We start from the raw sequence: 144,179 nt of genomic DNA, 5'->3' as shown, positions 1-144,179 counted from the left end.
ATTAAAGTAAGTCTTTTTTACTATGAAGGGAAAACTTTTTGCGATAACTCAAAAACAGCTTAACTGATCATGTCCGCTATAGTTTTCATTTAATTCCTTTCTTAAGCTCTACTTCCACAATTTTTTTCATATATTTTGGACCTATGGTTCAAAAGTTAGAGGGGGGGGACACATTTATTTTTTCTTTCGGAGCGATTATCTCCGAATATATTCACTTTATCAAAAAATGTTTCTTGAAAACCCCTATTAGTTTTGAAAGACCTTTCCAACGATACCCCACACTCTAGGGTTGAAGCGAAAAGAAAAATTCACCCCCACTTTACGTGTAGGGGAGGTACCCTAAAAAAAAAAATTTAGATTTTATTATACGACTTTGTCGGCTTTATTGATTTATATATCCATGCCAAATTTCAGCTTTCTAGCACTAACGACCACGGAGCAAAGCCTCGGACAAACAGACAGACAGACGGACATGGCGAAACTATAAGGGTTCCTAGTTGACTACGGAACCCTAAAAAAAATTAAATTGTAATTCTTTAGGGGACGTATCGATAGCTAATTACTCTTTAAAGGCGCAAATGATATCCAAATAGTGACCTTTATTTTATTTTCCCACCTTTCATCCGGGTCAGAAATAAGGCTAGCTGTACACAAATCAGATTAGGTACTTTCAAGTTCGTTAAACTTTCATCGGGAGGTGCGCGTTGATTGAAATTCCCTCTACAAACGTACGCTTCTAACCCACCCCTTTCCCGACATAGAATAAAAATGACGACGGATTGCAACCTCATCTCGATATTTTAGATACATTGTTTTGTTATTATAATTGCGATAACATTTACAAGCAACATGGCTCATGAAAGCTTTGAAACATGATTAAAATTAACGTACACACTTAAAATTAACATATTACTAACGTATTAACTAACTTAAAAGGAACGTCAAATATAAAGAAAGGAATTGATAGGAGTAAACTTTTTTACTTTTTAAGTTGAACCAATGCAATTATAGGTAGGTACCTTAATTGATCAAAAACGTTCGGGAAAACCGGGGTTTCTTTCTGTAGACATACCGGAAGTCAACGACTTGGATATATTCTTCTAAGATTTTCATCATACAATTTTAAAGAAGTAGAAAGTTTTAACCTACTATAATAAAAAAGTAAGAAAATTACGCTTATATTAAAATTAAGAACATCAGTGTTTTAACTTTATGATGTCCACAGAAAAGACGCAGCAGGTGTTTGACCCAAATATGCGAGTCACTTCATTGCACGCTGTTCAAAGGAGCGCTGCAAAAGAACGCTGGTCGCCCCGCGTAACGCGCCGCTGAAGCCGTACCTACAGCGGTCCGCCAGGCTGGTTCGCTGTTCGTAGGCGCTTTTCGTTATATACGGGTTTTCTCATGTTATCGGCCACGCTCGCAGCGCGTAGGCAGCGTAGCTCGCGCTGTCAGTGAAGAAACCAAAGTCAGCGAACATTTCCAGCTTTTCGTAGCGCTACGCCCCGTTGCACATAAAATCAGAGAACCGTGACGTGCCAGTAACAATTGGCCCGATTCGAACTTTAATATACGTCAAAAATTTGCTAAAGATACGATGTGGATTAGATATGTTAGTGTCAAAAGTATATAATATTTAAATAAATACAATAAAACATGTTACTTAATACTTTATATTTTGATTATAAAACTGATTTCTTAAAATCTTATCTTAAGTATATTATATTATTAAACGAGCAAATCTTGTATAACGAAAACGAAACGGCTCTAACGATTTCGATGAAATTTGCTATATGGGGGTTTTCGGGGGCGAAAAATCTACTGACGATAATGAGCGTACAACTGACAACCGGTGAAAATCTCTAGCCGTCCAGAAGCCTTACATTCCATTGTATTTTGAATCTTTTTTTTTTATCAGAACTGCATTTGCCTTTGCAATTTTTGATAAGTAGACGGCTAGATGATCAATTTGCTTAGAGTTACACTTGAATCGACCGGGATATAACTTAACCTAACTGTAAATATTTCAAAACTGTTACTTAAAGTTAATTTTAACATCGTTCTGAGATAAAGTAATAAAATAAAATAGTCCCAAATTTTCTAAAATCCCCGCCCAGCCTATCTAGCCTTGTTACATTAGCATTAGACATTCCTATTAACTTGGCCGCAACAAAAAAGCCTTTATTAATGGCTCAGCCTAATCTTGGCAAAGCTAAGCTTTCACTGGATTAACCTAACCGCATTGAGGCCGTTGTAACTACGATATTAATCTAACAGCTGTTAACAGTACGATATGGGTACGAAGCAAAATGTAACCATATAGTTAATTGCATTACTAAATTCAATTCTATTGTAAATCGAATCTAATTGTATATTAAATATTTCAAGGGTGATGATCTGTAACATAATTTCGTTCAGATTTCACTGTTAACAAACTATAGGTACATAAAATGCTTAAAATAAACTTTTATGATTCGAATAGACTACCTATCATTTTTTTAATTAGTTAGTGCTTGTGTACCTTTATTGACATAGGTTGATTAGGTAGATGCGTTCGGCAAATTACACCTAACTTATTCTAGTGGTATATTTGTCATATGTCTTATTATGTTTAAGGGACGTTCACATCCTGACATTGTTTTTCAACGTCCTGTTTAATCTCTTCCATATCTGGCAGATGGTAGTATTGATAGTGGCCACCGCTTAAGATCGAGTGCGAACCTCACTCTCGCTGTACCGTGTAACAAGACCCGGTTATACCATAAGTCCTTCACAGTGCGCGCTGGTCGGTGGAACAAGTTGCCGATATCCCTTAGACAGACCCAGTCGATAGCATCACTCAAGAGAAATTTGCATAAGTTATGGCTCTCCAATGACTTGTATTCTGGTTGAGTGGGTATTTTGATTTAATTGTGATATACTACTAATTATTTAGTATATATATTCTAATATGATTTAATTATTTACTTGCGTAATAACTGAACCGCAATATACTTTTTGTGCATAGTGTCCATTTGTCTATCATGTTTTATTTTTTACTCTCAATTGCTCAAATATTGACTGGAAGAGATCCCTTATAGGAATAAGTTCGCATCTATATTTTGTTTTTCTATGTCTCAATCTATCGTATGTATAATAAAGTATTTACGTACACAATGCAAACTATGTTTTTCTTTAATCCCAAGATTAGTCAAGTTATACTTACCTCATGATAGAGGCAAAAATTAACGCTTCTAGCTTGGATATGATTATAGTTAGTTCATAAAATTACATTCAGTATATACCTGTGATAAGTATTAAATCTGAATACATGCAGCTCAAACGTTCATAGGTATCTCAATAAAATATATCAGCGTTCTCTCTGACATGAATATTTCAGGCCAAATTCGGGAGACCTGAATGTGTTATACCCGACCTACTATTTTAATATTAAAACATGCAAATCACAGCATTACCATGTTCCACTTTCTTTCCCGAATCCTGCATACAAATGCAGCCTTGTATTAAAGTATAGTTTATTGAATATCCTTTATGGTTATTTTCCTATTTTCCCCGCTACTGAGTCAGATATCATAAAAAAACAACGACAATACTATTTTTTGTATTTTTTTACGTCTGTTATGAAAGCAAGGTCTCTAGCCTAGCGTCACACGGCCCTTCATTTATTAAATTTAAACTTACCAATTTATCTAAACCCATATCTAAATTAACAATTTTCATTTTGCTAACACCACTGATTCATATTTACCTGGATTTTTATACCACCTTAGTATAACGCAAATAGAATTTAATTTAAACATGTATACCACACCGTGCTTTTATTAAATTCTGTTAACTCCAGGGTATGGGTAAGTATGTTTAAGGAAACTAAATGGCATAGTTAATTTTCAAAAAATATTAATGTTGCATATAGCGTTGTTGTCACACGGGCATTACATTTAATTCAACCAAACAATTGAAAACTGTGACATATCAATGTCATTTCGGATATTAATCGTCCGAGATAGTACTTACGTTTAGTAGCAAATGTATAAACTCGTACTAAACACTAATCAATATGTAAATAGGCCCTAGGCTGTATACGCTCGTAAAGGTCTTATGAGATAAAAATAAATTGTCTTTGACAAAGTTGCTTAATTTAAGCTCAGGAATGAACCCTTGAAATTAACGGAAATAAAAAAAACACGGTGTATAAAAACACGTAGGTAGTTAACAAGGTAGGTAAGTAACTACTAAACACTTTATTGTACGAAACGAGATAGATAGGATTAATCGAATTATTAGCTGTGTAAATAATGAGTCAGTGAACCTTTACGTCATATTAGTAATTACTTATACCCAATGTGGAATGGCTATCCGAACACTTCACACATACACACATGGCTTAAGTCATCCATACTCGTAAAGTTTTAAGCTCTCTTAGGGGAACTGTCCCCTTTGAATCCCTTCCCTATTTTTTTTCTCGTACACTTTCCCAAAACATGCAAAGCGTTGTCTTGTGTATTAGATATTAAAATGCGAACATTTCCTGCGAAACTCTTGTTTTAAAATGTCCCAAATCACACAATTTTTGCTTCAAGCAAAATAGCAAAAAGCAAGCTTAACTAAAATTTGACAGGTATGAGGCTTTGACCGGATGGAAAAGAACATTAGTATTATTAATATATGAAATTTACTACCACAAGTAACAGGATATTATCATAAATATATTTCACGTACGACCTTCTACATTTGGATTTCAGTTTCTCGAACTTACTAATAATAGTAAATAAATTCAATGAAGTTCTTTTTATTAGCCCCATTTTAATCTCTACCTCCTCTAATTTCACAAAAGCAGACGAAATTGAATTAAAAGCATTGAAAATCCTGTTCAATTCAATTCATTCTTAAGTAACAACTGTGCCTTTAATATGTAAAGAACAGATTTTTTTGGCAGGTCTTAAGGATGAATACCGATGTAAAAAGCAAATAATACGCTTGGGGTCGGCCGCGTGCGATAAAGGTAACTTAAAGAAGGTACCCGGTGTTAATTTGGTACCTAGGTTTTCGAAACACGTCATAGTTTTTTACATACCTTATTCTAGCACAATCATAATCAATATTCCTTTGTTCCTCATAAAAAAAACATTTGCTCAAAGAATAAGTAAGAATCGCAAACGTTCTTTGAAGTGAGGTAGAACGATTATTTACGCATGAGCTCCAACCCCGGCACTCGCAGTCGAGGAACCCTGGGCTCTTAGGTGTTTGCACATCATAGGAATACCTTTAAATCTATTTATTTATCTATTTAAAGACGACGTCCGATTATGCTGTTTTTGAAGAGGAATTTATTTTGAATTAAAAACATAAGTGTGTTTAAACATACAAATCTTGTTTCGAATTATAAACTGAAATATACTTTACCTTCTAATTTTCTCAGCAGACACATCCCTTTGGTCGTTTATACAGAGTCAGCTCACAAAACAAACACAGTCAGATGAACGTTATATAATTTGTATGTAGATGCGCGTAACAACACGTCAGGGCAGTGATTCAAGAGACGGTGCGTCCTCCCCCTACAGCGTCCAGAGCGTTACTGATTCCCGTCAACACAGTCGTAGGAAAGCTCGTGAAGACCGGTGTGAAATGCGCAAGTCACCCGGCGTTTAACTTATCCTACTTTCCAAATTCAAATTGTCATATTATTCTTTCTTGTAATGTTCACATGGGACGCTAAGTGCGGCCCGATGGTGGGGTAAGTTTCCGGTGTTCGGTCTGCGTGTTTTCACGCATCGCCTTCCTTTAGCGTAAACCGATGATAAGATCCCTAGAAAATTGTGTAGGCGAACATGACTTTTGAAAAGGAATTCTGTTCTAGTTAAAGTAGTACTGTGGATTCAAATTCTATAGAAATCAACCTCATTCATAATATTCAAAGCAGTATGTAGGTAATTAATATTGCTAGCGCCGTAATTAAGGCGGTCGTTCGAAACTTTGTCTTATAATTTGTACCTAATAGCCTTCAGCCTATTTCATAAATAAGCACATGTTTTAGATTTATTTTTCATAATGTGCCTTAAGCGAATGAAACGAGAGTGGAGTTAATTTTGAAAGCCTTTGTACTACGGACTTGGTAATAAAATTACTTTGACGTCTTCTTTATGATCATTATTGGACCTCTTTGTGTACTCTGTGATTGCCGTAAAAGCACTACACATTTCAAACTTATAAAATATTTTGCCATCTTTTTTATTTTATACCCAGTTGGTGGCAAAGAAACATCCGTCTGTTAGTAAGCGGTTACCGTTGCCGACGGAGTTGTGCAACTACAGAGCTATCATATGCGCGTTGCCAGTTGTACATTTTGGAGAGTGTGCACAGTACACACAACACACACAGTGATGGTACAACTGAATTTCACCGTCCCCGGACGAGAAAACATCCTTACGTTGTCGATATTCTATTATTATTTATATTATTATTTGGAGCCTGTCGTGTCCCACTGCTGGGCAAAGGCCTCCCCAATCTCTCTACTGATCTCTGTCCAGTGCTGTGTTTGGCCACTCCTTCAAGAAGGAGTCCAGACCATCCCGCCATCGCCAGTGAGGTCTGCCAGATCCCTGATTCGAGTTTTCGGGCTTTCACTCTGTAGTGCCTTTGCCCCACAACTCATTCGGCATTCGGCAGACGTGACCAGCCCAATCCCATTTTAGCTTGGCCGCTTTTCGAGCTACATCGACAATTTGTGTCTTAGAGCGCAACGTGGTGTTCCGGACTCGATCCACCAATTTGACACCTAATATGCTACGCTCCGTGGCTCGTTGGCAAACCCCGAGTTTGGACTTCTGATCTTTAGTCAAAGACCAAGTCGGTGCACCGTAGGTTAGAACTGGGAGTATGCACATGTCCATGAGCTACCATTTGAGTGATATCGGAAGATTGCCTTTCATAAGGTGTTTCATAAACCAATAGCTGCTCCAGGTGTTTTCAATCCGTCTTTCGACCTCTTTTTCCTGACATTGACATCGACATTCGATTTGTTATATCATATTTAATGCAGACCAGCGGGCTAAGCACGGTCGCATTTTTATCACATCGCATGTCACGTTCTAACAAGTATGTAAGTGCGAAATTGACAGGCATAGTGACAGACGATTATCAGTTTTGTAACGACAGTTGAGCATGAAATCTTTATGAAAATCAACTTTTTTACATTGGAATATCGCTTATAGTTTATGAAATGAACACCAAAACCAATTTTTTATTGAAACTTAATGCTTAATCATCGTTACAAAACTGACAGTGATTAACTTTTCTTAACAACTCACGCTAATTGTGTACAGTACACTATTTTATAAAAAAATCCGTAATACAGGCCTCTAAGACTCTGACAATAAGGTCAGTGACTGACAAGAAGTGCGAAGTCCTTTTTACATATGTACGTTCACGTAAGAAAATTTAATCTAACAAACGTTTAGCTTACGAGAGCTTCCATATTTTCCAAGATTATGTAAAGGTTGATAAACAACCTCTGCTTATCATTATCAATCAGTATCATTTATGAATTGTCATTACAATACTGCGACCTAAAACGTTACTTTTTACTCGTAAAACCATCAGGAAATCGTTTAACATTAAACCGTACATACACGAAACACGTAAGTAATAAGTTTATTACGCACACACAAATGTATTAGAAATCAATCAACTAAAATTTCGTTTCATCCATTACATACCAGGTAAGCATAAACGAAGGACACTTGTTAGTTCTATATTTCCCGTCTGCGTCGTAGCTGCTCGTAGCCCATGACGTAGATTCGCTACGCGGACCACCCAAGGAGCGATTCAGTAGAATTTATAAATTAGTACTCCAAATTTAATTTTGACATCAAAATAATATCTAAATGATTCTCCCGCGTGTCTCGCTCGCGCCAAAATATGTATCGATAAGTACAAGCGAAACGCACGCGCGAGTGATAACTAAATGACATAATTTAAATGTCATAATGTAAGTTTGATTTGGCAATAAGGTTTTTTTAAAGCTTGTGTTATGTTCTTTATTAACCACACGTTGCCCTAAAATTCAACCTTTACCCTAAAAACGGCTTTATACGCCGTGTTTTTATATAATTCCATTAACTCGGGGTATGGGTAAGTACGTTTAAGGAAACTAAATGACATAGTTAATTTTCAAATAAAATGTAATTTTTTTTATAAAAAGTAATTAAATTTTGCATAAAGCGTTGTTGTTACACGGGCATTACAATTCAACCGAACAATTGTAAACTATGACATATCAATGTCATTTCGAACATCAATCGTCCCAGATAGTATTTACGTTTAGTAGCAAATGTACACACTCGTACTAAACACTAATCATTATATAAACAGGCCCTAAGGCCTACGCTTAGGTATTAGATTAGGTAGGTAAGCAAGTTGAGTCAATAAATGACTGTTACTATAGAAATATATGACAATAATTTATTATGATGTTTGGTTATATCGGAATTTCAGAACGCACCTAACAAAAATCATGACATTTGTTGTTGATCGCCTATCTGTCAACAGTGTCAAACCGAGAGTTGTGACGTCATCAGAATCTATGACGTTTCAACTTAGGTCACGTGACGTGTATCAAAAGATATTTCAAATTCAAGATTTACAAAAATATACTCGTTAGAGGTCCGCTAAAGATGTTCTTATAATCCAAAATAATTTATTGGGATCAATTCTACCCTAAGATTTGTAAATGAAAACAACCCTATTGCAAATTATCTACTATCCCATGTCGAAGTTACACAGTACCTATAAAAAAACCGACGACAGTGGTGCAACATTAGGCGGACACAGTAGGTAGAGTCAAGGTATTAAATATCGACACGGACAAAGTGCCAAAAATATGCATACACGACCTTATTGCCTATACATTAAAGTAGTGTGTGCATATTTTTGGCACTTTGTCCGTGTCGATATTTAATACCTTGACTGTACATAATTGGACCACATACAGTCTCTCCATAATTCATAAACGCAAATTACCTTTCAAAAAGGTTGTTAAAAGATAAATTAATAAGATATGACTTTAACAACAGAACGTATTCAGGGTTCAGGCATTTGAAAATGTAATATCAATATGATTCTTGATGCATTCTAATTTAATTTATTAGATAAGTTTATAATTATGTTACATTCATTACTGTTTTCGGTCAATTGGAATATTATAATAAAATTCCATGGGATATAAAAATTAACGAAAATATCACTGTTTTGCCATAAATATACACAGTGCATTAGTATATAGGAAATATGTGTATGTCCATGTATTTTTAAAAGCATTTATACTAGTATTCTTATTACATACGTATCATACATAGTTAGCATAACTTATTTATAATTATGAATCTTCAAGCCTTTTTGTTGTTTTCTTTTGTTGCGGTACATCTTATTGCCCATTTAATATGTTTATATGACCGTTTCTTTTCTAAATTAATAAAAAAAGTATCTATTTTATTAATGTCAATAATTCATGTCACACACGACTCAGTAGGCCATTTCCGTACTCTAAATTGAAACAATGTAATAAAACTAGCATCTTTTATAAAATTAATTAATTAATCAGCAATATAGGCCTTCAAGAGGATACAAATACACATGGTTTCTTAATTTGCAGACTTCATCATCGGTTGGTATATGATGAACCCTAAAGCTCATCTGTTTTTTTACCCAGCTGACGAATAACGTGGCGAATAAGAAACTATATATAAATATATATATTCCAATTCGCCCATTTTAGTGTACTTGGGTAACATGTCCTGCAATAAGTACTTAGTCATGTGTTCAATACGTTCCTCGCGCACTGGTTCCAGTATTATTAGACGCGCCGCGGTTTATTATCATGTTGGTTATCATATTTTTATAATGTTGGTTGATAATCTGAATATGTCTAAAGGGTACGTAAATAACTGAGAGGGCAACGATCGAGTCCGGAAATGATACACATGCTTGTTTGTACCTCTGAGTTGCACAATTTTGTTTTGTTTGTTTATTATTACGGGCCATATTCAAGACCCTTAAGATTTGACACTTGTATTGTTTGTTTTATGTTCGAGATGTGTTATGGGTGTTTTCTATATATTTAAGTATTTATATGTATTATATTTATCGTTGTCTAAGTACCCTCAATCAACACAAGCCTTATTGAGCTTAATGTGGGACTTAGTCAATTTGTGTAATAATGTCCTGTAATATTTATTTATTTATTTATGTTTGTTATAAACTAGACTTATTTAAATTACTGTAGGTATTTAATTATGGTAAAAAAAATTGTTTAAACAAATCAAAAATAATGATAATAATTTGATTGATATATCAACCAATCCAAATTTGATTGATATACATCCAATAGTTGTTATTGTCACTATCAATTCTGAATAATACCAGGAAATCAATTCCTGTGTTTGACAACTATATCACTAATACTAGGATTCACCGTGAACGCACTTTCCATATAATGTAAAACAGATACATATATACTCGTACGTTACATACATCGATTGATTGATTTATTTATTTATTGGTAAAATCGTTGTTTTACAAGTCAGGATTACATTAAATATTTACATAATAAGATTAAAATAACTAATAATATTTACAAATTACAAGCATTAAGATGACACTATTTTTACGCGTTAGTTATGAACTCCACGAAGTAACTCGTCAACGCTGTAGCATGCCTGTACATTTCGTAACATTTGGTACAATTTATGGCAACCCTACTGAGATACATAGATTCTAGGAGGTGAAGCTACCACCAAATCTATTTATTTGGTACTCTATGTTATTCAATTATTGAAAAAGAGCAGCATTAGCACAAAGTAAATAGCGGCGGCGCGCGCTGGAGCAGAGAGTCCGCTCAGTACAAAGTGTCATTTTCGCCGCACGCACACAGACGTGACATTTACGCACACAGACGTTACATTTACAGGCGTTCTCGGGCACTCTCGGGCAGAGCTTAGTCGGGCTGTGCGCGCGTTGCTCACTTGACGTCCCCGCCGCTACGTAGGTACCTACTGTCATGTACGTCAAAATGCAGTCTCTAAGGAATGTAAACATGATAAGATGTATGTATAAAGGAATCGATGTATGTATGTCTGTAAACTTATATTACCTACTCCTTTTTAAAATTCGTAATTAATACAGAAGCAACCCTAGTGAGTCGGGCATGTTTAGGTATGTATTTTCAAGGACGGCGAGAACGGACCTTCTGATTATTTTTTATTTTGTGGCATTAGTGATCTAGTCAGCAAGATAATTACAATACTGTCGCCTTAAGGAGAAAAACCATAAGTGACAATTTTTGCGAAATTGAGTTATTGACACCCTCGAAATCAGGAGGAAAAATTTAATTTATGGCCGTTTAAACTTCAACAAAATATTAATGTATATTCCAATACTTCAATTAAATAGGCCTATTTAAAGAAAATAAGAAAGAGTATTTGAATCGCGCTGGGGTAATTTTAAAAAGGCCTAGGATAGGATTAGGTTTAGGATTTTAACTTAACCCTGAAACTGAAATCAAATGCCAAAGCAAAATTTTTGCCTGCAAGAAATTTGCGAAAGAAAATCTAAGGTTGAAACAGAAACAAATAGGCTGTTAGTAAATGGTAGGGAGGGTTTGCTCGAGTGAACCGGCCGAAATCTGTCTTGGAGAGGAGTACCTACTAGCCTGATGCAGCATAACTGACAACAATGTTTAAGAAATAAACCACAAGTTCATATTTTGAAACCGACACTAAGCAGAAAAAGCATAAGGAAGAGTCAAGAGAAAAAGTATACGAGATAAAAAAACATAACGTGCTACTTATGTTTTTTCAGATTCCAAGATATATGACAATAATAATTTTATACAAACAAGAATGAAAATTTTTGTCAATTTATGGGTTTTTTACATAGAAATTTTACATAATACCAAATTATGTTTTTTCTTCTTCTGAAATAAATATTGGACTCAAATTAAAGGCAAAAGAAAAAACACAAGTCGTCACTTAAGTACTTTTCTGTCTATGAATATATACTTATGCTTTTTCTTTCTCAAACAGGAAGTAACTGTACCGAAATGCCGTTTAGTTATGCTTGTCTAAATCGTGACCTGTTAGAGATAAAGAAATACCTGTTAGATAGGAAAATGTATTTTTTTACTTTTCCGATAACCCTTGACAACCCATCTTCTACAACTATGAGAATCAACTATGATCCTCAAATTTTGATTCATTAAATATTACTTTTTTTTAGTAATCTAATTGGCTTTGAAATTGACTAGTCAAAAATGATCATAGTTATTTTAGAGATTTCTATGTTGATTGATGGGAATCTTTTATTTCTGTCACTTTTATTTATTGTGGTTATACGAGTATCTGAACCTGTGTCCACTTTAAAATCAAATAGAATTCCTTCAATTGTTTGCTTTAAAAACATATATGGTATTTTTTAAATTAACTTACATCCCAAATTAAATGTCTTATTCATGTTGTCTAGTTCATTAGTTTCACAAACATCTTCCCCTTTTTCTTCAGAGCAAACCACAGTTTTTAAGCTTGGTTTTATAAAGCATAGCCTAAAGATGTGTCGCTTCCTAAAACGCAAGGTGCCCTGATCCTTCCAATGTTCTATCTTGCCGCAGCACAGGCACTTTGAGTGTTTTTCTTGATGCTTTTTTTGAGGTTGTAGACTCGCCTCGCGATTCAATGAAAGCTTGAACACATCAACTGATAGTTTGAAAGCCATATCTACTGACTCCGCAACTGCAATTAACTTTGCCAGAGGCGCATCGGCCATCTTCAAAACCTCATTATCAAAACTTGATTGGCTCATTGTGGACGCCATTCAACAATATTCCCTTTAAGTGTTCATCTACATCCTTGAAATTGCAGTCTTTAGCCAGCTTGCAAACAACTAACAGGTATTATTTTATCGTTTCTCCTTATTCTCGCTTCCTGTCCATGAGTCTCGCTCTGTGCACTGCTAGATTTATTTTGGGGTGGTAAAATTCTTGCAGTTTTCACATAGTTCCTCGTACCTATGCACTTTTAGTTGCTGTATTTGGGGCATATACCTAACCCTGACAATGTGTCATAAACGACTTGTTAATTTTGTTATCAAGTAAGAATCCTTTTTTTCTATCATGTCATAACATATATTATAACAATTTAGTTGTTCCTCGTAACTGCTCCAATTTCCACCATTTCATAATTTCATAATTTGTACTTAGTGAAATCTTATTGTGGTTGATTTTAGTTTTGTGTTACATTATTACTCAAAGATCTCTAAAAGTATCTCGTTTGTTTTCTTTTAATAAATAATTTTGATTCTTCATCGTATTTTTATGAATTCCTTTAACGAGATAAATCATAATTTTATTACTTTAACTAAGCAACAAAAACACAAAGTACCCAATTGTGCTTTTTCAGCTTCTAGATAGATTAGTAACATAAACACAACTGTGTACTTGTGTTTTTATTTCTTAGACGTCGCGTCGTAATGTAAAACTGACACAAAAAACATAAGTACACACTTATGGCATTTGATGTTAGTAAATATATTTTTTATTTATTTATTTTACGAGGCAGTAACTATTTTTTCTACATAACTTATTTAAATAAAGAGATAATCGAATAATATACAATACATAACAATTCTACACTATTACTTTGTCAATTAACAATAGTTTCAATTTTGTACTTTGAATTGAACATATTTGAACAGGAGTGCAAAGTTTTGTGGCTTTTTCGCGAAACATACTTTTTGTCAGTTATGATTTTTTTCCTTTAGGCGGCAGGATAGTAAGATGATAAATTACTCAGTCTGCTTTCAAATGGGCAAACTTCAACATATATAAAGTAGTTCATGACGCCGATGACGATTTTACGATCTTTTGTCTCTCTGATATAGATAAAGCACTAGAAATATAAAAAGAGGCCAAGTGCGAGTCGGACTCGCCCATGAAGGGTTCCGTACCATTTAGGACGTATTAAAAAAAACTACTTATTAGATCTCGTTCAAACTAATTTTCGGTGGAAGTTTGCATGGTAATGTATATCATATATTTTTTTTAGATTTTTCATTCTGTTATTTTAGAAGTTACATTTTACCACTTTGGAAGTGTCTCTCGCGCAAACTATTCAGTTTAGAAAAAAATGATATTAGAAACCTTAATATTATTTTTGAAGACCTATCCATAGATACCCCACACGTATGGGTTTGATGAAAAAATATTTTTTGAGTTTCAGTTCTAAGTATGGGGAAACCCCAAAATTTTTTGGTTTTTTTTTCTATTTTTGTGTGAAAATCTTAATGGGGTTCATAGAATACATAGGATATGACGAATCTATAAGGGTTCCGTTTTTTGCCATTTGGCTACGGAACCCTAAAAACCAAGAACTTTAGAGCTTTAGTAAAGAAACAGAAAGACCCGAAAGAACACATAAAGAAGGAAATAGATTTTAACTTTTATCATAAAATTACCACTTGAATAACACAAACTACGTAATATTAGAACTCTTCAGCACCTAAAAAACTCAGAAACTTTCCCATCCTAACACGCCCAAATACTTACAAATGAAACCGTTTCAAAAGCAATGTGTAATATTTTTCCCCGAGATAAGATACAAGCAATAACACCATTTTGTTTATGTTGACGGCGGTCTAAGCCCGCGGGGAGCGCAGGGATCGACAAAGGCTCACTTGCTTACACAGAACTATCGAGCCACGGCCACCAATCCCGATTGACCCCCCACGCTCCTTACACCTGGATTCTGACGGACCTCGAAAGGGTTTAATGTGTTATTAGTCGAGGTTCCTCCTCCGTTGGTCGCGTTACTTGCCCCTTTGTGGTACCTACGCGGTATGCCCACGGGAGAAATCCCTCTCGACTACCAATAGCATGATACCACAATGATAGACTGCCTTTCCCTTATTCGTATTTCCTTTTTGTGCATGGGGTTATTGTTGAATATGTAAGTGACTTAAAATCCGGACTATGAATGGACAGCTTTGCTTGAGTAAAGATATCCTTTCGTGTATCCGTTAATATAATGTGATTTATTTTTTGTATGTTTCTTTAAGATACTTATTGGGATGACAAAATAAGGTTGGGGAAATTCGTTTTATATCAAGTTTCGTAGCTGCTCAGTCAACCTCGAATAAATATCTACCTGATTCAGTGACATATTAATACAGGGTTTTCCTCAAAGAAAATAAATATCATCACTTCCTGCTTTATTTTAAATAACATATATTTTAGGTCAGTCTTTGATGAAAACAAGTTTTATTTTTTATTCATAACACGTTTAGTAGTTTAGTTTTTGTATTGTACTAAAAATATAAAAACCTTGGAGCCCCATTCAGATTAATCAACTTGTTACAGTTTTGATATTATTTTGTTACAACCTTGAAGATCGGTTACGCTGAGCGGCGCATGTGACATGAAGTGAAATTCGTGCATGAAATGCGCGCCAATTAAGACATTTTGAGGCGCTGGTGGCCTAGCGGTAAGAGCGTGCGACTTTCAATCCGGAGGTCGCGGGTCTAACCTCGGCTTGTACCAATGAGTTTTTCGGAACTTACGTACGAAATGTCATTTGATATTTACCAGTCGCTTTTCGATGAAGGAAAACATCGTGAGGAAACCGGACTAATCCCAATAAGGCCTAGTTTATATACCCTCTGGGTTGGAAGGTCGCTTTCGTAAAAACTAGTGCCCACGCCAATTCTGGGGATTAGTTGTCAAGCGGACCCCAGGCTCCCATGAGCTGTGGCAAAATGCCGGGACAACGCGAGGAAGAAAATTAGAGTGAATAAACTTTTCACCTTACGGTAGAGAAGCGGCCACGGCCAAGCCATATATTTTAAGTAAGGTATAGAGTTTGTGAAGTTAAGGCTTGTAGAGTTAGAAGCTTGGCTAGAGCCAACACAACAACACACACAACACAACAACTACAACAACTGTATTGTTGTAGACAAGATATCTGATAACTTTTTGAGTGTGCGAGCCTTATGGTTTCGTCTTGGCAATATTTTACAAATGTTTTTTTTGGAATTATATGTTACTTTTAATATGTGTTTCTGTTCAAAAAAGAGTCTGATACCACTACTACTACTAGATAGTCAAGATCGTCAATGAAAACCAGTTCGTAACCGTGTCAAGTAGTTAAATTTGAATCGTGCTCCTAGTCATGTTAGTGTGTATTTTATAAGTTATACGATTAAAAAATACCCTTTCAGCATTCGTGACAAGGGTCCGCCCGTATTTATCATACCATGTGCATGTATTAAATCAAGTAAAGCCAACCCTAAAAGGTTTGTTTACCATAAACTTCGACCCTTATTAAAATTCTGAATCATTACTTTTATATATAGAAATGTATTACAACAATTACAACTATGAAACAAACTAAATTATTTTTATTAAATAATTTGATTTGGAGTCACACTACCATAATTATATACATTAGCTATATACTGAAATAGATGTAATATACTAAAAAAGTAAGTAACTAAGTTAGTGACGTAAGCTGAAGACGTCGGTTCGATTCCGGTCTCAGCCACTGGAGGACTTGGTCACTTTTTTTAGTATAGGTACCTAATACTTACTGACTTAATAATATAAATATGTTCCTATTTAATTATTTAACTACATATGTTGTTTGTTGCAAATTTGACGTTTTAAATGTATATTTTATGAATAAAACATTGACATTGAAAAAGGCTAAAATGTAGGCGCTGTATACTCTGGATTTATTCCCAAAGCAATATCAACAAAGTAAATCTTTACGCGTCAGTTTTCGTTCGTCACATCATGTCATGTCAATGTTTTGTGAACCTTCTTCCTGGAAGGCATCACCTAATCCCACACGTCGCAAATTAGAGTAATTTCCGGTAAAAAGAGGCCATAGAGAAACGTTGTTTTTTCATGAGGCTATGACAACAGAGATATATAGGGTTACATTGGCAATTTCCTGGCCACGACTTACCTTGCGGTGCTGGCAATATCCGCCCGACGTGGAACATTTATAATAATAATAATAATAATAAAATACTTTATTGTGCACTACAAAGAAACATACATGTTACAAACAAAAAAAAAGGACATAAGTAAGTAGGTAACAACAGGCGGACTTATCGCTAAAGAGCGATCTCTTCCAGACAACCTTCAGATAGCGATTCAGTGGCTAGAAATAAAGTTATTGGGCAGTGCAAAACCACATAAGTGTAAAGTTTATAAAATAAGTAAATAGAAACTACAAATAATGAGAAATAAACTACATAAACTACATATATTATATAGGCAACAATAATACACTACATATACCTACACAAAATACATAAATACATAATGAGTAATCAAGCAAGAGAAAAATAACGACCAGGTAACAAAAAGATATGAGTGTAAGGAGCATGACTAAGAGAGAGATAAATAGTGTTCTTTTAGACGTGTTTTAAAAATGGGTAGGGATTGAGCACGTCTTATGTCAATGGGCAAAGCATTCCACATCCTTACAGACTGGAAAGTAAAGGATTTGAGGTAGAATTTAGTAGACGAACGAGGAGGAGCAAGAAGGAGATTCTGAGAACACCTGACAGACGTAAGAAAACTAAACCGCTTTTTAAGGTATTCAGGAGTATTGGGAATAAATAGAGTGCTATAGAGTAGAGACAGAATATGAGTATTACGTCGGAAACGGATCGGTAACCACCTGAGCTGTGACCGGAATCTGGAGACATGATCAAATTTCCGTAGCCCAAAAATGAAGCGAATGCACACATTTTGAAGCCGTTCGACCTTATTCATTTATGTCATTGTAATGACCTTATCGTTTTAAGCAAGTAATTCTGGCAAGGGTCAAAGTAGGTGGTATAAAGAAATACAGAAACATGACGTAGTATTTTATTGACATTTGGCCAGAATCACATTTGTAAGCCTTACTTACTTTATTTCGGGATACAGCATTAGGCCTGTCTCATTCGAACAAATAGTTGCTTCCCTATTTATGTATGTACATGCTTCTATATATTACACGCCGCTGTATCTTAAATCCTTGATAAAATGGGTGACTTGCTGAAGTCGCTAATCGTGGCAGTACTGCAGCATTACTGCCACGATTACTTACCGGGCGGTAAATAATGTTACTTTATCAAAGAAATTGACAGATACATCGACGCCGCGCGACCAAGAGGTCGCCACGAACTACTCACAATATCTGTATCACACGGATAATTTATTCAAATAGGTATTTGCCGTATTTTGGCGTAACAAATTAAAACTAGTTTTTCAATTGACGTTAAGCTGCTATGCGTTGTATGGCAGAAATTACATCAACGATACTCAAGAAGTAACAGCTTAATTTCAAACTATAATTTTACTGTGCCTGGATTCGACAGAATGTAGTTAAAATTCAACTCTAAAACTATACGGTTGATAAATAGTATAGAAACTTTCCTTGTTAAGCCCGTGCCTACCTGAATTCACAGAATACACAATCGGAAGTTAGAGTGTTGATGGACGTTTTATAAGTAGAAGCTGTTTTTTAGCAGCATCAGGCACTTATAGCGGTTGCATCAATTAAATCAGTGAGTTTATAGAGATTAGAAGAGCCTCGCTAATTCGGACCCTTGCTAATCTAGTGATCCATGTAATCCGAACGGTTTGGACGCGCGTACTGCCTTTTATAGTCACAAAATTTTGAAATTTCTTCTTACGTAGACTAAGTGCCTTTGAAATGAAGAGCGAAAATGTGAAGCAGAAAGTATACCTAATTCAATGTTTTCTTACTGCTAGTAAAACAAAATAAATGTTAATTTATTTGCTAATTAATTAAACTAGTAGTTCGCCCCGAACTGAGAACTCGCGGTACTCCAAAAATATACATCAATCGAAAATCATACTTTCTTGGAAATAATAAGACCAGATTAGTAAGACCCCTCACAATAGCTTTTTGGTCTTCTAGCCTCTTCTAGCTCCATAACTCTTTGATCGAGCCTGCTCATAATTTAATGACTAAAATGTAATGCTCTCAACTACACGTTTTCCCAATTTCTTTTAATTTAGAATCAATTTAATTAAGTTATCGTCCATCAAACTATCCTTTGATAGTTCAACTTAAAAACATCGAAATGCCGGGACGTGCTCCTAGCCAGCCGTGGGTTCCAAGTCGAATGTAAGAACTGCGCTTCGCTCGCTCGTTCGATGATCTAAAAACCTCTGTAATCCGTCAACTCAACGGCTGTTTTTTTTGCCTGCCCGGACTAGCGAGGTCGTACTGTGCTCGAGTCATTGAATGTTATGAGTTATTAGTTTTACAAGGGGGAAATCTGTTGTTTAACTCCTCGTGTTATTATTGATAACTGAGTAAGTGAAAGATTCCAAAATAGAAGCAGTGCTTTGAAAAGCGAGCGTTGCGAGGAGTTAAAATTAAAATGAACGCTATTAAATATTTATCATTTCAAATCATCACTGTCAGTTCCACTAACCAAAATGAGAAAACAATTCAAAATTGGCATCTAATTACTTTGTCACTCTTGGGGTAAAATAAGATGCATTTTATAACAAATAATAAAAGGAATTGTTACGATCTGGTGTCGTGAAACATTTCGGTTCTATCGTTATCGAAATCTACCTTACAATATTGTGGCCGTATTCAGACACACAAAAATTAAAGCTGATCCTTTACCTGATCTGTAACTTTTTGATTTTTACATATTTTAATATTCGAATTCTGGCTGTTTTTTCCTTCGCATTAAAAAATCATCAACTAATAGTTACATGATAGGTTGTTTTCTAACCAATTCCCTTACATCTTTAGCACATTCGAGAATAGACCCTTCCCGGTGTTAAAGAATTTAAATATCTCAAAGCTATTTAATACGTGCCTTATAAATCACGTCGTCGCGCGCTAACTTCGGTAATTTGATGCAGGAAAATGTGCAAGAAGTGAATTCCCTCGTGACAACCTCGTAAGGTGCGCGAGAGTATATTTTATTAGTTACTTAGGTACTACAATAAGTAGGTACCAGAATGAGCCGTCCGAAAAATTTACGGCAGAGATAACATTCATGATTAAATAATTCAAGAGACAATTTTAGGCACAAGGGTATAAATCAGTGAATTACAAGTGCATCAAAGATAGACTGCCATAGCGAGGCATTATTCGATTCCCTGCGTCATACATACTCCAAAACACTTGAATACCTTATCATATTAGTTTCGAACAAGTAGCAATCCAAAATAAGCTCCTGTATAATCAAGGCTACAATACGCAACAATTATTGATAAACCTTCGCCGCTGACACGAAGTGCGACACAATGAATCCGGCATACATTTTATTAATCCGTTTAATCCGTAATTAAATAGTCCTTAGTATTTCAATTTATCGGTCAGCCAACTTCATGCCCGGGCAAAACGTTTAACATGTCACTCTAACGTTATTAAATAATATAAATATTTCCTAAACTATTGATACTTAGGTAATATCAGATCATTCGAGGATCAAGAATGTATTTGACCCTGAGACTTCTATATGTAACGCAAATCAATAGGTGCTTTATAAGACATACGTTTGTAGGTAGGATTAATAATATAAAGTGATATAACATCAAGTTTAGCATTTCTCATATTATATTTAAACAGTACCGAGTAGACTGTCTAAATATACAATCATTACGATCGCTGAATCGCTGCATACGCAAAATGATGTCTCTGATGCCCAGTCCGAGGTAAAATGAAATGTGCAGGAGCAGATTGAGTGGCATGACACAACTGGTTTAGGAAGAGCCAGAGCAACTTGCATTTGTTCGGAAGTTTACGAATTTTGTATGGATATGAAATTGTGTACGGACTTCAATTTTTACGTGGAAATACTTATTCTCTGTTACCTGTAGATAATCAAACAGTATTGCCACGTACGGAAAATACTTATTTACTCGATTTGTATTAGAAACTTTTAATATATTTGCAATTCCCAACCTGGCTGTTTTCACTATTCTACCCCACTAAGCAGCCAGCGAGTGACGATATTCAAAGCTACCTTAAACCATTTCATCTTTAAACCTCTAGTAACCTACCCGTTTAAGGCGTAAGCGTAAAAAGTGACGATATTTTCCCGATAATCTCTTTATGCACGTGACTTTCTCACCTAGTCACCATTTACTAGCTCCCATTTTGCATATCTAACTACTACACGAAATTGCAGCGCATTTAGCTTGAGATCCCCGTGAAGCGTGTTCAAGCCTTTGAGCGACTCGTACGTTTGAGCATTCGTAACATTTCTTAGCTCAGTTGTATCAGAGACTAATAAAGAATAAAGAATATTAAATTATAACAAGTCACTACCACGCGTCACTTAGTTATACCGCAAACTTAAATGTGTTTAGTATTTCTACTTAATAAGGTGTTTCTTCAAAATTGATGGCATTATGTGCGTGGCCTAGGCTTCAGTGTCCACTGCCGTAATTGAATCGACGAACTACTAAAACTGAAAACGAGGGTTGAATCCGGCCTTGAACACTGAAGGCTTATTCTGATTGTAATAACTGGTCATGAATTTAATCTGGATTTGTTATGGATATGATCTGCCATCAGCTGTTGACAGTGAAAATATCTTCAGACAGATCATAGAAACAAAGTGACGATCAAATTTATAATAAGTTATCGTAATCTTCGTTGAGTCTTTGGTCACTCTTCTTAGTATAATGACATCTCTTCAGCTTTATAATTTTTTAAATAGTGTTATTATTTCAAAATAGTAGGAACCAAAACATAAAAAAAAAATGTAATTGTTCCTTCCATTGTTGTTGAGCAGAGATGAACGTGCCGTAGAATTATCTTCCGTGGCGTCATTTGGGTATACCATTGATGAGGAATAAAATTTTGTATGGACTCACCTAACCATAATTTGCATGTGCATTCCCAGGGCCTGACATTTCCATTGGGAGATTTTGAACGATATCATAGTTCACATTCAGCTAAGCTAAGGCATTTTTTTTTAATTTGGTACAATTACGAATTACGACTATACTATCTGCAAATCACACTGACAACCAGCGTGTTAAACTTCTCACACTTGCAGGCAGTCGAGGCAGGAGTGAAAGAGATAGTAATATGATCTCGGTCGTCATTTTGCTTTGCGGATAGTACTTATAGTCGTTATGATTTATTGTTCTGTGGTAGCGAGTAGCGACGCGACGCAACGTCCTTAACTGAGTTGAATCGTGCCGCTACGCCACGCAACCTCGGAACACGTGCCTGCATTTCGTACTAAATAACGCTTGTTGCAATTCGTTTAATGAATTTCACGGGTACTTTGTCGGAGACGGAGCTCATTACGTTAATGCCTAAAAGTAAGAAATTAATGGTGTATGTTAAAGGAGATAGCGGTAACAACGAAGAAAAATAGGCCTATTAGCTCTGTGCATGACGGTAGCGTAGCCCTGCGGCTCTGCCGCCAAAAACGAAATTCGATATTTGTTTATATGCCCATCTATTTCTCGAATATGCAAAGGTTCTTGGTTATAATTGTAGCCAAATATATGTATTAAAGATATACGAAACAAAAACTTAAGTTAAAAAATAACGGTTTTATTACGACTTAAATAAGAAAGTGCCCAAATGTAAATATCTAACTAAACATAATTATCGGCACAATGTAGAACAAAATTGTCTAAATAACTACATTTAACCCAAGAATAGGATGCCCTCGTACGTGATAACTCTGATCACCGCTATTATTAAGGTAGTGGCGCGTAGGTACATAATTGGCTGTATTTGCGCCTCCCTGAGGTATTATGCTCACACGGAATATTTTTTTTTTTACAAACATGGTGAATTTGATAGTTAACTTATGTAATATTTGCGCTATTAAGTATTAATCCATTATATGTAGTAAAACGCGATAGTGAGGGATTAGTATTCCAAAACAAGAGTGTTTGGTGAACAGTTGATTTGCAGGAAATACTACATTCAAATCCTTTCAAGCTCCCGCGGATGGGACAAAGCCGTGTGTGTTCCTCAAACTTTGTTAGGTCTTTTCTCTGTATTCCCGTAGTAGAAATGTAGTTGTTAGCGAGTTTTGAAAACTACATTAAATGTCTAAGTACCGCCAACTGGAGGATTACTTTGATTTTAAGCTACTTACACAAGTCAAAAAATTGAAAATTGAGAAATGTACAAAGCTGAATTCAAGTAACATTATGTTGTTGTCTTAAATGCCCGATGACCCTCCGCGCTACAATGACGAGCGTTAGAGCGCGACCCTTCGACGAATTCTCTTGTGGAAAGCGTATATATTTAAGTAAGTCAGATAAAAAAGGCTATAAATCGCGAGCCCATCAATTTGCATGCTAATACAGCGCCGGGAAAGCTGCCCCGGACAAGTGAGTGACAAGGGCAGCACTCTCCTACCCTTCGAGCCTAAACGGCCCCCTGGGTATTAAGACATTTTTCTTCTTTTAGCAATTATATTAAATTTACAGCCCGGCTTCAAAGAATCATTTTGACCTTCTTATTAAAAAAAAACACCGAAGCCAAACCACGGGTCCAGGCAAAGCAATTTACCTCATCTCGTCGTCATATTTTATAGCCATTCATTACACGTACCTATCTTAAATTAATATTTTTCTTCTTTCAAAGCAATCTGTTTTGAGAATGACAAATGTTTTTGGTACAAGTACTTAATTATATTTACGCAATTTGTTATGATTTAATTTTCATACTGTTGTAAACTGAAAATGTTTATCATTTTCTAAAATAAACTTGTTATTGTTACCGATGTTTCGTCCAGTAAATACAAAAGCGTAGAATATAATTTAAAATAGGCGTAAGTTATCCAAATTTGTTTGACCTAGTTAAAATGTAGGTATAGATAGGTACGTAAAGTTTCACTTCACGAGCCTATCGGGCCAATTCGATTTTAGTTATTAGATCCGAGTCCGATACGATACTGGTCTGTCAGTGTCAAAAGTGACATTTCTTCACCCAAAAACGTCACTTTTGATACTGACTGATCAGTATGATATCGAAATCCGATCTAATAACTAAAACTCAGATTGGCCCATAAAAGGCGCCTCCCTTGGGATCCAGCCGCTTCGTGAACTTTGCAACCTTGATTGCCTTCAAAAACGAATAACCCGAACTGAAAAGCAAATAAGTATCTCATCTGCTAGATATTGGCTCTCTCTCCCTGTATTTGATACACACGAAGAACGAACTGAACAATAAAGGCAGTCTAAATGTAAAAGACAGTAACAAAGTACAGCCTCATACATCCTAATGCCTTTCTCTTTTGAACGCCAACACGACATAGGCATGCCAACACCCGGGTGCTAGTGAATGGAAATTTATTCGGTTTTCGGCTATTATTTTAACGAACCACCGACGGAAAACTGCAAGCATGTTGTGTTTGTGCATAGGATACCGGGTTGGTACATCGTAGAAAGAATTTTGAGCTCATACAATCGAATAACAAAATGAAAGCCTCGTTGCATTGGGTTTGTATAATTTTACGTTTGAACGCAACTTAATTTAAAAAAACTGAAATATTATTATTTCAAATCTTATAATAATAATTAAAATTCTTTAATAAATTTCCTTTAATAAAGTAAAAATAGTAAATGTCAATTGGATGTTTTTTGTACCTAAAAATGTTATAAAACGTCATTTTCAAAATACCTACGGCATTTTCTGTGAAAAATATTCTATATAAAATAGCAATCATAGAGGTGTAAGTAGAAGTTTCCTTTATCTAACATATGTCTAGTCAATAAAGAAGTTTTAGGATAAACCTTGCCTGTGCGCTATTGGTTTTTAGGGTTCAGTACCCAAAGGCGTACCATATTACTAAGACTCCGATGTCCGTCTGTCTGTCCGTCTGTCACCAGGGTGTATCTCATGAACCGTGATAGCTAGACAATTTCACAGATGATGTATTTCTGTTGCCGCTATAACAACAAATACTAAAAAGTACGGAGCCCTCGGTGGGTGAGTCCGACTCGTACTTGTCCGATTATTTTTTTTAGGCAAGTCGGCACAACTTTTCGTCCTTTCGCCCGCGATTTATTTTCGTCCTCCGATCGCGCAATCGACCGCCAGCCTTCAGTAATAAGAGGCAAACTCGCTACTTGATCCAACGTAGCTTTGTTTCACTGAATTTACATTTATATTACTTGGAGTTTTAAGCAATACCTCGCGTGCGGTTTCGCCGCACCTCGCCCGTCTATTCCGGACAAACTTCTAAGGTTCTACGAATTTTAATAGGATTAGCCAGTTTATTAGAAATAGGTGTATCGATATTTAAGTATCAATTTTGAAACTAAAATGTTTGATATTTAAGACTAACTTTAACTAAGACTTTTCTTCACCGTTATTGGTCTTCACCAGAGTTAACATTAATTTAGAATAAGCATATTAGTGCAGCTAGCACAAATTTAATTGCGTCCGCTTAACGGTGGTTGGTATAACTTATTCATAAAACTTAACAAGCCTTGTTGATTTTTTGCTTTGTCTGTTTCTTACACACATAACTTAAAGCGACAGATAATACAAACGATTATAAACTAATTACAATATACCTAGTACTTTTTCTAGCAAAAACGAGGGATTCGGTCTCGAGGTCGGTCCCCTTGTTAAAGTTACTCAGAATTACCTATTTTTACCTCGCAAAATTTGGCTAAAAACACCCCGTGTTACTGTTGGGTCTATTACACGGCGGAATGTTTTTTAACCATGTCGGGAGTACAAAGTAATAAAAAAAGCTAATATACCTATTATACGAGACAGGCTTGGTGGATGTTAGTATTTCTTATCGAGTGGAGTTACCTATGTATACTGATCTCGATGCCCGACGGCGCGCTCGGTAAAAGATGGGAATAATACTAGCAGGGTTCGATTTATTTGTACTAGCCTATCGTTCCTTCTGTATCGCGAGTATTGTCCGAACGAATTAAAACTCGTCAACTCGGTTGTCTCGATAATGACTTTACGCTCCGGCCGGCAAATTAATGGATATTAAATTACAACATTGCTCCCAACTGATTGGATATCGGTTACTCGTTAATACACTTTACTTTTCGTTCGTCCGCTGTTGTTTTATCTCGAATATAATTTAGAGATTCGATTTAATGGTACGTACTTCAGATTTGCTGAGTGATAAATTTAAACTGACAAATGTAATTACTTTTATATTTAGATTTATTTGAATGGTTCGAATAACCTTTTATCTGACAGGAATGGAGCTTCCTTCAATACGCCTCTACGCTATTCACGCTCAAGAGCAATGAATTTGCTTCCATTTCAGCCATTTATGATTAAGACGAAAGGGGATGGCCGCTTCTCCATACAAACGCAGTCCCCATTTTCCTCTCTGGATATTGACATTATGGAAAATAATAATAATAGTAATTTGATGTATATTGACCATAGCTATGCTCCTACGTTTGGCTTTTTTAGATTTCTGGATTATTGTAAAAATTAGGAGCGAAAAACAGTTTTCATACAATTTTTAAATGCTTCTAACTCTTAAAATAATTCAAATTTCGAAGAAAATCAAACATAGCTGCGGTTGATAAAATTATTTTCAATAATGTGAATATCTAGAGAGGAAAATGAGGACTACGTTTGTATAAAAAGACTATTTCGCACGGGTCCCCCACTTTCGTCTTAAGCTGTGCAAAAAATGTAATTTAAAAAACATGAGTGAATTTTTCATGTCTTATTGAAAACAATTATTAAGTGCCTACATTTTTCCGTTATCTTGTAAAATGTATCAAAATGTAACTAATACATTGAAATTAGGTTTCAGCAGCCGAATTGTATGAATAACAAACAACTATAAATTTATCGTCCATCAAGTATGTACACTATTGATAAAGACATTTGATTTTGGCTTTGATTTGACTCTTTATAATTGGAGACAAGCGCAGCAAGTCTGGGATTACTAAAAAGTGAAGCCATTTTTTTTCTGTACGAATACTCATCATCAGGGGTCGGACAAAAAGTGCGGATGACGTCAAACCACTCATAGGATGATTTCAAATAGTATTTTTGATTTTCATAAACAATTATCACTTATCATTTATCAACCTCTTTATTAAACGATATCGCCACTTGAAATGAGTAAGTACGTTTTTGACTGACACATTGTCGATCAGATGAACAATAAATTGACTTCGTTATTGTTTAGCTCTTGTATCTTCACGATTATATTTAGCTAAAATTTATATTTACTAATGTATAAGAAAACGCTCTAAAATGTCATCTTTACTCGAATATTGTGGCAATTTTCCGTTTTTGGAGGTACGTGACAAACACTAACTCTTAAACTCTTGCTGTAATCAAGATATACCAACGAAGGTAAGCAATATTAAAAGACATTTGGAGACAACCAAACATGTCGGAAACGTAGAAAAAAAGGGCAAAGTGAATTTAATATGAACCTTACAAATTTTATGATAGCAGCAAACATACCCTGGGTGCAACTACAAAATGAAAACTTCCGTAATTTCATAAAAAAATGCATAAATGTATTATTAATTCCATGGATTTATTTACGATTATTTTGTTACTTCATTAATACTACTTTGTTACTACATGTCACACGGAAGTTTAAATACAAACTCAAACATCATCCTGTGTGCAAGATTACGTCATTTTTACGTCATCCGCACTTTTTGTCCGACCCCTGCTCATCATTCAGTTTTTTCGAATGATACTCAATTTATTTAGAATGGATATCATTGAACTTACTAGTAAATCGAGAGTTAAATACATTTATGGTTCGATTTGGTAAAATAAACATGCTTTTCAATTGTTTAGCTCAAAACCTCACAGGATCAAAGACGTCTAGATCAAAGGGAGCTTTGGATTAGAACTCAAGGGTGGAAGTGTTTAGTGTAGTCAAGTCTATAGAAATTACTCGGTTATATTAGTCACATTAAGCTATTTCATGTTATAAGTTATTTTTATTCGTTTTAGAAATATAGTGGCTCCAGAGCATGACGGTGGTCATGCGTGAGGACTGTAAATGCGGTCCCTCGTCAATTAGATGTGACCTGTGGGCACGAGTGAAATCTTAAATATTTTTCAGTCTCTTTGTATTTCAAGGCACTTTTAAACCAAGGCAAGGAATATGATTCGATATTTTAGAAGTTGATATCGCTTCGTGTAGGCACAGATTTAACGAGCAAAACGTTGCTTTGTTGTAAAAACTTTATTCCGACTTCTACTTCTTCTTAGAAAAACTCAACCGTAAAAGTCAGCTAAAAATGTTACCCGCGTCATGATAAAGCGTGACACATAATATATAATGCTTGCGCAAGTTGTACAAGTTTTTGGGTTTCATCTGCCAATAAACTACGGCGGCGTTATACGTAGAAGCTATGCCTCGAAATTAAAAAAAATCCATATATCAACTAAAGAATAACCAATTAGTTTGTATGACATGCTTTTTATTTATTGCTTGAACACATTCTTGTTCCTTCACAATCATGGTACAAGTAAATAGCTCCTCCTCATAATATCTTAAGTTCAGAATTTCTCTGATAATAAACCATTCCCACAGACTCGTTAGACGTTCATTACAGGCGATAACTCCGACCACCAGATAGCGAGCTCTGCACTTTTATCTCAAACAATGGTCAGCTAGATATATAGTAATGGATTGGTACGTATTTGAAATAGAGAGAAACGGGATATCGCTTGAAGTATTTAATATTTATGGATTTTACGGCGGTAATGATGACTTAGAAAAGTTTCATCGGTATTCAAAACTTGAACAATGCCAAACATACGTAATTGTATATTATGATAAAATAATATATAAACTGCACAGCAGTATTTCGTACAACAGTCGTTTAATTTAAAAATTCTGCTACATTAGTAAGGTAACGAAACGAAACTTCCACCAAAAATTGGTTTGAACGAGATCTAGTAAGTAGTTTTTTTTTTGAATACGTCATAAAATTTTAAAAAAAATTTTTTTTCATCAAACCCATACGTGTGGGGGGTATCTATGGATAGGTCTTCAAAAATGATATTTAGGTTTCTAATATATTTTTTTTCTAAACTGAATAGTTTGCGCGAGAGACACTTACAAAGCGAAAAAATGTGTGTCCACCCCCCCCCCCCCCCTGTAACTTCTAAAATAACAGAATGAAAAATCTAAAAAAAATATATGATATACCCTGCAAACTTCCACCGAAAAATGGTTTCAACGAGATCTAGTAAGTAGTTTTTTATTTATTTTAATACGTCATAAAATTTTAACAATTTTTTTTCATCATAGTCCTCTATGTGTGGGGTATCTATGGATAGGTCTTCAAAAATGATATTGAGGTTTCGAATATCATTTTTTACTAAACTGAATAGTTTGCGCGAGAGATACTTCCAAAGTAGTAAAATGTGTGTCCTCTCTCCTCTGTAACTTCTAAAATAAGAGAATGATAAAACTAAAAAAAATATTACTATGAAAACTTCCACCGAAAATTGGTTTGAACGAGATCTAGTAAGTAGTTTTTTTTCATACGTCATAAATCGTAAACCGCAATTTACCTTTCGTTCAATCAAGTCAAATATAAAAATAAGTTTTTGGCAAAACTTTAATTTTTGGTACAAGCTTTTATCGCTGACTGTACTTTTTTTTCCAAAGGGAACCAATACTCATCGAGATAATTCTAAAAACCTCGAACACAATTAGGTTGCGTTGTTTTATCACAGAGTTCATATGGCTAACCTCCTGTCTCCTTCATAAGATCAGCTCGATGGTACCATAATATTGCATTGTCACCTGACTTACATATGTATGCAAATTTTCAGCTTCATCGGAAACCGGGAAGTGAATCAAAATTAACTTGCAAGATTTGTCCCATACTAACATACTAACAGGACAAGTTAAATAAAAGCTTGTAAAAAACATTAAATTTCATAAACATAAACCTAATGCATAAACCGTGAACCATTGTTTTTACCCCTTGTCCTGTGGGTAGGGTAAATCATACCAAAATTGAATAAAATGTTAAACACGTTTGTTATTTATGTATGGAGGATTTAAACCGTTTGCAGCTTACAATATTTGTGGCTGAAACCATATTGCTTGGTGAATTCTTTTAAACGTTTAACGAAACGCCATATCGCCAGCAGGTAGGTATACAAAAAGATAACCGCAGTTACAGCGTATTTCTGGCTTTTGGTTATTAACATGCCACGAGACGAAATGTCCCAACCCATTACCTACTCGTACACGGGAAATATTTTCCCAACATTGCAATTTTAATGACAATGAAATAAATAGAAACTTTACTATGTCAAAAATCTATGTTATTAGGTTGATTGTAAAGCGATGCACGTAAAAGTCGCAGTAGTTTTTAAAAGCGAAATCGTGTCCGAGAAAAATCTTTATTAGTTTTATGTATTCTTTTACCATTCGTTTATAAAAACTTTCTATAGAGTGTAGAAATATTTATCATACAAAAGCTTTGCATAACATTAAAATTATTTTTGAGATTATTAATAGCCGTGAACACCGACATCATTTTTCTTGTTTGAAAAATTTAATTGCAAAAGTATTGTTTTCAATCAAACTTTTGTACTTTTTTATTCCGTAATTTTAGTAGTTATGCGACACCAGAGCTTACAATGAAATAATTTGTGGTATACAACGCATTTTAACTGGGGACCAGGGTAAAATTTACCGCTCACAGCACATTTCTGGAATTTTAAGCATTCAGCGCAATGCAGAGCTAAACTTTTGGAAGGAATGGTATAATATAGTTGCGCTAAATTGGGGGAGGGCAGTAAATGCAGTACCCACGTGTCACTTTTATTGCCGGGGTAAGATAAGTCACTTGCATATAAACTACCAACCAACCATACCAACACAAGCATTGTTTCGCTCGAGGGCGGCTCCGTCCCCTGCATCACAAAAATGGATATTATTATGAAATATTTTTTTTTGTAATTTTTGTAAATTACTGTGCCGCGACTCGTGGATACCAGCCCGCGTAGCCAACATGCCAATCGTCAACGCTTCGTAGCGAACAGCTGTCGCACTAATATGGAAGAGTGATGGAGAGAGATGACTGGTTGATTACGCTACGCTACGCAGCGTTAACGACTGGCATGTTGGCTACGTGGGCTGGGGACACAGCGAACCTAATATAGGTACACAGGTATATATGTACATATATGTATATTATCTGAAAATACGTAAATAAAAAATTTAAAAATAAAAATATAATAATCTGTGGCGTTAACATATCAAAATTATGACAACATGTATAAGTTGATCATCCCTTTAAAAATATTTCAATATAAAATGTGTGTACTTCGTGGGTACTCTGATGATACAGTTTTACTCACCACAAATATCGATGACATGAAGCTAAATCTAAGAAGACTAGAGATAGAGAGCAACAAGCTAGGGCTGGCAGTGAACAGGCAGAAGACCAAACTAATGGTGATAGATCGCGCAGGCAAGCTAAAATATGCTCCAGGATATCCTGGACGGCCCAGCGCACAAATGCGTCAATTCTCTCACTGCTTGGCATCAAATCACGTCTGTCCACCATATGCCAACATCGGTTGCTATTTTACTTCGGCCATGTTAATACGTGGAGGCGGTGAAAGTTTGGAGAAAGTAGTCGTGCTTGGAAAAGTGGAAGGCGAAAGACCGCATGGCCCCCCATCAACTAGATGGTCCGACCAAGTTAAGAAGGCCACCTCAGGTAAACTCCATCAAACGGTGAGGGCTATGGGAGATCAAGACAAACCACAGGAGACAAATCACAGGAACTGTAAAACCAAGTTGTCACGATCACTCAGTAATGAGGGACCGACAAGAAGAAGATAAAGTGAGGCTAATATGTTTTTTTCATTACATACGGCCCGATTCGAACTTTAAAATACGTCAAGAATTAGCTACAGATACGGGATATGGGTCGGATATGTCAGTGTCAAAAGTGTCATTTTTGTTTGAAGCAACGTCACCAGCGCAATTAATAATACTCGTATATCTTACAGATTCAAAGTAAAATTTCTATATGGGGTCATACACACATTACGTCACAGCAACAGGAGTAGGAGGAGGGGGTCATGCCAAATGTGTCAGTACGCTCAGTGAGAGTGACGGAAGAACACGAACCTACGAGGCCTTAAGTTACCTATGTTCGTATTTTTTTTTTCCATTGAGCGAAGTCAAAAATTGACGATTCGAATCGCTGGAGTCCCTAGAGAAAAATAAAAAGGGGTACGATTTTTCAAAAAGTCTCCTCTCTGAACCTTAAGACAGACATACTAACGGAGATGGTAAAATATATAGGTAAGGGTAAGGGGTTCGTTTTTGTCATTACGGCTATGACCTCCAAAAATGAAATACAAGTCTACAGAAACATACGAATACGTACTACTTAGACAGTTCGTGCGAAGAAATCCAGGCCAAATAGTGTGTGTGTAATAGTGTATTACCTACATCTTAAGTGAATAGTCCGACATTCTAACCTAACACACAACTCTCAGGGGCCATAAACTTTAGTGTTTACGTCCCATATGTCCACGCGAATGAAATGCACGTTAATTCGGGCCATAATTGTAAGGTGTTGCGTTCCGAACCGGCAAATTGCGGTCCCATGCCACAATATTTGTAACGCCACTCCGTTTTACGGCTGCCCCCGGCAATATTACTACCCGAGCACTCGTGTGTACACGATGGCGATTCGGTTTATTTGTGTTAGAATTGTGTGCCGCCGGAAAATTCACAATATTGTTTGATAAAACAAAGGTGAGCTACAACGACCTCCGTTTAACAAAGTATCGTTATTTTCTAAAGTGGGCGCTACGAGAGTGTGAACATAGCGATAAAGGCCATACAACTCTGTGACCAACTAAGCTTTCGGCAGTCCATGTCACCCTGTCTTAGTCGAGGCGAACCACATTACAATTTAGTAACAAACCCCCTACTACACGGTAGGAAACTACGAGTAGAATGGTCGCATTGGTTGGAAGCCTCGTGTCCGATCGTTTAGTACCTAGGTGCTCAGGGCGAGATATTATGTCCAATAGTATTTTTGACGCCATTTTATGTCGAGTGACATTACCTATATAATATATTGTATAAACTCATTTGAGTCTGGGTTACCTACGAGACAGGCTGAACATAGTGTGGGAGCCAGAGCAACCTTATATTTTCTTAGCCAAGGTACCTACATTTTGTCAATTGTATTTAATTAGGTTAATCTCAACACCCCTGTAAACGATTTAATGTACCTACAATAATGAAGTTTATTTAAGGCAGGATGTAATTAATACTCAACAGTGGCAGACTGACCATCCTTTAACTCTTTCACTGCTACGCCCCCGTACTTTCGTAACATGTACGGCACGCTGCCATACGATTTTGCCAACGACACCGTCACGTCACGATGTACACAAATAAATATATTATTTATTTTAAAAAAAAATGTCGTGTCGTGTATGTGTGCGTGTAACTATTGTCGCTAGTTCAAGTTCCGAACTAGCCAACTAAAACTAAAAACCAAAAACACTGATATAGGTACGAATATAGATAGGTTAGGTACTATAAAGCTTGTTAAACAAAAAATACCGACCACTATTCGCCTGAGAAATCCTTGCCGGACGAAAAGTGTTAACTGCTTGAAGAACGGCAAACTTAATTACTTATGGATCTCATAGTTAAGGTTAAATGAGCCAAATGAGATGGCGTGTTTATCTTCTATAAATTCCGACTAAAAGAAAGATTTAGTCGCCCGGCTTGTACATATAGCGTAAAATCCAATATGTCTGCTATACCGATAACCGGAAAACAAATCACGACACGTTGTCGTTTTGCCTCTACAAAGATTTACGCTACATACCGGGAAATCCGTGTTATCGGCTACGACGTAGCGCTACGATCGTAGCTCAGCGGTTAACGAGATAAATAAATCACCTATACAAATCTGGTATTCCCGTGCTAACAGAGGTCAGATACACGTGTTCATTTCAATATTTCCGTCTAGACGAACAAATCAATGGCGAAGTTGAACAATCTCTGATATTACTTGAGATTGCTAGTTCGAACACTTCGAATGCGGCGAGATATTTCTGATAAGAAGAAACCAATAACAGTTTTACTTAACAACAATCACCAACTATTGTGTTGTCAAGAATTTTGTTTACTTAGAAGAGTAATATACTCCTGACAGACTTTCACTGCGTATCACAATAGTTATTTACGATACAAGTGCAGAAAATAGGAAAACCGCAACGAGTGGTGATAAATTAAAACACGACCGAAGGGAGTATTCTAAATCGACACGAGTTGTGAATTACAAATTCGCACGTTTTACAGTAAATATGGCTCTTTAAAGTTTCGACATATGCACGGAAAGTGCTCATTCCCGCACACGTGCGGGAAAGTAGCACTATATGTACTGTAAGGAGAATTTACGAGTATATGTATTCGTAATAGATAACATACACCCATAAGGCCAAAAAAAAACAATACAATCAAATTCAATCCGACCTAATCTGATCCAATCTAATCCATTCTAATATGACTAATAAATTAATGGATTCAAAATTGTTGTCACTTTTGACACTGTCATCAGTAGCATATCGGAAGCAAATCGAATAATCGAATTGGCCTCAAAACAAAATGAACGCGCGAATGACAGCTAACTGATATGATTCTAATATCATTATAATATCGTTTTGATGTCAGTGCACGTTCGAATATTCATATAGGTCCCTGTGTAAATACATAATGACGACCGGTCTCGCCTAGGTGGGTAGTGAACCTGCCTATGCAACCGATGGTCCTGGGTTCGAATCCCGGTAAGGGCATTTATTTATGTGAAGAACATAAATATTTGTTCCCGAGTCACGGGTGCTTTCTATGTATATAAGAAATGAAATGAAATGAAATGAAATATTTTATTAATAACAATTGTTACATGTCGTCTTACAAATAAAATTCATGCAGATACAATTATTCTTTTTTTTTATATTGTATGTAAATTATATCATATTAAAATATTTTATTATGTCACAATATTATTTCGCAATATTATTTACCATTTAAATAACAAGTGGTAGACTAAAAAACTCGTCATATGAATAAAATGACTCTTATGTTAACCACTTCTTGAGTCTAACCTTAAATGCCGCGGTGGAAGCTGCATCTCTTACCGAGTTCGGCAGGCGATTGTAAATAGAGGGGCCTAAATAGTACACAGATCGCTCTGACTTGGCGAGTTTGTATGTTTGTTAAGTATGTATTTATCTATATACGTATGCATATCGTCGCTTAAGTACCCATAGTCTGTGTAAGATTGTCCCCAAATATTTATTTATAATGTCCAGCGGCAATTTACGATTTAAAAATTGGATAAAAAATAACTAAAATAGACTAACTAAAAATAACAAAAATACCAAAAAAGTATTAATTTTTATGAAAAGAAAATGAAAGCGGATGGGAGTGGAAGCGGAGCAGATTTATTTAAATTACATTTTCTAAATGTCGACCTATTCCCCATATTCCAAAATTAATGCAAAACTTACGCCTTGCGGTACTAAGTGAAAATCCTTTGATACGATACGCCTCGCTGCACGCTACTTCGCTGGCCAGCCATCTATTATTACTAATCAATCCGCAACACTCACGAAACTAAAGCATTATTATTTAAAATCAGAAATCTGCCGCTGGAAACCATGTAGGTACCTATATCACGATGAAAACATGATAATTATGAGGGCGACTCATTTACACTCTTTGAATATTTATTTACATTATCTCAATGCGAGCAATGAAACACGGTCGATGAAAGTAAGCCTTTGTCAGGCTGCTACAACAGAGCACAATACGAAATACTGGTAATGTCATATTTCGCAATAACGCGCGACAATGGAGCACCGATCCGATCCGCCGATGTGATTTAGATCCCGCGATTTTGTGGGAACTGTGTTCTTAGAGCGGCTCAATATAACCTGTAGTCTATATACGGTTTATTGTTCGTTTTCCTATTACGGCTGTTTTGTAATAGGCTTACAGAAAAATTACAGTATGTTTTGCTTTTCAATGAAAATATACATGATAGTCTTTTTTAAACTCGAAGGTTAAGCTAACCCATGTCAAAAATAAATTATAGGGTTGTGACAATGGAAATCAGATTTTTTACGATTCTCGATTAAATCTGCAAAAGCCATATAATCGATTCCATTGGTGATGATTTATATTTTTAAGTAAACATACCTTCACAATTGGACGCGAATGAAACGATTTGACACGAACGAGCGGAATAGATTCGGTTGATAAGTAATGAAACTCAACGATAATAAAATTTATTACTTTATTTTTATAACATACTGATATATTGGTGATTTGTGTCTATTATAATGAGATATTCTAAGCTACGAAGATAGGTATTTTTTATCCTTTAATGATTCAAGTTATTTTTGTTAAAAAAGTATTGTCGATGGCATGAAATGGAAAAAATCAAATGTCACATACCTAGACTTCTCGTTTGCAAAAGACGCGCGATAGTCGTGTAGATTGCGCCACACCAATTTCTTTAATACAGTTGCTGTAATTTGGGTACATACATACTTACCTATCACAATTAGGTAGGATAATAAGATGTATATTCATTTATCACGAAATATACAATTGGCACAATTATTGGCAGACATACCCGCTGGGATTCCTGTACACAGCGCCACTAGTATCTCTTTTCAGCAAAAATTTCACATTCGACAGTGAACTCATGCCTACTGTAAACTCTACCCTGAGATTCATAACAATTAAGTCCATTCGGAGACCAGACTTATTCTCATCCATCTACAGTGATCTACCCTGTCGAGCGTTGTGAAGAGACCTTCAGGTCGCAAATCCGTTAATCCGCATGCCCGTGCTAGACGTTTAATTGGGAGGCGAGAGTTAAGCCTCCGATTACCTCATAGACAAATGGGTTCAATTGGTTACTTGCACCCCATACTATTGTTCAAATAACACGGCTTTCTAATCCCTACTAGAACACATATAATATTATAAAAGCAAATGTAACGCTGAAGTTCAGCGGCTGAATTGATTTAAATGAAATTAGGTATGGAGATAGTTCAAGGCCCGGGGATGGACATACTTAGATATATTTTTATCAAAACTTACAGCTACAGTTACAAAATAGGTTGCGAAATAGAAACAGTAAGCCAATTACAAGTTTCCACAGGTAGAAGTATCAAGATTTGCCTTATGCCTTACGGCATTAAGTTCGCCTATTGTACAGTGTGTTTTCTTATGTGCAATAAAGATTAAATAAATAAATAAAATAAGGTTATCTTAATTTATCAAGGATAAACCTTACGAAATAAATATTTTTGGACCGGCACGTAGAGACTAAATATTGTTTTATATACATAAATCAAATTTATTCTATAATTAACCTACATAAACATAATACAACCCATTTTAAACTTGCCAGACTAAAGTAGTAACATAATGTATTCGTAGCTCAGTGAGGCACTTGCTATAATCAGGAGATGAATTACCTTTCCACCTGCCGACGTCAAAGATGCGCCTAAGGCAAGCAATCAATGGCAGCTTATGATTATCTTGTGTTCATTCCAGGATTTGCGGCCTCAACGTGTATTTGACATGACCAATTTCAGGGTTGTTATTATCGCTGCTTACTAGGCATGTGAGCATTCGACTCAGGCGGACATCCCGCTGAGGCAGAAATGTTCTTGAGTGGCTACTGCCTGCACACACACATTACATTACGAAAAACGCAATATTACATAAATAAGTCGCCTATCAAGGAGTCAAGGAGATCTGGTCAATTCCCAGGAAATCGTTTGATGAAAACCGCACACAACCGAACTTTGTGAAAGCATTTATTTTTATTTTGTGAAGGCTTTTGCCCAGCAATGGATTCAGCTGATTATGATAATAATCATAAGGAACTTGAAGTCGCACATCTTGGTCATGTTTCTGGTCTCATGTTACGGGCTGGAATAATATGCCTATGCCCGACATGAGAATGTGTATCCGAGATATAGACAGAGTATACCTCCAGGTATACTCTGATTTCAAATTCGCAACTTCAAAACTATAATTTCAAAACTTCGAGGTCTTGTATCTTACTAACTTTTAATGTTTCTCAATTTCTACCTTAACATTCATGCTAAAATAACGTGCCTAATGCATAATCATTTAAATAAAATAAAACTTAAAACTATGTTAGCAGATTTATTAGATATTCAGTACTTCTATTACTTGTTCCTCTTAATAATATTCCTAACCATCATTATCATTCCTAGTCATAGCTAGTCACTAGCATAAACAGCAACTAAACGCTCCAATTTAGCCATCTTTGTAGACACATGTACGACAATGTATCTATCGAGAAACACAGTTCCGGGATCCTAGGACTCGGTAATCCTGGATCATAGCCGCCTTTGTTCGACGATGCTACGATTATTTACCGTACGCCGGGATTAAACCTTAAGAAGCTGGAGAATGACAGCGGTAAGCCGGCTCGTGTTGCAATGGGGTTGTTTCCAGGCGTATAATCAACCTTCATTATCATGTTTCGCTTTATAAACAGTACAGGGACAAATAAATATAGGGTAGCCCAAGAATAAGTCTACAACATTTTTTGAAGTTCATATTATTGGTAATTGTAGGTAACAAAGGCTTTCGTATGTGTATCAAAGCCAAAGAAGAGCGTTTTGAAAAATAAAAGTTTTGTTGCAGTGAAACTACTGTGATGCATCTTCTTGTATAGTTACTCTAAACTATTACTAATACAACAATGGAGGTAAGTCCATTGTTGTAGAATACCTGCAAGTGTATTCTGACATAATCAGTCCTTTACGATGCGTCCTCTTTGATGGCCTCAACCCAAGTGAACGAAAATAGTTGCAATTACCCCACAGTTGCAATTACCCTGGCTGACCTTAGAGCTTTTGAATTTGTTACACCTATTTAGTCGGCAACGCATCGAAAAACGCATGCAGTATATTGTAAGATCTGTGGAACCCTTAACTGATAGATTTCCATTGAGATTAAAATAAACTGTATCTATAGGTATGGTAAGCAGTTGTTTCTCGTCGAATGTCCAATACTTATATTATGTTTTTTTTATTTCCGTTTTATCTTGAAATTATTAAAAAAAATTAAATGTGTAATAAAGAGCACTTTCATTTGATACCAAACTCCACCATACTTTTTTGCAAACAAGAGAGCCAAAATAGCAAGACCCCTCACAAATAGCTTTTTGGCCTTCTGTCTCTTGTAGCTCCATAATCCCAAAGGATCAATATTGAGCCTACTTATAATTTAATGAATTGAATAATAATGCACTCAACAATAAGTTTACCAAATTTCATTTAAATGAGAACAAATTTACTAAAGTTATTGCGTAACAAACTATCCTCTGATAGCTCATATAAAAAAAAATATCGAAATGTTGGGACGTGCCCCTAGAAAGCCGTGTGTTCCAAGTCGAATGAAGGAACTTCACTTCACTCGCGCCTTCTATAAATCATGACACTACAATAACTTTTAATTTTTATTGTTTGTACATGAAAATGTTTTCAAATTCCTCATTTACTCTGGCAAATAGAAATGTCAGAAGGGTAAGGGTAGAATTTCAAAGGACTCAAGTCACTCAAGTACAAGTACAATTACTTGGATATAACCACCTTGGAATGAAATACAAATTAAAAGGCCTTCCTCCTTTCATAAGGTTCTTACGTTCAAAGTGATCAAACATTGATGTGTGCGTGTATTCTGTTCAGCGCGAACATGTGACGTCACGCCCGTAATCATATCAGATTAAAATCAGATTTAGGTCATCGTTATAAAAATTGTAGCGGTAAAACCCTCACAATGTGTCACTTTCGCCACTCACATCCGAACCTAAATATAAAATGTGTTGAACATTTAAAAATTCAGCAAGGCCCTCAATTATTGCGTCTACCATTTTTTATGCAATTAGAAAAAAATAAGCCAGGTTTTATTTACATAATATGTTAATCCCAATCCCCATTTCTATTTTTAACACGGAATTTATCAATGCGGCGTATTCTGATTGTAATAGCAAGTTAGGAATTTGATCCGGATTTGTTATTATGGGTTAAGCATTTTTGATTGAAGAAATATAACTTTGACACTGACAGGTCATATTCATAACAGATCAATATCAAATTCATAACATTCTAATTATTATAATTAGAATACGCCGCAATGAAAAAAAAGCAAGTAAAAAATGATGCTTATTGAAGGGGAAAATGATGCTCGCGTAATTGTCCATAACATTTCGAGTAGATTTTAGAGATGCCCAGAATATTCAGCCTATGCAGTCATTTTTAAACAACTTCAAAAAAAGAGGTTCTCAGTTTGACCTGTATGTATTTAAGTATTCGATTGATTATCGCATTCTGTGCGGAAAGAGAAGAGTCGTGGAATTATAGGGTCCAATACATTTCACGACTCTTCTCTTTCCGAACAGACTCTCGGCCCGATTCGAAGAATGAGATACGATAACGATAAGTTCTGGTTTAGATAAGTTCTCATTTAGATATCGTTTGTATGTCGTATAATTGACAGACGCCGCTCGATTCGGGCAACCAATGTCACTTTGACGTTGATCGAAATAATCGTCAATTTTGACATGTCGTTTAGTTATCGATCTTTTAAATATATTTCCAAGATCTTAAATGTGTCTTAATCATTCTTCAAATCGAGCCGTCTATCAGTTTGATTATCACTTTTAAGTCAAGTACATGTTTAGATTGCAACATACTTCGCAATACCTTTTAGAACTTAGTCCAAAAATCCGCTGAGTTATTTTGCAAGCCGAACTATTAAAGCCAACGGTGCGGTATAAATTGATGGCATGCAAAGGCTGCGATAGGTGAGCCGGCCATTCGCTGGGAAATATGCACTATGCAGCACGTTACAGTTAACTTTATGCTCGGGGATTAGACCCACCTCGAATATAATGGCCAAGGGTATGCCGAGGTATAACCCCTTTGGCTAGACGTATGAAACTTTTATAAACTAGCAAAGAGAACACATACTTTGTAACCTCTGTCTTTAAAAATCGGCCAAGTGCTAGGTGGACTCGCTAACCAGCGGCGTCGCTAACGAAATACTACTTAAGTTCATAATGTACCGAAAAGTAGAGCTAACTTAACACTTCTCAATAAAAAACGTGTCACGCATACGTATTTGAGCCCATCATGCAATCTAACGCCACAACGCGATTGGTTGATGAGTTCGCATCACGCGCGATTGGTCGCATCTAGTTGGGTTAGACTGCACGATTGGCTCGAATTCGTGAGTGACACCGCTGAACTAGTATAGTAAGAAGGCCCGTTAACTACATTAAGAATGCACTTGAAAAAAACACTAATTACGAGCGTACAGGCGCGACTGAGCGGTGTGGACTTCCCCTTTCTAACTACATTTTAGACACAATAGAACTTGCGAACTGGCTCAAAGCAGGAAGTTCTCTAAGAAATACTTACCACTTAATATGACTGCCAACTATCCTATAGCAAATTACGCCAGGACGCAAGTGATAAGCGTAAAACGTTCTTATTCGTATTAAGATTAAGCTTCATGGTTAAGAAGCCTAAATAAATTTAACTAATCGAATTAAGGACAAATTTATTTTATTCTCCTTCTGTAGCATAATGTGTTGTGTGCTTACCTAATATTATTCAATGTCTTCTATTCTTCGTAGTTTCTTTCTCTTTTAGTTTTATTTAACTTTATATCATTGTTATGAATCTATATTGTAATTGTAACCTGTTATTTATGATTCTACGATGCCTTTGTTTTTGCATTTCTTATTGCTGCCTGGCGATTTTCTTGTGTTGATTCTGTAAAATGTTAAAATTAATAACTTGTAAATGTAAGTAGTAAATATATGTAATATTGTCACAACATAATTAAATGCTCGGCAAATGCTCGGCTTCAGTCTATAATTGGCAATTAAAGACCTGATTACTGAATAAAATGCTGAGAAACTACGTCGAACGTAATTCGATATGTTCATTATATTTCTTAACAACTCCAACACATGAGCCTGCAACTTGCGGCAGCGTGCGATAAGCTAGCCGGAAGTCCGGGCGCGTATCTGCCGCCTAATACGTGCAGCCTCGTAAGGATTAACCACGGGTCGTGCGCATTTGGAACAACATCATCATCTTAACGCTTCGACGGTTGCATTTTTAAGACCGAACAGAAATTACTCTTAATTATTATCTGTTATTATGCAAATAACAAAATTACACAATTAAGCAATAAGTAATAACAAAGAGAACTTGAAATAGAGGTGGATTGTCAAAGAACTTTGTAGCCACAGTAAATTTACTGCCATCTTTCGACACATGATTAAAACTTTTAGAACTTGACCATCCATTGCCATCCATTGTCCATTTGACTTTGATCTTTATTAATAGCTTAATCTATAATACTTAGCTTAATCTATAACATATACAGAGACAAAATCAACCACACAGGCTTCGTATATAATCATGCAAAACCGTCTAAAAATAGGCACAATACCTACAAAATATCCATCCATAATAGGTTTCGTTAGCTGTCTACCTAAACTTAAAAACAACTACAGACCCCACTCCTCACGGAATATCAATTAATTTACCCGGATCAAATGTGCCAAAATACTGAAGTGAATAACTTTAGGACGTACTATTAAAAGTTCTTAAGCAATTTCAAGGTTTCTAAGCTATCATAAAACAGTTTAAGAAGTCTTATAATAAAACACTTGGACATTTATAAGGCTTCTGAACAAATAATCGATCATATAATCCTGCCTAAATAATCACGTTTAAACGTCAACTAAGTAGCCAAATAAATTAAAAGTTTACAGACATCAGAATATGGAGAGTAATACCAAAGCTGGATTTAATATATTTCCACGTATTTCGGTCATCGTATTTCGAAGTCCCTAACGTAAATTGTACCTACTTTTCCGGTATCAAATAAATCATGGTCAAAGTAGCTAAAATAAGGAGAAGCAGGAGTATATCTTAATATAATACTTGCGCAGTGGGATTCTGTATTTAATTTATGGTTTGCCTTATAAAAAATATCGGCCAGCGGTATCTGCACGACAAGCTAATGCTGCCTAAAGTGCCTAATACACTGCTCTGCCGGGCTACCGGCTTACACTGGCTTACACTTCAGTGCAACTTGGCCTGGCTCTAAATTTTACTTAGCTTTAATCTTTTCAGAGTTTCGAGATAGCAGATCATGCAAGTACGTGGTAATTAATTACTTAAACTTGTTTAATACACGTTGCGGTGATAAACACCGCGAAACTTCTTTACCCCGGCCTGATATAAGTGGTAGACCTAACATTTCGATGGTTAAGATGCAGTAGGTTCAGAAAAAGGAGATTTTAAAAAGTCGTAGCGCTTTAGGTAGCAATTTTGAGGGCTTTCTAGAGGGACTTCAGTGATTTGAATCCCGATTTTTTTGACTTTGGCTCGATAGAAATGTCACGAACTTAGATCTAAATTGCGCTTTAAAAATTGTAATAAATTTTACACTAAAGCTAAAAATATGAAAATTGCTTCTAAAAATCGGCAATATCATGCTTGAGGAAGCTCAGCAATCATTTTTTCTATTTTTAAAACACACAAAAAATTCAAATTCAATAACATTATATCCGCGGTCTCGAGCACGCACATCCATTTTGTTCACACTTATGCTCAGGGAGAGTGCGAAAAGAACACGAAAGGCATGCCAAATGTGCATGTCGAATGAAGCGTGATTTCGTCTAAAATAGCTACCAAATTGTTTCAATCTCCAAATCCTTTTTTTATAGCAATTCTCTCCAATCTCTAACGCAGTGCGTCTTCATCTTCACTGACCACCATTAAGGACCGGCCACGCCAGAACTTAACGCAACTTACAAGAAGTGTGGCTTACTTTTTAACCTCCTGACGTTTTAAAATTTTCAAATAGGCAATAATATTAGTAACGATAATCGCAATCCGTGACATGGTATTGGGGCGTGTAACTGGATATTTGGAACGATATCCGTCATAGGGCGAGTTGCCCACTAACCCATTACTTGCGGTCTGTTCTTAGCCTGGAGATTTAGCTTACACAAGCTCGCTTAGCTATTATACAAATGATGGTTGAAAGTTCCTTAATCCTGTTCCCTAGTTTCGTAATCGATGCTCATGCTAGCAGGTGATCGAAAATTTGTTAAGCTCTATGTCACGAAATGGGTTTAGTTTGTGCTTTGTTTACTGGGTTTAAGCATCACATACACTGTCAGCGACCCGCTAGGTGGGTTTTCTGTTCGTAGGCGCGCTTTTAGCTACATATGGTTATTATCAGCTTTGGCTACGAACGTAGCGCGTAGCTAGCGGTGGAAGTGAATGCGTTAAGGTATACCTTGCATAACATGACCTTCATACACATCAAACTTTATTTTACGCTTAGAACGTACAGTCAAGGTATTAAATATCGATACAGACAAAGTGTCAAAAATATGTACACACTACCTTAACGTATAGGCAATAAGGTCGTGTATACATATTTTTGGCACTTTGTCCGTATCGATATTTAATACCTTGACTGTACTAAGGCGAGATGGGTCAAACCAATTGTCTGTTAATAAAATCGTGTAACCAATGCAATATTGAAATTGTCAATTATTAATGGAGGTCGGACGCGCTCTTTTCTTCTTGTTTTTCCTGTTAATAGTGAAGATGTAATAAAGTAAAATGCATTAAAGTAAAAGACAAACTGCATGAACGTGCACAAAGGTCAGAAACGAGAGTCAAAGTCAAACCTAGAAGAGAAGCCTGGCATACAGTTCTCACTCAATGCTTGCAACAAGTAAAGACACGAGTTTCTAAACGCCAAAAAAATATTTCATTTACGAACGACCGGGCGCGGCGACACAACTGCGTTCTGCGGTCGGGGCATGCTACATAATACGGCCCAATTCAAAAAATGCTTATAATATGACACATCCATACGATACCGATCTGTCAGTGTCAGAAATGACGTTTTTGGCTGAATACATGTCACTTTTGACACAGAGATCAGTATCGTGGTTACGTTAAGATTTGAGAAGACGTCTCAAGATTATTTTTTTTGTTTTGATTTATTACTTAATGTTGTTTAAAGTGTAATATGATAGCTTATTATGCAGTGAACTATCGTGGAAATGTGCAAATAATAAAATAACCTTTAAACGCGTTTAGCCATGTTTTATCAACACCTAGCAATCCACCGTGGCTTTCAATTTAGTCCAGCTATCTCTTTACTAAAAGCAACTACCGAACAATGGCATGATCTACGACTACGAGCACACTTAAAAGTAACTAGCGAACAACGACTTGACATTGGCAAAATCATGATAGATTTGATGGAGGCCATATTTTAAATGAAGAAAAAGACGATCGGTATCGTATCGGTGTGACATCTTATAAGCATTGTTGGAGTTGGGCCGATAGGTGAAAGCAACATTGCAGACACAATTGAACGGTGCCTTTACTTTATTTCATAAAAATAGCAAGGTATTGAGATGTTTAACTTTTTAAATATTGGATAAATTGGATTTTAATAAATCAACGTCCCTTTTATGCATATATTTTATTTAGTTACTTTTTGTGAAGTACATAGGTGCAATAAACATGTTTAATCCACAGCGATAACGATAAAACCCCGACCGTAATAGTCCCGTCGGCTCAACTTAACCTTGGCCAAGTCTTGGCGCTGGTCTCAAGCACTACAGAATGGTGTTTGCTTTAACGCCAGTTAACTTGCAATATATTGCTTGACCAGCTTTTATTGCACGGCGAGATTATTTAAACGGCCTGGGAGAGCAATAACTCTAAGGAAACACCACTCAAGCCCGTGAAATACCCGCCCCAGTAACGAGATGTTAGGCTATAATTTTAATCTCGAAAGATTTAAATGACTGCACTGAATGTAGGCGTTGAGAATAAAGACTGTGCACATATTGAAATTAAATTTAACCTTTACGACACAGTTTCTGAAACACGCACAGTTGTATGTGAAAGATATAAAACACACTAGGTCTTGAGTAATTGATTTATTTGTGAATTAAGTACATGAATTAATATTAAGTCCGACGACCGACGCTCACGTTGGCGCGGGAAACTCTCTTGACAGCCGCGCCCATGACAGCTGGGCTGTCAGTTAGGGCACGTTTACAAACCCGGACAATATAAATATTAACAACTAGTATCAAAATAGAAATAGTTTCATGACAGACGGTGTTTTCCATATAATAATGATATAAATTATCTTACATTTCTAACAATCGGCCATCCTGAATTTTGCCTGACCCGAGGCAATAAAGATATAAACTATTTCTTTTCTAAGGATACAATAATAAAACGTGACAATAATGTGCTATCAGGTAATTTTCTAAGGATACAATAATAAAACGTGACAATAACGTGCTAGTAGGCAAGAAAACATACAAAACTTGTCTTACAAACTAAAAAAAAAACATCACTCACACAGATGATTAAGTAGGGTAGTCACCCAGAGGGTTCTAATTATGTGGCGTCGAACAATACGTAATATGTTTCAACATTGAAACGACAAGCTTATTTTATTTTACATTATTTGATATTATATCCAAGCCTTGTGAAGCAAATTAGAAATCTTACTCACTACATTTTCGGCCATCCTTAAGAGATTGGATGTCCTCATTCAATTATTATCAACATAGTTATATTAACAAATATAACTAAGGAAAAAAAATAAACATTATAAGATTCTTTTACTTTTAGTACAACACTACTGGGATAATATTGCCTCTTGATTTACGAACTAGTGACGACGCCCCCGGATAGTCGCTAACTTGATGTGGGGTAACGTAACAGATGTAGATCTAGTGACTTTTCATCTTGTCTCTAGTTATACACATTAGATTTTACAGTCTTTGAATTATTTATTACAAATTTAAATCAGACAACAAGGCCCATATTACAAATAACTTACAGACTATGCATTTTAAGAACTTGAGAACTAAACACTATTTCGGCAACAAAATAGCGTGACTACGTTGAATCGTCTGGCATTGTGTCAGATTCGACAATTTGCCCCGGAACCTCCGAAACACGACACCCTTTGGCCAGAAGTCGGCGCACTCGATGAGTTGATGTGCGCGTAGTGGCCTAGTGGCGCGATCGAAGCTGTAACGCCCTCAGCTTGTAGTACCTGGACTCAGAAACAAGAATTAACAGCGTCTCGTTCCATCATGTGTCACACACACACACAGACACAGGGTGTAAGTGTCTGGAAGGTTTTTTTTTCCACATAGTACAGATGGTAATTTACAATCCCACCGCCCGGATGTAACAGTAATCTTTAGATTGTGGCAACGTACACACACACAGGTGTAACCCATTTGTATCATTAAATAAATGAATAAATATTATAGGGTCATTCTCACACAAATAGACTAAGCCCTACAGTAAGCTCAAGAAGGCTTGTCTTGTGGGTATTCAGAAAACGATAGGTATATTTAATCTACAAATACCTCAATACGTAGAGAACATCCATGACTCAGAAACAAATATCTGTGTTCATCACACAAATAAATGCCCTTACCGGGATTCGAACCCGGAACCATCGGCTTCATAGGCATAGGTTCACTACCTACTAGGCCAGACCGGTCGTCACATACATATATCAAGATACACACACAGAGTGTAAGAGCGTTTGGTATGTTGTAGCAAAGTACACAGGTGTAAAAATATCGTACGGTTATCATTATATACCAGAATACACATACAGGGTGTAAAAACACTCGTACGGACATTATATATTATACCACAATACACACACAGGATGTAAGGGCGTTTAATAAGTTGTAGCAAAGTACACACACACAGGGTGTAAAAAACATTCGTACAGTTATTATTATATATACCACAGTACACACGCAGGATGTAAGGGCGTTAAGCGTACAGACACAGGCTGTATGGTGAGCTTGTTACGGCGTACTCGCACAGGGAGCATCCGTCTCATGCAAGCTTAAATGGTGCTGCTTGTTACCGCGTTCTCGCACAGGGAGCTCTCGGCCTCAAGCAAGCTTATTTGGTGATCCCTGTTACCGCGTTCTCACACAGGGAGCTATCGGCCTCAGGCGATCTATCACACTTGTTACCGCGTACCCGCGCAGGGGGTATCGGCCTCAAGCAAGTGTTTCACATGATCTTCGATACCGCGTACGCACACTGGACGTAGCAGCCTCAGCCTCAGCCCCACTAGGCGCAGTGAAGTGGTGGTGAGTTATCTATCGGTAGCTACCGCGTACACACACTGGATGCAGCGGACTCCAACCACGTCGTTGCGGCTCTCGGACGGACGCACTCAGGTCCAACATGTAAAGCATTAAACATTTTACACTTTATTTATTTAACATATACACAAATATGTATTTATATATCGGTTAGACTTTGGTTGGAATTGCATTAACATGAACGTCAATTAAAATGAGACACGTGTGCATTGCGTCACGAATATGAATTTCATGTATATAATGAGGTAATTATAGTATGATAATAACTGTAATTTCCGAGTAACAACTTGAATTTTCGGTACCAGGCTCAAAATTAGAGCCTAGTCCTATCCACAGTTTCATCTTATCCGCTGAGTTAACATTGATATATTTACGACCACCTCTTTAAAACCATTACGTACTATAAAAACACTATATGTAATTATAGTCTACTATGATAATACAAAAACTCCAATTTGGATTTAAGCACTAGGAGTATTGATAAAGATAAAAATAAGTTTATTGCACACAAAACAGTATATGAATTGGTGTGACATCGGTGAGTGCATAGCATGGTTACATAACAGAGTTTCCAGCGGTCCCCGCACTAAGCTAGGCCTGTACCGCGAGAGACCAAGTATGCATTTATGTCATGTGTGACAGTTGGAATATAGAGAAGGAATATAACCCAAACATACATTAGGAGTGATTGGACATTTGCCAAATCGTCGTACTGTAAAAGTTGCCTGTAATCAGATCTTTGTTGTTTGCTTATCCTTTCACAAATTCAAGTCAAAATTGCTGTAAGTAGTTAGATTATTTTAAAATCTCGCAATTGGCTTCCAAGTGACCATGCCTTTTGCATTTGGTACCCTTAACAATTTCTTTGACCATAATAATCCTAGTATAGTTCTACTGTAATGTTGTTATATAATTTGTGCTCAAATAAGCATTACAGTAGCCATGTAAACGTCTAAAATGCTACTATAGAACTAGCTTAAAATACAAATCGTTATAAAAATGCTGTCAGCCATAATACGGCGGCAGTGTTTCAGGTTTAAGTTTCCAGCGACTTATAAACATAATATTGTAATAAATTTATGAATTAAATTATATTAAAAGAGGTACTGCAAGTGGCGGGATCGATGGGGCGTTCGAATCAGCGTAAGACAGTTAGTTTGTTTTTTTAAACTTGGCGGATTTTTACTTTTACAGACCTTTTGGTGTGTAAAACTGTCGACTCATAAAGAGTGTGCAGGAGCAAACACCCTCAGCACGAACTAAACCACTCGTTTCGATACAGTTAGTAAATATTCTCCGCATATTTTCTAGATAGAAAGTACGCAGAGTAGCTGAATCTTCGGGTAACATAAACCGCGTCCTATCGAATCTATCAAATAAACAAAAATCAAACTTGGGACTTAACTATTCTATGAAAGACAAACGCTGGCGTGATCTATCTCGTTGCCACCGGCATCTAGCGAACGGTATTTGCATACTAATGTCTAATACATGCTATGAAATTGCGAAAGACTAACGCTTGCGCGATCTAACTCGACGCTAGCGCCATCTAGCTTGCAATTGGGTAAACTTTCCATATTGGAAGTGGTGTTAAGTTATAGTACATATTTATATATCTGTTCGATCGATAATTTTCGATCTATGTATAAATAACAAGCTACTATTTATTTATTTTTTAACTAGATTAGGTATAATGGTAACTAAATGAGCTCTTGACTGTATGCGGTATTCATTTTCAATGTTAGTTGTTATTTTATTTATTTTTTGTTTTTGAAAACTCACAGCTAAAGTAACAAAATAAAAACAGAGAGCCAATTTCACATGTAGAAACTGCGTAAAGTATATGACGTGCGAAATTGCAAAATTAATAATAACTATTATGCTTGCAATTATGTTGCTTTACAGTGAGACTGAGTTTTTAAACAATGAACGAGAAGAACAAAAGAGAAAGAAATAAGATGAAATTGTGTTAACAGTATCACAGAACAGATCGATGTGATCATGCTATTTGCAAAGCTGATTAAAGGACTTAGCAGCTCAGAAAAAAAATGAGTTTTTCCTATAATTAGTATGAAGGAAGGGAATATGGAACGTTCGTTTGGTGCGAGAGGATAGACGTGAGGGGACTGATTACCATAAGTTCGCTAGCAGGTCAGGACAGTCTACATGGTCCTGAGCGATTTTCATAATATAAATTACATCAGATATATTCAGCCGGATTTAAAGAGGTAGCAGGAGGAGTTTGGCACAATGCTGTAACTTTATTTTGGAATTTTGAATTTATATCTCAGTAAACAAATATACTTTTTTTTATTCTTTCTACTTTTGAAATATAGGTGTCATAACAAGTGTTGCAAACCTGAGAGGCGTATTCCAGATGGCTCCTTACAAATGCGCAATAGACAATTTTAATTGATTTTAGTCTTTTAAGGTTCTTACACGATCTTATGATAAAACAAAGTGCCTTGAAAGCTTTGTTGACTATTGAATCAACGTGCCGATCAAAGATCAACTTGTTATCCATTACGACACCCAAGTCCCTTATTTCACTACACTTAGATATAACCTCATTTATAACAAATAGAATTAAAGACATTACGCTTACGAGTAAAAGAGATGGCAAAACATTTGAACACATTTATATCTAGTTTATTATTAGCACAATATCGATCTAGTCTAAGGAGATCTTCTTGAAGGTAAGTAGAGTCGAGAGTGTTATTAACTATCCGGTAGACTTTCATATCATCAACAAATAAAAGAATATTTGAGTGTTTAAAGCAATGGGAAGTATCGTGTAAATATTTGATGAATAATAATAGTCTAAGAGATCCTTGGGGCGCTCCTGAAGGGATTTCCACCCACGATAATGAAAATCCGTTCAGAACGACCGCTTGGGACCTGTTTACGACACAGGAGGAGAACCATCGAAAGAGGTCTCCTCTTATACTTACCTACTGATAAAAGTTTATGTAATAGCAGATCATGGTCGATGTAATCTGTGTACACAGCATCGACTGGATCTTCACCATCCAAGTTATGTTACGCGTAATCGTTAAATCATTGTAATGTGAAAGATACAGATCATATAGAATAAATGCAAAAGTTCCCTATTGTTAATAACCAAAAACATAAAAATGAAACTAGTTATTCCTTACTAATTCGAATCTGAATCATTCACACTATCATTTATGTATACATATACAACTGAAACTAGTTTTCTGGAGAAATCGCGAAACGTCTGGTTGACGTAACTGGTGACCGAAGAGCTGGCGGCTTCCTCGCACAACGTATCAGTATTGCGATACAACGAGGAAATGCCGCCAGCATCCTTGGTACAATGCCTCAAGGGCCTATTTTAGATATAAGCTTGTTATAGTAATCATCTGTATATATCCATTATGTATATTGTTATTGTCAATAAAGATCCCACTTCTGAAATGAAAGATATAAAACACACTAGGTCTTGAGTAATTGATTTATTTGTGAATTAAGTACATGAATTAATATTAAGTCCGACGACCGACGCTCACGTTGGCGCGGGAAACTCTCTTGACAGCCGCGCCCATGACAGCTGGGCTGTCAGTTAGGGCACGTTTACAAACCCGGACAATATAAATATTAACAACTAGTATCAAAATAGAAATAGTTTCATGACAGACGGTGTTTTCCATATAATAATGATATAAATTATCTTACATTTCTAACATATGACAATACAAAATCTACGTATGTGCATGCAATAAGCTCACATAAAATTTGAATTTTATAAGTCTGGAACCCTACGTTATAGTTAGGTTTAAAAATTATATGGTGTTTTCTAGAATTATATGGTAATACGGTTGTCAATTTATATGAGATAGTTATAATGGCATTTTCCATTTTGATTAGATTTTTGTAACGCTTTCAAAGATCGAAACAAAAGCTTGAGATGATTTATGCACATCCGCTCCGCTAAAATGTAAAAAAACGTGTGCATCTATGCAATAGATGCAGTGATAGTCGGATTAAATTGTACCTAATTTGATTCGTATCAAGTAAACTATAATAAGAACTGCTCTTAAATCAAACACTAGATAGCTTTAAAAAAGTCAGTGATATTGTTCAAAATCCGCCATGTTGTTCTATAAGTAATTAAAAGTACAAAATGATTTTGTTTAAAAACCGTGCATCTCGGCTGAACACCCTTTTAATTCTTGCGTGAATTAGAATAACTTTTGAAAACACGAGACTTCCATTATTGGCGACAGCTTCGCGGTTCTTCCAAACCAGCACTCGGCTTAAAGAATTTTAAAGAGTTTGTCTTTGAGGATCACAATTTATAGCGTTGGTTTTAAAATTTCCAAAATTACGCTGTAATATTTTAGGGACTCCTTTCGTTTACAGAGAAATAAATATACGTAGAAACCACATAAAATGACATCGAAGGGAAGTGACAAATACGTGATAATAGAGGTAGGTCGCGGCTAAATACCCAATTTACCCATCCGGGTATTTAGCCGGTAAATACCCATCTACCCGGTATTTACCCGTATCACACATGTTGATCGTATTGCTCATGTTGATTTGTATTAAAATTGAGATTATAATTATACCGAGTTAGTATTTGTAATTATTGTGTCATTTAGAAAGAAACGGTTTAGTGATATCTGCATTTGTAATAAAGGATAGTTTGATAATTTTGATAAATAATAAAAAATGCAGTTATAACGGTTTTTCTTTAGATTTGAGTAAATAATCGTACTTTTACGTTTATAATAAACATTCGAATATCGGCGGGATTACGCTTGAGAGGAGGGGGCGAAAAGGTAACTTTTTGTACAAACTAAAATAGACAAAATGTTCTACAAAATATATACATTTTTGTCATAAAACTAACTATTTTTGACTTATGAGCTTCCCAAGTTGTGATACTAGGTAAATATCGGGTACATACCGGGTAAATACCCGCTCTCGGGTATTTACCCAGGTAGTTACCCATCTCTACGTCATACTAAGCGGATGTCGTATAAAACATAGTTGATTAACTTGTTATTTTTGTTAAGTTTTCCAAATTAATCGCAAATGCCTTTGTGAGAGATGAGTTTTATTACTCGTATTATTAACCTTGTACCCATTATCAACTTGTATCTGAGAATCAAAAATAAGTAAAACAACTGACACGCTACGCACGCACCAAACATCCTCACCTCACAGGGAAGGACATGGGGATGGCCACGAAAACCAGCGAGTGTCAGTGTAACCAGTCATAATTTCATGAAAATAGGATTTATCGGTCATACTCGTAGTCAAAGATTTGTCACTATAAGCGAATACATCTTATCCGACTTCGTTACAAAGAATTTTATATGAAAACCAACTTCGCACAGTAATTACGCCATATTAAGCTGTTGGTCAGTATATTTAAGACATAATTAACGGATTTCATTGTATGTACTTAAATCACTCTAGGGAAAACAACATCAAAGATTGCTACATGCGATTATGTGCAATCTGCAACAGAAGTAGCTGAATGCTTTGTTTTCTATGAATATTAGCAACGTTATTAATATATTCTCTAGTCAGTCCTTACGTAAAATATAAAGGATGTGTCGCACACCGCATAACGAGGCTCGGGATCCGATAGCTGCAGCGGATATTGCAGTCCGGGTATGCGTCGCCGGTTACGCCGTCAAACGGAAATTGTAAATATGCGTATAAGGAAATAGATGACAAAAAGTAGACAAATGCTCTAATAAAATTAACGAGTACAAAGTGAACTATTTAAAGAAAAACCGACCGAGTCTTTAAATATATTTCATATGTACAATGACATTTATTTATGCTTAAAGAAGTTACTGTATCTCATCTGTATCTAAAGCAAAGAGAATTGATTATAATAAACAGGTAAAGTCTTCCTCCTGCCCTTATCCCACGTTATGTGGGGTCGGCACAACATGTTCTTCTCTTCCACTCTCCTCTATCTTTCGTCACCTCAGCACTCACTCCTTTCTTTCTCATATCTTCTTTCACACAGGGATATTTCTTACTTCATCAATTCGAAACCTAATAATTAAACCACTTTCACTCGATATAAATTTTTTTTACACATACATGTATAGACTAAAACATGACTAAAACGCACCACTATTTTTATTGAACTATTTTGCACAAAAGCTATTAACATGAAAATTGCTTCTAAAAACGCGTAATATTATTTTTATAGTTATTACAATCAATGATACAACTATTCGCGTTCCCGAGCGCGCACGGCCGTCCACTCTGTGCTCAGCGAGCTACGTTCAGAGAAAGACCTGAACTCACTGCACTTTAAAGATGACTCGTTTAGTTATATCGTAACGAACACGAGCCGACCAAGCTAAGGCCCCGTAATAAGGCAAATTAAGGCCCCGTACCGGAACTAGATCGATCGTTGCCGCGGGTGATGTCACTGTCAATATCATTGATAAAATGAGTGACGGATTAAACGTCCTAAAGTAAGGACAAAGCTAAGCAGGAAAATTTCGTAAATTCGTACATAGGGAATATAACGCAAAACTCTGCGTAAGGGGCACCACCAGCACAAACAGTAAACAAACCGCCATGATACATTCTTATGTAATAAATGCATTTAATATAATTTACTGTAATCACGTAATTATTATTAATTATGCCCGTAATTATCACTTATGAGTCGCGTTCACTTAGATGTATCGTTGTCTGGCTGTTTTAGTACTGTAGTCACGTCACGGCATTTGTTAATGACCTTAAAACTCGTATGACTTCACATAACTTATCGTAATATTCCAGGTCAATTTATTTATTTATTTAATTTATTTAAAATTTGATTCAGGCAACAAGGCCCATATTTCAAACACCTTACAGACTAACATACATATACATTTTATAAAATTACATCTAAACACTATTTAGGCGACAAAACGGCGTGGCTCCGTTGAATCGGCTGCTCTTGTGTCGGATTCGGCAGTTTGCCCCGGAACCTCCGAAACACGACACCCTTCGGCCAGAAGTCGGCGCATTTGATGCACCAAGCATTATCTAGGCCAAAATGAAATCGCATTGCAGTGTAAATATAATTGTTGATATTATACACCGTGGGCTCGAGTAACCGGACAGATTTTAGAACTGTATTCTTGAGAGCGACTTGCACCAATCACTAACCCGGGTTTAACCGGTTAAACCTGGCGTTACCATGGTTGCCTGTACAACTTGCCACTGGATTAACGGTTTAACCGGTTAACCTCGGGTTAGTGGGATGGTGCAAGTGGCCCTAAGAGACTAAAATGTCATGCAAAGTTTTCAGAAATCGGTCTTGTTTTAGAGATAATGAAATTTTTTTGTGAAAATTTGTTTGTGTAATAACTTTGTGAGAAACGTCTTTTTAGTTGCGACGCTTCAACTGTGACTTTGTTTACACATGCCTACCTACTGACAGACATTAAAGTTTTAAAGGAATTTCGCTAAATTTATCGGTTAATAAAAATACTTTACTTATTCATAGTAATGTTTTTTTTTCGCCATGATGTAAACAGAAATAACGTATCGTGTGCAGAACACATAAAATAAAATAAATTTTTTTTTTGCCCAATTTGGCCAAAAATTATATCATGTTTCTTGTTCTTTATCACCTTAAGAAAGCATGGTTAAAATCTGGCGAGTTACTCAAGCCCTCGGTGTATTCAATATATGCAAAGTAGAACCGTCTATCGTTGTCATCACAGCTTTGTTGATAAGTCTAGCTTGTTACTCGGTTCACGTCGTGCTGTCTTGAAAATTAGCCTTCAGTGTATGCTCAAACGAAGAATTACTAAGTATTATTTGGAATAGTAGCGTATTTTGTATATAATAGTATATTTTGAGTCAGTCACCTAAACAGGTCGCAAATTTTGATGATACGGATATTTGTTACTACTTAATGACTCCAATCTATTTCGGTAGTGCTCTGGTTCTTCTTGAAAGGTTGAAGAATAGGTTAAAAATAACAATGTAGGACATTTTCAAAGTAATCGTACCGATTTGAGTCATTATGGTGACGCGGTTTCGTTAAGAAACGAATTAACGTTATAAACCGCGGTCTAAACTCTAAACCTATCATCAGAAAAAGACTGCACATTTGCCGCCACATAGGGGAAAATCACAGAAATATAAAATATAGGTATTTGGAGCCAAAGCCGCAAACACGAGCAGTTTTGTCCCCTTTATGGCGTGAGGATAAGCGTTTTAGTGGTAAATTATAAATAGATTTGTTCTGCAGACTCGACCTGCATTGGTGTCTGCTTACACTACTGCCGTGCCGGAGACAATTTAATTTTCTATACGAGACCCGATGCACTGGATTTCGTCTAGTTATACACAAATATTTTGTTTATTCTAATAAATTTTACACGTCGATACCCTAGTTCACAATCGTACTAGTTACGCGGAAAATGTGGGTGTAATTTAGACTTGCCTTGCTCTACAGTACTAATTACAACAAATATATCTAAGTAATTAGTACCACTGTGATTGACATGTAGATTAAACGACTTAGTAATGAAAACCATATTATTAATGTTTAATTCAGTTTATTGAATATAAAAAAAACCTAACGGGCTCTATGCAAAACTGTCAGCACATTGGCAGAGCCGTGTTGTTTTCTTTTGTAATATTCTTTTCTACATTTTATTCAAACTACCCAAAAAACGTATTTTTTCCTTCAGTAGAAAAGGTACGTATTTCTTGTATTTGGATTTAGTTATTGCAAAATATTTCCATATAAAACTAAAGTGAATTGGTATTAGTATTAAACATCAGTGATTTATTTAACTAAAACATTATTTTTGTACAAACGGCAAAACCTCTGAAATGATCTGACTAGACAATCATATATGCATCGGGGCTCGTACTTGCATTTGATACAAACAAACAGAGAAAGCATGAATTAATACAATGTCTTCGTGGTATCATATTGGCTAATGATTGAGATAGTCCACTAAAACCAATCTAACACTAACATCTTCTATTTGTATAAGAGTACTCGTAGTCCTATTTGTAAATAAGATCATCATTTACGATAATTCTCGAACACTATAGGAACCGTCCATCAATAACCGTATTTATTAAATTTCGTTTCAAATAAATACTGCACTTTATGGACATCATCAAGACTAAAAACTAGAAACTCGAAAAAACAAGAAGAGAGGGAAGCCGAGAAGGGTAAAGGGAAGGGTGAGGAGAAAGTGAACGTCGTGTCGTATCAGGCTGTTAAGGAAAAGAATAATGAAAGAAAGAAATGGAGATTGCTTCTCCGATAAGAGGCGCAGCTCTTGTTTATGATAATGATGAGGTAAGGTAAGGTTAATTTTCGGTTAGCACTACAGTGCTTACAAGCGTAGTGTAGCGTGCTATTCGTTTCGTTGTTTCATTTTTATTATTTGCCATCCTCGGAGTTTTGTACAGGAGTTTATTTAAGCCGCCACTAATTCTGATTCATAACGAACTACTTACTTAATTTAGATAAAAGTTAAGAGAATTTATTTTTTAATGCTCCAGGGATCAAGCTTTTTTGTGAATTTTGCGAGAAGTTAGTTTTTTCTTAATAGTAGTTATAAAAATATTGTACAAAGTGTAAAATTAATTCAAAGCCTTATACATATTATTGTTATTATGTTAGCCTAATAAAAACTAAGAACAGAATTTGTATAGATACGAGTAGCTCTGCTATGGGTACTTTTATAGGTACATACAATAAGGACTTCAATTTCATTTAATTAAGAAAGTAAGTAAATATTCTTTATTGTGCACCATGAAGTTAATAAAAATACACAGAAAATTAAATACAAGTTTAAGACTAGGTTGTTACCTAGTTACAGGCGGCGCCTGTTGTTACAGGCGGTCTTGTAATGTATCCAAATTGTTAGAATAAAGTTTATAATGGTTACAAGTTATAATAACAAGCAGGCTTCGCTAAACGGAAAGTTTAAAATGGATGCTTTCAATTCACGCTGTTATATGTATATTAGGAAAAGTTTCAGGCTCTAATGAAAGAGTTTGGCGGCCTGGATAGCGGCGAGTGGAAGGTGCCTATGATAGATAAAATAATTAACAAAGACATATTACTATGCTTATGCATGCCAGCATCAGTCAGTAGTGGTGGATAGAACAACACGTCAAAAATATAAGTATGGCATTTTCCAATAATTGTTCAAATAAAGATATATTATGTTTCTACAATTTGCATTCAGTTTTGCCATCAGAGATGTGACATTTAATTATTTACCAATCACTTTCGCAGGACAGTATTTTAGGACCTAGCCCTATTCCTTATTTTCATCAACTTCCTCTGACTCTGCACACTACATCGACCTAATTACTTATGCAAATGCCACTGTACTTCTCTTTGCTGCTGAAAATTGGACTGAAGTCTTTTCTAGAGCTCAAACAGGATTAACAGCGGTTAAATCCTGGCTAAACCAGAACTTACTTACAATGAACGTAGATAAAACTAAGTGCAATAAGCACATTCCATAAGAGCCTGACCAACCACCTGAAGACCTAGAACTAGTATTTGATCGTTGCTGCGATCCTAGTGGTAGTGGTCGCCCATGTCAATGCCAACTCTTAGCCAGTACTTTTGACGCGTAGTCTCATCTATTACTATTAATACCTATTGACCGTATATATCACCATAATTTTGTGTCTAAAGAAGATTTCTAAACATACCATACTGTGCCAGGCGAGTTCACAAAGCAAACGGGTAACTACGGAACTCTACATTAAGCATGGCCCGATATGCTCTTGGCCGTTGTTTACCTTTCCCAAGGTAAAATAAAAATAAGAAATTGTTAGGAAGCCATTAGGGCCACCAAATATTTTTGACTATCTTTTTGGACCAAATTCCACTATGTGCACCGGTAGCCTGGTCGTAAAGCGCGCGAATATTATTCTAATATTATTAACGTTATAAGCACATACATAGGTACCGGAGATAAATGTGCAGTTTTACACGTTATGTATTAAAGGGATATTTGGACAATCGTTTCACTTCCTCGCAATAGGCTTGAGGATCAATTTATATCTCAACTTAATCGGTCGGTCGACGTACCCTAATTGTTTTCAAATTAGAATCCGTTAGCCGATTTAGAATTCTCACAGTAGAAGAATCACAAACAGTAGTCAGGGCTTAACTGAAAATCATCACTCACATTAGACTATTGTATATAATACGTATGGCATACAAGAAACCTTTTATTTTTTATTGTATCTCTACATCGGTTAAACATGCCGGTTATTAAAAACCGGTCAAACATGAATGGGTCTTAAGGAATACCTACAACAATACATTATTGAAAAATGTGTGATGCCGCGAAACTTAGGTCAACGTACTCGTTCGGTTTCTTTAGTCTCTCTTTATTTTATAAATGATCCGTTTCTTTAATGATCTACAAAAAAATTACGGACTGTTAATATCCAATTACTACAAGCTTTATTTCTCATCATTCCTCATTTTTTTACCACTGCACTTTTTTGCACTGCAACTTTTAGGACCAAATACCAGACCACTGGTAGCGTGATCGTAAAGCGCGCGACTTTCAATCCGGTTTTTTCTTCAGTCTACTTACGGTGAAGAAAACCGTTATGAGGAAACTGGAATTAATCCCAATAAGACTTATTTTCTCCCCACATAACAGTCGCAATCGCTAAAAACTATAGCCTACGCCAAATCTTGGGATTAGTTGCAAAGCGGACCCCAGGCTCCTATAAACCACGCTAGTCAGATGATGATTTAGATTTTTAGCTAAAATGCTAAATAAACGGCAGGCAAAAACCTATATAAATAACATAAAAATAAATTCATAGATGTGTTAGTAGAATGTATCTTAATAGCTTAAGAGTTAGTGTACACAAAGAAAATCAATGCAAAAAAATCAAAAACTAGAATTAAAGACACAATACACAAAAAAACATTAAAATTATCGTAACAGCAACCCAATATTTAATTAGCGGGCTGTCAAGACGCTCGCCCAAACACCTCAGCACGCTGTTGCCACTGCTGCGCACTCGGTTCAGCAGTGAGGCTATTCTTTTCGACTAATGGCAAAAAAGTCGTCCGCCCTAGCATCGGCAAACATGCCAGATGCACTACAGTGCTTCGGTAGCCTCAACAGCATCCTGAGGATTTTGTTGTATTGTACACGTATTTAGGCCCTCTGTGTAAATTTCACCCACAAGCTGCACGTGTAAAACGTTTGACAATAAGCTTTATAATGAATCATGTATATAGTTGGAACGATTCGCGCTGTTTGTATACTTCTATTGTGGGTGTCATTATCCCGTTCAAATGGACTTTTGTTTACGTACCTTGCTTTCGTTAACGAATTGTGAAGGTTTTAAGCGGATTATTCCGGTAAAATAAATCACGTGCCGAGTATGCTCACGAAAGTGGTGGTTCGCCTAATTTTGTCTTCGAGTTTTGGCGCCTAACTCTAAACGAGCAGGCAGAGTTTTCAGCATTATGGTTTATGCGAGATTTTAATAGCGTGGAGCTCATAATGTAACTATGTCTGGTGAAAAGGATTACATTTTGTTCCATTTCTAAATGACTTCGCCAACAGAAGTTTTTTTTATAGTTAATGCTCGAAGCGATCTGCTTTTTTTGTAGTGACTAATAGGTAAGTATCAAATCTAACCATTAAATAAAACGTATTGTCCTCCCAAAAATTGATGATATGGTTTTCTCAATGTTGTATACATTTACTTTACCTTAGCATTGTTAAAGATAAACATGGAAAAACTTAATATGTAAATATTTTGTATAAAAACATAAATAACAGTTTTATATACCTAGGTAATATAAATGTTTAGCTAGGAAAATTCTACAAAAATCGCTGAATACCTACATATATAGCAGAGGATTAGATTTAGATGAACAAAAATAAAAAATAAAACATGCAGAAAAGTCTATATATATCACATTTAATGGTATAGGTGGCTTGCGCTGTCTTTGCATAATTCGAGGCCGGCCGCAAGCCACGCCGAACTGTGAAATCAGTAACGACATTGTTGTAGCGGAGCGGAACAGTCGGTGCAACTAATGCCCCCTTCCATCTATTCCAGCTGCATTCCAGTCCAGTGATTTAATGCAACACTGGAATGTTACTGGAATAATGTGAACCAGAACTGGAATACTCATTCCAGTAAACATTCGAGTCCAGTGACTGGATTCACGGTTAGCGTGACTGGAATAGTGAGACAGCCAATCCAGTGCTAGATCAAATGTTAAATAGTGAACACGTATTGTTTTTTTGGTAACAGTCTCCTTAAATCCACTGGATGATGAAAATGACTGGAATTAATGTAAACGATTCGATCCAGCACTAGATTCGGTCACTGGACTGGAATGCTACTGGAATAAATGTGAACGGAGCATAACGCGCATTTGCATTTGGTGTGCATAGGGGCAAGCATAGAATACCTCTCCCGTGTGGCCCTGCCACACCGGAATTAGACTCGAATGGATACTCAGTCCCCATCGAAATTATGTAATTATTATTTAAAAGTACTTAAGGGTAAAAATATGTGACTGTGACTGTTCCTCGTGAAATAAAACTGTGTAAACGGATTATAACGCGTACCTATAATGAATTTATAATGAAACCCTTTACAGCGTTCGTGGTCAACAGGAGACTGCGGAAAAATATATTCACCTCTGGCAAAATGACAAAATGCCATAAATTACAAAGTGTATTACAAATACCCCACAGTCTAGAGGGGATAAACTCTTTAACGAAAACAATCTCTTATCAAATGAGTTTAAATAGTATGATTCTAATATTTATAAAATGGGTGACATTGAAGCTGCCTCTAATTCTGATTCATAACAAACTATAATAGACCAAGGAAAAAGATAAGAGAGGTCTTTGTTTTACGCTATATTCATTAAACGGTTTTGCGGGCTTTGCCAGCAGCTAGCTTTAACTGGCTTTTAAAAGAAATTAAGTTGGATAACGTTGACCGTTTTCGTGCAGTTTTCGAAATAGTGTAATTGTTTTATTTAAAATCAAAGCATTTTCCACCTGCCGTTGCAAATTAATAGGCTACAGCACTAAGTACCTTAAAAATTAAATGCACTGACAATTTGTGACAGTTTGTCAGTGACAAACATGCGACATCCATTTAAAAAATGACAATATCTAAGTACCCAGTTTAATTAGATCAATATGTAAATGATGATCCAAAGACTCCTAATTGACCCAGCGAAAGCGAAGGTGTTCGTTTCAGCTTGAGCGAAAATTCTTTCGTATGTCCGAATGTTCTCTTCTACAGGTTTCATAACCAATTCACGTGAACAGGTTCGTAAAATATTTATTGTCGATTCAGTTTTTGATTTTGTTCAATATAGCGGGGCCATGGGGGTTCCTGAGGTCTACAGCTCACAGAGCCACTAGTGTTTATTATGAAATAGCCTTATTTCTTATTAATGTTGTGATGGCGCGCGCAGCCACGCATCACAAGACCACGCCTCCGCCGCGTGATCTGTCCCGAGCTACCCATCGTGCCGCATGCCGGCCGCCGAGCGACTGAGAGTCGCTGCTGCGATAGGCAGACACTCATATCGGCACGTCAGTGCATATTGAGTGATCAGCACATTTAATATAGATCTTGCGCCTCCACTCGATAAGGGATTTCCTCTTCTGTCACGTAGTATAATTATATATAATGATAGAATAGTAAGTATTAGGGGGATTCAAGTGTACAAGCTGGGACACAATACATCTGTTAACCTGTATACTGTGTTAAGTGATTCAACCCCTCCACCCCGGCGCTCTGCCTATTACATGGCGACCGTGGGCATGAATCCTGTGTGAGGATACTGCGGATATAAAATCATCATGGACGACGACAATGAAGAGGACTTTGAGGACGAGTCGGCGGCGTCGAGCTTACTCAGTGATTTATTGTTTTGTTAATTTGGGTAATCAACCTACCAAGATGGGTGGTCTGAAACGGAGAATGAGATCATAATGATAAAGGAAGGACAATGTTATGGTAACCGCTGCCAATATCAGTATTGCTTCATTGGCTTCGGCGGGTTTGGATTTGTCGGAGGTTCGGGATGTCGTCGGCTACGCGTCTGGTTACGCATTGCTGCCGGGTGCTGGAGTGTCAAGCGGTACGGCGAGCGATTCTTCGTGAAAATGTTTAGGTGATATGTTTATGATTAGTTTTTTTTTTTTTTTATATTCAAGTGTTATATATGTGTTTATTTTGTTTAATGAGTAGTCTAGATAAGTTATTAGGGGAGCCAAGTGTTAAAAGTTGGAGTCCTTAGTAGAGCAATATTGTAAGGAAAAGAAGTTGCAGCTGTGGATTTTGATGTTGAGGTGAGCGGATATTCTCGGTGATTAGCAAATCGGGGATTTTTAATTTATTAAGGTCGGATACGGTACGAGTATCGAAAATTACCGGTGTTTATTTAGAGATGCCTCTTTCTTTGCATTCTAAAAATGATTGTATCGAATTTATTTCTGCACACTCAAACTATAATCGCGGTGCGATTAGTGCGAGTCAGCAAGGTCGAGGACGGGTGTTTTCGCGAGTAGGCAGAAATCATGTAGTTTCTGTACGTTAGGCGGATAGTGTAATGTCAATGTTAGTCAGCACGTGATTTAGGTGGATGACATGTGTATGTAATGAATTGTGTTTTTCGTGTCTAACGAAGATTATGTAAATATTTCGTATTATAATACTAGTTATCACATAGATGTAACTTGTTTAGAAAGGGAATTATCAAGTTTTGTTTTTTACGGATTATAAATAGATAAGGATTACTGGTTGAGGATTCTAACGGATTATACTGAAACAAATAAACTGGACGACACTATGATACTACGTCTTTGGAGCTTACCCAGCCTAGAGTAGTAGATATCATGAAAATGACGCAGGAAGTTACAGAATTAATAATTTGGTCGAGTAAATAATGATAAGATGGATAGAATATTCGGAACGACCCGGTAAAAATGACACTGATGATGTTGTTACGTAAATTCTGCAATTTGCATAAATCAAGATTCTCTATTGACGAAGGCACGCTTAGACGTATCGTTACGAGACTTGGTTATACAGTGCAGAAGTTTAAAATATGATACTGATAATGCTGTTGTGTGAACTCTACAATTTATATGAATCAAGATTCTCCATGAACGAAGGCACGCATAGACGTATCGTTACGAGACTTGATCATGGTATGGAAAGGTCCCAAAGTAGACATTAGGATTATTTATGGCTCTTTGTGGAAAAGTTTAAATATAGTAGAGTTGTTCTATATTAAAATGAGCACAAGTAAAAAGTATGTTACAATGTTGATGAATTAATGTCTTTCGCGCGGGACATGATGAATTACCTAGGTTATGTAGGAACTATTTAGTTTTTACTTATAAACGAACTTACCGATCGGGAAATGATTTAAAGGATTATTACTGTTACTAAATAGTGGATATGCTGGTAGAACTAGAATGATTAACGGTATCCAGAAGAGGTACGAGTATTATTGGGAAAACTGAATTATGTAAAACGATGTAAAGATTGTCAGGAGCAGAAGTTTAGCAAACGGAAGGTAATAATTATAGTTATAATTTATAACTACCTATCACAGCTACAGCATCTGTTGAGGAGTAACTTTTAGATTGGTTGGACTTGGATAAAACATGATATAAGTATGTTGTAACTTTTAAATGTGAATTATTACTTGTGAAATGCAATGGTTGTGTTAAAAATAATTTAATTTTAAAAGGAAATTGTAAATCAAGCATTGTTAATTTTAAGGTGATTTAGTATTAATTAAGAATAAATGTTACAATAAATTAAATGACCTATATTTAGGACCATATAAAATAAAAGACATAATAGGTTCAAATTTAAAGGTAATTAAAAATAATACAGATTATTTAGTACATAAGAATAGAGTAAAGTTGTGTTACCAATAGTGTTCTTTTCAGGGGAGGGAACCCCTACCTTTTCAGGGGAGGTGCGATAGGCAGACACTCATATCGGCACGTCAGTGCATATTGAGTGATCAGCACATTTAATATAGATCTTGCGCCTCCACTCGATAAGGGATTTCCTCTTCTGTCACGTAGTATAATTATATATAATGATAGAATAGTAAGTATTAGGGGGATTCAAGTGTACAAGCTGGGACACAATACATCTGTTAACCTGTATACTGTGTTAAGTGATTCAACCCCTCCACCCCGGCGCTCTGCCTATTACACTGCCCCCGCCCGCGCCCCGCGAGCCGCGCACTATAAAAGCCAGCGCGGTCGCCTAGATAGCAGGCACCCCCCCGAGTGCGCCGAAGCCCCAGAAGCCACCAGCGCCTCAACCGGCCCTAGCCAGGACCAGTAAGGCGCCGTCGACCGCGACCGCAGCCGCCAGCCGCATCCAGCCCCGCGCCTCCCGCGCCGCGACCGCGCCTGCGCCCCGCGCGCCAAGGCCTTCCGCGCCCGCCGCGCCCGCGCCCGCTGCGCCCGCCGCGCCCGCGCCCGCTGCGCCCGCCGCGCCCGCCGCGCCCGCGCCCGCGCCCGCCGCGCCCGCGCCCGCTGCGCCCGTCTCTGCCCCGCAGCAGCAGCAACCCACGACCGCCCCGGCTACAGCGTTGCAGCTGCGACCCCCATCAGCCCCGTTCCCCACGACGGCCGCCCCTCTCCAGGGGAAGAAGGCGAAGCCAGGAGCGGGACCCAGCGATGGCCGAGCCGAGGCCATCACCATGCTCGTGGAGATCCTGCAGGAGCTCCTCGTTGCCATCCAGTCGGGACAGAGTCCTGTTCCGATTATCCTCAGAAGGCTGGCAGACCTCTATAGCGTTCGCTAGCCAACTGAGGATCCTACACTGGAATGCCGACGGGCTCTCTGCAGCCAAAGTCACCCTGCTGCGACATCTTCTGGCCGAGAAGAAGATCGACGTAGCCCTGATCTCGGAAACCCATCTTAAGGCGGGCGACCGCCTTAAAATACCAGGCTACGTCGCCTACAGAAAGGAGGAAACATCTTCACTCGGACGCGCCTATCGGGGACTGGCCGTCCTTGTGAAGCGTCAGGTCATCCACCAGCCGCTGCCAGTGCCGACAACTCTCCGGTCGTCATACGCCCTAGGCGTGGAAATCTGCGTCGACCGCCACCCTCTGCGTGTGTTTGCGTTCTACAAGCCACCCAGCTCTCGCCTTGCAGTGGCTGATGTCCACGACCTGCTGGACTCGCTGCTGCCCTCGATTGTAGCCGGTGACTTCAACTGCAAACACACTGCATGGAACTCCATGAAGACCTGCCCAGATGGGCAGCGACTCCTTGCCGATGCAGAAGCCCAAGGATACGAGGTGCTAGGACCAGAGGTCCCTACGCACTTCCCGTACACGGCAGCCCACACACCGGACGTCATCGACCTTATGGTAGTACGCGGCCTGACTTCCTGGCCCGCGCAGGACGTCCTGGATGACCATCTCCTTTCTGACCACCAGCCCGTCTTGGCAACACTGGACTTGACGCCGACTCGGACGGCTCCGCCCTCACCTCGCCGACGACAGGATTGGGATCGTTTTGCGACCTACATGAGCGAACACACTCCATCCTTCCCCGTGACTACAACGGAGGAAGTCGACCGACTCGCTGAGGAGTTCGCCTCATGCGCCACTGCCGCCCTGACAGACTCTTCCGCCGAGACCGGCGCCAGTCAGTCGCGCCGTAAGCAAAGCATCCCCGCCTTTATCCTGACCCTCATCGAGAGGAAGAGGAAACTGCGTCGACAATTCCAGCGCACACGATGTCCCACCATGAAGTCCCAGCTGAACTCTCTCGCCGAGAAGATCTCGCAAAGCCTCGCGGCTTACACCGAGGACTCTTGGCTCGAGTACATCGAGTCAGCTGGTGAGGACTGGAACGACATCCATCGTCTGTGCCGCAGAGTAACAGGAAGACCAGCACCCATCCGCCCTCTTTTCGCCAGTGACGGTACCCCACGTTACCGCGCAGAAGATCGAGCGGAGATTTTCGCTGACCACCTGGAGACGCAGTTCAGACCGAATCCGTCCGACGACACCGAGCACGAAGCAGCTGTAAAGCAGCACCTGGCGGACTACTTCGCCACGCCCATAGCTCCAGACGAAGATCCCATCATCCTCACACCGGGCCAAGTCCAGAGGATGATAAGACGCACCCCGCTGAAGAAGGCACCCGGCCCCGACCGCATACCGAACGAGGCGCTGCGCCACCTGCCCCCGCGAGCCATCGCGACGTTGGCGCGGCTCTTCACCGGAGTCCTGCGGACCGGCCACTTCCCGCGCCCCTGGAAGCAGGGTCGCGTCATCATGATTCCCAAGCCCGGGAAGAATATTCTTCGTCCTGAGAGCTATCGACCCATCACGCTGCTGCCTACTATCTCGAAAGTTTTCGAGAAGCTGCTTCTGCCTCACCTGACGCCCCACATTCAGCCACGCGACGAACAGTTCGGCTTCCGCCCGGAACACTCGACGACGCTCCAGCTTGCCCGCGTGCTGCACCTCGCTGCAGCAGCTTACAACAAGAGGGAGCACACGGTCGCTGTTCTTCTGGACATGGAGAAGGCGTTCGATCGCGTATGGCACCCCGGCCTCCTCTACAAGCTGTCCACGTCTACTACTCCGCGTCGAGTAGTCAAGACTGTGGCCACCTTCCTGGAAGACCGCCGCTTCCACGTGGCGGTAGAAGACGCCGTATCATCCGACCGCACCATCCTTGCCGGAGTGCCCCAAGGGAGCTGCCTCTCGCCCGTGTGTTATGGGCGCTACACCGATGACATCCCGGTCAGCGAGGGCGTTACGCTCGCGCTATATGCCGACGACGCTGCCTACATCACGTCATCCATCCGCCTATCACACGCAGCGCACAAAGCCCAGTGCGCCCTAGAGGCTCTCCCTCCATGGCTGAAGAAGTGGAGACTATCAGTCAACGTGTCGAAGACCCAGGCGATTGCTATATCCCGTAAGGTGCTGATGCCGCCGCGTCTCACACTCCTGGGGCAGGCCATCGAGTGGTCCCCGATGGTGAAATACCTGGGGGTGACCATAGACCGCCACCTCACCATGGCCCCTCACGTCAAGAACGTGATCGCCCAGACGCGTGCCGCTCGCATCTTACTTGCCCCGGTTCTGAAGTCCCGGCTATCGCTACGCGTGAAGCTAGGCGTGTACAAGACTTACGTCCGAACACGCCTAACATATGCAGCCCCCGCGTGGTACGCGCTAGTGGGAGAGTGCAACAGGAAGCGACTGGACGCTCAGCAGTCGCTCTCTCTACGCACCATCGTCGAAGCCCCTCGCTATGTGAGGAACGACGTTATAGCCCGGGACCTGAGAGCAGAACCGCTACGTGATTTCGTAGCTCGCCTGGCGGGTCGGATGTTCGAGCGCGCGGACCAGTCGCGCTGGAGCCACCTCCGTGGCATAGCGCCGTACCACGCGCGCCCGCCCGACCACAGGGGTCTGCCGCGCGAGCTCGCGCCTGCAACCCCTGCCACACCGGACTGACCACACCACAGACCGACACCACCCTGACACCGGTTGACGATCGCTGGCTGGGCCTCCCCCAACGGGGTCCCACCTGGCTGGCTTGATCTCGCCGGTGTGAGAAGACCCGGACACGACCACTGGGGCCTCACCCGAGGCCCCACCCCGACGACCCAGCCATATTCATGGCTGGCGGTTTGATACCGCTGCAGGGGGCCAACGCCCCGAACAGCATCCCCAATCCCCTGAGGGGGAATTGAGAAGACGTCCACTGCTGCAGATAGCAGGCAGTCGCTCTCACAGCCTTCCGCTGTGAGGACCGCTGCTCTCCCGGTACGAGCCGGCGTGTTTTCAGACGCGTTAAGGCTCCCGGTCCCTAGCCACCCTACCCTTCCTGATTCCCGTAGGCCAGTTGAGCCGGCGTGTTTACAGACGCGTTAAGGCACCTGGAGTACGTACCCTTCCTGACCCCGTAGCCCAGTCGAGCCGGCGCGTTTTCAGACGCGTGAAGGCACCTGGAGTACGTACCCCTTCCCGATTCCTTATCCCGGTTGTGCCGGCGTGTTTACAGACGCGTGAGGGCACCCGGGGTATCCACCCCTATACTATCTCGCTCACGTCATAACCACCCCTTCACTCTTAGGGGATACCGATCCCAAAACTCGCGAGTAGCTTAGGGTCCGCGCCGTCCCGTAATCCCGTTGCTATAAATTAGAATCATCCCCCGCGTCGTACCTAGCCTAGGACATCTAGATTTAAGGAACCTTTATTTATAATAAACCGGCATAAAAGCCCGCCGATTTGTGTTACAGCATTACCTTTGGTTTCTTTGTCTCACCCTGCACCCTCTCTCTCCTCTGAGCTAACTAGGAAACCCTTGCTCCCGTCTGGAACAAGGGAGTTGTATGAGGCCACGCCCGCCCCGGCGAACGTGACCCCATCACATCTGGCGCCCAACGAAATAACTCACGTAGGAGTCCATACGGTATCCTGGAAGGAACCGGTGCTCGAGAGAGGACAGGGGTAGTTATAAATAAATAAATAAATATATATACCGTAGGGCTGCTACACCGTAGCATTACCGCATCCATTTGGGGGGAGTGTCGCTTCCCGCCCACCCGTACATCACATCTGGCGCCCAACGAAATAACTCACGTAGGAGTCCATACGGTATCCTGGAAGGAACCGGTGCTCGAGAGAGGACAGGGGTAGTTATAAATAAATAAATAAATAAATATATATACCGTAGGGCTGCTACACCGTAGCATTACCGCATCCATTTGGGGGGAGTGTCGCTTCCCGCCCATCCGTACATCACATCTAGCGCCCAACTAAATAACTCACGTAGGACAGGGATAAAAATAAATAAATAAATACATATTTGCCATATACCGTACCGGGTATATATACCGTACAGCCGCTATACGTAGCATCACCGCACCGATTTGGGGGGACTGTCGCATCCCGCCCACCCGTAGATCACATCTAGCCCACACAGAGGTACACCAGGAGTCCCGACGCTCCATCCAGGTAAATTCAACTCCCGCACAAATAACCGTTCACCGTACAGCCACTACTTACCGGTAGGTATTACAAATGCCTACAAATTGGATATACCGACTGAAGAAACCCGAATTGATACAAGAAGCCTCGAAACGTGGCATCCCGACCGAAGACTTAACCGTAGAAGAGATACGTAAGGGCTTGGTAGAGATCCTGAAAGAAGAAAAAACCGAAGACATGGCAGAAAACAGAGCAAAGGTAATAACAAAACTCATAAAGGAGTGGAACCTATCATTCAGTACCACAGACGACGCCGTCGAGTTCATAGAAAGGCTGGAAGAACTCATCAATGCGAGCAACATTAAGAAGGAGGATATATTACCAGCACTACCACGCATCTTAAAAGGTAGGGCGCTGCTCTGGTACAGAAATTACGTTGAATCATGGACCGATTGGGAGCAATTCCTGCAAATATTTAAGTTGTACTACTTTCCGGCCAATTATGAAGAGGATCTCATAGCCAAAATCGTCACCAGAAAGCAAAGAGTCCAGGAGAGGTTTACCGATTACGTCACGGATACACAGACACTAATGCGCAGGTACGGAAACCTCAATGAGAGAGAAAAGTTATACCGCATTCACGAGAATATGTTACAAAGCTACAAGCTATACATTAAAAGAAAAGACTACAAGACCTTACCGGAGCTATTGAGACTGGGAACCGAGTATGAAAACATAAGGACACCCATATACGGTACAAAAACGTCATCAGGAGCATGGCGATACACCGGCGACGACGCCAAATCGAGTGACGACGAGCAAACAAACAGTGAACAAGCGACCCAAGGTAGGGACGACAGACGCCACAACAACCTGAAACCGAAACCCGAACAGAGAGAGAGTACGAGCCAAACAGTACATCCAAGGTACGACCCCAAGACCAGTTGCTGGTCCTGTGGGAAACCGGGACATAACGCAGACGCCTGCAGAGGCAGACGCCAAGTATTTTGTAGCCAGTGTGGAAAACTGGGAGTGTTGAGCAGAGCCTGCTGCAGGAAAATAACCTGGAAAGGCCAGGAAAAGGTAGGAGCAGCCGACAGTCTACAGACGAGCGACAACCGCCTATACATGAATTTACGCATAATGGGAAGAAGATACCGAGGCGTTATAGACACAGGCTCCACCAACTCGTATATCAATCAACAGGTATACAATGAATGTAAGGACCGCGCGTACCAGAATAAGGTAAGAACAAGAGAAATAGTACTAGCAAATGGGATCAGGACGCAAGCACACGACAACCTCTTGGTCGACATAGTAATCAAGGAGGTAACGATCAGACACTGGCTGAGAGTGTTGCCGTCAGCCACGGACATTATAGTAGGAATGGACATCCTGAAACGTCTTGGAATGTCAATAAAATGGCCAGGAGAGAGCCAAGACGAAGAAGACCCCGATGACAGGAATACCCAGAAAGAAAATCAGGAAAAAGGAGAGGAAAAGCAAGTAGTAGATACTTTAGAAGAAAACAAGATCACACCGGAACCGCAACAGCAAAACCAGAATAGCACAACCACCGAATCCAGTCAACAGCAGCCAACCACACCGCTCACACAGGTACAACATAGAATAAAATTGAAGCGAACAGAACCCGTAAAACACAGATATTATCCACGAATTCCGAAGCAGCAAGAAATAATAGATAAACACGTGAGTGAAATGTACCAACCCTGTGTAGATTTCCGTAAAATTAACCAGATATCCGAGAAAGATGCGCACGCAATACCACAGAGAAAGTTATACAACAGAAGAGAAAAGGTGCTTAGCAATCCGAGGGAGTATAAAGAAAATGAAGGCATTTCTAGAAGGCGACCAGTTCACCGTAGGAACGGACCAGCAAGCAATACACTGCTTGAACAGCATAAAGGACCCCACAGGTCGGTTAACCTATATAGTGTATCGAAGCGCAACTCAAAACGAGATAGCAGACGGCCTATCCAGAAATCCAGTAAGTACAGTGAGAGAACACGAATGGTACCAGGAAAAATGGCATCAGCTGACCAGGAACCCCGACGCAAGGAGGAAAAATGTAAGCAACAACAAGCGTCAACCATACAAAAAGGACACTATGACAGAAATAAACGTGAATGGGCCCCGCAAGTCAATCTCGTCCTGAAAAGAAATCACAATTTATCCAGAGCAAAGCGCGACTATGCGGCAAAGTTAGCACATCAATACGTTGGACTGTACGTTAAAAAAAAAAAAAAACCAGTGATATATCTATAAAAAAAAACACAGCGAGGGCATCAGCCACCTCAAGAAAAGGAACATGGGACCCTTAACCGATAATTTAGCGTAAGAAAAATACATATAGGGAGGAAAACAAAATGAACCTAACGTGCTACAGCATAAGGCGCGAATCCGACTGAACCAGAAAATCCGAGTAAAACGAGTAAGTGATAAACAAAGGGATACCCATACATTAGAAGAGCAGAATAGAATTTAAAAAAAAAAGCCACGCGCACCCGCCCTACGAACGCCACCGCAAGAAGGAAAAGGGGGAAAAGAAGAATAGATAACAAAAAAAAATATATAGATATATACAAAGTAAGTGAAATAAATAGACAGTGCAGTGAAAAAAACAATCCAATATAAAGTAAAAAAGTATAAACCGTGAATATAATATGTGAAATAAAAGGCAACAAAATAATCATATAAATACAAAATACCTTTAAAAAAAATGTATATAAGTGAGATAGTAAATAGATAAAAACAATATGAGCACATAGAAATTGTATATTACGTACCGGGTAAGTACATAACAATTAAGTGAATTGGTAGCATTACGATAAGTGAACAACAATATAGTGGGAATAGTATAATAGTGTAAAAGCAATATAGTTACAATAAATAACTTTAAAAAACAAACGACGCGGGTAAAACAGAGAACATAGGCTAACAATAAATGAAGATAAATAGACACATAATTAAGATAGCAAGTATAAACGAAACATATGTATACAAAATACCGGTGCAACATAAAATAAAAATGCCTCAAATTAAATAAACATACAGAAAAAAGGAATACAAATACTTAGGATAAATACAAAAATAATAGATAAATAGAATAGCATCCAGTAAATATCAATAAAAAGACAAAACAACAATAAACGAGGAGAGGTAACATCTTTCAACCATCATGTTCTAATTCGGTGATTTTTCCCAATAGGTAAAAATCTCCAGACGGGTGACGGGACTGTGATGGCGCGCGCAGCCACGCATCACAAGACCACGCCTCCGCCGCGTGATCTGTCCCGAGCTACCCATCGTGCCGCATGCCGGCCGCCGAGCGACTGAGAGTCGCTGCCCCCGCCCGCGCCCCGCGAGCCGCGCACTATAAAAGCCAGCGCGGTCGCCTAGATAGCAGGCAGGCTCCTCTACAAGCTGTCCACGTCTACTACTCCGCGTCGAGTAGTCAAGACTGTGGCCACCTTCCTGGAAGACCGCCGCTTCCACGTGGCGGTAGAAGACGCCGTATCATCCGACCGCACCATCCTTGCCGGAGTGCCCCAAGGGAGCTGCCTCTCGCCCGTGTGTTATGGGCGCTACACCGATGACATCCCGGTCAGCGAGGGCGTTACGCTCGCGCTATATGCCGACGACGCTGCCTACATCACGTCATCCATCCGCCTATCACACGCAGCGCACAAAGCCCAGTGCGCCCTAGAGGCTCTCCCTCCATGGCTGAAGAAGTGGAGACTATCAGTCAACGTGTCGAAGACCCAGGCGATTGCTATATCCCGTAAGGTGCTGATGCCGCCGCGTCTCACACTCCTGGGGCAGGCCATCGAGTGGTCCCCGATGGTGAAATACCTGGGGGTGACCATAGACCGCCACCTCACCATGGCCCCTCACGTCAAGAACGTGATCGCCCGGACGCGTGCCGCTCGCATCTTACTTGCCCCGGTTCTGAAGTCCCGGCTATCGCTACGCGTGAAGCTAGGCGTGTACAAGACTTACGTCCGAACACGCCTAACATATGCAGCCCCCGCGTGGTACGCGCTAGTGGGAGAGTGCAACAGGAAGCGACTGGACGCTCAGCAGTCGCTCTCTCTACGCACCATCGTCGAAGCCCCTCGCTATGTGAGGAACGACGTTATAGCCCGGGACCTGAGAGCAGAACCGCTACGTGATTTCGTAGCTCGCCTGGCGGGTCGGATGTTCGAGCGCGCGGACCAGTCGCGCTGGAGCCACCTCCGTGGCATAGCGCCGTACCACGCGCGCCCGCCCGACCACAGGGGTCTGCCGCGCGAGCTCGCGCCTGCAACCCCTGCCACACCGGACTGACCACACCACAGACTGACACCACCCTGACACCGGTTGACGATCGCTGGCTGGGCCTCCCCCAACGGGGTCCCACCTGGCTGGCTTGATCTCGCCGGTGTGAGAAGACCCGGACACGACCACTGGGGCCTCACCCGAGGCCCCACCCCGACGACCCAGCCATATTCATGGCTGGCGGTTTGACACCGCTGCAGGGGGCCAACGCCCCGAACAGCATCCCCAATCCCCTGAGGGGGAATTGAGAAGACGTCCACTGCAGATAGCAGGCAGTCGCTCTCACAGCCTTCCGCTGTGAGGACCGCTGCTCTCCCGGTACGAGCCGGCGTGTTTTCAGACGCGTTAAGGCTCCCGGTCCCTAGCCACCCTACCCTTCCTGATTCCCGTAGGCCAGTTGAGCCGGCGTTTACAGACGCGTTAAGGCACCTGGAGTACGTACCCTTCCTGACCCCGTAGCCCAGTCGAGCCGGCGCGTTTTCAGACGCGTGAAGGCACCTGGAGTACGTACCCCTTCCCGATTCCTTATCCCGGTTGTGCCGGCGTGTTTACAGACGCGTGAGGGCACCCGGGGTATCCACCCCTATACTATCTCGCTCACGTCATAACCACCCCTTCACTCTTAGGGGATACCGATCCCAAAACTCGCGAGTAGCTTAGGGTCCGCGCCGTCCCGTAATCCCGTTGCTATAAATTAGAATCATCCCCCGCGTCGTACCTAGCCTAGGACATCTAGATTTAAGGAACCTTTATTTATAATAAACCGGCATAAAAGCCCGCCGATTTGTGTTACAGCATTACCTTTGGTTTCTTTGTCTCACCCTGCACCCTCTCTCTCCTCTGAGCTAACTAGGAAACCCTTGCTCCCGTCTGGAACAAGGGAGTTGTATGAGGCCACGCCCGCCCCGGCGAACGTGACCCCATCACAATGTTTTAGTATTAGCTAGAACTTAATAATAATAATTACACCCCACTAGTTAATCCGGATACTAAAAAAAATACGCGACTACAAAATGCTGTTTTTGTCTATGTTACTTATACGGGTTAAGTTGCTCCGTGCTGCAATTCTGTTTCGTGCTCTATTCGGCTCACAAATATGTAGACGAAGTAAGATAGCAAAACATTTGATTTGAAAACCTATTTCAAAAACCTCGGCCTCGACCGACTTATCGTCTAAATGAGGAAATGAAATGTGTCCACGGTCGACACATTTAACTTTCGTGTTGTAGCTAACTGCCGATTTAATAACATTTTTTTCTTTTACGTTGAGCCGAGTTAATTCTTGCCAGCGTTAATGGTTATATGTTTTTATTCAGAAAATATGCCTATAGTAAAACAGCAAGACCAAATAACCAAAATAACACTTGACCCTACTCATAGTGTTGTGTTCCTGCTGGTGAGTAAGGTTGCCAGAGCTCAACGAGGGGGGTGGGGTTAGGGTCGGCAACGCACATGTAACTCCTCTGGAGTTGCAGGTGTACATAGGCTACGGAGACTGCTTACCATCAGGCAGGCCGTGTGCTTGTTTGCCACCGACGTAGTATAAAAAAAAAAGCAAGAACCGTCAACAGCAGAGATACACTGAAAGAAATGTTTGCATAACTGTAACAAAATTTTGGTTACTGTTTACACAAAAATTGGGACTTGCGAACTATGTGTTATATGTTACAAAACCGTGTTTGGCTATCAGTGTTCAGGTACTGGGTATACACTACAAAATAAGTTTGTAAATTTATGCAAAGTTTATTTTCTTATAACCGTAGTTTAGTTATTTAGTAAAGTTACAAAACCAGTTCGGCTATCTATTTTTTTCAGTGTAGATGACCCAATGAAAACCTACTTTTACGCAAGGGGGGCTCATCTTTGTAGCTGACTGTACATATCGAGCGTCACTAGGTCACTACCATCAGAACCACCGCTTATAGCGGATTGCACCTATGCTTGCTTGCCTGTGACGTAGTATTAAAAAAATAAATTTTTAGATTTTATTGTACGACTTTGTCGGCTTTATTGATTTATATATCCATGCCAAATTTCAGCTTTCTAGCACTAACGACCACGGAGCAAAGCCTCGGACAGACAGACAGACAGACAGACAGACAGACGGACATGGCGAAACTATAAGGGTTCCGTTTTATGCCATTTGGCTACGGAACCCTAAAAAACTGGTGTGACGAGCGCAGACATTTGTCACTAGGTATAATCATAAGATTAGTCCCGTGTCGGAGTTTCGTGACAATTTTCGTGTTTATCCTCCATAACTCAGAAACAAATATTCGTGATGAATATACAAATACATGCCCTTACCAGGATTCGAACTCGGGACCTCCTGCTTTGTAGGCGAGGTTACCACTACTCACTACCGTCTAGGCTAATAGTCCGTTTTAATACGGAAATTAGGTAGGTAATTCTGTACGAGCGACGGCGGTGCCAATGAGTTAAAATACGAGTATGGAATTATTTATCCGCAAAAGTAAATGTAACACGTACTTCTTCTGTTGGATTATGCATATCCTCTCTAAGCATACATTTATTTTTCCAAAAGGTCTTGTGAACCTCCGAAGCTGTGGCAATTCAAGGCGCCACACTTGATGTACTTTTTCACATGTACTCGTGCAGATCAGCGACATCACATCAGCCGGAATGTAATGAAACAGACATTTTTTTTTCGTGTTATCGGCATTGGTCCCATAATAAAAGTTGTTAAGTATGACCTATAAAGTTACTACCCAGTGTTGTTTAACTTTTCACTCTGTATAAAGGCAATTTTTTGGTAGGAGCATACGAAAGGTTAAAGAATTTTATTTCAGTCGGTATTTCGGGTTAAAACCCCTACAATCTGTTTTAATTTGTTTGGGATTGGATTGGACAACTCAAACTTTATTTCAACCTCTAGACGTTTTATATAATAAAATAAATTTTAGTTAATTTATGAAATCCTTTTGAATGTCTTGAGCCATTTATTTAATTAAAATCTACTTTCTGTCTTCATTAAGATTCCGGTATATTAAATTATTTGTATATATTATATTAATTTAAATTTTACTAATGTTTTTATTAAGCAATCTAAAGAATACAAACAAAGAGTACGCTTTATACCTAGCTCCTTGTACACATATTTTTATTATCAAGTGTCGATAGTGACCCATTGCTCCCGAGTTATTTTGAAGCTCGACCGATGCATGAATATAAAATTACAGAACGTAAAATAAACAAAGCACGAACGTACTTTCATCCAGTTAAATAGTACTTTCATTTCGACTATAAGGAAAATAAAATACATTTATAACCAATTAAATGAATTCACTATGACTAGTTACAAATTTCATAAAATTAAAGAATGTCTTGTAAGTATCCCCTATTGCACAACTGTGGTACAAGATGCAGTCGGAAGAAAAACGGAACCATATCGAGTTCGACTTATTAGAGAAGTGGTGGAGATGAATTGATAGATATATTTTTTTTTAATATAATAATATATATATATATATATAATAATAATATATATATATTAATAATAAATATATATATATATATGAGACGAGATAGTAGCGACAGCAGGACAAAGGTGGCTCGATATAGCCACAGACAGAGACACATCGAATACTTTGGGGGAGGCTTTTACCCAGAAGGGAGGCTTTTACACACCTATGATTTCATTTAAGTTCTTATAATTTTTCTTTAATACTTAATTTTTATTTTCTACTTATGTTAAATGTATTTTTTCATTTGATATCATTTCATATTTACCAATCGCTTTTCGGTGATGGAAAACATTGTGAGGAAACCGGACTAATCCCAACAAGGCCTAGTTTGCCCTCTGGGTTGGAAGGTCAGATGGCTGTCGCTTTCGTAAAAACTAAAACTAATGCCTACGTCAAATCTTGGGATTAATTGTCAAGCGGACCCCAGGCTTCCATGAGCCGTGGCAAAATGCCGGGACAACGCGAGGAAGAAGAGTTAAATGTATTTTTTTTACTACCTGTATATTGTTGTGTGTGGAATTAAATAAAGCTTTTTTATTATTATTTTATTATATATATATATATAATTATTATTTTGTCATTATTTTTTGGCAGTATTTAAACATGTTAAAAAGGTACATGTAATTTGTACAATTGTACATTTACTAAATACTTTTAACAGGGGTCTCAAAACAGAACTAAAAATGGGTACCTAAGTTTGTACCACGTTATTACTTTTCAAGTTTGCTACCTGTAAGGTATCGCTAGTTCGAAGTTAACATCTGGAATAAATATGAAATGTTTAAAATTCAACAAAATTGTATATATCTCCTATTTCCCCTTTTACTCACTGAGATTTTCTTGGAAATGAAAGTCTAATTCCTTGGTCTTCAAATCACAGCAAAGTTGTTATCATCTGTTCAATTCTCCTCGAAGCTCACCGTCTGATTTCAAGCATCGTTTACACGGAAGTTTGCGTACTACTTAAAGAAGTTTCAAGATTTTACCCCAATACTTACCTATAGTACGTCCGTTACAACTTCGATAATACATTTAAAAGCAAAATTTGGCCGGTAATTAGGTACTTTCATTGTTTCATAAAGTGACCATTAAGCTAACACGAGTTATCGATTAAACAACAAAAACACTTTCATGTCTTGCGTTTTGTACACAGTCATATCATCCGACATTTCAGCTACAACCCAGCTAAAAAATTAAAAAGAATAAAACTATATCGCTTTAGACCCGTACCAATAACTAAACAAAAAGCCTTTGAAATACACGGTATAATTTTATTACTCTTTATGCTGACTACCCTAAGCGAGATTGACTTCGAGCCAGTCGCTGCCTGTGTGGCACGCTCCTGCTTGAACACAGTATATTTTTTACTCATTTAGCCTCGACGGCACGTACAAACTCTGCTGCATGTTCTTTTATACAACGTGACACAAAAATGTTCTACCGTCTTAGCACAAGCTGAGAACAATTCTAAGCAACCTAACTATATTAAAGCATAAAATGTCAACTATTATACGTGTAATTAACTATGGTATTTCTAGCTATGGGAAAACATACGATATAATATGTACCATAGCTGCAAAAAGTACACAATATTCAAATAAGATTATACATAATAATATATAGTTCCTTTGAAAATAAGATTTCAATATAAAAATGACTATCATTAAGTATTTAATTATTGTAGAATATTGAGTGTAGATATATGATAAAACACAACTTACTGTACCGTTAGAATATAAAGAGTTGTTGGGGCAGTTGGGCAGGTATGAGAGACCATCCCAGCTCTGGACCGTACTTTAAAATATCTAAAGTACCAATGTATATGGGAAAAGCTCTGGTCTACACACCTACCTATTTATATGATCAGTCTACCAATAGTTAAAATACAAATAGTTGAAAGTTTAGAAAATAATTCGGATAAGTTAAAAATTACACTGAAGGAAGCACTGATTAATAAGAACTAATATTATATTAACAACACTAATTATCTAAAAAAAAGTATAATACAGGTACCGAGTAGTGGGGCCTTGTACTCCTCAAACTGGCCAACATTTACTCAGCGACTTTTAAAAATAACTCATGTTTAGATTTTTAGTTTAAACTTTAAAGTTTATCGTGACAAGCAAACTCAATTACAATGACGATGGAGTACGTTGAAGATAATATTTAATTTGAATGTCACCGTTTGAGGAGTACAATCTATATTTTAATTATTTGCTCGTGTTTACAGCCCCACTCGGTATAGGTGATAGCGTACGCTTAGAACGACCATGATTGCACTTTTATCGTCGCTTACACTTACTAACAGGCATGTTGTATGTAAAGATAAGATAATAGTACATTACTATAGAGGCCGGGAAACGTAGGGTTGCAGGCCAAGTAGATATATACGGCTGAGCGTAGCGAAGCCGGATAAAGATACGCGGCCGGCAACCCCGTTTCTCGCCGAGATATGTATAGTGCTTTTCTGAAACTTGCAATTAAAACAAAAAATTGTAATCAATTTGTTTTATGGCGACCTACTCGGCTCGCCACTCTACCAGCGGTGTACAACCTTCCGCGTCTAATTCCGCGCGCCTGCGCGTTGCGCCATCGTTGCCTAGCAACGAATATGCACAACAAATCACCGTACCAAGCTAACTGAAGCTAGTAGATGGTTGGATACCAAGACGTTGTGTCACAATTTGACGTTAAAAAACAAAAGAAGGTTGCTTTACAGTCCTAGGTGTGTAAGGCAGTATGAAATTCCTTTACATATCATCTTCCCTCATCGCACCTGATATGTAGTATTTCCGGACCTAATTTGACGTAAGTCATGTCAACATTTCATAGCAAGTTTGAGAAAAGATAGTTTATTATTCAAGTAGGCATATTACAATGCGCTTATGAACGTCAAATAAAGCTACACCGGCTCTAACCCTACACCTCTGACCCGAGAAAATTTAAATCCCCCCTCAATTGGAGGAGGGTATCCCAATATGGACTGGCAAGAAACTCGGCGGGACACATCTTTTCAAAACATTACATCTTATAATTAACATGCATTAAATTATATATATATATATATATATGTAAAATAACATTGCTTTTACCAATAAATGTCTGATTTTGTTTATATATATATGTATGTCATATCATATAAAATCATACAAATACGTAGCTCTTACAGAAAACATATCGAATTCTTACAAAAGAAAAAGAAAAATGAAATTAATACAGAAATGAGAATATACATTATATAAGTCTGACACAACCTATACAATGATTCACATATACACATAGTACAATGATTTTAATTGCTACTTGTTTTTACAGTTTCTGGTTTGGACCATGCATGTTTGTCTGTCAAGTAGTCCTCGACTCTGTAATAAGCCTTCAACATCAATGACTTCTTTAAGTAGTTCTTAAGAGCTGGCAAGGGTAATCTTAAAGCATCGTCAGGTAACTTGTTATAAAAATGAATGCATTGTCCAACGAATGACTTTTGTACTTTGCGGACACGAAACTTTCTGATAGAAAGCTTATTTTTATTTCTATTTATTGTAAATTGTAAGTGCGAGATGATTCAAAAACAAAGGTTGACACTTCTGTTCTAAACCATTCCCAACGTAGTTTTAGTGAGTATTACAGCACTGTTAGAAACAGAAAATCTTTGCATAAATAAATAAATAACATAAGAATTAAAATATAATAAGGAATCTAAGACTTCAAACCAGTAGATATATGACACAATATTTCGCGCCAAACAGCCTATTCATACAACACCTCATATACGGCCTGCCTCCCTGTCAGCCAGCTGAGTGCGTTTCTTTTAGTGAATTTACATTTATATTAGGTACCTGAGTTTGCTCGGAGCGCTGCATATGAAACTACAGCAGATGGCATTTTCCGCTCCTTGCACCTCGCTTCAAATTAGTGAGGAGAAAAAAAAGTGATGCAGTGTGGAATTTTTATTTCAAGAGATACGTTAAAAGCCGATACGGCTGCGATGATACAGAAATTGTGAAAGAAGAAAGTCTAATAAAACCGCTATGAAAAAATAGTTGAAAATTATGTAAGTAGGTAGCGTAAGGTAGACGTCCGAGTGTTCATCACATGTCGTGTTTAAACCAAATCTTTGTCAATAGAGGTGACAGCAGGGTGTAATCTATTGAGCATTATCACGTCGAATACTAGCACGTTTACCAAAGTTCTTATTTTCATAATATATTCAAAATAATCTGTAATCATCTTTAACGTATTAAAATCATAATGATAGGGCCACCCCACCGCTAACCCTCTCAAACGAAAATAGCAGTCAAGTACAAGTACAAGGTACTTACCTCTTTTCGTATTATCAACTACTTAGGTACAGCACAAGTAGGTACGCTTGTTTATTACTTGTTGACATTTCCCACATCGCTCTTATATGTTTAATAATACTTAACATAAATGTCAGGCGTAACCTCGTCTCTCAATGTAATAAATAACCTGTATCGTGTCAAGCAATTAACTTCAAATGTTCACTAATAGTCATACTTGTAGGTCGCGAAATACGGCGTTGCCTAAACAAAAGATTTATTTTGGCAGGTTTGGTCCATTAGCCCAAGAATGGATTTAAGAAGTGGATCCACCAAGATTGTTGGGGTAAATTTTTGGGCTCTTAACTTTATCTTGCTATCTATGGCATTTAAGCTTCTAGGCCAAGTTTGGTATCATTTTCGTATAAATCGGGGATGCTGAATTCATTTATGATATCATATTGAAATTATTCCGAAGTAAAAACATATAAAATGTGAAAAATATTATTTATTTATTTTACTGTATGTTTCAATACCCCCTATGTCATTAGTTCTTTCGCTAATTTCATGCAAAATAAATGTATTTGTGTAGTTTTAAGTTCTTATGTAAGTGAATTGATAAATTCTTAGTGAGAATAAAGAATCTTAAACCTAAAATTTAGTTTGATTTTTTGAGATCGGCAGGACTTTTTGACGACCCGGCGGTAGCGGCGGCGGCGCGCCTGCTGGGGCGGACCTCTACGCCACTAAACTAATATTGTTAAAATATAGAGATAGTTTGAGTACCGGGAAAGAACATAGGACTATCCTATGTTCTTCCCCGGTACTCATTTATCTCTATACAAAACATAATAAATAAATAAATAAAAAGCCTCTTTATTTTCCTATCACTTAGGTACATACTATTAATTAAACTTATTATGGTTAGTATATTTCAACTTAATTTAATGTTTTTTTTTTTTCTTTCAAACTAAAAGTTGATAGGAACCCCACTTTATTGGGTAAAGGCCTCCTCCAATTTGTTCCATTCGTCTCTGTCCTTTGCCTTATTTAGCCATCTTTGACCGGCCGTGGCTACTATGTCGTCGCTCCATCGCTTTCGTGGTCGTCCTGATTTTCTTTTTACGTCGGGGCCTTTCCATAGAGTCACTTCTTTTGTCCATCTTTTATCCGTGTATCTCGCTACGTGGCCGGCCCATCGCCATTTTATTTTAAGCGCATATTTTAGTGCATCTGTTAATTTCGTTTTTTTTCTTATGCGTTCACTTCTGACTTTATGTATTTTCCTTAGCTTTAGCATGCTCCGTTCCATCGCGCGTTGGGTAGTGGTTATTCTGGCTTTCGTTTTTACCGAGTGGCTCCAGGTTTGGCAGCCATATGTTAGCGCCGGCAAAATATTGGTATCCATCACTATTTTTTTTCATGTGTAATGGGTAGTCTCCTTTAAGTATTTCTTTTAGAGACCAGTACTTTTTCCAGCTTAAGGCTATACGTCGTTCTATTTCGTCTAGTGTATTGTCGTTGCTAAAAGAAACTTCTTTTCCGAGGTATATGTAGCGTTTCACGTATTCTAGAGTCGTATGTTCCAAATTAATTGGATGTTGGAAGCTATTTGTCATAATCTTTGTTTTGCTCTCATTCATCTTCAATCCTATTTTCTCGCTTTCTTCTCTGAGGGAGTTAATCATTTTTTCTAAGTTTCTGCTGGTAGAGGCAAGTAGTACGATGTCATCCGCGAACCTGAGATGGCTTAGGTATCTACCATTTATTTTTATTCCCTCCTGTTGCCATTTTAGCTTTGAGAATATGGTCTGTAATACGGCAATAAAAAGCTATACAAAACATACATAACATTAATGGGAAGAACATAGGACTATCCTACGTTCTTCCCCTTCCTTATAAGTGAAAGGGAGATGTAGGTTTGTATGATACCTAACTTGACTTAGAACCTACTAAACTTAAACAATTATTAACCTCAGACGAGGCCGACGTTGATCTTTTGTTCAGAGAACGCCGTATTTGACCTTTTTATGGTTTGTGCAAGTACGACTATATTGCATGTGCTACAGTTAAATTTAGTTCTGAACTCAGTTGTTAATTTGTTAACCGAATACATTGATGCCTAATAGCGATTTCAGGGGAAACTAATTCTTAATGTATGTATTGGAACTTAACTGGACAGTTCAAGGCAAAGACAATATTTGTTAGCCGACTTCAACATTTCTAATGTAGGCAGAGGTTTGTAATCCGTCGATATTAATGTTTTTTTATCTACCTTTATGCCCCGAATGAATTGAAATGGAATGAAGGATTGGATTTGATTGAAAGGTATTTTAAATTATTTTATGAAGTAGATATGTATGTAGGTTATACGGGTGCAGGTTCTACGTTGCATTGTGAATAAGTAGGTATAAATATTTATTTGCGTCCTGAACAGCTTGATTGATCGGTTGTGATGGAACCCTAAAATGTAGTTGTAAATAGAACTGTTATAATAATGTAAATCTAATATAATACAACTAACGAACTAAGCAAGTAAAAACAAGCGCGACGTTCTATAATTGCCATTTGTTTATCAACTTTATCACGACGACGTAGTATAAAACTTTATCATTAACCCTCTAAACTATAATTAGAAATTCTTTCTCTTCAATAACGTATGTATTTACGTATGAAGTATGAATTGGAGCCCTGAGATCGTATTCAGAAATCTAAATAAAGGACATAAATTATATAGTCCAATTCCATACACGGCTGAAGGCAACTTCAAAGAAAAAATCGATCAAGTGCAAGTCCGTTTAACTCGCGCACCGAGGGTTTCGTACAAACTTTCATTTATCGCATGTAAATATGAACACGAAAGGCTGACCAGAAGTATACTAAGCATAATTGTGAACAGCGCCGTCTATCGGTAAATCGGCTAACTAATTTGGGCGATCTGTGTATAATTTTTTTTTAATAATTATTTATTATACCGATTAAAAACATATTTTGAAGGAAGGTGTTTTTAATGTAATCTCGTAGATATTTCAAGTATAATAAACACCCGCAAAGGAGGTTAAATTGCAAATCAAGTAAGAAAATGTTTTTGAATAATTAAAAAGTTATCTAGTTAGAAGTGTGATTATATTTTTCCTGTAATATTTGTGATAATGATAATGTTAATGTTATGTTATGTAAAACAAGTTGTAGAGGGAAAGCCACGAATAGATCGGACTGGAGAGATTTGCTTGACCAGGCTAAGTACCTGCGGCTGTAATGCCTCAGATGATGATATGTTAAAAAAAGTATAAGTGTTCGTTGGTCAACTTCGGAGATACGGGGGAATGGTATTTTTTTACATTTTGCTTCTAATATATTTTTTCCACTGTGAAAAAAAATTGTTTTGGAACATTCAGTTCTTTCTAACGATCCCCATTTGACCTAGACTTTGAAATTTTGCCCCCTCTTTTTATTGGGCATTTTCCATAGTTAATAAAAAAATAACACTTTCAATGTTTCCTTAGTTAGCGTTGTTCATAACTTATATAGCTTAAGGAGTTCTCGAGATATTTAGGAATGTGACAGACAGACGGATGGACAGAGTCGCACCACAAGGGTTCCTTTTCGGTATGGAACCCTAAAAATCCTAATTTATGGAAAAATCGCTTAGTTTATAAGATAGCACAGTAATCGAATCATATTTGATATTAACCAGGAAATTACCAAATTAAAATGTCAAAATAATAAATACGCGTGTTAAGTAGTGAAATCGAACAAACTAATTTGTGACATAGAACGTAAAGAACGTTAAGTGTCATAATAATTTTACTTTTTAACCGACATCAAGATTTCAAAAGGAAGAGGTTATCAATTCGGTTGGTATGTTTTTTTAAATGTTTGTTACTTCGTTACTCCTTCATTTCTGAACCGATTTTGAAATTTATTTTATTTTATTAAATCTTTATACATACTGATTGGTCCCGTTTTTGTCAAAACTCAGATGATGGGATCAATGAGGATACATATAGTTATTTTTGTATTTTTATCAACAAATCCAGCATTTACATTTAAAAAGTGACATTTGATGAAGTGGAACTGCTGATGATGATCAGAATGGAACTCTTCAACGACGCATAGTTCACGTTAGGCAATTTGTTCTCTTTGCATGTTTGTGAAGCAATTAAGTTTTCAAGGCAAATTTTTGTCAAGCTTGAGTTCTGATGATGGATTCCATGAGGAATTGAGGGAACTTCTCAACTCTTTAAAGCAAACTTATAGCCATTTTTATTATTATTTCATGCATGGTGTAAAATAATTTATTTTAAATACAGTCGAATACCCTATTGCGGGTATTTTACCAGTCAACCAGCAAATCTGAAATTTGTCAAGGTGGGTTGAGTGGCAAACCTCCTTTTACCTCCTTTAATTAGGCGTAGGACGCTGTATTTTTAATTTAATTGTATAAAACCCAAAATCAACAATAATCTTTCTTTCACCGGTCTCCCTCTTTGAAGTCGGTTTTTTTTCTTAAAAATTAATAAATGTAATGCCAATGGCTTAGTGAATGTGAAAAGGTTTCACAGTGGGTCTCGAATCTATTTTCTGATTGGCACCCGCCTTGTATGAGCGTAACTAGGACAGGACACTTGTAACTCTAGTGCATGTATTGTGGCGTTTGAGGGAGGTAAACTCCGTGTCATCCACGATGACGCGCAGATTTGTCAAATCTAACCTTTAATAACATGACAATACGAGTCAAGGCACGCGTCATCGTGAATCTGAGAATATTCTGGGAGAAGAGCTTTATTTTCTCGCTTTTTACAGCTTTTATATTACAATAACCGTAAAGTCCAATTCTGCATTCTCTTACTTTTATTTAGACTAATAAAACAAAATGGGAACTGTGAACTCGAATTGACATTATGGCCCTAAACCTTTAATGACAACAATTTTTATGTACAATCTTGGTAAAATTAAAAATTTAATTCAATCGTAAGCGGAAAATCATAGCTAACTTAAATTTGCCTTAAATCCAAAATCATTTTGTGAATAATACATACAAACAATTTACTAATTTTTTTGTTTTTTTTTTTGGAAAAATATATATATATATATATATATATATATATATATTTCGGGGATCTCAAAAACGGCTCTAACGATTTCAATGTAATTTGCTATATGGGGGATTTCGGGGGTGATAAATCGATCTAGTTTTGTGTCGATCTAGTGAGTTTCCATATGTTTTCCGAGCAAAGCTCGGTCTCCCAGATATTACCTATTTAACGACTCTGCAATCTCACTTATTGATAAAAATGCAAGTCCGCCGAGAGTAAATATACTTATAATAAATGTAATCATAATCATAATCATTTATTTGCACATAAAAAGGGTTTACATAAAAGGTGTTACAAAAGTAAGACACTATTAACACTAAGAGGTAAATAAAGACACAAACAATATATAGCAATACTTAGTAGTCTTAGTAGGCATCTAGATAATATTAAATAAAACAGTGAAAATAAATGCAGTAAACCGGCTTTACAAGCAAAGCCATAAAGTGGCAACCGCGTGTAAGTAACGATTACAATTCCATTATCGAACTCGCGTCGCCTCTATTGCCCAAAGTTCGCGAATAATTTTCCCAAATGGCATCTGGATCGGTTGTATTAGGGCCGTTTTATATTGCTGGGAAGACGAACGCGGGATTTGCCTATCGTACGCAATCTTGGACTCTAAGCCAGTTTAAGTCAGACCCCAGAGATTGTGCACAATCTTTGTCCGGATCTATTCAATGAAATTCAATTTTGTTAAATGTGCACATTTCTTTTGTGAACAATTTTGCAAATGTATCGTGCATTTGTTTAGTTGGATTGTTATTGTTACTGTCACTGTTTACAGGGTTGTGTTGTGTAGTATTTTATTGTGCATTTTTTGTTAAACCTCGTGTAAGGTTAGACTCTTTTAATATTTTGTACGTATTTCGGGAATCGAGCCAGTAAATAAAATAATACTAAATTTACTGGCCCGATATAAAAAATACAACTATACTACCAAATTAAAACAAATTTCATAAATATAATTAAAATTTTAATGGATAATCTCCAATTGTAATCTTATTACTCATATTTATAACAGCTATAAAATAGTAGTATTTATTTGTTTAAACCTTATTTTTTTCAAATAATATTCCACATTGCCTAAAACTCCGGTATAATTCGGCTATTAATATTTTTAATTGACCTAGCTAAACACAGCTTTACTAAAAATAATAATTGAAAACGAAAATAAAAACCGGCCAAATGCGTGTGGGCCCACGAATAATGGAGGGTACTTATCCATGTCTTCTTATTTATTTAACCTTTATTGCACAATATAAAAAAAGTACAAATGGCGGCTTACCATTCAACCACACTAAACAGAAACTTACAATTGGTGCGGAAAAGAAAATTAGTACAAATATTCTTAATAACGTAACCATCGACTAATGAAGAAGATATAGTATTATTGTAGAGTAGTTAAATGTCAGCATTAAACGTACAAGTATTTAGTATGTTGTACTTTAATAGTATTAAGTACTCATTCTGTGACCGTAATAAGAACTGCATTATTATAAAAACGTCACAAGCTGTGCTCGTAACGAAAGAATATAAAGTTAATTTGCGTACTGTTTCTACGGTAGTACTATTAGTTATTCTGTGCTGTTTCTCTCTGAGAAGGATAGGGGAAATAGGGACAAAAGGCGTACATGGACAAAATGTTAATCCTTTAGCATGGTAAGCTCAATGCTGCGAGCACTTACAGGGAAACTACACACAGCATACTGGCTAAACCAGAGTGGATGCAGACAGGCCATAAAAGCCATGCCTGGCATCAACGGAAAACTGACAACTAGGGAAGGTACGACTGAAATTGGTAACCAGTATCATAACAGGTCAGGGACTATTTAACAAACATATTTTTTTATCAGGTATTACAGACAGTCCTCTATGCCGAGTTTATAGTAGTTGAATATGATTAGTATATTTTTTCATCGTTATCTTCCGATTTCAACACTTAACCCGTCAGTATCGGGCCATTGTGCGTGGTTCGTAGTTCGTACGCGACTTCGGGGTCTAGCCAGCTGAACTCCGTCCAGAAAGTGCATACCTGATCCAGGCCGCATTGACCTCATTATATACAGGATTTATGATTCTTATATACATTTGTAGTAATAAAATGTTTTACACTGAAAAAAAATACTATTCATAGTGATATACGCGCACGATACCTAAAATATCCTGTCATCTTATCCGTGCTTCCCCTAGTACACTGAAGCAGCTAAAATTGTGCTACAATGCTTCAGCTACAGCGGTAGCTGGCATAATAAAAAAGATACGACCTTGTTTTAATGTTATACTTACAGTGTAATTCAGTAATAACTTTGAAATATATACAGTACTTACCTACTAACCTAATTTTACTACATTGTATAACACTAGTGTGGGTAATATCAGATTAATATAGTCTCGATCAATTATTCCTTCTGCAACATTCTAGTCAATTAAAAGGATAAAAAAATAATAGGTAGGTATAGGTATTAAAGGAATATTGATCCAATATCCATACAGGTTGGCCTAAAAAACGTTGTCAAAAGTTTTTTAGGAATGTTATTAATACTCTTCAAAATATTCTCCTTCACCTTTGATACACAAACCCAAACAATATGCCGCAGTAAACAATTTTTTTCAACGTATTTTTGAGCTAATGTATATATGCTTTGCATGTCAAACATTATAAGTAAGTATGAATACTAAATATTAAAACATAGTGATAAGAATTTAATACCGAATGTATAATCCCGAATACATAACAATCCCACTGTTGATTGTCAAATTAAGCCTTCGTAAACTAGGTACCAACAAGATATACCTGGACACAAGGCCCTCCATCATTCTTAATCTCCGCTGGCCAGGCCGTGTCAACCCGTCAGCCTCTTAACCACCTTAATCAAAAGTCGCTTCACAAAAGCCTCGGAAATTGGCCCGAAATTAATAGCAGATTCCCCAGAGCCGTTAGGGCTAGGACCGGTTAAGTTCAGGTGAAGGGTTTATAAACGTATATGGTGTGAGGGCCCTCGATACATCACTTCATATCCGTTTGCTTTAAGCTGAGGATATACAGGCGATTAGTGGAACTAAGAGATAAAGCAGTAAGAAGTGCCGTCAAATTCAACATATTGGTTTTTACATAGTTACGCTGAAAAAGATAGCTTTATGGAAATTATACTACAATTTCAGTTGTTTAATGGCTCCTCTACACGATGGGCCATCATGATGCGCCAGCTTGCAGAGAGGGTAGTCGTGTCGGATGGCTTATGACGCTGCAAGATGGCGATGGGATGGCCGCGGTGTCGGTTTTTCGTACACACATCAAAGGCAGTGGGCCAGCGATGGCTAGGGCCCATTTTTCGAACGGTATTAGACTAATATTATTAGTCCACGAACTGTCAAGTCGCATGAGTTACCATGGCAACACACTAATAATACTAGACTAATACCGTTCGAGAAATGGGCCCCTGTACGCATCTACAGTCTACACATGGCCCATGCCAAAGTGCGTGCTCCACGCGGTCGAGTGTGGACGTTCGTGCAGTGTATTTTTTTGATTAAAAATGATGAGTACGTGTTTGCATCACGAAACAGTAAAGTTTTTAGAATTATATTGGAGAGAAAGCGTAATATGGAACCCCAAACATAAACACCACCACGATAAAAATAAGGTAGCAACAGGCGGTCTTATCGCGTAAGCTATCTCTTTGGACAACCTTAGGGTAGTAGGGTATAAAAAAAATTGTTTTATAACAGATAGTGCACGAATTAATTAGAGGAATACGAAAATTACATACAAATTACGCAGACATCTGTACATACAGTACATTTACAACTTAAATAAATAAATATAACAATACATACCAATACTAAAATAAACAAATATTAGATACCTACGTATCTAAATACATATACATACATACACGGTGTAACGTGTAACATGAGGAAACCGAAAGATTTTAACAGTATATTACGTGCAGTAGTTACGTGCATATCTAAGTATATATACATACATATGTTTATGCACAATATATATACAGCGGCATATTAAGGAAGAGACAAGTAATGATTTATCAGAAGGGTTTTAAAGCTTTGAAGAGTATTTGCACAACTTTAAATTGACTTAGTTGACGACCTGTCTGGCCTAGTGGGTAGTGACCCTGCCTATGAAGCCGATGGTCCCGGGTTCAAATACTCGTAATTCGTAAGTATTCGTGAGATTTGTTCCGGAGTCATAGATATCTTCTGTGTATTTAAGTATTTATACATATTATGTATATCGTTGTCTTAGTGTGTGGGTCAATAAGGCTTGTGTTGTGGGTCAATACAAGCCTTATTGAGCTTTCCGTGGGACTTAGTCAATTTGTGTAATACTCTTCTTCTTCTTCTTCCTCGCGTTGTCCCGGCATTTTGCCACGGCGCATGGGAGCCTGGGGTCCGCTTGACAACTAATTCCATGATTTGGCGTAGGCACTAGTTTTTACGAAAGCGACTGCCATCTGACCTTCCAACCCAGAGGGGTAAACTAGGCCTTGTTGGGATTAGTCCGGTTTCCTCACGATGTTTTCCTTCACCGAAAAGCGACTGGTAAATATCAAATGATATTTCGTACGTAAGTTCCGAAAAACTCATTGGTACGAGCCAGGGTTTGAACCCGCGACCTCTGGATTGCAAGTCACACACTCTTACCGCTAGGCCACCAGCGCTTCAATTTGTGTAATACTGATCTATAGTATTTATTTATTGCGATGGATAGATAACATCCACCATAATCTTCTACGTCATTTCTTTTTAATTACTTTATTATTGTTCACATTAAGAAAATGTTGGTACATTGAGTATAAATAAATTGCAGCAGCGGCTAATGCTTCTGAATGTCGCCATCGCATGGCCATCTCGCCGGCCGCAGCCTAGCGCTGGGCCAGCGCTGGGCCATCGTGTAGAGTAGCCATAAGGTTTATTACAAATGAAATTGTTAACCAACATTGAGTAGGTACTTACTCGTTTGATTTTAAGTAGCACAAAAATATAAGTAGCCTTCCTACGAGTTTGTCACTGACATAGGCATTCCCTAACGTGTTCATAACTTACTTTCTATACATCTGGCTCGCACTAATATGTCAGTACGTCAAACTCGTGGCTATATCTATATTTGGTATCTCTTCTCATATCTACGAGGTTATTCACATCGTCAAAGGCTTAAGGGTTCCCAGCAAGCTTGGTTCTCAATACAAACGTAGTTACGCTCTCATTTTAAAACCACTAGCTAGATTCCTCTCAAACTGTATACTTACAATAGTATAAGATATATAACTTAGCCTGTAATAAATGTAGCTTCAGATACCGTAGTTAAGAAATTATAGGAAATTTAAGTTTTTCATACAATTCTTATATTGCGAAGCGAAGCGAGGCCGAATAGGTCTGAGGATATTTCCCGCCGAAGTATGTATAGTGCTTTTCTAAAACATGCAATGAAATAATAATAAGAATAGGATGAGGATGATGATGATTTTTTCATGTCCTAATGTGATAGGTTATTCAGTGCGTGGGATATTGAAGGGGAACAAAAATTTGATTATGTTGGCACCACGACAAGAGGACATTGCCGGCCTAGGTCTGCAATATTTGTATGAAATTCCAGTAATGACCTCTTGTCCTAGCCGCACCTGAAACGTCATACTTCGCAGCGTATTATAATGAACATAACATCAATATTTCATTGCATGTTTGAGAAAAATCATTTTTCATTACTGTCAATATCCAGGGAGGAAAATGGGGACGACACAAGAGTAGAGAAGCAGTCCTCCCTATCCTCTGAAATATGCCCAATATACCTAACATAATTCTGTAACGCACGTCCCTATTTCAGAGCATTTATCTTACACTCTTACTTACACTACAGTATAAGAAACCTTTCTGTATTCACGGTGCCATGTAGAAAGTCACTGTAAATCAATGTTCAGTGATAAAAATGCATGCAATAAATTCAGCTCTACGGTGGACAATACTTTTAGCATTCTGTAGCAGTAAATTCATATTATATTGAGCGATACTGTCATTTTTACCGCATGAATAAAAATCGAAAATAATCGTTATTTTGCTCAATATTTTATCCGTACCGTATTTTACAATATATTAGTAAAATGTAGAAAATATTACCTAAAATCACTTTTGTTGTTATTAAAACAATTATTTGTATGTATTTTCCATCACGGAGCAATGGTTTTTCATGGCGTGCGCGGAGTCGAATCTAACACGTAGGGACTCTACGAGTACGTTGAAATGTAAGGGGTACCCCGAGCGGATGCTGTCCTTGCCCGTGTCATGGGACGCACGCAGAGCCAACACCCGCCAGGGTGTAAGGACTATTGAAATTGATGGAATCTAAAAATAAACTAGGCTATAGGGTGAAAGCAATGGACTAAATACTGGGCTATGAGATATAAAACCGGACACCTGTGTAATAAAATGGTATATACAATTTTATTTCTAAAATTACATCTAAGATGGCTCAAGGACAAGGGCCGGTGTGAAGCTGAGGGCAGAGAGGTGTCACTGGACTTTAAATATATAACCAACTCTCCACTTATGTTTCCACATCCACCCTCGATAACGCAGCTCTCACGACTCCACTCTGGACGGCCGGCCAAAGCAAGCCAGAGGCACAGAACCCTGTCCCACCCGCCCATCCCGTTCCCACAGAGCTCCCCAGGAACACTCGGGTGCGTGGGGTCGTTACTCCCCAATACCTCGCCACAAGCTGCCCTGTGTGGACTGAATGCACTGGTGAAACCAGCGGCTGATTGGGTTGTCACATTTCTACGCCTAATAATATTATAGGATATTATTACAGCAATTGACTAAGTCCTTTTGTAAGCTCAGTAAGGCTTGTATTGTGGGTACTTAGACAACGATATATATACTTAATCAATATTTCGAAATACTTAAATACCTACATAGAAAACACCCATGATTTTGAATTGGCCTCGGGTTCAGTACCTAACGACCACACTAACGACTGACCTCACTGAACCCGAGGTCAATTTATACCTACTAGTGCCTAGTTTAAAGGTCTTATAGAAAGAATTGCGAAAAGCATAACGATAGCGATGGGCAGCGGCACGTTGCTCGACTACAAAACAGTCTGTCAATCCGTGACCCATGTCAGAAACGCGGCGCCCACACAAGCACTCCAGAGATCGACACATTCCAACAATCGTGCGAGAATTTAGCCTACTGTGATAGTCGACTGTGACTAGATTATTTTTAATGTTATTAGAGTCATTGATTTGAGTCGATCGGTCCTCGCTAGAAATACAGGCGGCCGTTTGCTTTTTGTTTCAATTGGATTATTGTAGTGGCTTGAGGTGTCTGTTTAGTGGTTTTGGTCCCCGCAATGGTACGGGCGAACGTGCCCCGGGTTTTAGGTATTCACCATGAAGGGCAGCATAAGTGCTACAAACCAGGTGAGACAGGTATTTATTTATTAGGTTTTTATTTTATATATTTTTTTTATTATGTTTTATTGAAATTCTTAAGTGTATCTATTATGTATTTAGGTATGAAAAGAATCGAGTATAACTCACGTAAAATTTCTTAAATTTGGTTGCCACGCAGGAATTTTGCCCAGCTAAAGAGTTGCCGAGCAAATGTCACTTCCATCGACTACCTACATAAAATAACCCGTGTCACTGGGCGGACACGTCATAGTACAGAATTTGCATGAATTTTTAAGGCAGTCAGTATCCTTCATAAATACATCCGCGTAACTGTAGAAACGTGGTAAAAGAAAAAATATTCACTGAAATTGACAAGCCAACATTACATGACACAGTAGACAGGTCGGTATTTTGAACTTGTCGTTAGAGCGTTGCTAATCGAACTGAGATTTTGTTGCTATGAAGACAATCTGCCACCACGGAGTCAGGCAATTCAATTCGGAGCGGGGTGAAACGTGTCCGTGTATGAAATATCCGTTTGTTAGTCGTATACCTCGAAATCAAAAAATCCTTGTAGCTTTTCTCCTATTCGCGTTTCGCCGTGATAGCGTATTTTGTTGTAGCGTGTAATATCGGTGGTATATTTTGTTACTTGCATATATTTTTAATAGATTTTTACAACAGTAGCAAATTTCGATGTAGCATATATTATCAATAGCCTATTTAGTTAGTCGCATATATCTTCAATATATGTTTACAACAGTAGCAAATTTTGATGTAGCATGTATTATCAATAGCCTAATTAGTTAGCCGCAAATAATTTTAGTCGCATTTTACCTGGGTCGAATATTGTTGTAGTGCATTGTATTAATCGTAAAAAAAATTGGCTAAATCACTGGGATATAATAAAAATACGGTCGCTTTTAGACCTCGTTGTTACAGCCATATATTAACTAGCTTTGGAGAATTTGTTGTTTAGGAAATCTACCTCTAATGATTTGGGAAAGTAGTTGTCGAAATTTAAACAATTAGGTAATCAATTGATTTTATTAGTCACATCAGTGATATGCACAACGAGGTTACATGTATCACACTCATAACCAAAAGATAAACTACAAGTGCGAAATTCATTTACAAAACAAAACTATAGAGGTATAGTGCTTAAAGGAAATATCGCGATATGTAATAACGCATTAGAAACAAATATCTATCGAGGTGAAAAGCGACTACAGTGAAGAAAGGCAGGAAAGTAAATATACTATGAATTTTATACACCATTATAATTGGCGACCAGAAAACATACTACAAGAAAAAAAATCTGTTCAGAAATTTTGAGATCGCGGCGAAACGTGAATAGGTGAAAAGCTACAAGGATTTTTTGATTTCAAGGTATACGACTAACAAACGGAAATATCATATACGGACACGTTTCACCACCGTTATCACTTACTCCGTGAATTTGTGTCAAATGCTCTCACACGAGGTCATCGGTCTTAATATAATAATTCTGAATTCAGCATATATGTGTGATTTATATTCGCCACCATAGTTAGACCGTATCCCTCCTTACAGTACCGAAGAGGCGAAGATGCTGGCAGCATTTCCTCACTAGATTATTAGGTTGATACGTTGAGCGGGGAAACTGCCAACTCTTCGGTCTCCTGTGACGTCTTGGTCTTTTTCACACAACATGTCTTTGAAGAGATTCAGAGCGCCATGACCCGCTATTCAAACTAGTTACACAGATTATGTAATATAAACATAAGTGTACCAAGTTGATCGCAAGCAAGTACATGTAAAACGGTTACCGTAACTTAGCGGCCTGATCCTAATTTTAATATATGTCAAAATGGTTTGGATCTGTCAGTTCATTTTTGACACTAACAGATCCGATCCATATCGTTATCGTGTCAAATGCGTCGCATGCGTATTTTAGCGACTCTTTAAAATGTTTTATTCGTGATTTTTTTTCTGGGTTATTTTATTTCAAAACAACATTTTGAGGAGACAACGTTTTCCCATCTACCACTGCAAAGATCAGTAGTGAATATCTTTTTTCATATAACAGTCTGTATTTTCAATCGCGGCAAAATGATGTTCGATATATGTGAAATATAACCCATAAAAATACACTCTAGTCTCACGAGTGCCTTTTTCGATCGAGTTTCGTGAAAAGCAAAATAAGTTGTGAAAATTGGAATGCTGCTTTGTTTTCTTCATTTTCTAGCAGATAAATTGAATTTCAGTATAGTATTTTATTTATCGCAAAAATCGTTTATTTGTTTTATGTATTCTCAATCACTCACGCTACATTCCTGATAGAGAATAGAAACAGTAAATAGTTATTTGACGTAAAAAGTAAATCATCACAAAGTAAAAATAATAACTTATTAATTAATATCTATTCACATCAATTCTAAGTACCTACACTTATTATCCTAATAAATATTCCGCCCTTGAAAATACGGTCGACATTAACTCCTCTTAATCCTAAGACTAGTTGTTTCGAGATTAGCATCTAAATCATAATTTACGTGTCTATTAAATATATTTGAGTAGCAATTCTGCTTTGATAGGGCCATTCAGACGACGTTATTTAACACAATGTTGTCTTTGTTAAGCTTGCTTTACAATGTCAGTGTCTCCATAAAATTATACACAAAGTAATATGTTTGTTAATTAGAAGTCGAGTGTTAAAGCTGAGTGAAACCTTTTATACCATATAATGTCTCTAAAGGTCCGTTCATTGGAGCCTAACCAAAATGACAATGTCTCTAGAAAATAGTCACGTCACTTTTCGAAGCATGTCATCCCAATACATTTTTCCTATTGCTGGTGTGCGAGAGTCATCATGGCTCACCTAGATCTAGCTAATAAGAAAGAGCGCGAAAGAGACTCACAGCTACAATAATTAACTTGCGTAACAACTTTTAGCTATTTTTATCAATCCCGTTAACATTTACCCGAATAGAGAACCTCAAATTTTCTAAAACTTTTGAATTAGGTTAGAAATATTAAGATTAAGTGGCTGGATTGCATGTAAAACTAAATTTCAATGATAGTTGACACAATTGTGTTTTATTTCGAACCTTAAGAGGATAGTGGAGAACGGATTCTCCCTGGACTTTGGCATTAAGGGAAATGTTTTTACGCAATTTATTATAAATTAAACATAGTTTGTAATGTATATTAATCTACTTATGTTTGACTTTTTTATTTTTTTTATTATTATAAGAGTTAGGAGCGAAAAACAAATTCTGTACAAATTTTAAAAAGCACCTAACTCTTGTTAATATACATCGAATCGCGTAAAAATATTTTCTATAATGTTATATCCACAGAGCTTTCGTATGGAGAAGTGGTCACGTGACGCGTGATATGGAGTTATGTGAAATGTATTCGAAATTAGGGTTAGAGTATAAAAAGTGGATGAAACACATGCGAGCTACGGGCATTTCTGCAGAACATTAGTGCGAGATTATCTAAAACATACTTTACACGGTACATAGCTGAGGATGTTACCCAGTTTGTATATTCTAATTGCGTAAATCCCAGGCATTATAGTTTAATTTGCGTGCAAGCAGCGACGGCGATGGCAGAAGCTAACGGTCTAACAAATGCTGCTAATGAACCGTCCGGGGTGTTATCCTTATAGTTTGTCGAGGGCAGGCGAGCGAACAACTCAGGCGAACAAGTGTCTACTCATAGGATTTAACCCTTTACCTGTCTATTATAATAAATTTTCATTGCCACTTATAGTCCTTAAAATTTTGCTTGAAAAAATACACAAAAAATATGTTATATGATGTCCAACTTTAGGGTTCCCTAAGTCAACTAGGGCTTAGGGCTCATTTAGAATATTTTAGACGGTGCGAGAACTCGCACGCGAGTTTCATTACATTGCGGTATTTGATCGGTCGGCTGAATTGAATGTAGCTTCAATTGCCCGCAATGTAACTAGGTAAACTCGCATGCGAGTTCCCGCGCCGTCTAAACGAGCGCTTATAGTTTATCCATGTTTCTCTATCTGTCCATCGCTAGAAAGCTGCAATTTGGAATGGATATATGTATAATCCATCATGCCGACAAGTGGTAAAATAACAGTAAGAAAAAAAAAACAATAAAATATTTTTGTAAATAATCGCTCCGAAAGAAAATAATATGGGGGGCATATTATATATATATATATTTGGACCCACGGTTCAAAAGTTAGGAGGCGGTCTAACTCTTGAACCGTGGGTCCAAAAAATGCAAAATAATCGTGAAAGTAAAGATTAATAAATACTTTCATATAAACTATAGTAAATAAGATCGGTTCAGAGAACTAGAATCACTCAACCTTTAATAACTTGGCGTATTGAAAGTCAGTCTTTTAAAAATGACAGATTCACTTAGCCAAGTGATCCAAATGTTACCTAAAAATATTAAAAAATAAAATAAAACTTGGCTGCTTGTTTTGTGCCATTTCATTAGATGCCGGTGGTTAATAAACGGCCTAGGCGTCTAATTATCTGGCTGATTTAAGTAAAATAGCCGTAATAGCACATCACAAATCACAACATTCACAGCGCAGGTTAAATATCGTTGAATAAAGACGGTCGCCATTCACCAACATCGCGCGATGAGAGCCCGATGCCTGGGGGCCTACCGCGAAAACCGAAATTCGCTAATTGCGTGGATCTTTCTCTTTTACTCTCTCTAAAACGTAATTAGAGTGAAAGAGAAAAATGCCCGCAATTGACGAACTTCGATTTTCGCGGTAGGCCCCCTGGCTACTAATGCAGTTGCTTTTATTTTCCTCCATTTATAAGAAAACTGTCTCATTTTGTTTGGGTTTCAATGGCTTTCCCTGCTTGCGTATTTATTAATTTTGTACATTGGATATTCTTAGGTAGGTATAGTTTTTTTCCTTTGTGACCGTATATCAAACTTCTATTTAACCATAATTGTATGGGTAATACTTACCCATTCTTCAAATCTTTAGTTATAATATCATGGCTGCACAGCTGCAAATTGATTACTTGACCTGCATGCATATTTATTGAAAAAGTCACTGTGTGTGTATTTTTTGTTAGCGTTTAAATTTTCTTTATTACGTAGTTCAATTCTGTCAGCGTTTAAACTTAATGGGAAAACACTGCAATTTGGAACAGACTAATGCATCGCATCTTTTATCCAGACCTTGTCAGAACTTTCTGCGCGGAAAATGTGAATTGGTATTTAAGTGAGAAAGTTTTGCAGCAAACGGCATTAAAGCCGCACAATGGACCGTTTACCTCTAATGTCCGCGATTGTCTAGCTTAATGCGGTTATGCCCCGAATAGAACACCAAACCAAAAACCAACCCCGGTATGCTTTATTTATTTTATCGATACGTCAATTAGAATTATATTGAGTTGGCTGGAATATTATTCAAAGTTGGAATTAGCAACGGATTTTGCAATATGTATAAGGAGAATTTATGGTGCGGAATAGCTCGGAGCTACACCTTGACATACCAAATGATAAGTCGGTGCATTGTCTGTGTTCCGTACAATGGCACAAAAGACCGTCAAAATATAATTAAAATACGAGCCCGCATTGTTCCTCCGGCTAACTCTTTCGAGCAGACTGGGAAGTTTAACTTAGAACAATTTTGAGATTATATGTAGGTAATCTACTGAGAAATGGCTCTTTCTGCCAAACTGGTTTTGCTTACCTACTTTGTAGTTGGTAATAAACTCTTGCAGTCATTTGCACTTTTCAACTTGCGATATTATATATACTCCTAGCACCGTATTTAAAAATATTGATTCAGATTTTAACAGTAGGCCACGTAAAATATTACCAAGGACTGAAAACAACTAAAAGGCAATTCCCACTCGCAGCTGTCACGTTCAAAAAGCATTTTCGCAGTGAAAATAGAAATTAACTCGTTGGGCTCTCGCATAACCCAAGGCACGTATTCTAAAATCAATACACTAGATTGCAAAAGGAATACAATTTACAGTGCGACAAATATTTATTCCTTATGTAGAATGTTATTTGGTAACTTTCGTCGTAGAAGCCCGCGGCGATTGTTCAAGACAGCATACATTCCAAGGCTACATGGAATGTGTGCTTCTATTCTATACCAAGGTAAATATGCATGGAAAACAACGAATAAAATTATACTTGTTTAAAGCGAAGTCGAAAAAACGGTATTTTCCATAATAATATAGAGCTGGTAAAAGTAATTAATTTATGTGGGTTTGCAATTGACCTGACGAAAAAACTAGCGTCTCCTGACTAGCCCACTGTGCTTTCTTCTAGTTGTGCTGGACGTGAAGAGCTCATCGTGATTTCCCATTATTGGGCACATTCTTGGGGATATTGTCACGTAGCCGTCGGTCCCGGTCAAATGGGCTATTCCGTGCATTCCCTTGAGCGGGCTCGGACAACATTATCGACGGTAGTTACCGCTTCCAACGCGATAATACCCAACTTCGCTTATAGACACTAGAATCACAATGCTCGCCAAATAACACGCTCAGAAGAACAACGTTGCTAGTAACAAAGTAACTGTGACCTTCAGCAGAACATACTACATTTCTGTTCAAAGTAAGTATGTCAAATGTTTGGAAAATGAACCTGCTTGCCGAGGTTACAGACAAAAGGAAGAAACTATCGGCTGTGACTGTGAGAGTTGAGCCGCTCGTTTAAGGCATTAGAAGACTGCTAGGAAATATATATTTGGTTATATGCTTAACAAAGCAGAAAAGAGGGGACTACTTCAGTGACATTGTAGCTTACACTACCGTACTAGGATCTTTCGATTTATCAACGTGCTAGCTAAGCTTAAGTTTCGATTGATTGTTCCGATCATAGGTATACTGATGGCATATCAAACTTTTGATTTTCGATCAAAAAGGCGTACATAAGTCAGCTAAAACCCTGGATATTGCGAAGCAGTTTATGTGATAACCTCAAGCCTCAAACAACCTTTTTAGGGTTCCGTAGTCAACTAGGAACCCTTATAGTTTCCAGGCGCGGATCCAACCCTCAAAAAAGGTCTCAGCCACCCAAAAATCGGCCAAGTGCGAGTCGAAGTACGAGCTCGCTCATGAACAATCATCAGCCTATCCATCTCAATAGACCGTGAAAGTGTTACGTCACAAGTCTTTAAGGGATTATCGATTTGCAGACAACGTTTCGCCGAAAATCGTTTCTCAGAGGGATTTATTCGTACCTAATAGAATGTAACTTTTAGTCGTTTAACGTTTGCTAGAAACTTGGTTCACATACCATTCAATTTGCTTTTATGTAAATTAACGATTATTCTAAAGTAAATCTGCTTATCAATGTTATGCCAAGTTGCCAACTGACTACTCTGTGTAATGAAATTCTGCCAAATAGTCCTCTGCAAAAGCGTCAGCGAAACAAAACTTTACTCGGCGAATCAATAGGGCTATTAGGGTTGTGGGCATGCCCATCGTGCCCACAACGGTGGATCCGCCCTTGATAGTTTCGCCATGTCAGTCTGTCTGTCTGTCTGTCTGTCTGTCTGTCTGTCCGAGGCTTTGCTCCGTGGTCGTTAGTGCTAGAAAGCTGAAATTCGGCGTGGATATATAAATCAATAAAGCCGACAAAGTCGTACAATAAAATCTAAAAAAATATTTTTTTTGAGGGTACCTCCCCTACACGTAAAGTGGGGGTGAATTTTTTTTTTTTGCTTCAACCCTACAGTGTGGGGTATCGTTGGAAAGATCTTTCAAAACTAATAGGGGTCTTCAACAAACATTTTTTGATAAAGTGAATATATTCGGAGATAATCGCTCCAAAAGAAAAAGAAATTGTGTCCCCCCCTCTAAGTTTTGAACCATAGGTCCAAAACTTATGAAAAAAAATCGTGGAAGTAGAGCTTAAGAAAGACATTAAATGAAAACTATAGCGGACATGATCAGTTAAGCTGTTTTTGAGTTATCGCAAAAAGTTCCCCCTTCATAGTAAAAAGACTTACTTTACCTAATTAGGTACTGATTATGCAAATTTGCCTATTTGTTTAACTCGCGTGAAAGGTACCGTTTCATCCCTTGGTTAACAATATACTATACTTTAAGCTCCAGTTTAGCTTATTGTAACGGAAGAGTAACTACGGAACCCTACACTGAGCGTGGCCCGACATGCTCTTGGCCGGTTTTATTTAAAAGTATTTTGATCTCTATAGATCAAAATCCAAATGACATCGTTTTAAATATGTGTGGTACCTATTGAGGAACATAACTTCAAACTTGAAGTGATTCTATCCAGTAATATACAGACAACAACGTGGTATCCACAAAGACATTTCAGCTAGCTTCACACAGAAATTCAAAGCTGAAGGCGCCTCTTTGAACTGCACATTCCACTATCTGCGAATCTACTGCTTTAACACGTGGGTGGCAGGAATCTCGGAAAATTCCTCCGCATTGCGCGTCGAAAGGAATAAAAAATTAAATGTTACCAACTTAAATTATTATCTATAGCAAACTTATAGCCGGTTTCTCTGTGACACATGATAAATATCGAAATTTTAAAAACTTTCAGACACTAACTAAATAATGACACAATTTTTTTTTTAATAATTTCATTTAAGTAGTAATAAGGAAACACTAGTACCTACTTAAATTATAAAATGAGATAGGAGTCATGTACTTTATAACATTACTTAAATAGGCAATCGTTTATGTGTTACCAATAGTACATGTTGGCGAAGAATAATATTTTTTAATACACATATCTGCAAAATAGCAAAAGTACTTCTTAGTACAACTAGATAGGTACAATAGCAGTAACTATAAATATATTGAAATAGCCTACCTTCTGATTTTTGCCTTATTCATCATTCTGATGCTCGTCTTGTAAAAATTGGCTTTACTGATTGACATAAAGAGATATTTAGTTCCAATCTAAAAAGAAGCTTACTTCCTTAATCAGGCAAAATGAAATCACCCGAAACTTCGACCAAAAGCCCTTCAATCAACTCGTTTCTTTTCGATTTCTTATTACCTATAGGTAAAAATAAACTGGGATAAAGAAATCTTTATATAATATGGGAAAATGTCGACAAAGAAAATACATATAAGTGGCTATACGGTACGGGTAGGTAATCGTTTCAATATAAATACTTTGATCTCAATCGATTTATTTTTGCTCTACGTAAGGCAAAATCTATTGGACTGGTCTTAAATTAAGAAACGTAATATTCTACTAGTATATAAGGTCAAAGTGAATAGAGATGGACTTAGCAGCCACGTTAAATTTACTGCCATTTTTAGAACGCCATTTAACTTTGATCCTTATTCTTTCACTGATATGTGTTAAATTTGTTAAATATCAAAAATTAGCGACATCTAATAGATCAAAGGCCAAAGGTATGGTGGCATCGTTTCGAGCGATGGCGCCGCAACCTTTAGCCGATTTTGATATTTAACAATTTTACCACTTATCAGTGAAAGAATAAAGATCAAAGTCACTTGGCGTTCTAAAAGTTTGAATCATGTGTCGAAAGATGGCAGTAAATTTACTGTGGCTACAAAATTTTCTTTGACAATCCCCCTCTATTTCAAATTCTCTTTGATAAGTAATATAAGTTGCTAACAAATTAGCTACCGATATTTTAAGAGATTGCATTTGACATGAAAACAATTAACTGTAAATAGAAATTTAGAAAACTTTGCATATCATTTTATTGTTTTCATTTACTATAAGTAAATAAATTAAAAACAAATTATAATTATCAAGAAATCGCGAAAAAAATTTGACTCTCCCATAGAAAATTTCAACAGTAGATATGTATGAAACAGCGAAATCTTTTCTCGCGATTTCTTTACGCTCAGTTACATACTGTATAGTCATTTAAGCTTTCTACGTTAGGCAGTAGGTATAAAGCGACTCTTCAAAGATTTTACGCCTTCCGAATTCCTAAGCCGCATCCCACGCGATCTGAAATAAAATTACGGGATAAATTCAGAATATTGTATATGTTTAGCTGGGTTTTTGTTTACAAAAAGCAAAGGCTTGACCTTAGAGTATAATATTCATAAATGCTTCTGAATGTATTCCAAGAATGATTCATTCCATAATACACTTATATTTATACAGGATGTTTTAGGAAAAGTGACCAGTATTCATGAGATTTACGTAATTATTTTTAGGATTGATTTTTCCAATTATTTACGACTTGCATATTCACCCTACAATTAGAAAACTTCCGTCAAATTCCAAATAAAATAAATAAGTCTTCTTCCTCGCGTTGTCCCGGCATATTGCCAAGGCTCATGGGAGCCTGGGGTCCGCTTGACAATTAATCCCAAGATTTGGCGTAGGCACTAGTTTTTACGAAAGCGACTGCCATCTGACCTTCCAACCCAGAGGGTAAACGAGGCCTGGTTGGGATTAGTCCGGTTTCCTCACGATGTTTTCCTTCACCGAAAAGCGACTGGTAAATATCAAATGATATTTGGTACATAAGTTCCGAAAAACTCATTGGTACGAGCCGGGGTTTGAACCCGCGACCTCCGGATTGCAAGTCGCAGGCTCTTACCGCTAGGCCACCAGCGCTTCCAAATGAAGTAAGTGTCAAATTGAATGTCATCAGAGTCTGTTTACTTTTGAATAATGTACATATTTTACTCGAGTGCGAAATTTTATTTTATCATGATGGTAAAAGAGAATTTATCTTTATTAATACGGCGTTGTAGGGTGACCATAATTGTAGAGAAGTAAAACTTTAATTAGAAAAGTTAAAAAACCGGAAAAAGATTTGGTTGTTCCGCTTAAATACGAAGGTGAACTACCCATTACCATCAACTGAGTATGTAGGGTTGATTCTGAACATGTGTTATTATTTAAATTACCTGTATTTTTGTAATGTTGTGTGTGGGCGAGACGTAAATCCGCTTAGAAGGAGAAGGCGGAGCGGCTAAATAAGAATAAAAAAACCGGCCAAGAGCATGTGGGGCCATGCTCAGTATAGGGTTCCTTACCCTACCATCACAATAGGCTAAACTGGAGCTATTAGTATAGTAGATTGTTAACCAACCTCTGTACCTCTCACCCGAGTTAAACAAATAGGCAAATTTGCATAATGAGTACTTACCTAATTAAAGTAATGGACGTATGGCCTTGTTTTTTTTCCTTTGGACTTACTTGCAATCGGAGACTGCATGTCTAAAGATAAATATCCCATAGCGAAAAACGTTTACATTGCTATATAGATGAAAAAAAACACATATTTTAGCAAATTGCAGTAATTTTAAAATGATTTTGTTCATTAAAGCATGAAAAAGTAAAGTATAACAATAAGTCCTAGATATAATGCATTGTACATGAGTGAAATAAACGAATATGAATATAAAATTAGCGGAATTGCCTCTTACTTTTTAATTTTTTACTCTTTCGTTCTAAAACAGCCAATAGTCAAAGGCATTACTCATACAGCCAATGAAACTGTTTTAGATAAATTAATTATTAAATATAATGAGTAAAATAAGCAAATTCTATCTATTAATTAAGCATAGTTTATTTACATGTATAATGCCAAATAATTTTAACGTATATAATAGTGGTTCAAAAGTTAGAAGGGACACAATTTTTTTTTTCCTTCGGAACGATTATCTCAGAATATATTCACTTCATCAATTTTTTTTGTTGTTAGACCCCTATTAATTTTGAAAGACCTTTTCAACAATACCCCACACTGTAGGGTTGAATAAAAAAAAATTACCCCACTTTACGTGTAGGGGCGGAACCCTAAAAAAAATTACATTTTTTTGTACGACTTTGTAGGCTTTAGTTATTTATATATCGATGCCAAATTGCAGCTTTCTAGCACTAACGATCACGGAGACACAGACGTATATGGCGAAACTATAAGGGTTCCTAGTTGACTACGGAACCCTAAAAAGGAGCTACTAAAAAGTCTTGATTTCCTATGAGCTTAGCTATCTACACAGTGTGGTGAATTTTAATGGAGTTACTTAAAAATAAATAATTAAAAATAACGATATTTTATGTTAGGATTTTTTATGATAGGTTATTTTATGTTACGTCATGGAAGTGCCGCAACCTACAAGTAAGTATACTGTGTTTAATATTAGGTTGTGCTATCTAAAGTATCTAAAGTACGCGTATTCGTAGCTCTCCTGTCGGTAGTGCAGTAAATATTATCATCCTATTATTAAATATTTTTCAACCAGTTTTATGAGTATTTCTCATATAAAATATGCATTTTAAAATTATTATGCAAATTTATTATTCGCTTTAGATGAAACTCGTTAAATTATCCAGACGTGACGCTTTATGGGATCAAAATATTTTTCATAATAAGGGTTTTAGCCGGTACAACAAAATATATGTAAACAGGGAACAATGGAACACGAACAGGACGTGAATTCCCACTGTTTGTTTGTTCGAGAGCGAGCTGTGTTCTCGGCCGAACCAATGTTACGTGACCTCGAGAGCGATTATGCGTTAATAAAATATTATGGGTAAGCGAATTGTGTTATATTGAAAACTATCATGAAAGTCATATCATCGTCATATCATCAAATGATAATAGTCATGAATGACAATAGTCATATCATTAAATGAAAGTGAAACTTAGACTGTATGGCGACTGCTAGTTTCGTGTGACTTTACGACTAACGGCCCGATTCGAAGAATGAGATATGATAACGATACGTTCTGGTTTAGATAAGTTCTCATTTAGATATCGTTTATGTGTCGTATAATTGACAGAAGCAGCTAGATTCGGGCTACCAACGTCACTTTGACTTTAGTAATATCGTAGATAGATCTTATTGGGATTACAGCGGAATCGAAATAAACGTCAATTTTGACATGTCGTCTTTGTCATTTTTCGAATCGGGCCGTAATACGCCTCGCCCGCGCTTGGCGAGCGACTGGAAGGACTTTCCAGGAAAAGGGTAATTAATCTCCCCTAAACGGAGCATATAATTACAGGCCGCTAAAAGAATTAACCTCGGCTATTTCTCTTGTTGTGCCTGCTGTTTGATTTATCTTTTTATCTACTTGCAGTACCTTAATTTCACTGTAACTTAAACAATGCGATTAATAAAAGTTTACGTTCAGTGCTCGGCTAGCCAATGGGTTTTTTTTTTATTTAAATTTGTTTTATAGATAGTCTTCATTCGAGGTTGTCATTTTCTCACAGATACTTTTCAAACTTAATTGGTTAATATTAGTAAGACAATTTACTCGTATCTAAGAGGATATAATAAAAGATCGGAAGAAAAGTGCATCAGAATTCTAGTAAACATTGATCAAATGGAGTCGTGTAAACCTTATTTTATTAAACATGAAATACTGACCGTTGCGTCTATGTACATATTCGAATCATGTAAATTCGTTAGGAAACATTTAAACTTATATTCATTCAAAGATACAACTCAAATCAAAAGAAATAATCGCAACATAAATCAACTAAAAGTGCCTTTTTCAAAATTAAAACTTGTCACAAGTAGCCCACATTATATGACTATGAAAATCTACAACCACCTCCCAAACTCTATCAAAGATCTGGACAATGTAGGTCAATTTAAAAAACACCTGAAGCTGTTTTTAATTAATGGATGTTTTTATAATCTTAATGAATATTTTGATAAAGTCAGTAAATGAAAATATTACCGTGCTTCGTTTATATAAGGAAATAATACAATCAAATGATCATGCGTGAATGTATGTGTAATATTATTTTAATGATGTGCGAAATAATTGTAATTTAATTACCTACTGTAGCCCTCTTATATTGCTGTGCCCTTACAGGGTGTCACATGTATACCTATATGTTCCATTCCATCCATGCTTGTAATGTGATATGCAATAAACTATTCTATTCTATTCTATTCTATTCTATTCTAAGATTACAGGCAAACAAAGATCAAATTAGCAAGCTGGAAATCGGTTTAATATCTTTATATATATACAGGAGGCAAATGGGCAGACGGATCACCTGATGGTAAGCGATAACCGCCGCCAATGGACACCTGCAACACCAGAGGGATTGTAAGTGCGTTGCCGGCCTTTAAGATGAGAGTACGCTCTTTGGTTCCAAATGCGTGTACTGTGTGTTGTACATGTGTGGGAGATACATTTTTCCTTAAATTACCAAACCACTCGATGTAGAAGGAACCCAACATCAATTACAATGGCACTACCAGCCAGGTTTCGACGCTTGACAGCCACAAAGGAATTCAAATTTTTCTTTCTTTTCTTCGTTTGAATTGATTGGTTATCGAAATGCTCTACTGAAAGCTTACGTAGATACAAGTGTTTAGTTTTCCTTTATATTCCACGTCCATATTTATAAGGCATTGTAACAACAATCCACAATCAATTAGATAATTGCTAGAAACATGGTCGGGACATTGGCCGGTATCACTTAAATACATCCGCGGCTAGGCCCGACCCAATTTCATGGCTCGCAAAATCTGGACAATATAAATGGAAATAGAATAAGTATATTTTCTAGGGAACACAATAGTGGTGAGGCAAAAAAAGTTACTGTTAAATTACTGGTTGTATAAATTTTTTTAAACGTAAGTCTAAGGAAACAACCAAAACCAAGGGCCTATCACGAACACCTAAATTCGCAATTTGCGGGCATCTTTCTCTGTCACTCTAATTACACCTTGATAGGAGTAAAAGATAAGGCCCCGCAATTTGCAAACTTGTGTGTTCGCAGTAGGCCCTCAGCTCATAGCATAGGTCTGGACTAAGAGTGAGTATCAAGTCTAGAGATAGGCCGAATACTCGGTGATTATTCGGTATTCGGCACACTTGGCGAGTTTCACAATCTTCGTATTCGGCGGAATTTTTCGGTTAAAGTGCCGAAGATTCGGTAAATATTTTATATAACTGTATAGAATATTTGCCGAATATTCCGAATATTCCTACCTTATTATGGATTCTTATATTGCTTACGTTGTATCATAGGCCCCTACGGGTAGCTTTTAAATACCATAATTATGGTGACGTTCGGATCCAGACTGCACCTGCATTAATGCAGCAGTATTGCAAAGCGACATTACTGCCGACTATATTGCTGCACATCGTTTTCGCTGCACGGAATTTCGACATTTGTGGTAGTAATGTCGACTGCAGCAATATTGTAGCTGGACATTACTGCAGGAAACGTGAAATTTGACGTTTCCTGTAGTAATGCAGTCCACTGTAGCAGTATTGCAGGGCGACATTAGTGCCGACTGCATGTCTACTGTCGTCAGTCACCTTTATACTAAAACTTTATGCTAACTCAATTCTATTGACAAATCTATAAATGCAATAAGTTCTACTCGATTTACTAATGCATTTTTGTAACGAAATCTAGTGATCGAAATAAGGTAAACTTACCCGGCAACCCGGCAATACTGAACTATGAAAATATAAATACCAGAAGTAGGTCGCACGCTGACCAAGCAAAATTATCTGGATTAAATCAGCATCTAGGTCGAGAAGTTAATATTAGCTGTATCATCCATCCACTTCTGTAGTCAGTAATCGATATGGTGTATTTCGTTAGTATTAGGTAGCAGGACGTTCGCAAAGCTCTGATTTCCTAATTAGTAGATTGAGTTGCCATGGTTACCACAGACAAGGTAGCAATCTAACAATAACAAGCCAGTAATTTAACTGTTTATACATTTTAAAGTTCTAAACAATAGGGAGTATTACTGCAATGTTCTGCCGCCAGAGAGCAGCACAGCACGACATATATTCTAACCCATAGAGTAAACCATAGACTCATACATACTATGCCTTAAATGTTGATTTTTGAGAGGTTTTCACTTTTTGTAATGTACTATTGTATGTACTAACACTATATAGGATTTGTGCACGAAATAAAAAAATAAAAATAAAAACTAGGTTTCTTACATTTATAAATCACAAAGTACTAGTAGAAAAAGGCAAGTACTTGGTTATTTTAATGAATGTATGCCGCTATCATAAAGTGTCCTTAACAGAGGCATAGAATTAAAATTCTTCAGTAGGCGCGGCAGAGCTAAAAGTTCCTTTTAGACTCTCCATCACGACTCACGAGTCAGTCACGATATCGCTATTGGAGCCCACTTATTACAATACTAAATACGACATCGATATCGGGAGGCTTATTCATATTTTAACAATCAGAATAAGCTTCCAGGTCAAACAAGCTTGTCGCTATGGAAACATAAAATCAATCATCCCACTGATAAGTTTCTATTTAACACAATGGTTGACTGGCAGAGAATGCCTTAAGGCATTAAGTCCAACATTTTGACCGATTGACCGTGGAACAAAGTAGAAATTAATAAATTGCAATAGGAGGAAAATTACGTAATTAAATAGTATGGAGTATGGAGGTGGAGGAATTAAATAGTATGGTTTGTCGATAAAATTCTATATCTACTTATTACGTGGTAACTATACAGCTCCACTTTAGCTGTCCAAACACAATGTACAGTCAGCATCAAAAGTAGCGGATCAAACAAGGTGTCAAAAGTATCTATCATTCTGAAACAGCTTAACAAAAAGTGATAGTTCTATATGTAGAACAATTAAGACTATAAATAATATACTTTTGAACGTAAACTTGAGAGATTTATCTATATTTGGAAAAGTTATCCGGAATATCAGATACTTTTGGCGCGTTGTTTCATCCGCTACTATTAATGCTGACTGTACCATCAGCCGTAAAAGTACGTGGCAAATTTATCAATGAATTGATTCATAATTTCTCCATACAATTTCGTAGCTCACTGTATATGGTTAGGTACATATGCTTGATATTTACGTTGTATTATATTTCGTGAAATTGCAGATAAAATTGGCATTCAAATAGAATAAAAATAAACGCTTTTTGTGAACGCACGGTAAGTTTATAGGCATGTGACTGAATAAACAAATGACATTACTAAAATACAAAATTACAGCGAAAAGCGACAATAAATGAGTGATCAGGTACACAGATACCCGCCTCATAAATGTGTTTTGCCCAATGTCGAGGCTACGCGACATCAACCTTGTCGTATCGGATAAATTAAAAGCACCCTAACCCGTGGCCCGGCAATTCATTCCGCACGGGGATTCGCGCTCTTCACGAGACTTTGCAATGGCAAAAAATTTAATTTAAAAAATAACTCCGCTAGCATCCGTGTTTGCAGCTTCCACAGTCCCTACCACAGAATACTAAGCAGCGCGAAAATAGAACTTTTAAAATCATGCCATGGCCCCGTCGCGTGATTTTGGCCGCCATACGCGAATTATTTTATGCGTGTTTCGGAACGTGACAACAAAATATCTTTAAAATTAAGCTTGTATTTTGCCGCCTTTTATTTCCTTGTGGCATGCTTGGTTTGGGGAACGTAATGACGCCAACATAGGGTGGAACAACAATATTAAAATGTAAATTACGAATGTTTCGTTTTATATGTGTTTTCTTTGAATATACTGCGCGTATTATTTATTTAGGTACCTTTCACGTACTCACGCACGATATATTTATCAACAATCACTGCAGCCTTAGCGCGAGATAGACTACCCGTCTCTTTAAAATGAATACAGTTAGTAAAATATGAATAGTCTACCTGTCATGCGAGATACTATTGCAGTGCACTCATGCTAAGGCCCCTGGATAAATAATGTCTTAATATTTAACTTAGTAACCTAGAGATACAAGCCAAATTCATTAAAATGGCTAAGTATTAAATAAGTCCAGAAATGTAGGCACTTGACTCCACTTAGTTGTACGATACTTGTGGAAATGTTATGTACTTAGCAATTACCTGGAACTGCATAGAGACTCGGAAGATTCAGTTACAATCAATTACTATACTAATATATTGTATTACAGATAATATGGTTTCAATAATAATTAAGGTTGGATTTTCCAGTACAGTGGAATCCAGGTCGAATGCGGGCTATGTGCCTTCTAATCATTTTCCATTCGTGACCATTTTTTCCTATCCTTGCACATAGAAGTCCTGAAACATTTCTTATGTCATCAGACCATCTATCTATTGATTGTCTTTCCACTTCATTTCTTGTGTTAAATCGTGGTCCAATATCGTTTTTAATTTATTAATTATCTTCCTTTTTAGGGTTTCGTAGCCAAATGGCAAAAAAACGGAACCCTTATAGATTTGTCATGTCCGTCTGTCTGTCCGATTATGTCACAGCCACTTTTTTCCGAAACTATAAGAGCTATACTGTTCAAACTTGGTAAGTAGATGTATTCTATGAACCGCATTAAGATGTTTACACAAAAATAGAAAAAAAAAACAATAAATTTTGGGGGTTCCCCATACTTAGAACTGAAACTCAAAAAATCTTTTTTCATCAAACCCATACGTGTGGGGTATCTATGAATAGGTCTTTAAAAATGATATTGAGGTTTCTAATATAATTTTTTTCTAAACTGAATAGTTTGCGCGAGAGACACTTCCAGAGTGGTAAAATGTGTGTGTCCCCCCCCCCCCCCCCCCCCGTAACTTCTAAAATAACAGAATGAAAAATATATATGATATACATTGCCATGCAAACTTCCACCGAAAATTGGTTTGAACGAGATCTAGTAAGTAGTTTTTTTTTAATACGTCATAAAATTTAAAAAAAAAATTTTTTTTCATCAAACCCATACGTGTGGGGTATCTAGGGATAGGTCTTCAAAAATGATATTTAGGTTTCTAATATCATTTTTTTCTAAACTGAATACTTTGCGCGAGAGACACTTCCAAAGTGAAAAAATGTGTGTCCCCCCCCCCCCGCCCCTGTAACTTCTAAAATAACAGAATGAAAAATCAAAAAAAAATATATGATATACATTACCATGCAAACTTCCACCGAAAATTGGTTTGAACCAGATCTAGTAAGTAGTTTTTTTTTATACGTCATAAATGGTACGGAACCCTTCATGGGCGAGTCCGACTCGCACTTGGCCGCTTTTTTCCTACTACAGTCACCAACCTGTTTTCCTCTCTCCGGAACAATCTTGTATATTCCTTCCCTTCCTGACTTTACTGTCTAAGTTCAAACTTAGGCATTTATCACATGCCACTCTACATTTAATAAATTACAGTTTCCCGTCATTATTTCTACATCCTTTTACAATCCGTACTGACAAGTACTACGTTGTAAATAAGATTTAAGATTGCCTGGCCTAGCTGACCGCGGGCTTATTGCATTTACTCGTACCGAACAGATGTAGCAAGCTGGGAAATTGTATTTTTGTAATGGAACTTGAACTATCTTTTAAGTACGATCGAATAATATCATGGTTGAAAGCTTTCATGAACCCGCAGAGGTCACTTTGCAGCATTATTCCAATCTAATGCAATATTCGGTATACAAATATAATCCTGACTGTTATTTCTTTGTAATATTAAGACTAGGTGGGCCCAGGCTGAACTGTGATATTACAATTTTATAATCAAGACATAGATACCTAACAGATACGTATGACGTATTTCTTCCTAAATAGCGATTCTGCACAATACAAATCTACAGAACACGTTAAACAGCGATAAACGTTTTATGAAAATCGCTCAGTAGTAAAGTTTGAAAAATTCACTCACTATATAAAGTTCGCTCTCTAGGAAATAAAATCGTAAACACTATAAATCGAAGTGGATACTTATATTTCGCTCTATGGACTAAATAAAGGAAATATTTCCTTAATATTAGCAGCAGAACTGGCTATTGTTAAGTTCAAAGGTAAAAATAGCAAACTATATTCGAACGGTTTCCTAAATGAGGATTTCAATAGAAATATTGCCAGCGAAGCGGAGCGCGGCAAAGTGTAAAGCCGTGTTCTAACTGCGCAATAGAAATAAAAATAAGATACCTTTTGTTAAAACTTGTATTTAATTTTAACCGAGAAATTGTGGTTAATACACACAAAAGCACTTCAGGGACAAATGATAGAGTACGTCCGCCAGATTTTGCGCCGTCAAAGCGAACTTCGAAAAACTTTAAAGTATTGCTAAGTTTCCCTCGGTCGGCACTTAGTGCCAGAAGGCATGTACTCAAAGCTGCTTTATTTGCTGTCCTTTGTTACGAGTAGGTATTCGTGAAGTATGTGCTTTTAGTCCTCAATTTAGGAAGTATTTTAATTTGGAAACGCTTTTAAGCCCTTTGTGTAAGATAAAAGACCACTACCGTAAACGCTTTACATTCTTGGAGAGTTAATTGTTAAATACAATAAAATATTATACTCGTAACGCCTTAAAATCTGCATGCTGCTCCAGAAAATGAGATCAGTGACATGGTCCTTTAGCATCTTACGAAAAAAGCGTATACTAGATGAAAAACTATCGCTCCACACTTCATATAATAAGGTTATAAATTCCCGGTTCCTCAAACACGTCTGGCGAACGTGTCGCTGGGAAATTTGGAAATGTAATGAGAGTGATAAATTCCCGACTTGGAATAAATCATGTCGCATAATGGAGCAGCGGGTCTACGAGACGAAAATATAACGCGGCATAAGTGGCGTGGTTTTGTAGTTTATTTTTGTCATATGATTCTACATATCATGATTCATCACAATCACGTTTAATTTCTTTGTGCAGTTCCAAAATTTATATTCCAGCTAAATCTGCTTGAAAATCAAATCAAATGCCGAGTTTTGCACATTGCTGAAAGAGGCTGTAATAGAACCAAACAGTTGTGCTGTGTACAAACTGCGCGTTAAACTGTCTCGCTTAATGTTTGCCGCACTTTGCACCAACTATGCGGCATCGCGCTTTGACTCACAAACAGAGCAACTGCAGTCACAAATGTTTCGGTTTAGGCGTAGGATTCTGAAAACCTAGTAGGTGAAATGGTGAACAACGAACACTTATGTGAAAATACTTGGGATATTCGATACACAGTTAGGACAAACTCGCTTCACTGCTAAATGGTCCGCTCGACAGATTAGAACATGTATATTTGTATAAATGGCTTTAAGTGAACTGTTGGATGCCATTACCTAATACCCTGGCTCTCCCTAACACCCTGTACTCCCTGTCTTATTACACCTAATTTACGATAAGGATCCCCTGAAATTTGGTAGATATATGATATAATCTTAACTTTAAATTTGAGATTTTGAGTCACTTTGGTTATAGCAAAACACTGGGCAACCTAAGACGCTGCGCTGTTACCAGTGTTGACCGAACGTTAATTAGAATTAAAAACATTGAAAATTAACCATTACGAATTGAACCGAAAACTGTAACCGTCCTACGGTTTAATTTGTAATGGTTAATTTTTATATTTTCAACGTTAACGTTCGCCAACACTGGCTGTTACTCATATTGCAGATTTTTATTATTCAAAAACACAGCAACTCATTAGACGACGAGTTTTGCTTTAGGGAAGAATACCAATTTAATAGGTCCCACCGCCGTTAGTTGCACGGGTACACAATAATATTCCGCTTTATCGGGCGCGCTATCGCGGATTTAAATTAAATTCAGTTGTACGTAACATTGCCGACGGCTGCCACGTCGTTGTCGTTACACGGTGTGTTACGTTGTACGAGTACAGAATAGACAATAATACCTTTTAACATAAGAAGGCCCTCTATCTAAATGAACCGATTTTTCCTGGGGTCAAATATCATCCATTTCGCATGACATTATCTCTAGTTAGTAGCGCATCATTGGCCATACTCAACGTATTAATGAAAGAAGGCAAGCGATTTTGACGTGTCTTTTTATTTAAAAACACCTTTGAAAAATAACTCACGGCAAATATGTAACAATTATAAATCATACACTTATTATCATTTACATTATTTTGCTTTCATAAATATTAGTTACTGATTTTTAAAAAGCGTTTTTCAATAAAAAATGTCAAGATTGTTTACGTTTTTTCTAATGCTAATAAAAACGAACTATAGTGCTATGCCAGAAAATAAACTTACCATTATACCGTGTGCTTAGCTTAGAGCAGTCCGAGAATCAAGCGCAGCTGCACTACATGATCGTTTCGGTGATGGTTGGCCGGCACGGAGGAAATCTTGCTATATACGTTTTGAGGGGCGAGCTTAAAGAAGAAAATGTAAATAGTAAAGAAGAGACGCTTTCCACATAGAATTTCGTACATTGACCCGCTTGATGCTATCTCTATTCCACGTGCATAATCATATATTCTAATTTATTGTCTCCGACATTCAAAGGTTGTCTGGAAGAGATCGCTCTTAAGCGATAAGACCGCCTGATTTTACCTGTATCCAATTTTCTTTGTTTATGTTTCTGTACATATATTGTAAACTATATGAGATGTGCAATAAAGAGTATTTGTATTGTATTGTATATTGCTATCAAGCTCGCACAGTGACCTTGACAACCGGCATCATTGACCGGACAAGCGGGTCAATGTATGAAACTCTATGTGGAAAGAAAGATAGCAACAAGCGGGCCAATGTACTAAAATCTATGTGGAAAGCGTTTTTGCTTTAAAAGAAACGTTAATCAATTATTCAAAGTAAAAATAATCTTTAGAAGAGCTCCATTCTGCACAGACTTTTCATAATACCTATGCGTTATTCATGAAATACTTTATGTATATCGCCCGAAGTTATAAAGAAAACATTATTGAGACTAAAAACATTCGTCAGTAATGTAGCCGTCTAACTAGCAGGCAAATAAAACTTTGGTTCTTAAGAGAAAATACCAGCTGAGCCCCTTCTCAAATTTGACAATTTTAGGTAAATATCTCCGTCGCGCTGATGGGGGCGGCTCCTAAAATTACTGCAATAAGCACAACTGTAGCTAAATTCTGCGTAAAAATCTCAGAAATCGAGTTTTTGTTCTCGACATTTTCCTCCTCCAAATCTTAACCAATCGTAATGAAAGTTTGGGAACGGAATGAGAAAGAAATTATCTGTGTCTGACCGTTCTGATTTTTGCGTTTATTGTTCCCGATTTTGTATGCTAAGTGTCTGTTTACGCCGCATTTATTTGGCAGTTTTAGCGCTTTTTAAAGTAACCTAGTTCTTATGAAAACAAGAATATAAAAAAAGCAAAACGTACAGACACAGGTACTGGTAATATTGAAGTTACTTAAAAAAAATCATCTAAGGCTAAAATCAAGAAAGGAAAATGTCGAGAACCATTATTTGGAAAAATAACCACTAATGTTTCCTCTTAAAGAAAATACAATTTTATAGCAACTACTTATATAATTGAAGGTGAGCCGTAAATAAATTTATAATGAAATCGTCACTGACCTTTACCTGCGTCCGTATCTTGATCTTCATCCATGGATCCGAACGATGAATTTTGGCCTCGGGTGCTACTGTATGTCCAACGTCGCATCTCACACAGTACACGCAGGGAATACTTCAGCTGTCAAAATCAGTTAAACGAGCAGCTGCAGTCCTGCGTCTCTAGATTAACAGAAGAAATAAGGGCTGCAACAATAGTGCGTGATTAAATTGCTGTTCGGAACCTTTTCCAAGCCTCATTTAGTTACAAAAACTAGTGATGTACAAATAAGACTTGGATTAAGTTTAAACCCCGTTTAAACATTTATAAGCAGAAACTTAAGTCTATACCTAAACAAATATTTATAATATTTACCTGCGTTAGAGGGAGCCCACATACGAACTTAAGTATTAACTTTTAACACAAATCAATCATTAGGCTCGAATAACATTTAATAAATAATCAGTTGTGCGATAAAAATTAATTCAAGAGGAAAATCTTTGAAAAGCTTGGAGAATTTAACAACCGGAGTCGCCTACTTTAAGAGCTTACCCCTCTGCCGAAAACCTCGGCCAATGGTCATATGTATTGTATGGACTGACGTTTATCTGACGTGGCTATTTGAACGTAACGTACAAATAGCAATGTCAATACATTTGACGTACCCGTCCCCCGCAAATATCGGCATACTGTTTTGTACAGAAAATTACAGACATGGCGTCTCTAGTTGTTAAATCCTCTAAGTGAAAAAATCACTATTGCAAACAAAAGACAAGCGGAATAGGCTTAGTTTTTTTTACCACCGGCTAGTGCGCTCGGTGAGTGCACCATGGAGGTTTGGCATGTTACAAAGGAAACCGGACTGATATCTAGATTAGCTTTGACTGTAATTTGAAACGCTCATGTGTGGACTTGTTTATGCTCATTAATGTACTACTAGTTCTTACGTATGGTAGTAGGCTCCCATGAGCCGTGGCAAAAAGACGGGACAACGCGAGGAAGAAGAAGATTATACAGTAAACTAATGTGGTAGTGTGCTGGGAATGGAGAATTTATCTTGAAACGCGTTTAACCACCATTTTTGAGTCAACAGCCGGTAGTTCACGTGCTACCTACTTGTAGAGTCCAGGGGGCCTACCGGGAAAATCGATTTTTTCATGACAGAGAAAAATGCCCGCAATTGACGAACTTCGATTTTCGCGGTAGGCCTCCAGAGACCTACCACGAACAACGTTAGACGTGTTGCTTCTCTTTCGCATTTGTAAATTTGTACGTAAGTGTGACAAGGAGGCAACACGTCGAATGTGGTTCGCGGTAAGCCCTCAGCTATCGCTTTACAAGAGCTAATAAAATCACTGTACCTACACTGTCTTGTAATAACCGTACAGTTTTAGTCGTATTTAAAGCCCGAGTTAAACACTCTACTTTTCATATCGAATACGAGAAAAGTAAAATACATGTGTATTTAAAAAACGTGACTAAGTATAAACTTACACAGTACTTTTAATAACAATTTAGATCAAAGTATTAAATACAATTAAAACCAAAATTTAATTACTTATCGTAAAAAAATACTTGGAATGTAAAATGTTCTAGTTCAGAAACGTATCACTTTCTGCACACTCCATAGAAAAAAAGCGGCCAAGGGCGAGTCGGACTCGCCCAAGAAGGGTTCCTTTATGACGTATTAAAAAAAAACTACTTAAACTACTAGATCTCGTTCAACATTTTACCACTTTGGACACACATTTTACCACTTTGGTAGTGTCTCTCGCGCAAACTATTCACTTTAGAAAAAAATTATATTAGGAATCTAAATATCATTTTTGAAGACCTATCCATAGATACCCCACACGTATGGGTTTGACGAAAAAAAATTTTTTTTAATTTTATGACGTATTAAAAAAACTACTCACTAGATCTCGTTCAAACCAATTTTCGTTAGAAGTTTGCATCGTAATGTATATCATATATTTTTTTTTAGATTTTTCATTCTGTTATTTTAGAAGTTACAGGGGGGGGGACACACTTTTTTTCACTTTGGGAGGTTCTCTCGCGCAAACTATTCAGTTTAGAAAAAAATGATATTAGAAACCTTAATATCATTTTTGAAGACCTATCCATAGATACCCCACATGTATGGGTAAGTTGAAAAAAAAAAAAAATTTTTTAATTTCATGACGTATTAAAAAAAAACTACTTACTAGATCTCGTTCAAACCAATTTTCGGTGGAAGTTTACATGGCAATGTATATCATATATTTTTTTTAGATTTTTCATTCTGTTATTTTAGAAGTTACGGGGGGGGGGACACACATTTTACCACTTTGGAAGTGTCTCTCGCGCAAACTATTCATTTTAGAAAAAAATGATATTAGAAACCTCAATATCATTTTTGAAGACCTATCCATAGATACCCCACACGTATGGGTTTGATGAAAAAAGTTTTTTTTGAGTTTCAGTTCTAAGTATGGGGAACCCCCAAAATTTATTGTTTTTTTTTCTATTTTTGTGTGAAAATCTTAATGCGGTTCATAGAATACATCCACTTACTAAGTTTGAACAGTACAGCTCTTATAGTTTCGGAAAAAAGTGGCTGTGACAGAATCGGACAGACAGACGGACATGACGAATCTATAAGGGTTCCGTTTTTTGCCATTTGGCTACGGAACCCTAACAATGACCCACCTCCAGAGCATGAGAAAACTTTAATGCAAACCTAAAATTCAGTATCCGAACGAAATTTTAGCAACTATTTACCCGCAATATGGCATGTCGTAATGCAGAAATATGAGATTTATGTATCGGCTCGGTAAATTTCCCCCGGGACACGGCCCAATATGTCTGCACTCTTAAACTGTTTACCCGTTTATCGGAAACGGACTGCGACCCATTAAACTATGATATTTGGTTATTAAGATATTGGTTTTTTCGAAATGTAGTGATTTTTGCAATTCAAATAAAACGGAAATGTTTGCTTTACACCATCGACTATTACTTCGGAGCCCAAAGCCTAAGGTATACCTATTAACTTGAATTATTTTTAATTCCAATTCAAACAAGGACTCCTCCAACTAACACAATTGCTAACTAACGGGGTCAAGCGGACCCCGCGCTCTAAGGGCCTACGCTAGCTGACGCGGACGCCCGCCGCGTGCGCACGCACGCGGGTGCTATTTGTAGGTGAAATCCGCCGCACGCGTCCGCTTCAGTTAGCGTTGCTCATACTATTTTTCGTTAACCCGCTCGTCCGCTCCGTGCACCCGCGTCAGCTAGCGTAGGCCCTAAAATGCATCTAATTATGAGTATTGTATATAACACCATCAATAAAATGAACCTTAATAGCTTAGGCCTGATATGTATTTCAAAATGGCGAAGAAGATTTTTTTTGCTCTTTACTCATTAATGTTATTTAATAACTGTAATATGTGCAGCCTATAGGTATTATGCCGAAGAAGTGTGCCGAAAAAGGGGGTCAACTTTGGGAATCTCTCATTTCGAAGTGAAACCTGTAATTTTCCTGGCCCTTGCCCATGCTAATGAAGAATTAGTCTTATTGAAACGCGTTTAGTCAATCTGGTAATCCATCGTGGCCATTTTTAAAGTCCAGCTATCACTTTATTAAAAGGAACTACCGAATAACGTTATGCTCTACGGACACACTTTCGACACAGAATAAGTACTTAACAACATTGGCGAAATCATCATAAATTTGATGGAAGACAATTTTTTTAAAGAAGAAGGTAATAAAATAAACATTAAGTAGTGAGCCGATTTTTATTTTGCTGTCGATTTTTTTTCGGCAGAGTTCGAAAGGATTTGGTGGATAGATAGACTTCCCTATTCTATACATAATAAGCGCAATTTCACTGTAAGCCCTAAAACATCGTTCACTGAGTTACCACGGCCGGACCGATCATGTTCGTTATAGAAAGTATTTATTAAGCTTTTGTTTCACGATTTTTTTCATATTTTTTTAACCCATGGTTCAATCATTTGGGGGGAGGGGCGACATATTTATTTTCTTTCGGAGCGATTATTTCCGAAAATATTAACTTTATCTAAAAATTGTTTGAGAGACCCTTATAAATAAATAAATAAATAAATAAATAATAAATAAATAAATATTATAGGACATTATTACACAAACTGACTAAGTCCCACAGTAAGCTCAATAAGGCTTGTGTTGAGGGTACTTAGACAACGATATATATATATATAATATATAAATATTTATAAATACTTAAATACATAGAAAACACCCATGACTCAGGAACAAATATCCATGCTCATCACACGAATAAATGCCCTTACCAGGATTTGAACCCGGGACCATCAGCTTCGTAGGCACTTAGGCAGAGTCACTACCCACTAGGCCAGACCGGTCGTCAAAATTATTCGTTTTGAAATACCTATCCAACTATACCCCACGCCACACACACACACACACACACACACACACACACACACACACACACACACACACACAAATAGCGAAAATTTCAATAAAAAAACATTTTGTATGGGAGGTACCCAAAACAAAGAAAATGATACTTTTTATTTTACCGTTCTGTCGCCATGCATGATTCATGTATCCCTGCCAAAATGCAGCTTTCTAGCACTAACGATCACGGAGCAAAGGCGCGGACGGAAGGACAGACGGGCATGGCGAAACTATAAGGGTTTCTAGGTGACTACGAAACCCTAAAAAACGGCAACCAAATAAAAATCTGCCTAGAGTTATATCAAGCTAATTTGGCAGCGATATTGATATCCCAGATTGTGCAAATGATATAAATTTAAACGTCATAATTTCATAAAAGTTTAACGTTTAAAATAACACTTGCACAGTCTGGGCTATCAAAGTCGCTGCCAACTTAGCTTGGTCTGACTGGTTTTTCAGGTAGCTTCGAGATGAACTTAGAAATTAAATTTACCAAAATTCCTGAACGAGTAGGTAATGTCAGACAGGCATTCGGTGAAACGTTCAGATATCATGAAACAGTTCCAAGACAAGGTATCCGATTTACGTACAGGAAAAATTCAGTTAGGCTGAGTAAGACCTAGTAATAAAAAAATAATTACAGTTGTGTTAAGTTATTCAGTAAGTTTAATAAAATTCTATTTATTTTGATGCAGCGGTGCACAAACCACCGCAAATATTTTTCGGTTTCGTAACTCACGGAAGTCAAACGTTTAAACGTCAGGTGTCATGTCTGTCGTTGTCAAAATGGTTTTGTTATTCATATTCTTCCGTAGGGAAAAACAAATAATTTGTTGAAATTATACCAATATAATTTAAATACAATCATATTAATATAACTAGTTTGGATTTTATTTTACTATATAAAATTAGATGACTTAAATCCTTCCAAGCTAAGCCCTTGTGGTAAATTAATTAAGTTTTTTGTGTTATCAGTAAATTATCATTATTTGGTGTATTTATTTGTTATTCCACAATGTCGGCGCTGTTAACTGCGGACTGGTTCCAGTTGGATTCCTACTACAGGTCAGATAATTAAAACAATACAGATTTTCCCTTTTTGCCCGCTTAGGAATAATGAGTAGACATGGGCGTACATACCTAATGTGTTTTCGAACATTTTTAACAAGAGATTGATAATCGAAATTATTCTTATATCTTCATATTAATTTATACTTATAAAGACTGAATAAATTGATTATACTAATGCAGAAGGTGCCCAAAGTATAATAAGCAGCTAGGTGGTTATTAATAAATAGCATAAATATAAATATTGACAAAAATGATTATGTTATAAGGAATCTCAAATGAACTGGCATCTTTCTCGCTTGATCTATCCCACAGGTGCCATTTTATAATAAAATTAAGCTATGTAGAAATAACTACAAAATGTATTTGACGACCGGTTTGGCCTAGTGGGTAGTGACCCTGCCTACGAAGCTGATGGTCCCGGGTTCAAATCCTGGTAAGGGCATTTATTCGTGTGATGAGCATGGATATTTGTTCCTGAGTCATGGGTGTTTTCTATGTATTTAAGTATTTATAAATATTTATATATTATATATATCGTTGTCTAAGTACCCTCAACACAAGCCTTATTGAGCTTACTGTGGGACTTAGTCAATTTGTGTAATAATGTCCTATAATATTTATTATTTATTATTTTAAATGACAGAAACATTTTTATTTCAATTTGTATTATTTAATACTTAACAGGCGTTTAGAGGTTTACAACATGAACTGGTCCATGGACGAAGGTTTAGACAACATGATAATCAGTGGAGCCCCATATGGAGGGCCTATTGCAGTGGTGCGGGACCGAAAGCAGTTTGGTAGGATTGCAACCACTGCCAAACCTGTCATAACAATTTACAACTGTGTAGGGAATGTTATATCAAAGATTTTGGTAAGTAATTTCTTCTTATTTTGACAGAGGTGAACATGTACATATACATTTTTCCTGAGCATCTCGTTGACCTAAAATACTGCAAAGGATTTGAAATATTGGAATGTATTTTAAATTGATTATATGCAACTCAATCTACATAAAACACTTGTTTTCACCACTATTTATTTATCAAATTTATATTGCACAGAAGAAAAACATATCATGCTAAACGGGAACTTAGTGTCGAAAGGATATTGTCTACCGGACAACCTTAAGGCAAAGCAGAGAGATAGAGAGAGACAGGGAGAGAGAGAGATTTACTAGAGTGCTGTTTGTAGATTGAAACATACAAGCATCTAATACATTTCCAGTGGAACAGTGGAGTCCTGGTCCACATGGGCTGGTCAGACGGGGAGCAGCTGCTGTGTGTTCAGGAGAGTGGAGATGTGCTTGTTTATGATATGTTTGGGGCCTACCAGAAGACATTCAATATGGGGCAAGAAGTTAGGGACACTAAGGTATCATATTGTACTGATTTTTTTACATATTACATATTAATTATACATGTGAAAGTTTTATGTTTGTTGCTGAACAACACTATTTGAGGGTACTAAGGAGAAACCAGATGGGGAAAGTTTACTGACTTTTAAGCAGACAAAGCCACAGGCAGAACCTATAAGCTAAAAGAACTATGTAGAAAAAAAAACTTAGCTAAAGACACAATAAAAAGGGGTACTGTGTATATGTAGAAATTACTATATTGAATGACTCGTTTTTTATTACTCTTGAGCATAGAATACAATAATCATCAGCCATCAATAACTAAGAACATATTACGCTGAATGGTACTTAAATAATGTACGATTATGTGCTGATGCATTTCTTTTCCTTACTGTACTACTATATACTATTTTATTGTCTCCAATACCCAAAGGTGGTCTGGAAGAGATCGTTCATAAGCGATAGGACCGCCTGTTGTTACATCTATCTGATTGTCTTTGTTTCTTTCAGTACATTTATTATTAACTATGTGAGGTGTGCAATAAAGAGTATTGTATTGTATATCCCCTAATATGTTATTTACACTATTTGTGAACAGGTCAGCAAAGCACAGCTGTTCCCGAACCCTCATGGCGTGGGACTGGCTGTAATGACTACGACCAACCGCATGTTCCTGCTCAGCAACATCTCTGAGCCCAAAGTCAGGCCAGTGCCAGATCTGCCACGTAAGTTGTCAAAATTCTTCTATTTGTTAATTTTTAAAAAATATATTATTAACTAATATAATCGGAACTTAATACGGATTGCCATTTCTACAGCAGAAAAGTGCGGAAAGCCATTGAAATAAAAAAACATTGCAATTTCAATCGGGATGATTGTTTGGGGATCTCATACACATGGTATACAGTCATTAGTATATGTAAGCGAGAACGAATATCGACAGTCGAAAGATCCAATATCGTTAGTGTTGGGGCCATACAGAAGAAGCTTACGCGCGAGGAAATTGCCACATCAGCCGAGGCAGAGCGCACGTTTTCCTCGGACGAGCGCGATCTTGGCCGAGCCGCTCGGTGTCAGTTTTTTGGCATGCTCAAAGGCGCCTCAGTCGTTTGCCGCGCGCTGGACGGGACGTGTTTGTTTGGTGCGCGTGGTTATTTTGTTCCGTAGATCAAATTGGAAAAAAATAATAAAGACTAATGTTTCAAATTAATATCCTTTTACGTAGCAAATACATGATATGGGATGCTAAAGATCTCAACTCTACGAATGGGGGAATTAGAGAGGATTGATGTTTAATTTGATTGCAATAAACGAATTCTTCTTCTTCTTCTAAATTTAATAAATAGACGGAGACTGGTGTACGAGTCTTCCATCACTAAATATCGCTACGTGGGATCTTCTTCTAAATTTAATAAATAGACGGAGACTGGTGTACGAGTCTTCCATCACTAAATATCGCTACGTGGGATCTTCTTCTAAATTTAATAAATAGACGGAGACTGGTGTACGAGTCTTCCATCACTAAATATCGCTACGTGGGAAGCACCATCTACCTGAAAGTAATATCTTTCATCAATTTCTGTCTTGCTGTTTAAGTTTTACGTGTAATTGTGAACATAATAAGTCAATATACTCCTTTTTTTTATGCGTTTAAAATTCGTCTTGACACCATTTTATAACCTAAAAAGAGCCGATTTCTTTATTATCGATTGATATTTATAGATTTGTTACCCTCAAAATATCCTGCAACTCGTTCGTTTCTTCTTTTGGATTGCTTTGAAAAGCAAAATAAAACATACATGAGCCACGGCAGTGAATATGTGCAGCACCATTTTGAACAGCTGACTGAGGGACGCCATCTTTCTGAGCAAATTGGCTCGACGGAGGCAAACGTGCTGAGGCAAAAGTTACACTAGTACGCGGCCGCGCGAGGCCCGTCGTTTGCCGCGCGAGGAAATTTCCTCGCGAAGCTGCTCGCTTTGTGTCGACCCGCCTATTTAGAAATTTAAAATGGTGGGGAAAGTTGGTGTATTTCTATACAGTGCTATACCTGGAAGTACTGATGATGTTTTGTTACAGGGGCCAGTGAACCAATCACGTCGTGGTGCGTTCTCAGCGCGGGCCTTCGCTCGTCGGCCGTCATCGGCTTCCTCGTGTGTCGCAACAAGGAGATATACAAGTGCCAGTTGGGAGAGCCCAGGCCTGTGCTCATGGTATAACATAATCTAATTTCCTTTCTAGGGGAGTTGCCAACCAGTGTGGTGCGTCTCCGTGGAAGTTATATTCCAGGGGGTAGTGAACCAATCACATCATGATGCGTTCTGAGCGCAGGCCTGCAAGCATCAGCTGTCATAGGCTACATGGTATGGCATATCGCAACAAGAAGATAAACAAGTGCCAGCTGGGAGAGCCCAGGCCTGTGTTCATGGTATGACTTTATTTAGTTCCCTTTGTAGGCCAGGAGTTGCCAACTAATGAGACGCATAAACAACTTGAGAGTTTTATCTATTTTAACAAAGTAATTACCAAACTTGCTCACATAATATCATGAGAGTCTGTTGAGAAGTTATCTCAATACAAAGCGAATATGACTAAACAGCATTCAAGTTTCTAAGTAAGTTATTGTTCGACGTGACGTGTTCCGGCACAAGGAGAACTGGAAACTAATTAATGAAAACTTTCTAAGTGTCATTGTTGCTAGCAACAATGTCTTAGCACAAGTAATTTATAACTTATATATTAATGATAACTTATTTCGCAAAGGATACTGTTGTCACACTTTATATTCGATTAGAATTTTAATTGGTGCCTCAGTGTCAATCTAAATATTTTAAGCTGATGTAAACTAATTTAGTCATGACTGCAAGATAGATTAGATTTGATAAATTGTTTCTTCTCAACATATTAACAAATTAGCCAAATTGCCATATATATTATCCTATATTAATCTAATTTATAACTAACATATCGTAATAACTTCTCACTTAACGTATCGTAGTTATTGCGTTTTAATGTTATAAATTGTATGTACGTCGGCGCCCGATCATAAATTCCTAGGCATATCGTGATCCGTTAAAATTATTGTCTCGTTCCCTGAGACGACGGAGGCCCGCTGCTACGAGTGTATCTGGACAATGTGCCCTTCGGGCATCTTAAGCAACCTACGAACCTATCCCAACTATCTACTGGTTAAATGTGACTACAGTCATACCCCGCTTTACGCGACCCCGTATAACGCGGATTGGCTATAACGCGATGTATAAAAATTTCGTACTAAATTGCCCCGCTTTACGCGAGTGCACTATTGGTCACTGAATTGATAGTATCTGATTGGTTATTTACTTGCGCGCGGCATACCGCGCTACCTCGTATGGAATTAATCTACCTTCTAACTATAAGTAAGTACGTTATTGAGTGTTTTAAGTAAAACAAGTGTACAAATATGTACGTTTTTAAAATGCCTCTTGAAAAAAAAAGAACGTAAAAGCTTGAGTTTGGAGTGGAGTTAAAGTTAAATGCGGCTGATTTTACGCTCGGCCGTCGACATGTACATAACTATAGATTACCACATTTTGCCTACTCGAATATGATTCCGTTTTGGAACCGATGGCTGCCGCTTTATTTACAACAAGTATGTAGATATTGTAGGTGTTCTAAACTCTAAATTATGAATTTAAAAACTTTAACCCTTGCACGGACCAGATCTTAAATACTACAATTTGAGCCAACTGCCAGTTGTAGAATGGCCATTATACATTATAGATTGTGCCCTGTCACCTTCCTTTCTTACTTCTAAGTCAACTTATACATTTCTTTTTTTATTTATTTCAAAGTCAACTTATACCTTTATTAGGGTTCCGTAGCCAAATGGCAAAAAACGGAACCCTTATAGATTCGTCATGTCCGTCTGTCTGTCCGATTATGTCACAGCCACTTTTTTATCTAAGTCGTCTCTTACATTTCCAGCGTCCGGAAATCCGGAATCCATACACGCAGGTGCTGTGCATCGTGCCCTCGCAGAACGGGCGGCACGTGGCGCTCTTCACGGACTCGGGGTTCCTGTGGATCGGCTCCTCCGACTTCAAAAGCAAATATGCGGAGATCGACACCGGCAGTATCAAGCAACCCAAAGAACTCGTTTGGTTAGTACGTCAATAATCAGAAAACTGTAAGGTCAATAATTTAAGAATTTCTTTATTTTCGATATGGGTAAGTAAATATCAAAAGACCGCAGCAATATTTTTACAGCCGTGGGCGCTGTCTGACCGGTAGCGGTGAACAAGAAGCTAGTACCGATGTGCGAATTTTCTGCACGTTTGTTCTCTATGAGAAAAAAAATCACCTGCTGTGTGAGAACTTGAGCAGTCAGTAATCGTCGGTGACTAAATTTTTTTTAATACTACGTCGGTGGCAAACAAACATACGGTCCGCCTGGTGGTAAGCGGTTACCGTAGCCTATGGACGCCTGCAACTCCAGAGGAGTTACATGCGTGTTGCCAACCCTAACACCCCGCATGCTTGTTGAGCTCTGGCAACTTTACTCACCGGCGGGAACACGACACTATGAGTAGGGTCTAGTGTTATTTGGCTGCGGTTTCCTGTAAGGTGGAGGTTCTTCCCCAGTTGGGCCCTGCTCTAGATCTGGAATGACATCCGCTGTGCTGTACCCTACCACACTAAGCGAGATGGCATTCACAGTGCCCATACCTCTCGTTTGGACATAGTTTAAGGACATACCTGGGTCCAAAAAGACTAATATGTATATATTTTAATTTCTGTATCTGTTTTTTATGTAGTGTGCAATAAAGAATTTTATTATTATTCTCTTTATTTCTCTTTCTTCTTAGGTTATGTTTTTTACAATATGGATATAAAAGTAAAATATAAAAATACATCAAAAAATACTATACTAAACACATATAAACACATTGTAAAAAACTTAACCTAGTGTGCCGCCAGCAGCGGGGCAGGGCCCAAGCTGCCGGTGGTCAGTGCTGCAGAGAGAGGAACCGCCGCACTATCCACGCCGTGTCCAAGATCACCGCCTTCTGCATCTGACCCTTGATCCAACCACCTAGCGAGTCTCTCAAGGTGTTGGTCGAGACTCTTCGCTATGAGACCGTTCGCTGAAACGACTATTGGGACAATATTATTATTATTATTTTTAACACAGGATATATACCGTACCTCCACGCACGTGTACGTTTTTATAAATTAATACGAGTATCAGATCTTTCCATAAGCATAATATACAAAAACTTTTAAGTTCTGGTTCTGGAGCCTTAAATTTCTTATGAGTTTACATGAAGCTGTTCAAGCTGTAATGTAAAATCATTCTAAAAGTATACACCGTCTCCGTTTCGTCGACCATGGGTAAAAAGGAAAAAAGAATAGTCCGCCGGTCATGCTCAAAATAATCTTTCATAAGTATTATTTGTTCAGGTGCGGCTCCCAAGCCGTGATAGCCCACTGGGACGACATGCTCTGCATCTTCGGCTCGAAAGGGCAAAAAACGGAGTTCCCCTACGACGGCCCGTTCCACGTCATCCCCGAGATGGACTGCGCGCGCGTTGTGTCGCAGTATACACACGAGCTCATTGAGAAAGTGCCAGTCGTCATTGAGAAGATATTCAGGATCGACAGCACCGCACCTGGTTCATACTTGGTTGAGGCCTCGAAACAATTTCAGGTGAGTTCACAAAAGACCGAGTTCCACGTGATCATAGAGATGGACTGCGCGTAGTGTCACATTCACATTAAACTCACGAACTGATACAGAAATTGTCAGTTGTCATGGAAAAGACATCGGATCGACAGCACTGCGCCAAGCTCATACTTGGATGAGGCTTCGAAGCAGTTTCAGGTGAAATTTACTCAGAAAGCAGCCGTAATTTATTAAAACCGAACATTCTGTTATTAGTTGTGACCATATGTTATAAAGGAGCCCATTTCTCGAATGGTGCTTATAAGATCAATAGTGGTTTCGAGGACTAATACTACAAGTCTAATACAGGAGGAGAAATGGACGAAATATAACCTAGTTTTAGTATAATTCACCTCACATATAAGTCTCGGTTTTGACGACATTCAACTAATTTAAAGAATACTTTATGTAATTACGTTATGTATGAAAAAGAATATATAATCAGCACGGCAAATATAATTCATAATAATGCTTAAAAATACATAAGATGATAGTCAAAAACGTCATTTTTAGGGTTCCATAGCCAAATGGCAAAAAACGGAACTCTTATGGATTCGTCATGTCTCCGTATGTCACAGCCACTTTTTTCCGAAACTATAAGAACTATACTGTTGAAACTTGGTAAGTAGATGTATTCTGTGAACCGCATTAAGAATTTAACACAAAAATAGAAAAAAAAACAATAAATTTTGGGGGTTCCCCATACTTAGAACTGAAAATTAAAAGTGTTTTTTTCATCAAACCCATACGTGTGGGATATCTATGGATAGGTCTTCAAAAATGATATTGAGGTTTCTAATATTACTTTTTTCTAAACTGAATAGTTTGCGCGAGAGACACTTCCAAAGTGGTAAACTGTGTCGTCGTCCCCCCCCCTGTAACTTCTAAAATAAGAGAATGATAAAACTAAAAAAAATATATGATGTACATTACCATGCAAACTTCCACCGAAAATTGGTTTGAACGAGATCTAGTAAGTAGTTTTTTTTTTAATACATCATAAATGGTACGAAATCCTTCACGGGCGAGTCCGACTCGCACTTAGCCGCTTTTTAAAGTTGTAAAGTATTCCTTTCGCTAAGTAAATCGTGAATTGCTCACAGAAACGCAGCCACAGGGCCGACGAATACATCCGCCTGGTGAAGCCCGATTTAGCGAAAGCGGTGCAGGACTGCATCGACGCCGCCGCCTTCGAGTTCGAGCCCGACGTGCAGAAGATGCTCATTCGGGCCGCGCAGTTCGGCAAGGTGAGTAATGACAACATTGTACGCACAAAAGCGGAAACTCGGAAAGCGAATTCAACATTCGAAGTAGACTTGTACTATCATGTTCAGTAGCTCCAGCCTCGCACTGATGGAGTTTATCCAAGGTAATCATTATCTTGTTGCTTGAGCGCTGGTAGGTCCGCGCCACCAAATTCCGAAAAACTTATTTCTTTTGCGAAGAAACTGTAATTATTTCAACATTACAAATCAATCAAATCATAGTGGACAAGTTTAATTTTTATGTACTCGGAAGGTTTTCCGGACGTATAACGCCACATTTTCAAGTACCTGCAAAATATACACCACACCGATTTCACGCCGGTCACGCCGCCGTCACCGATCAAAAATGCCGATGATTTTGCCATCGACGCACACCTCTATGCTGGTCACTGAGGCCATACACGTAAACGGTTTCCCTTTCATCGAATTTTCCTATCTTGTCCTACTCATGGGATCATTCCAGGTACCATTATTAAAGGGTCTGACCTCCCAAGACGGCACTGGTGTAACTTGAACAGACTTCGCACTGGCCACGGCCGCTGTGCTCATTACAAACATCGGTGTGGATGGGTGGAATCCCCGGCCTGCAATTGTGGAGAGGCTGCCCAAACAATCCAGCACATTATCGAGGAATGGAGCTCCTGAAGACCTGATCACCCTTAGCGACGAGACCATCAAGTGGCTGACTGCCCTAAATCTACATCTATAGCTGTCTGTATTCTGTTTAAAAAAATATGTCATACGATTAAATAAAAATCATGTCCTACTAAAACACAATATAAACTGCATTCGCTGTAGGGCTTCCTCGTGGACCAGCAGCTGACGGAGCACTACGTGCGCACGTGCCGGTGGCTGCGCGTGCTCAACGCCATCCGCGACCCCAAGGTGGCCATCCCGCTCACGTTTTACCAGTATCCTTTTATATACGAGTGACGAAGTATACTGTAAGTATGAACGTTTTTCAATTACTTTATCGACCGGCAGCTGACGGAGCATGACGGATGAATTAAAATCATAATATTTATCTATCTCGGTATCCGTCCCAGATATATTTGCAGACTCCACAAATGACAACTAAATCAATCTCTATGTTCTCTTGGTTGTCTGGAAGAGATAGCGTTAAGACCGCCTGTTGTCTACTATAGTTTATGTTTAATATGTATGTAAAGTTTCAATTATTTTGACAACCCGTCTGGCCTAGTGGATAGTGACCCTGCCTATGAAGCCGATGGTCCTGGGACCGAATCCCAATTAAGGGCATTTATTTTTGTGATGAGCACAGATATTTGTTCCTAAGTCATGGATGTTCTCTATGTATTTATATATGTATCGTTGTGTGAGTATCCAAAACACAAGCCTTCTTGGCTTACCGTGGGACTTAGTCAATTTGTGTAAGAATGTCCCTATAATATTTTTTTATTGGTTAGCAATAAAGAATATTTGTATTGTATTGTAGGTTCATCCATTATCATTCACGGTAATTTTGGATAAAAAAGGATATATTTATTTGTATATATACACAACCTCTTACCCTGGATACTTAATAATCCATATCTGTGTCGTAGCAGGTAAAAAGAAATGCAAGTATACTCTAAATAATATCGCAATCGCGGAGAAAGATAAACTAATAGACTTGGAACATAACCACTAATCAAATGACACCTCCTACATTGTAACCCTACACACGATGTAGGCTATAAGCCACGCCAAAGGATAAATAGATACTTACACATAGAAGTCTGGCTAGCCAAATATTGTTGACAGATTTTTCCTTGTTGTCTATGATTTAAAAGAACACCTAAAGGCTGTTGTCAATTTATGTCATTCATTCAAATTGTTTGCGGTTTATAAGGGGTTTATTTTAAATAATATTAATAATGACTATACCGAGTGGGGTCCGCAAAACTATTATTTAAGCTCGTAAATAATTACGACAATGTGCGAAGTCGACGTGAAGCGTTGAATAACGAAAAACTGCTATGTTGACAAGTCGTAAACAATTTAGTAAGTTGGTGCTTTATTACTATTTTGATACTTTAAGTACTAGTTCTAACATTTTGCCTATAACTTTAATTAAGTACGTAAATTTATTAATACCTGAATCTCATGAACAGGACAAGTGTGTAAAGAAACGGATAAACTAGAAATTCTGGAAAATATCAATAAAATCCAAACACAGGAACGTAACGAGTTACTGAAACCCAATATTTAGAAGAAATCTGTGAAGTGAAGTGACTGATCAGTAGTAATTTGATTTAACAATATAAAATATATAAAAATATCTTGGCGAAACATGTCTATGTATGTCTTTGTATTTTACATAGTGGTAGAAATTATGTGAGCTGACTTTGAGTGCACGTCAACGTACATTTAACTGATTTCCTTAGATACCTTATGTGTGCACAGAAAATCAAAAATATGTTCTAGTATCAAAACTATAATTCCTACTACACAGTGTGACCAGCCCAAGATTTTTTTAATTTCCCGCCAAACATATGTGTAATATTTCGGTAGCCAGACTACCTGTACGCTTGAAAAACAATAGAGCAAACAAATAATGCACATTTTAGCCTACGTGTGAATATTTATGGTACTATAAAATGTACGTTCAGCGTAAGCCAACTATTATATTGTATTTGGCACAACGCCAAGTTCATCCGCCACGTGAGACCACGTGAAATCAACACAGTTCTTGGTGTTTCCTAATGCTCTATTTACATCTAACTCAGCTATATGTATATTTATAAAATCATCTATTTTTATACCATGTTGATTCACATCATGAGGCATCCATTAAAAAGTTTTTATGAAGTGAAAACATGCGCGCTAAGTGAAATACCTAAATTTATTTTTGTATAATTTAGGTATAACTGAAATACCTAAATAAATTTAAACAGTACAAGTACCTCCGGTGGCAGTCAAATATATGCTTTTGGGAGGGTTTGATAAGCGTAAATAAATACTTAATTTTTTTTTATACTTTACGAGTATTTTATGAACATTAGTCATAAGTTTAATTTTATAAGGGAATTTTGATTTACTTTACTTTCAATTTGTTTTTAATTTTACCTATTTAATGAGCTAAATTAAATTATTAATAAATAAAGTATCTAAACCTTCACTTTAAAACCTGCCTTGCTTAACAGAGCTTATTATAGATCTTTACTTAATGAGCATCTATGCTAGTCGTTCGTAGATTACATAAACGTGGATCTAGCTCGGTTAATCTTATACCTTTAAACGAGCAATTCTTGTATATATATTTATATATATATATATTTCCGGGATCTCGGAAACGGCTCTAACGATTTTGCTGAAATTTGGTATATGGGGGTTTTTGAGGGTAAACAATTGATCTAGATTAGTCTTATGTTTGGGAAAACGCGTGTTTTCGAGTTTTCATGCGTTTTTCTTTCGACGCAGAATATGGTCGCTAATTTCGTGTTGCCGGCCACTGTCCGTCTGGTCCAGCGGGTTATAACGCGGACTGCTAAACGAGTGTTACGGGTTCGAATCTCGCCCGATGACTAACTTTTTTTTTTTATATGATCAAGTTTATTTTTTAATTTTTATAATTATAACCGAGCAAAGCTCGGTCGCCCAGGTACTGTTACGTTATCTATTTCAATATCTGACATTTTTAAATTTAATTTGTGCAATACATTTTAAATTCCCTTTTATAATTAGCAAATTAAAGAGGCCCTACGTTCGTCATCATCATGTTTTGAAACATAACATAAAGTAACCATTGAATATGTAACCTTAACATAACGCAACAGAGTCCAAAATCTAGGAGAGCGGATACTACTGGACCGATTGATCTGGCGACGGCTGCACTGCCTCGCGTTACACATAGCAGACTATCTACAGATGAAGGACGGGCAGACCCGCGTGCTATCACACTGGGCCTGCTACAAGGTAACTTGAACCCTAATTCAAGACAACAGGATCCGAAACTAAGGAGACGTCTTCACTAACTGTCGTGATCGTGACATTTAACTGGTTGTACCTATAGCTGAAGGCGCTGAAGAGATACGCGCGCGCAAGCTTACCGTGACAACCTGCGTTTGACCGTCTCCGACAAATAAATTATAAATTTGTCTAAAAAGTTACATATACTTAAAATAAGTGCAAAAATTGTGTTCCTAGTGTGAAATGTGACTAAAAGAAGAAAAAACTATAATGCTATAACGTTTGGTTTTGGAATAATATAGGATAAAAGTTTAAAAATAGTGGTAACGGACAGACACAAACTAACACAGCGCAACACAGTGAGCCGCTGTTGGAAAGGATCGGGTTCTGTGCCGTCCGTGTCAACTCGGTGACTCATCGCTGCATCAAACTAAACTAAGTTTCAGACCTGCATACTATCACAGTGAGCCAGCCCCTAATTACACGGCCAGGCGTTACATATAGCAAGCTAGATACTACTCATACCAACGTTTCTGCATGTGCAAACAATAAAAGATGCAACGTAATAAATGAACCAATGTTTTTTAAACAATTTAATTCGTTATAATATGGTTTGAAAATTAATTTAAATGACATCAGGTGACACAACCTCACCTGGATAACGAGAGCGCAGCGCGCGAGATTGGGGAGAAGCTGCGCAACGTGCCCGGCATCTCCTATACCACCATCGCCAAGAAGGCCTCTGACAAGGGGCGGAAGGCACTCGCCATCAAGGTAATCCCACCAAATTTTTATGTGAAATGTTGCCAAGACGAGACCACAGGGCTCGGACTGTCAAAAACTTTACAGATCTCATGTCAATTTCAGACCTTTAGAATCAAAATTTGCGGAAGTCTCATACAAACTTCCATCCCCTAATTTAAGGGGTTGGGGGGTAAAAGTTTAAAGTTTTAGATTTTTTTGTTATTAGTGTATTAATACTTACATACCAAATTTCAGTTTTCTAGGACTTCAGGAAGTACCCTAAGAATTTTGATGATCATCATTGAGCGAGTGAGGTAGTGACGTAATCGGTTTTTTTAGATATCAATAATCTAAAGTATAAGAGCTATGCAATTCAAAACTTTATGTTGAATAAGTCCAATATGTTGCGGGAGAACTACCGTGCCCCCAGAACATTTCTTTATACAAAATTGTCATCCTGCAGACTACGAGGAGGCCTAATTTGCAACAAAAGTGTGCGCGATCGAACGTTCGCCCTGCGCTCATCTTGGCGACCCATGATACTCTTAAGCGCACAGTACATTGGCCTACGGTCCATTATATTAAGTAATGTACATACTTGTAAAGACGTCTAAAAACGTGTAAATTCAACATCAATAGTAGCGGATGGAACAATGCGCCAAAAGTATCTGCCAACCCTGGACAACTTTTCCAAATAGAGATAAATCTCTACAGTTCGCGTTCAAAAGTACCTGGTACAGTCTAAATGTTCTACATAGAGAGTTATATCTCTTTTTGATCAGCTATTTGAAAACGATAGATACTTTTGATGCTGACTGTAAGTAAGTAATATTTATTGTGCACCATACAGTTAAAAATACACAGAATCTAGGTAACAGCAGGCGATCTTACCGCTAAGAAGCGATCTCTTCTAGACTACCTTTGGGTGGCAGGAAACTAAGAACTTACAATATTGAACAACTGTATTGACTGTAGCTACTGGTAATTAGTGATACTAGATAAGCAATTAACTCGGGAAAGGATCATATTATGGTGTATTTAGATCCCTATAGCCTGAAATCAGATTTTCAGACTTAATGAATTGATGCTAACTATCTCGTTTCCAGATTTTGGAGTACGAGAGCCACAGCAAGCTGCAAGTCCCGTTGCTGCTGCAACTGGGCGAGGGCCCGACGGCGCTGCTCAAGGCCACGGCCAGCGGCGACACCGACCTCGTCTACATAGTACTTCTACATTTGAAGGAGAAGATGGGCAAGCACGAGTTCGAGGTCAGTATGAGAACTGCATTAAAAATTATGATTGTCTATAACTGATATAACTACCTATCTCAAAATTAATTTTAGGAATAATTATTTAGTGCGTAGTATTAAATATCGACTCTAATGTTATCGTTATCGATACGAAACAATTTCTAAATCATAATAACAAATGTGACTCCTTGAAATAAACGTTATTAACTAAGAGCGTCAGCTTTTTCATTACCTACTTTCAAACTGTTTTCATTTATTCTTATTGCATCTACGTTCGCATTTTATACAATCGTGTTTAGGCAATGAAGCTTGCTGAGGTGCCTAAGTAAGGTACGAGATTGAAAAGCTTGCTTATATCACTATTGTATATAATACTTTTTCTACGAGTCATCTAAAATAATACTATTTTCTATGAGAGCGCGGCGGCACGTAATTGGTAATTTTTTTTATAGTTGATTACAGCGTATCGAAATGAATATTATACAGTTGAGTTGGGAGCCCATACATGAAAAGTACGCAATTATAGTTTGATATACGAAATCCTAATTCAACTATTACAGTCGATGAGTAGAAAAACAAAATTTTAAATCCAGATTTATTATTGTTCCAGTTCATATAATGGTAATCATCATAATAATATTTTAGAATGATATAATGTTAGTATGATACGTTAAAGTTTTATTGGCCCTTGCACTATTTAAACGACAAACCCAAATTGTCCGTCAAACTGGGGTGGATTCATGAACTTGGATGTGCGAGGAGTAAAAGCCATTTATGATTTTAAAAAAAATTGTACGTTTCCTTCCAGCTGACGATCCGCAGCTTCCCGCTGGCGCACGCGCTGTACATCAAGTACTGCGGCACGCACAACCGCGAGGCGCTGCGCAAAGTGCTGGTGCAGGAAGACGACTTCCCCGCGCAGGTGAGTGGTTTAAATAACCGGAATAGGTACTGATACATAACCACTGAACTGAACCGTCGCCGACCAGGCAGTCTTCAAGACTCCTATCCCCATCCCCCCACCACCCCCATCTTAAATGCTGGCAACGCACTTCCAAGTCTTCCAACCCCTCTGGAGCGGGTGGGCGACGGCAATTGCTTACCATCAGGCGACTCGTATGCTCGTTTGGTTCCTATATTATTAAAAAACCTTATCTCTAAACTACAAGTCTGACATATTTTTTATGAGGAAATATAACTCCTATGACATTAAATATCAGTAATGATATATCTAGAATGATAAATTTACATTCGCGTTACGGCACTTAAGAAACGTCGCATCTACTGAAGTAGCTAGTGCTATTAATGGATATATCGCCTCCATCATACGATAGCGGCTGTTAACATGGGGTAACTCGATTGACGTTGAAACAGCATTACTTGCTCAATAGATATGTGTTAGGGCTGTAGAAGGCGTGCAAACCTCTCTTTAAGAAATACAAAAATACGTTTCTCCGTTTGTATATGTACCTTTTTGTAGTATATCTGTTTGTAAGAATAAGATCCAAGTTTATTTAATACAGTACAGTCTACTTTTTTACCTTATCGAAGAAAACATGATTTATTTCCTTCAAAATCCAGTATATACTCGTACATATATATTTTAAAGAATAGTATTTTATACAATCGTGATGTAATAGAGAGTTTTTCAGTCTTGTACCGTGTTTAGGCCACGAAGTTTGCCTGAGTAGCCTAAATAAGGTACAAGATTGAGAAGCTTGATTACTTCTCACTATTGTATAGCTACAATACTTTTTCTACGAGACAACTAAAATAGTACTTTATTTTATTTCCTATAAATGATTAAACAAAATTTGGCGAGTATCTCACAATCAGTAGATAAAACCATAGCACAAAAGACAACAATGCACTTCTTGTCATTAAATGGTAGCGCGTTAATGTCTTATTCTTGACCGCGGCGACACGTGATTGGTAGAATTTATTACAGTTGACTAAAACGTTTGGATAGAAGTGATTATACTTGAGTGTGGAGTTGGTGTGGAGCCGAGGAGTGAAAAGTATGCAATTACAGATTTGTATACGAAATCTTAATTCAAGCATTAAAATCTATGTGTAGATTATACATTTTATATGTGCACAAAATTTTGTTACAAGTTTCTTACCTACGCTAAGAAAGAACCTAAATTTGATATAATTCAATTCCTCTCTCGAAGTTGCACGCTAGACCCATAACAGTAAGACGTGTCACACCTTGTTAATTGTTATTTATACGGCATGATCTGCACTAAAATTAATTTTCAGGCCGCCGCGCACGTGCGCGACGCGTGCGGCCCCACACAACCAGGGCAAGCTGAGGCCGCGCTCATATCCGCCAGGGAGTGCTACAAGAAGGCCAAGAACGACTTAGGTGACGCTTTTGTGTTTCTTCATATTCGGAAAAACGCTTCTTCCCATTACTGTCCTATTCTTAGAAGTACTTGATTCGTTTGAAAGTGCGGTCTCAGGAGGCTATGTTTAGAGCAAAAGGGTTTTATTACTTCCTATATAATTTTTCTCAAATCAGGTGTGAAAAGCATAGTGTAGCACGGTAGCGAAATTACATAAATCCCTCGTTACCGTCAAGATTCCATGCTAGATTCCCGAACGAAGTTTGACATAATAAAATCAAAGATTGTAAAACGTGCTCCCGGTTATAATCTACATTTTTTACATCTGAACCGAAACGCGATTATACACGGTTCCTTAAGACATTTCGCTATACAGTTTTTTCACGTTTTCATAGGCGTGGCCATCTGCGAGGACGCCCGCAAGCTATGTAAGCAACAGTCCAGTCTACAGGAGACCTACGGCGAGAGCTTCGTAGGGCTATCTCTACACGACACCGTCAAGAAACTGCTCGAGCAGGGCGAGATCAAACTTGCAGACAAACTGCGCTCAGAATACAGAATGCCGGACAGAAGGTAAGTGCACATTTAGTTAGAATTCGAAGATTTAAATAGGATCTAAAAATCTTCCGGGGCCATGTACCACAAGAGTTGAAATGCAGTGGCGCGATCGAAGCAAGAACATCCTTAGCGTGTAATCTGGTTCATACCTTAGCTAAAAATACATGCTTCCCAAGAAATGCACGATAAATACGTAGAAAAAGCTACGAGTAAAATTAAAAAGTTTGCAAAAGCAAAATGGATAAGGACAAAACCCGTAGATTTCGTGGTTTTTCTATACATTGACTGATTGTATTGACAATCAGTCAGAATTCGACAACATTAAAAAAAAATCTATTGACCAGGTACTGGTGGCTCCGCATCCTAACTCTAGCAGAGAAGGACGACTGGGACGAGCTCGACCGCTTCTCCAAATCCAAGAAGTCGCCGGTCGGCTACGAACCGTTCGTGGACGCGTGCCTCGAGCACCGCAAGAACGACGAGGCGCTCAAGTACCTGCCGCGCTGTAGGGACGAGATCAAAGTCAAGTACTACGTCAAGGCTGGGTGAGGATGCTTTATATCTATATTTGTTAGCAGTCGCCGGTCACACATCTAGATCAAGTACTACGTCATGGCTGGGTGAGGAATTTATGTATCTCAACTGTTGGTTTTAACAACTCTTCTTCTTCTGCTGCTGCCATGCCCTAGTGGGCGTCGGTGGCCACCTTTGCAGTCTTTTCTATGCTTGGCTAGTCTTGTTAGCGTGGCCGCGTCCTTGATGTTTGTCCATTTTTTGATGTTGTCGAACCAGTTCATTCTACTTCTTCCTCTTCCCTGTTTTCCCTCTTATTTTTCCTTCTATTATAACTTTCAACAGCTTATACTTTTCATGTCTATGTAGATGTCCAAAATTGTTGTCTTTCTTCGCTTAACTGTGGCTAGTACTTCCTTTTTCTTCTTCATTCTTTTTAGGATCTCTATATTAGTTATTCTTGCGGTCCATGATACTCTCAGCATACGCCTGTACAGCCACATTTCGAAGGCCTCTATTTTATTTTCCATTTATTTATTCAGGGTCCATGTTCCAACACCAAAATAAAGTATGGATAGTACATAGCATTTTACTAGTCTCCATCTTAGTTTTAAGTTAATTGCATTTTAATAAAAGCACTACGAGCTATTTCTATGTTCACTCTGATTTCCTGTTCTGGATCCCAGTTTTCACTCTGCCACAACAACTCTTACATTACTCGGAAAATCAAAAAAACGTGGCCTCGCTCTTTAATATATGGAAGCTGACCGTAAAAAAAACAAAGACTGTTTGGGCTAGAGTAGACGGAAGCTATGCGAAAAAATAAATAATAAAATAATAATAAGGTGTGACGGCACCGGACGCCATCATGGAAGGACGCTGAAATCAACTGGAACTAAAATCAAAAGTGAATTTCGTACCACCTAAAAATGTTATGATCGCCACCGAGTAACGCTTTGTGGAAGTTAGTTAACGTACCTAGTGATTGTAGCGTTATATTTACCTGTTAATTGTTATTTCCGTTTTAAATTTACCTGTTTATTTTCCAGTTTTTACGAGGAAGCCGCACTAGTGGCCTTCGAACAAAGGGACCAGAACGCTCTGTTCTACGTGCAGAACAAGTGCCCAGTGAGCGAATCGACTAAACACGAGAAAATCGCTGCGCTTTTAGACCAGCTGGCCACTAGGAAATAGCCTAAATGTTCGCGATTAAAGGGTTCTGAGAGAAGTGTTTACACTAGATGTGCAGTACCATAGTACACACTGTTAACTACACGGGAGCACTAATACGCCATGTTCTGTTCTCTGTGAACACTGTAGTTTTTAGGGTTCCGTACCCAAAGAGTAAAACGGGACACTATTACTAAGACTTAGCTGTCCGTCCGTCCGTCTCTCTGTCTGTCCGTCCGTCTGTCACCAGGCTGTATCTCATAAACCGTGATAGACAGTTGAAATTTTCACAGATGATGTATTTCTGTTGCCGCTATAAAATAAATATTTAAGGGGGCTCCCAAGTCCCAGACAACAAACATGATTTTTTTGCAGTTTGTATAGATAATGGTACGGAACCCTTCGTGCGCGAGTCTGACTCGCACTTGGCCGGTTTTTTTAAATAAATTTTTAGTAAACTTCGGACTTTTCGGAGGATAAGTCTCGCAGTGTTCCGGCCGTTTTCACTTTTCTAGCGGCATTTTTGACAGTTTTAGTTTCTGGAGAAAATCGGTTAAGGTGCTGTAAAAATAGTACCCTTTGATATTATTCTGTTGTCGAATATATTCTGTCAATAGTCGAAATATCTAGTTTTGAGACGTGTAAACCAAAATGTATTATGTATAACTATAATTTTAAGTTAAGACTACATTCTCAATATTTATAATATTTTATACGACAAGGTAAATATGTAAATAAAATACAATATGATGGCTGATTGGTTTTTATTATGATGTCCGGAACACCGATACACTCATGAATTTACGACATTGACTCACAAGTTCTATTATTGATTGGACACCGTTCAGCAAATATTCAAATAGGTGGCAGAATTCATTATAGAACTTTAATGCTGCAAACGCGCATTTTTTTCGGATTAAGGGTAAAATTTAGACATCGACCCAGAGATAGCGTATAATAGAGTTACTTGTCTGTGTGATTTAAGAGTACGTCTAAGTTAACTTGGCACCGACGTGTATAGGACAAAGCGCGGGAACGACATTATAAACGTCATATTTTCACTGAAATTTGACATTAATGATGACATGGCCACACTTTGTTAAAGCAATTGCCATGCAGAGTTAGCTTGGTCAAGAGGCCACTTTATACTCCCACGGCCCAAGAACCGCGCCGGACCCGAGCTGTCTATGTGATCTGGTGTTCAAATACCACGGACGTGCGTTTGCAGCTATAAAAGTACCGTTTGATTTCATACCAATCAAGTGAATTTAATAGATCTAACTTTTATGTATTCTAAACCGAACTTGATACTTTAATTTTGCTCCCATAAGGTGCATTGGGGTAACTTCGAAAGTGGTGTAAGTTTTGCAAATGGTAAATATCTAGAAACCCAGAAGCAGTTTAGCAACACTTATGCTACTACAAGGCTTTAAAAGCTTATCATGGCATCGTCCTTATTATTGCTACAATAGAAAGTGCTTCTGGTTTTTTAGATATCGGCAATTTTCAACATTACCCCGCTTTCGAAGTTATCTCAATGCACTATGGTGCGTAGTAAGGCGAGTAGGTAAGCCTACTATTTGAATATTTAGCGCCCGGTTCGGATACAGGGTCTACAGTATTATTACTTGTAAAGATATAACATCAATGGTATGTCAATTTAATAAATTTA

At 37.8% G+C, this 144,179-nt stretch overlaps 1 protein-coding gene and 1 long non-coding RNA gene across 4 annotated transcripts; one reads left to right on the top strand and one right to left on the bottom strand.

The window, feature by feature from the left end:
• Positions 1 to 41,668: 41,668 nt before the first annotated feature.
• LOC133515917 (uncharacterized) lies at positions 41,669 to 119,772 on the bottom strand. Of its 3 annotated transcripts, XR_009799135.1 has the most exons (5): positions 119,528 to 119,772; positions 118,547 to 119,497; positions 118,195 to 118,377; positions 116,887 to 117,008; positions 104,011 to 104,921 (listed from the first exon to the last, which is right to left on the bottom strand). It is a non-coding gene; the product is annotated as an uncharacterized LOC133515917 (long non-coding RNA). The 3 variants fall into 3 exon arrangements; XR_009799137.1 differs by lacking the exon at positions 104,011 to 104,921 and adding an exon at positions 41,669 to 41,900 and having other exon boundaries at positions 118,547 to 119,772; XR_009799136.1 differs by lacking the exon at positions 119,528 to 119,772 and having other exon boundaries at positions 118,195 to 118,353; positions 118,547 to 119,385.
• Positions 119,773 to 123,390: 3,618 nt separating this feature from the next.
• Positions 123,391 to 143,261, top strand: LOC133515916 (vacuolar protein sorting-associated protein 16 homolog). The gene is made up of 17 exons (XM_061848562.1): positions 123,391 to 123,680; positions 124,371 to 124,560; positions 124,914 to 125,060; positions 125,642 to 125,768; positions 127,123 to 127,256; positions 129,010 to 129,185; positions 130,486 to 130,732; positions 131,851 to 131,994; positions 132,811 to 132,923; positions 135,792 to 135,930; positions 136,564 to 136,698; positions 137,775 to 137,936; positions 138,727 to 138,840; positions 140,181 to 140,286; positions 140,662 to 140,839; positions 141,169 to 141,369; positions 142,387 to 143,261. Exons 1-17 carry the CDS (start codon positions 123,631 to 123,633, stop codon positions 142,529 to 142,531), a joined length of 2,508 nt encoding a protein of 835 aa, XP_061704546.1. The 5' UTR covers positions 123,391 to 123,630; the 3' UTR covers positions 142,532 to 143,261.
• Positions 143,262 to 144,179: the final 918 nt, after the last annotated feature.

Source organism: Cydia pomonella, chromosome 3 (genome assembly GCF_033807575.1).
Source record: "Cydia pomonella isolate Wapato2018A chromosome 3, ilCydPomo1, whole genome shotgun sequence".
Classification (NCBI taxonomy): domain Eukaryota; kingdom Metazoa; phylum Arthropoda; class Insecta; order Lepidoptera; family Tortricidae; genus Cydia; species Cydia pomonella.
The sequence above is the reverse complement of the archived record's forward strand: the minus strand, read 5'-3'. Positions and strand labels throughout refer to the sequence as shown.

Excerpts from the sequence above, each read along its gene's own strand:
- LOC133515916 (XM_061848562.1), top strand. The coding sequence starts at position 123,631 with ATGTCGGCGCTGTTAACTGCGGACTGGTTCCAGTTGGATTCCTACTAC. Across the intron at positions 125,769-127,122 it reads GCCAGTGCCAGATCTGCCAC|GGGCCAGTGAACCAATCACG; the intron begins GTAAGTTGTCAA and ends GTTTTGTTACAG. Across the intron at positions 137,937-138,726 it reads TGGGCAAGCACGAGTTCGAG|CTGACGATCCGCAGCTTCCC; the intron begins GTCAGTATGAGA and ends GTTTCCTTCCAG.